This window comes from Pleurodeles waltl, chromosome 3_1 (genome assembly GCF_031143425.1).
Source record: "Pleurodeles waltl isolate 20211129_DDA chromosome 3_1, aPleWal1.hap1.20221129, whole genome shotgun sequence".
Classification (NCBI taxonomy): domain Eukaryota; kingdom Metazoa; phylum Chordata; class Amphibia; order Caudata; family Salamandridae; genus Pleurodeles; species Pleurodeles waltl.
In genome coordinates this window covers 1,920,800,404-1,920,944,582 of record NC_090440.1, presented here as the reverse complement: position 1 = coordinate 1,920,944,582, position 144,179 = coordinate 1,920,800,404, and the positions used below count along the sequence as shown (strand labels likewise).

Here is a 144,179-nt window from a genome sequence, read left to right as displayed (position 1 = left end):
ATGGCCTCAACAACAATAGGTGTCAGAAATATGACAAGCAAATGACAAGGACTTGATTGATTTATAGCAGAGAGGATGTCATGCAGCAAAGTTATGATCCTGGAGAAATGTTTTATGTATGACCTATCAACTGTGATTTATGACCTGTCTCCAAATTTCAGTTTACAAGCATAACAAAAGCAATGTGTGGCACTCAGAATGATTTATGACATTGTATTGATTCATGGCCTTGTCATTTTAATTTATGACTGAACAATGTGAGTTATGTGGTCAAAGGTTGTGTCGCAAGAGTCTATGCATGTAATACACTGCGGCCCAATAGTCCCACAATGTAATGCAAACACACTTGGCTGTTGTGAATTTGTTCATAAACGTATATGGGGAATTACATTAATTGGAGTGGGTCAAGTGCGGAGTTATTGAAATGGATGATATCTCTGACTTTCAGTTCAAACCAATTAGATGATGTATTGGGAACATTGGGGTTTTGTTTTACCTATCAACATAGAAGTGTGGATGGCGAGGCCAGGTGGCCTTCGAGTAACATGCCTGCGTTCTTTGGACGGAGATGGGGGGTGAATGGTAAAAGCAAGTTGCTGGGACACATGATGCTGTTTTATCGAGAACGGAGATCCCTTTCCTACCTGCGGTCAGGATGGGTCTTACAGAACACCCGAGAGACGGAGGGCCGGACGTTGCGCTTTGCCGTGGAGGTCATGTCACGTTCAGCTCGGCAAGTTGCAGTGTTTCGCCCGTGCTTCCCTGGCGTGGAATATGCCACCTAAAAGCTCAAGGTCCTGGGGAAAGACTGAAGTAGTGGCTTCACAGCAGACATCTGGGCAAACGCGTGTGAAACCTGACTGATTCACCCAGGGGGCAAGGAATCGGAGACATGTGCCAGTAAAGATGGAGATGCTTTCCCCCAGTTGCTCGTAGCGAGGAAGACAATAAACCAAGTTCAAGTACAACCAGGCCATCAGAGGGGTCAGCGACGGCTCGTGGTGGTACCCCAGCCCTCTGTCACTGAATCCTTTGTACCATCTTCACTGGAAACTTGCACGGGGATGGGCCAGAGACTGGGTGCCGATAAAACGGAGAAAGTGAACACGGAGAAGCCGACTGGGGGAGGCCTGAAGAGAATGGAACCATCCCCTCCCAGGCTGAAACAGCAGAAACTGCAATACAGCCACCGCAGGACATCAGTAAAGTTGCTCAGGAGTATGAAAAAGGGTCGACGGAGGATACACAGGAGCATGAATCCTCACCAAGCTTGCAGGTCAGTCTGGGGTGCCCGATCATAGAACGGGGTCAGACAGGCTCTTTAAATTTTGTTTGGACCGATGGGCTAGGGCAGTCGGCTAAAACACAAAGTGATTCTGGGAAAGTACATGACAGACAGAATTCTCTTCATGTTATTCCCCATGCAGACATTAACCTTACAAAACCATCAGACTCTGACTTTTGTAAAGGCAGTATGCACACTATCAATGAGGAGCCTCCTTTGGTTAGTGTAACAGATACCCTCTCACAGAAAAGACTGGGCCCCATTGAGAAGGGCATATTAAGCCCAAGACGTTTGGTGTTCTCCCCAGAACAAGGAGATACATTTTTCTCCCTTATGGACGAGCCAGAAACCTCTAAGACGAGCGCAAATGACTCAGTGAGCTTCAGTTTTTAACATCAGGGGTTTCTGGGGTGTCAGGGGTCAGTTCAAGTGGTACACTCGGCCCTATTAAGCAGCCGAAATACCATAAAACATTAAGAGGGGGGGGGGAGTCAAAAGAAAAGGATCAAGTCACAAGGGAAGACTCCTGTACCTAGGACCCTGACTTGGGACTACCCTGCAAGGAGGTAAGTTTATTTACCCTGCAAGGAGGTAAGTTTATCCGGAGGACTCCATTACTCTTGCAAAGGCATCTATGGGTGAGAGTAGCCACCTAACCCCCTCTGCTGGAGGACAGCCCTCGATGGGGTTGATATACAATTCTATAAGACAACTGGAAGAGGGGGTGCGTAATGAGAGCCACTGTGCATGGCTGAACACTACCAAACGACAAGGGGCCATTAGGAAGGTCAACAAAACCTGCACAGAAATTAGGGACAGGATTACCTCCCTGAAAGAGAGAGCTGGGATACTGGAGTGTGATGTAGGGGCACTGAAAAACGAACCATTTCACAGCAATCCCAGATATCCATCCGCTCTGATGTGGAAGATGGAGAATTTTGAAAACCAGCAGCATAGGAATAATCTGAGATTTCTGGACACGGCAGAGGGAATTGAAGGCAGTGGCATGAGGGCCTTCATGGTGAACCTCTTGAAGGGGGCTTTTCCTGAACTCGAAGCCTGGAATTGGGACATGGAAGTTCAGTGTGTGCATGGGTCTTCACTAATGCTTAAAATGCAAAGAGATGGGGAATTTGATATACACAAGCTACCTCGGCTTACTTTGGCAGTTTCTTGCTCCAGCAGGCAGCAGGCAATTTTTGAAAAGGCCATTCCAGATGTGAAGCAGAGCCATGATGGACACTCCTTTTTCACTAGGCCAGACTATTGTCATCTTACAGTGGAGAGAAGATGGAGGCTCAGGCAACTAATCGAGTTGTTTCAGGATCTAGGAGGTGAAGCCTTTATGCTAAATCCAGCCAGGTTGAACGTTGTCCTCAATGACAAGATTCAAACATTTTCCTCTGAGATAAAGGCTGCAAAATATTTGAAGGGTTCCTCTGGAGGCGGGCATCTCCCTTAATCAAGCAGTTAAATCAAATAGTCTTGAATGATTAGATGATACACAGCATGGAGGAGGTGTTACTCCTTTGGTGTGCTAATTCCTAGAACATCCCAATGCTCTGAAATTTAATATGCTTATATGGTTGAATGTTGGATCGGGGGGGACATGGAGGTCCTGAATGCTGCAATAGAATAGAAACATGGAAGGGGGGTTGCAGACTTAGCCCCTTTCTGGCAATGGGTATTGTATAAGTTGTTTCTTTGGGTATTGTATAAGTTGTTTCTTTGATTTTCTTTTGATTTCCCCTCAAAATGCACTATTTGGGGGCAGGGGGCGTGTGATGGGCGATTTAGAAAGCCACCACTCAGGCCATGGTTAGGTTTGACTCCCTCAATGGGGCGGAGAGGGGTGGGGGCTTGGGAGGAGGGCTTTCTAAGGGGGGATGGATTAGGTTGGCTGGGTCACAGGGTGGGTCTTGCAGGGGGGAGAGACGGGTACAAATACAAGAGGAGAGATGATGGAACCAGGAGATTTTTACCAGTTTTCAGGAGGGAATGCAGATTTATGCCTGGAAATCAGGGGTCTCAGGGCAGATGCATTTTATTCGGAATGGTGAAGACTTGTAAGATTCGAATAGCAATGGTGAACAATGTAGGCTGAATGATAGCTGTAAAAGGAGAAAAGTGGCCCAGGACCTAATGGTATTACAGGCAGATATACTGTGCCTACAAGAGACTCATATTTAGGGTGTCAAAAAACATCTACTGGAATCTCTGGGTTTTAAACTGATAGGATACACAACCCATGGGGTAAACATCCAGGGTGTGGCCACTGTGGCACGGAAAAACATCTGTAAGTTTAGTTGTACACTAGCAGACATGTTTGGAATATGGGTGATTCTTGAGTGTCATCATTTAAGCGGTCTCTTTACCCTGGTCTCGGTTTATGGGTCAGTTGTGGATGATTCAGTGATTTTTGATTGGCTGGATATCGTGCTTGCACTCTGGGCAACTCCGATTGTAATTTGTGGGGATTTTAATATCAGAAGGAGGGCAGTTAGAGGGAGTATTAAAGACAAACTAAGGTCGGAAGCCAAAGCTTTTTAGATCTTTGGTTTACTTAGGAATAAATCATGGGTTGACGGATGCCTGGTCTAAGATTAAATCATCAGAGCTTGGATTCACTTTTTACTCTGCCCCCACATCGATCACACGCCTGGTAGGATTATTTTTCCATCTTTCATAGTCTGCTAAATGGGTTTAAGGTTGAAAAATATCCCAGGGTCATGTCTGACCATAACCCGTTGGTTTTAGAGATAGCCGGGAATATCCTGGGGTCCAGCATGCTGAACTGGACCTTTGAGCGAGCTTTGCTCACAGATGAAGAGTATGCCTAACACATGAATAGCTGGATTTCCTAGTTTTTGGAGTTTAATAGAGGTAGTGCATCAGTTGGGGCAGTGTGAGACACTTTTACGGCAGGGGGGTGGGGAAGGAAACTCTTGGACTCAGCTTAAATCACCAAAATAAAGAGAAGTTGCATGTAGAATAGCTCTATAGGACCCTGGAAGATGCAGAGCTCCAACTAATTTCAAAAGCCTCTGGGGGGCAAGGCATTGACAAGGCTTAGTATAAAGTAGCACTAGCCAAAGCGGCGATCTGTGATATATCTGGGAAGAAGGCAGTGGAAAAATACACAACCTGGAAGAGGGAATGCTACAAATACAGTGAACGAGTGGAACACCTGGCCGTGCAGACCAGACAAAAAAACATGCAGTCTGATATAACGGGGGTAAAAGACTCTAGTGGAGATTTGGTCTCTGGCCCTGAAGGAATCCGAGAGGTGATTCACAAATACTATGAGAGGCTCTATAGAGAAGAAAGAGAAGAGGATAATGTAGAAAATAACTTTGCTTTCTTTCTAGAGTCAGTCCCTTTTGAGAGATTAAGTTTGGATGGTCGAGATTTTTTGGATGCACCTTTTTCTTAAGAAGTGCAAACTGCCATTAAAAATTTGCCCTTGGGGAAAGCAGTTGGGGTGGATAAAATCCTGTTAGAGTTCTATAAAGTTTTCTCTTTGCAACTGGAGCAGAATTTGATGTCTACCTTTTTGCAAATCCAGAAGGGACTACCAGCTCCAGACTCTTGGTCTATGGCTAATATAGTTGTATTTCTGAAAAAAAGACAAGTCACCCCAAAAGCCAGGGTCATACTGGCTGATAACTCTTTATCAACAGTGACACAAAAATCCATTCTGAAGTATTCTAAAGTGCTTGCTACACTTCTGTGCCTAGTTATAGGAAAGATTGTCTCTCCAAAACAACATGGGTTTATACCTGGGAAGGGAACCACGGACCATATCCTCTGCATCATCATACTCTTTAATGCCTTGGCTGTATCTTGAATCCTATTTCCCTTATTTTATTATACACAGAAAAGGCATTCAATAGGGTTTCTTGGAAATACCTACGTACAGTTATGGGTCACTTCTGAATAGGATATGGATATATTAAAGCAATAAGATCAGTATATCACAGACCTACTGCCAGACTCCAGTTGATGGGCACTCATTCATGGGAAATTCAAATACAAAGAGGCACCAGGCAGGGTTGTCCGTGTTCTCCCCTGCTTTTTGCGCTGTTTATAAACCCCCTAATATGGAAACTAGACCTGAAACCCTCCATAGTACCTATGCATTGCCATGGCTGTGACACTAAAATTCTCGCTTATGCGAATGACATGGCCATAGTTACTCCTAGCACCGGGATGGCTATAAATGAAATTGAAAAGGGTGCCCAGGGCTTCGGGAACTTTTCTAGGTATCTGCTAAATCAAAGTGAAACCCATGTAGTTCTTAATAGGTTTGTTCAGTACAAGGATGAAAGAGTAGACGAGAAGGCTGTGTATCTAGGGGTTTATATGGTGGCCACGCTGGATTTATGGTCTATATCAATCTAGCTCCTGTCATGGGTAAAGCCAGTAAAGACCTGCACAGAATGGATAATTTACATTTATCAATAGTAGGACGTTGTAACGTCACTGAGATGATCTTTCTGCAAAAGGTGTTATATTTGTTTCGATCTATTCCTCTTGAATTTAATAATTATTGGCTCAAGATAATAGACCACGTGGTCACACATTTTAGCTGGACATACTCAAAGACCAGAAGGGCTCTTAAATATTTTACTCACCCTCTAGAAAGAGGGGGCTGGCCAGTACCAGACTTTAGACTCTATTATTGGGCTGCAGCCTGCCAATATGTGTGTATGTTATTCAGAGAGCAAAGGGGGGATGAAAGGACGGGCTGGATTCCTTCTATCTTTGAATTGCTACTGGGAAAAGAAGTTCGTGGTTGTTTTCTGCTCCAGGTAGAACCAAGCTATTTCCAAAAAGTACAGTTCAAGACTCTGCAGGGAGTTTTTAAAGAATGGACAGCACTTCTAAAAAAGTTAGGGTTAGGATGGGTTAATTACTTTATGTTGTTGCACAGAAATCCTCTACTACCTGATTCTTTTAGGGGGGTCCCTGTTTGAAGGGTTGGGAGGACCATGGGCTAAAGAGGCTGGGTGACATTTTTACCACCAATTAAATAATTTCTTTTGATGAGCTATTTCTAATTTTGGGATCCCTCAGAAAGGCTTTTTTAATTATCTCCAAATTCGGCTTTTTTTAATTAGGAAGGGTGGGGGCCCTCAAGGTAATAGAATTGCTTGACCGGCTTATTGGGAGCAAACAGTGCATTATTAGCCAACTCTATTAAGAACTGGATATAGAAAGGCAAGCTGAGAAGTGTCAGACTGCTCTTTTTTGGTAGCCCAACACTACAAAACCATCAGTGATCTTTATTATACGCCTGGGAAAATCGCAAAATAGGGGGGTTGGAATCACCTCTCCATTGTGTCAGCATCTCAGGGCTGACCTGATCCACATAGTTTGTGATTGCCCCAAACTAGACCTACTAAGGAGTGAGATTACAAATTTTTTTGAATCCTGTTTAAGAATCGGTATCATTCCAGCTCCTCAGCTCATTCTGTTGGGGGTATTCCTGCAGTGGTCCCGCCCTGCTGAAATGTTCACATTTATTGCCCTGGCGGGGGTTCGCTTGTGTATTGCCTCTGCCTGGTTTGCTAATAATACTCCCACCGACCTTCCATCAATGACTAGCACGTCTGTTAGCTATATATAATCTGGAAATGCTTTTATACTCAAGAAGAGGCAAAAAGGCTAAGTTAAACGGGAAACAGATCTGGGCACCCATTAAAGATTGGTGTAATAATCAAGCTTTAGTCCTAACCCCTTAGGGGATATTATTATCAGACCAGGAAAGCCAATTGCCTCAATGGTGGGTGTAGGAAGTATAATTAACAAAGGGGGGGACATGCAATTGTATTTGGTAGTTTAAAGCACTTTATGGCGGATGGATAGAATGTCTTAGAAATAAGATGCAGAAGCTTGGTTTTCATAGTAAACCCCGTGAAGAGCAGATGTGGCAATTTGATTGGAATACCTATTTGGGCGAGACTGCATGTTATGTGTTTAGGAGATTAAAGGCTAGGGCCTTTTTGGTAGGAATTTTAGCCTCTACTGTACATCGAGGCAACAGCCAGATGACTCCCTTGCACTATTTGCACTTTCTTTGCTGATTGGGATAGTAATGTATGAATTTATATCTGATAAGGTGAGACTCCATTTGTGATCAAAATAATTTATGACTCCCCATGCAGATTATCTGCTTCATATTTTTTGGTGGACCTGACGAAATGTTGCAGTAGTCCTCTCATATTGTTTTTTTTAAAATATATTAAAACTGCAATAAAATAAATACAATTAAAAAAATCAACATAGAAGACATACCTGTGATGGAGGAGTTTTTTGGCCCAATGTTAATGAGTTTCATTTGGCTGACTCTTTTTGTGTTGATTTATGACCAGAAGCATGGCCTCATTTCGGTCTATTTGGTTTCCTAATGCCCCCCACCCAAGGGCTGGGCCGATTCTTCTGGGCAGAGCTCAAAGCCCATAAGTAGTGCTTGAATACCTAATGACTGTTCCAGTCCTTGCCACTCCTGAGTGACATCCTCCAGACTTGGGCTATGTCTAATTGTATAATGGCTACTCTTCTTCAGCGCCTTAAATGCGATAAAGGCTTAACGATGCCTCTAGGGGTTGTGCTGCTGTTTCTCCTGGATGAACTCCATATGGTGCCGTCTGGGCTTTTGTCACTCCTCGGTGGCTCCATCTATTCTTTGGTGGCATAATATTGCCTCCAGGTGTTGTGCTGCAGTCGCTATTAGTTGGCTTCTACTTTATTACACAGATGCCCAGAAGATGCTGAGTACTCGTGTGAATACATCTTTTCTTACATTCCGCAACACATTGCTTCAGCACACCAACACAGCCGCACCATATTTAGAATATATATACAAACCTCACACACTTTACCTAACACTTCGACCATGCATTCAAAAAGGGCCCCTAAGATCTTAATGGATATTGGAGAACTTTAAATCACGGTCCAGAGCTTGAAGCGCAATATAATACTACAATACAATACACTACTATAGCCAGCTATGAATTGGGCTACTTAGAGCGCCTTTGCCATAAGGTGTGAAGTTCACAGGGATGGAATATCACATCTCCCCACCCAGAAATGAAAATGAGGGTAAGGGGAATTCTGCAACACACCCACTACAAAAAAAACTGTTCAAATTCCCTTCACACGACAATTAAGACTGAAAGACAGATAACAGAAACAATATGAAAAAAGGCCTTTGCCTATAAAATTAAATAAAAATGTGTATCTTAGTAATGGGTTTATTCAATTGCCTACTACTGTTTGGCCATTCCTAACTTGAACGCTACATATTAAAAATTGATTGAACGAAAAGTGCACAAAAGAAAAGTATTATCCTAACATTTGGTTAAATTAAGGATATTTTATGGATCATTATACTTCAGGTAGCGTTCATGTGTGTGTTTATACTTATTCGTGCCAGAATAGTGGATTCTTTAGGGATCTATTAATTCCTGCTGGAAGATGCTTTGATTCCCATCTGGGAAATCTAAGCATTTCATATTTTGGAGATGAGCATCATCAAGTTGGCTAACAGGAAAACATGCTATATACTGTACCGCAAAATATGCTGCAGGGAACAGTATATAAAACTTACATTGTGTATTACCTACATCATACATCATATGCAAAAGACCTAATGCCTGATTACGGCTAAGGCATTATTTATCATCTGTGATAAATAACAATACAACAGGATACATTATTCATCAAGTGTGACAAATAATGCCTACTACGAACTCATTGAAAAAACATGCACATTTTGGTGTTTTAATGCACCAAAATCCGCATGATATTGTAAATACTGGGTTTTACCCTGTTGATTTTTGGCAGATTTGACCTTCTGAAATTTAACAAATGATAAGCTATAACACACATCTGATAAATATCAGATGCGTTATATACTTTCATGCTCATAATTCCGACCCATGTGTAAACAGCAGTTTACGTATTGGTCGGTCTATTGAGAGAACTCGTAATCAGGCCCCTAGTCTCAAGAGTAATGAAACAGATCTGTTAAGGCTCTTTAACAGAAGCATAGTTTAAGTGTTGGAAAATGGCTCTCTCTGATGGGTCACCCCAAACTTTTTGCCTTCCTACTCCCCTTTTTCTGACCTCGTTTTGTTGGCTTTAGGATTCTGGTTATTTTACCACTGCTAACCAGTGCTAAAGTTCATGTGCTCTCTTCCTAAACATTGTAACATTGGCTCATACCCAATTGGCATATTTAATTTATTTGTAGGTCCCTAGTAAAGTGCACCACATATGCCCAGGGCCTGTAAATTCAATGCTAACAGTGGGGCTGCAGAACTGATTGTGCCACCCACATAAATAGCCCCTTAATCATGTCTTGGGCCTGCCACTGGAGAGCCTGTGAGTGCAGTTTCATTGCCACTTCAACTTGGCATTTAAAACTACTTGCCAAGCCTTATGCTCCCCTTTTATTACATATACATCACCCCTGAGGTAGGCCCTAGGTAGCCCATTGAGCAGGGTGCTATGTAAGTAAAAGACAGGGCGTGTACTTGTATGTTTTACATATCCTGGTAGTGAAAAACTCCCAGTCGTTTTTCACTATTGTGAAGCCTGCTCCTCTCATATACCAGCATTGGAAATTCCCTTATATACTTTTAAGTGGTAATTTCTGATCTAAAAGGAGTGGTATTGTCATTTGTGGCATGGTTGGAATAGTAGTGAGAAATCCTGCTTACTGACAAAGTTAGATTTAATATTACTATTTTAGAAATGCCACTTTTAGAAAGTAGGCATTTCTCTGCTCTAACTGCTTGCTCTCTGTGCCTTACAGCCTGTCTGCAGTCTACATCTGGTCTGACCTGGGTGACAGTTTTCTTTGTGCATTCCATCCAGACAGCCATGAACACAGGACACTCACCTGCATCTGCATTCAGCTGCATACTGATGGGCCTTCCCGGGCAGGAAGGGTAAAGGATCTCTCATCCTTCAAAGGGTAGTGGCTTGACCCCACCCAAAGGACAAATACCCCCTGCCCCAACAGATGATCTGGAAGACAGGACTGGGCTTGAAGGGTAACTGGTGCACTTCAAAACAAAGTCTCCACTTCAAAGGCACATTTGGATATAGTTACTGGGTCTGTGACCCCCCTAAAATCAGACACTTCTGGACCTACAACTGTACTCTGTCAGAAGGACTGCGGTGCTGCTCAAAGGACTCACTGGACTGCTTTTCTGGAAGGACTGCTGTTCTGCTTGTTGCCCTGCTGCCTGCTGCTCCCTGACTCTGCTGGAAGTCAGAGATTCCACCACAAGTGTTCTCCCAGGGCTTGTTAGCTTGCCTCCTGTACCCAAGTCTCAGGGACATCAAAGACTTAAACCCTTTGCACTTGGACTCTACAAACTGTGAGTCTGCCTGCCTTGGAAGTGGACCTATGGTGCTCTACCTTTTGTGGTGTTCATCGGAACTGCAGCAAAGCACTATAAAGCCTTGCAAAGCATCGCCACGCAGCTGCCAGCCCCACCAGACTCAATGCTGGGTGGTGCAACGCCTCTCCATGCAGCTTCCAGCCCTTCGAAACTGATGCACTGTGACACCACAAAGCTTGCCAGGGTCGACGCAAAGCCCTGCAGAGCATTGCCACACAGCTCCCTTGGATCAAATCAAAGAGACACCAAGTCCTGCAAAGCCTAACCGCATAGCTTCTCGGAACCGATGCCAGATGACGCAAAACCTAAAAAAGCAACACCACATTGACCGTGCACCAGGATTTAAGGTACTGTGTTCAGCGGCCATCCCCCCTCTTTGAATTTAGCTGAGCAACTCTTATGAGAATTCTATGGTTCATGAGACGCAAGTGGAACCAGGAAGTCTCTAGAATGAAACCTTGCGGAGCAACGAGGACACTCCGCTGACACTGGCTACTTAACACATAGGCGGGGATGTGACCGGTAATATCCGGACCCTGGTGTGTATCTCTCCTTAGGTGAATGGATGAAGAGACTCTTTGATGAAGTGAGTACAGCACAGTCATTTTTTAATAGAAGTAATGCTCCTTGGGTACTGGGTTTAAGTACTATGGCATTGGATAACCTGGGCATAATTTGTTTAACCCTGCAGTATGTGACTATTAGCTCACCTTGACTACCGGCGGATCCATGAAGCAGAGTATTTGTCCTATTAATGGATTTGATTTACGTTCATTTGTATGTTGTTTGTGCTGTTGTTGTGTGTTAGAAGGTATACTCATTTTATTAGAAGTGACTGCACTAATTTTATTAGAAGTGCTCACCACTATCATTGGCATGCAACAGCTCAGTAGATGTGACACAAAGCAGTGGTACTTTGCATGCGTGTAATTAGCACATATTTAGAAGACAAATATATATGTGCAGTGCCCTCTGCCAAATCTGTGGCAGACTAACCATCTCACAATTACATTTTACAGAATAAAATTTGACAGATTACATAACCGTGAAAACCAAGTAGGTATAATCACTTACCTGTATCTAGTATGCAGAGTCTTTGAGTGCAACTTACCATGATAGCACAACAGGAATGGTATCAAGGAGGTAGATCCTTGGTCCTGATGAAACATGTCAACCCTTAGGAAGGTAGATACATAGCTATCCTCCCTTCCCTCTCCCCATTTTTAACCATACCAACAAGAGGTTAGAATAAATAGTAGTTGACCTACTAGGCAGGTATTTTTAAAGTTTATCTTTTCCACATATAAGTCTAACAACTCTCCCCCACTCCTATCATCATCATTCTACACCATTTTCCTTCTCTATAGAGTGCTCCCACGTATTGCGTAGGTCACAGCATGCCTTGTTCCGCAAGGGAACAGGATGAACTCCATGGTGAAGAATGCCACTAAGGGGGTTTGCTTCACTTCACTTTGTGGAGGGTTATTACCAGAATTATTATTTCAGCAAACTGACTGGCTCCTGGTTGTGTAGTTACATATTGGTAGGAGGACGAGCCTTTCTGACCCTCTAGCTCCCTTACTTTTTCAGTAGTAAAATAGGCAGTGTTTATACGATTAAACAGTCAATACCTTGCCTTGTGACCCATAGCACCCTTCACAATGGCCTAAATTACAGGCCTGACTTTCTTGGCTGAGGAAGTAGAGGAAATCCAGAACGCAGCCGCGCGTCTCATCCTCAGCCTCCCTCGCCACAAACACATCTTCGCCCACCTCAGATCCCTACACTGGCTGCCCATCAACAAAAGGATAATTTTCAAAATCCTTGTCCACGCTCACAAAGCCCTCCACGACACCGGACCGGCCTACCTCAACGAACGAATCAACTTCCACAAACCAACTCGACAGCTCCGCTCCGCCGACCTCGCCCTCACTACAGTCCCCCGCATCCAACACACCACCTCCATCGGCGGATCCTTCTCCCACCTCGCTGCCAAAACCTGGAACTCCCTCCCCACCAACCTACGCAAGACCCAGGACCTCCTAACCTTCAGAAAGCACCTCAAAACATGGCTCTTCGAGCAGTAACCCCCCCACCCAGCGCCTTGAGACCCTACTGAGTGAGTAGTGCGCTTAAGAAATTTATTTGATTGATTGATTGATTGAAATCCTAGCCACCGTTTTCCCTTTCATAAGTACTAATAGCCCAGGTATGAGAATAGGCAACAAAGCTTGGGATGAACTCACCGCACTCAAAAGAACCCAGATTAGGACCATGATCCATGGCATAATGATGACGGAATATTTGCAAGCCATTGAAGCCTCTCAGGACCTAATGGTCAGGGACGAATCGTTTATATTCCTGCAAGACAAAACTTTACAAAAAGGTTGGTCATTGATTTCATGGCGTTGCACCAGTGTCTGGCTCATCTTAATCATTAAAACAGCAGCCCAGCCGTCACAAGAAATAAAAACATAAATTCAGACTTTTGAAGTCAGATTGAAATCATACCAATTCACAGTGGCCCTAAAAAAGAGGCTAGAAGAACTTAACCAAGCAATGCATGAATTGAATGTTGCCCTCATACAAACAAAGTTCCAGAAGCTAAAGAAAGATACCAGCAAGGTTACGTACGAACGGGTGTACCCATATATTAGAGAAGGCTACATCATCTCAAGAAGGCACTCTGGTTACAATACGGACAATGATTCAGCAGATACCAGGTCCAGCAGCTCAAAATCTAGTTCAAGTACCAATGGGAATTACCCTGAAAGGAGAGTCAACAGGAGGTGCACTGGTGCAGGATATAGCCAGGGGAAGGGATGGGGCCAATACAATGCACCCCAATGCACCCTATGCCCTACTACTGTGGTCCACCACTACCCCATAGAGCCTTTAAAAAAAAAAAAAAAAAAGCCAGTGACTGATGTCACTCAGGGGGATACAGGCTTGAGAGTAAAATCTACCTTCACCCTTCCCACTATCAGTCCCGCTTGAGATATTGGCTTTTGAGAAGGCAGTATTGAGAGGAATAGGAAAGATTAACCCAAAGCTCATTGAAATCTTTAATAATACAACCAGGGAAGAAAAGAAAGCCATCAGAGAACTGGCGAATGACAAACATTTGGTGATCACGCCAGCAGACGGAGGTGGGGGGAGCCATTGTCTTACAAACAACAGAAGCATACCGAAAAGCGTGCCTGAGGCTCCTCAATGATGAGAAAAATTAGGAAGTTCTCCCTATTGATCCAACAGAGTTTCTGAGAACACGAATAGGGAATATGATGGAGCAAGCCGTAGCGCATGACTGGATTTCAAGAAAAGAGGGGGTGTTCCTCACTAATAAAACTCAGGTCACTCCATATTTCTACACAATTCGAAAGATATATAAAAATTTGAAGAACCCACCAGGGCAACCAATAGTGTCAGGGATCGGTTCAGTTCTAGAACCACTATCCAGGTTTGCAGATGCTATTTTGAGGCTGTTAATTCAAAACACCAATACCTACCTTAAAGACACTAAGGATGTTTTATGCCTCTTGTGGGATGTCTCATTTGACCTGGATACTCACGTACTCATGGGGCTCGACATTGAGAGCCTCTATATGAGTTTACCTCGCAGTGAGTCCTTGAAAATAACAGAAGATGTGCTCTGTGAGTTGGATTGGGACTATCAAACACCAAGAAATGCTGTGATGGAATGTTGCAAGTGGGCCCTAACGCCCAACGTTTTTGAATTTGAAGGGGCATTGTACCTACAAAAACACGAGACCAGCATAGGCAGCACCTTTGCGACTACCATAGCAGAACTTTATGTCCATCATCTGGAGAAACACAAGATCTTATGCCCTCAGAACCCTTATCACAACCACATAAAATTGTGGAAAGGTTACTGTAGGAACTGGCTCTGTATATACTATATCAAAATGAGATATAGTGTGTACAGAGTCTAGAGGTTCCCCAAGAGGCTTGAGAGAGGCAATAAAAGATAATACTTATGCTCTGTTTGTGGTAGTGTGGTCGAGCAGTTAGGCTTACCAGAGGGTAGTGTTAAGCATTTGTTGTATACACACTATCAATAAGTGAAAACACACATTCAATGACTTAACTCCAGACCAATAGGTTTTTATATAGAAAATATTATTTTGTTAATTTATTTTTAGAACCACATTATTCATTTAGAAGGTAAGTACATTAAATGAAAGGTACTTTGCATAGCAATAGTTGAGACTTTTTAGGATGTCAGTATTCTCTCTGACCCTATTTATATTGCTGCCACCATTTATGGGTGCTAAGCCCATTTCTTGTCTCTCACTTTCTATAGCTAGGAGCTGTTTCTCCAAAGCTAATCTTTTGGCCATCCTTGCTAAAAGGATGTCCTCCTCATTGTGGCTGTACTCAATGTTCACAGACAAACTGGTCTCCCCTGTGGAAGAACCAGAATCTTAGAGTCTGATTTGTGGAGACAGGGGTCTTGGAACCCTGGTCTCTCTAGTTAGGGTAGGAGGGGGAGTTCTACCTCCTGATCCCCAACTTCTTCCCCATCTGAGGGGAGGTCTTCCCCTTCAGTAGGGTGGTCCCTAGTGTACTCTGCCAAGAACTCCTGGAGCTTGACCTTGGTAGGGTTGGACCCAGTTTTAATTTTTCTTAACTTACAGAGGGACCTTAGCTCTGCCATCCCTAGATGCAGGTAAGGGGTGAGGTTGAGTTCTTTCACCATATCCTCTGAGTTACTCATTATGGGGGTCATTCTGACCATGGCGGTAATTACCGCCATGGCGGAGGTCGGCGGTAGCACCGCCAACAGGCTGGCGGTGCACCGCTGGGCATTCTGACCGCGGCGGTTCAGCCGCGGCCAGAAACGGAAAGTCGGCGGTGTACCGCCGACTTTCCGCTGCCCGTCTGAATCCTCCATGGCGGCGGAGCACGCTCCGCCGCCATGGGGATTCTGACACCCCCTACCGCCATCCTGTTCATGGCGGCTCTCCCGCCACGAACAGAATGGCGGTAGGGGGGTGCCGCGGGGCCCCTGGGGGCCCCAAAAAGTATTTCAGTGTCTGCCCAGCAGACACTGAAATACGCGACGGGTGCAACTGCACCCGTCGCACCTTCCCACTCCGCCGGCTCAATTCTGAGCCGGCATCCTAGTGGGAAGGTTGATTTGCCCTGGGCTGGCGGGCGGTCTTTTGGCGGCCGCCCGCCAGCCCAGGGCAAATGTCAGAATCACAGCCGCGGTCTTTCGACCGCGGTGCGGTGTTCTGACGGCGGTACCTTGGCGGACGGCCTCCGCCGTCCGCCAAGGTCAGAATGACCACCTATGTCTCTAAAAGTTGGGATTACTTTTAAGAAACTAAAAACTACTTCTAGTACTTAAATCCTAACTTTTACAAAATGTTTAAAGTTATAAAAATATGCTAACAGGGACTTGCACAAGGCCCTAGCAGGACTTTTAAACATTTGGAAAAATAGTCAAAATCAATTTTCTAATGACAATTTTGGAATTTAGTTGTGTGATCAGGTATTGGCTGTGTAGTCCAGCAAATGCAAAGTCTTAGACCCCACCGCTGATCCACCAATGTAGGAAGCTGGCTCTGTGTATATACTATGTGCACACTATATCTGATTTTGATAGAGTCCAGGGGTTCCCCAAGAGGCTTGACAGAGGCAATAATAGATAATACTGATGCTCTATTTGTGGTAGTGTGGTTGAGCGGTTTGGCTTATCAGAGGGTAGTGTTAAGCATTTGTTGTACACACACAAGCAATAAGTGAAAACACACACTCAGGCCCTCATTACAACCCTGGCGGTAAATCCCGCTTACCGCCGTGCTGAAGGCCACCAACATACCGTGGCCGCCGCAGAAATCCGCTGCAGGTATTACGACCCACATCTCGTAATCCACCACTATACAGACACACACACAAGTCCGCCACACCAAAGGTAAGTGATAAACTGGCGATACAAAAACCCACACCGTCACGCCAACAAGATTACGCCCACACTATCACAACCCATGAATCAACGCGGCGGTCTTTCAACCGTAGTAATCAATTGGCAGTACACACCGCCGTGCTCAAAATACACACACATTTACAAAACACAGCCACATTGGACAAATCGAAATACACACACCTGATACACATACACACACCACACCCACACACTCACAACACTATAAAACACACACCCACATTACCCACAAACCCTTAAAACAACATTTTTGTGAAGAAGCAGAGAGAGAAAATAGGTAGCACTACACCAGCATCCACTAGCACACCACACCATCACGCATGCAACATCCACGCACCTCAAGCAACACACACCAACACAACATTTCACACAGCACAACAAACATCACCCACACCACATCATGGCACCTCACAGACACCCCAGGTTTTCTGAGGAGGAGCTCAGGGTCATGGTGGAGGAAATCATCCAGGTAGAGCCACAGCTTTTCGGATCACAGGTGCAGCACACCTCCATTGCTAGGAAGATGGAGCTATGGCGCAGAATCGTTGACAGGGTCAACGCAGTGGGACAGCATCCAAGAACACGGGATGACATCAGGAAGAGGTGGAACGACCTACGGGGGAAGGTATGTTCCGTGGTATCCAGACACCAGATTGCTTTACAGAGGACTGGCGGTGGATCCCCTACAACTAACAACATGGGAGGAGCAAGTCTTGGCATTACTGCATCCTGAGGGCCTCGCAGGAGTAGCAGGAGGACTGGACTCTGGTAAGTCATATCTTTATTACCATATCCCCCTACCCCACCTGCATGCCATCAAATATCCCCACCCTCACCTTCACCCCCATCACTCCAACACCTCCCATATGCCCCACTATCACAACCCAGCCATCCCAATACCAAGCCCTGCATGCAACACCAAAGCATGGACACCCATTGCCAAAGCATATCCAGTACAGACACACACACAGACCCCAAAACACTAATCACACAATGGCAAACACAACAAGGCAAGCACAGGAGTAGAGTGTAACTCACGCAATGCACAAGATGGCACACACAGATACTAACACTATGCATTTACACCCCAACATGACCCATACCCAATGTCACTGGACAGGAGGTACCAGACATATCCAGTCCCCCCACAGGAGAGGCCCACAGTGATGACAGCAGCTCTGCACGCCTGGAGAAAGATGACCAGCCCAGCCCATCAGAGACCCCTGGACAGTCGGTTCCCCTGCCACAGTCACAAGCCACCACAGAGCCTCCCCCCCTCAGGAGACACCACCACAGCACCCACCGAGCGGGCCCATACCTCTGTCCCCAGGACACGTCAATCAGCAGTGTGTCCACCACTACAGGGACCCCAGGCAAACCCACCAACCCAAGACAATCAGGGACCGGGGGTCAGTGGCAGTGGGCGCACGGTTCAGGGGACAGAGGCACAGTATAACAGGGAAACTGGGAGGACTGCTGTGCGACAGGTGGAGGACAGGCCCAGGGAACCCACTCTGCACGAGGCACTCTCCAACATCATGGGAGCATACCATCATTCCCAGGAGACCATGGGCACGGTACTGGCCAAGTTTCAGGAGACCCAGCGGCTGCAGCAGGAACACTACCTGGGGATCAGGGAGGACTTGGAGTCCATCAACACCACCCTGGTCACCATCGCAGGTGTGCTGGCAGACCTGGCCAACACCATCAAAGACACAGTGGGACACAAACGGGCCCCTGACGCTAGTCTGAACGATGAACAGCCCTCCACCTCTGCCGGCGCTAGTGCACAGGAGGCCCGCCACAGGACCAACAGGCCACCAGCACACCACCCCCTGCAGAAGGAGAACCACACCGCAAACGGTCCCCGAGATCAAGGAACAAGACAGAGAACATTGCCAAGACCCCCGCCAGGAAATAAGACTCTCCTGATTGTCACCCTTCTGTCCCACTTTGTCACCCTGTCCACCCTAAACTGCCATTGCTCCCCTTCCTATGCCCCCTTGGACAATGCACCCTATCCCTATTGGGCTATATCCTCCAAAACAAGATGGAGGATTTTCCAAGGAGGGGGTCACTTCAGCTCTGCTCACCTTAGGGGTGGACCTGGCTAAGGGGATGACTCCTCCTTGTTTTTCTCTTTATTTCCCCGGACTTGCCTTCAAAAGTGGGGGCTGCATCTGGGGGGGTGGGCATCTCCACTAGCTGGAGTGCCCTGAGGCATTGTAACAGCAGGCTTGAGGCTTACCACCAGGTGTTAAAGTTCCTGCAGGGGGAGGTGTGAAGCACCTCCACCTAGGACAGGCTTTGTTTCTGACCACAGAGTGCACAAAGCACTCACCCCATGTGGTCAGAAACTTGTCTGGAAGTGGCAGGCTGACACAGACCGGTCAGTCACAGACTAACAGGGCTAACACACAGGGGGCATCTCTAAGATGCCTTCTGTGTGCATTTCTCAATAAATCCCACACTGTCATCTGTGTGGGTTTATTGTGCTGAGAAGTTTGATACCAACCTTCTCAGTATTCAGTGTAGCCATTATTGAACTGTGGAGTTCGTTTTTGACAAACTCCTAGACCATATACTTAGTATGGCTACCCTGCACTTACAATGTCTAAGAATGGACTTGGACACTGTAGGGGCATTGTGCTCATGCAGCTATGCCCGCACCTGTGGTATAGTGCACCCTGCCTTAGGGCTGTAAGGCCTGCTTAAGTGGTGACTTACGTATGCCACAGGCAGTGGGTTGTGGGCATGGCACTCTGAGGGTAGTGCCATGTCAACTTAGTCTTTTTCTCCCCATCAGCACACCCAAGCTGTGAGGCAGTGTGCATGTGCTGAGTGAGGGGTCTCCAGGGTGGCATAATACACGCTCCAGCCCTTAGAGACCTTCCCTGGCCACAGGGCCCTTGGTACCAGGGGTACCTTTTACAAGGGACTTATCTGGGTGCCAGGGCTGTGCCAATTGTGGAAACAAAGGTACAGTTTTAGGGAACGAACAATGGTTTTGGGGCCTGGTTAGCAGGGTCCCAGCGCACTTCCAATCAAAGCTGGCATCAACACTAGGCAAAAGGTGGGGGGTGACCATGCCAACAGTGGCATTTTCCTACAGATACATTGATGATGTTTTGGACATATGGGAGGGTGACGTGGACATTGCAAAGAATTTCTTACAGTGGCTGAACACAGAGGACGAATTCATCAGATTTACCTTCACTATCAGTAAAGAGTAACTGGTATTCCTTGATCTCAATATCATACCTGATCAGGGTATACTCAAAACCACAACACGTAAGAAACCAATGGCCAAGAATTGCCTACTCCTACACAACAGTTTTTACCCCCGCCACCTGAGGGAAAACCTCCCTTCTGGACAACTCCTTAGATTGTGGCGAAACTGCACAAGTCTACAAGATTACAAAGTACAGGCAGGATGCCTAGAAACAAAACTAGAGACCAGGAAATACCCTTAAAATTAGTGGCAAGAGCTATGAAAGGGGCTCAAAATAATAACCGGGAAGCCCTACTGGACATCTCCCCACAGAAATAGAAAGAAAAGGAAAAGAGACCCATTTGCATTACCACTTTCAATATTACGTGTGACCAAGTATCCAGTATTATCAACAGACACTGGGTCATCCTCAATAGTGGAACCTTACAGTCTCCAAAACCAATGTTCTCTCATAAATGAGGGCAAAGTCTCAAAGATACGTTGGTTCACGCACGTCCCCGTAAAGGAACGACAAAAACACCACAGGCAAAGATAACCCCCATCATGGGCAATTCCCAGTGGCGGCTCGTTTCGCTCATAAGGAGCGCGGGGTGTGTGGGAGGGGGATCTAAAATTTAATAAAAGAAAATATATATTTTTTTAAATGAACACTTACTTTTTTGACGCCGCGCCCACTGTGTTCCTCTTCCCTGCTTGCTGCTCGCAGGCACAGGCTCCTAGCCTGCCCTGCAGACAATCCTGATGCTGCTTTGAGCAGCGTCAGGATTGGCTGGGAGCTCCCAGGCAGACTCAGCCTGTGCAAGCTCTCTCCAGCCCGGCAACTGTGTTGCTGGGCTGGAGAGAGCCTACTGCCCATGTGTGTTCGGCCCGCCCGAGACGGCTGGCCAAACATACATGCGCAGTGAGGGGGAGTCCTGGGCACTCCCCCTCACTTCTCCTCATCCCAGATGCCCCGCCCCTTTCACAACTAGGGGATAATAAACATAGTTTATTATCCCCTAGTTTTGAAAGTTTTGCAGCTTCTGATGCTGGCAGTCAGGCGACGCTTCTCTGCCCTAACGGAGGAGCCGCCCCTGGCAATTCCACGTGTGGTGAATGTAGTGTCTGCCACTTAACTAAGGTCAGAAGACTTTCTTGTTTAATAACACCACCATTTGGGAACTCAGAAACTTTACAAACTGCACACACACAGGGTAGTGTACCTCATAACATGTCTCAGCAACTTGTACTACATGGGCATGACGTCCCACAGGGTACAGACTAGGATCTGTTAACACTGCAGTAATCTGAGATGCAGTTGTTCAACCACAAAAATGTCAACTCACTTCATAGAGATGAGACATACAGCACAGGACTTAAAATGGGTGGTTTTAGAACAGGTGACTTAGGGCCAGATGTAGCAATCTACAATTTTGAGACTTGCAAATTATTTGCAACTCACAAAATTGTATGCAGAAAGGTGTCTCAGACACCTTCTGCAACTCGCTATGGGGTCGCAAAGACCCACCTCATGAATATTAATGAGGTGGGTCGCATTTTGCGACCCCATAGCGAGTCCATGCATTCACAGGGATGGTGGCCTGCTGAAGACAGCAGACCTCCATGTCTGTGACTGCTTTTTTAATAAAGGAGTTTTCTTTTTTTTGAATTGCAGCCTGCTTTCCTTAAAGGAAAACGAGTTGCAATTAAAAAAAATAATGAAACCATTTGGTTTAATTTTTTCAGAGTAGGCAGTGGTCCATTGGAAGGGGAAGGGACCCCTTCCCTTTTGCGAATGAGTTACCACCCACTTCAAGTGGGTGTTAACTGCGAGTTGGTTTGCGACCGCATTCGCGGTCACAAAGCAACTCAGCATGGCGATGCGGTCGCAAATAGGAAGGGAACACCCCTTCCTATTTGCGAATCGTATCCTCAAATTCTGAGTCGGTACCGACTCGCAATTTGAGGATGTGCATCGCGTTCGGCCTTTTGCATGCCGCAAACTGCGTTTTTCGCAGTTTGCGACATGCAAAAGGCTTCCTACATCTGGCCCCTAAACCAGTAAATTCTGAGTTGAGACTTTCTGAAAAGTGACTACACTAATTTCTTTAGGAGTGCTCACCACTATCATTGGCATGCAACAGCTCAGTAGATGTGACACAAAGCGGTGATACCCCGAAACTAGTCTCAGGATGCTTGTTTTCAGTCCAGAGAGGACCTGGCCTGGCAGTTCAGGCAATGCTGTTCCCAAGGGAACCTGGGTCAAGACTGATTTGCATATGGCTGGGTCCAAACTGGGGTGGAATTGTGGGCAAAAATGATAGATTGGGATATGGTACTAAGGGATTGCCAGTGGCTGAGATTAAATCAAACATTATATCCATCACCTTGTTGTTCTTGTACTTTACGGCTGGTTGTTGAAGGCGGGCTCCCCACATGCAGTTGTCATCCACATATAGACTACGGAATGCCTGTTAAAATCCAGATATGATGGTTGTGACTGATGCTTCTGGGTTGGGGTGCCCACTTAGTAGAGGTAGATATCAAAGGTGTCTAGTCTATGGTGGATGCCTGGCTCCATATCAACCTCCTGGAGCTGCAAGCTATCCATTTGGTTTGAAAGCCTTCCTACCATCCATTAAAGGACGGATGGTGGAGATGTTCACAGACAACACAAACACCATGTGGTACTGCAACAAGCAGGGCGGGTGGGGTCTTGGGGCCTTTGCTAGGAAGCTCTACACCTCTAGGATGTGGCCAGACTGCTGGGGAATTTTTCTGATGATATACCATCTCGCATGGTCCTTGAATGTCAGAGCAGACAAACTCAACTATCAATGCTTTGCAGAAGTGGCACATGGTCTCTTCTGCAAATGGGAAGAAGCATGGCTCAATCTCTCCTTCAGTCGAAAATAAGCTACGTCAGCACTTTTGAGCATTGGAGTTTCTAAAGTGTCTCTTGCTAGGTAACACATTCCACATCAAGTGAACTTCAGGACTGCTGTACACCTTTTTGCCAAACCCTGTCCTGCCCTGATTTCTAAAGAAAATCAGAACCGACCAGGCTAAAGTCATCCTCGTGGCCCCAGATTGAGCACAGAGAGTATGGTATCTCCAAATCAGACTGCCTCTTCTGGAGGCTTTCCTGTTGCAGCAGTTCTTGTGCAACTTCCACCTCCATATTTTGAGATTAAAAAGCAACGTTTAGGTAATTTTGCCCTTACTCCTGAAGTTGTACCTTCACCAAATATGTATACACCTACCGTTGGGCTAGGTTTGTGGCCTAGTGTGCTACCAAACACATTGATCTACTCCATGCCACGTTGTCTGAGGTCTTGTTGTTTACATTGTCTCTTGCCTAGCAAGGCTTTGCTTTGTTCACTGTTAAAGAGTACCTGTCAGCTGTTTTGGCCTTTCTATGGCTGTCAGATCACTGCACATTGTTTAAGTCACCTGTAGTAATGGGTTTTCTTAAGGTTTTATAGCATTTACTTTCTCCTTGTTCATTTGTTATGCTCCAGTGGGACATAAATTTGGTTCCGACACTCCTCATGCATTCCCTTCAAACCGCTACTTAGCTGTCCTTTATGGCTGCTTACCCCTAAAAACAGTCTTGCCACCGTAACAGTGGTGCAGTTGGTGAGTGAACTCTCTCCACCAACCCACCATACCCACTTTCTACCAAGACAAACTGGTTCTAAGAACTCAAGCCTCCTTTCTTATGAAGGTAGTGACTCCATTTTATGTCTGGTAAAACATCGCCCTGACAAAGTTTTTTGCTCAGTCTCACCCCTCCGTGGAGGAGAGACTGCATCGGCTGGATCAAAAAAGTACTCTCAGCTTCTACATTGATTATACCAGAGAACACTGGTTAGACGATCAGCCCTGCCGGAAAGGCAAGGCAGTGCAGAAGAGGACCATCACTCTCTGGGTCATTTCCTGTGTTGAGATTTCCTACACACAGGCCAAAAAGCAGCCTTCTGAAGGCTTGCAGGCTCATTCTATCAGAGACAAGGCTGCTACCACTGCGTTGCCGTGCAGTTACCGGTTCTGGACATGGTCCATGCTACAATGTGGGCCCTTATTTCAAATGTTCACAAATCACTACTTTTTGGACAGCCAGGTCAGTCCAGAAGAGCACTTTGCTTGCTCAGTCCTACAGGACTTTTTGGTTTGTGCCAGTCCAGACCCACCTCTGGGGAGGTACTGATTTGATATCTATTCAAAAGGTGAGGAATCTGCGGTTAGAAGTGGCTATCAAAAGACCAAATTTACCTACTTTCAGAAACACTCTAACCACATATTACTCCCACCTCCCTGTTCTGTGAACTAAACTGAGGGTGCAGACAGTACACAAAGCAACTGAAATCAGTGCACCTGGGTGACCCTTATATGGGGGCCCAAGTGCCACTTCCGTAATGGAGTGACCTCACTGTGGAGCCGCGTGACACCACCTGTTGGTGCACAGGGCTGCTGCTCAATTTTTTTCCAGATCCAGTCTGTTGCATGGAGGAATATTCAAATGGTGAGGAATCTCCAGCTATATAGATTTCTTCCAGAAAGAGCATTACCAAAGGTAAGTATCATGTTCTTTTGCTTTGTTTTAGTTTTTGTAAGTAAAATATATGTTTTCCTCATTTTCTTCAGGCATAAGAAGGGTTAATAGTGTTAAGTTCCTTGTTGTTTTTCAAATAAGACATTCAAAGAAAACTTTCTAATAGGCCTCCCCCCACAAATAAAGGAGCTGCTATCAGCAGTAATGAGGGTTTGCAGCCTGTGGCCAAGTTAACATTCACAGTGTTTGTAAATGCAAGCAGCTGCAGTGTTTTGGGCACATGGTGACACCTTTGGTACAGGGAACTCCCTAAGAATAGTGGGGTGACATCCTACACCCATTTCCAATCCAAACTTGTGCCCTGGTCATACCCAAGCAAATTTGCCACTTCTTACCACCCGAACCTGCCAGCACTCCCCTCAAGCCCTCCTTCCTCCCCAGTCCTCTCCAGATGCAAAGGAGGTTGGTGGGCGCCCACGCCAATCCCTGGTAAAGTTGTCCAGTGCACACCACCCGGCACATCCCATGAAGGAACAAACCCCCCCACCACCCCCTCTTGAAATAGCTATGTTCCATGTCAGGGGGGAAGCAGTTATGGGTAGCCAAAAGCACCCCTCTTTTCCTGCGATTCTTAGCACACCAGCCTGACTCCTCTAGCATCTCTGCAGTCACCTGTGCAGCAGTGTCGGTTAGTTTAGTAAGAGGGGATGGCCTTTCCTTACCCAACACTACCATTGCTAATTCCATTATCCAGGAGGTTGCTTGCAACATACTCTCGAAGGTACACCCCTACTCCGACACCTCATGCCTCCGCACTCCTTGCAATTTAATAATTCTGATCCTATACCATATCTCCCTGTCGTCCTGCCTCATCTTGCAAAATGTACCAGCAGAACCACACCCTATAAACGAGGAAACCATGTTGTGGTGTAAGGCGATGAAGCAGAGACTGATATGACAAATTATCACTGTGGTGCTGTGCACTGTGACCCAATTGCACCCCAATTTTCTTTGCTAAGCATCACCTTGACTAAACCAAACACACCCGAAATTCCAGGAACAGCTCTGTTAGACCTGTCAAACTTCGGGTGGTCCTCCCCCATACATTTTGCCTTGCTCCTACTGTTTTTGCTGAGTTTGTTTTTGTCAGCTTTAGGACTCTGCATACTTTACCACTGCTAACCAATCCTAAAGTGCTTGTGTTCTGTCCTTTAAACATGGTGAAATCGGCTTACACCCAATTGGCACATTCAATTTACTTGTATGTCCCTAGTAGAGTAGTACTACATGTACCCAGGGCCTGTAAATTAAATGCTACTAATGGGACTAGTGGGTAAGGATTTATGCATCCTCAAATTCCTTATTGACAATGCAGGGTATGTAACTAAATTGATCAATCAGTTTCTGCAACCTTCACATATAGATACTTTATGGGTCTTTCTGACAATGTGTCCTTTAGGTCTTTTTTTATTGTCAAATGAAAGTAAACATCTTTTTCCACTCTGAGGAAGACCTTCGTATAAAAGTGGCCCCCCCAAAGAAGGTTGAAACGTGTTAGATAGATGTGGGTGGAAGGTGATGAGCCCCAAGAGTGTGGAGAATTAAATTGAAGTAATAGTACCCACCACACACGTGGAAGGGGCTGATTTCAAAGTTTCACCCCACACCATATGGGCCTATGGGCTTTAATGTCAATCAAGTTGACAATTATATGTTGCATGCTTTAGAATGTTTTTTCATATGAGATAACTTCTGTGTACGATGCACACTTTATGTATGTGAAAAAGTTATTTTTTAGTGACACCAGTTTTTATTTTCAAGTGGAATCTTCTTCTGATATTAGTCATTTATATTTTCAAGTGTGTGTTAGTTTTAAGTCAGTTAGATCTATGTGACATTATGATGTATGTAATTGTAACTTTGTAGAGAGAATAAATTATATAAAAGTAACAAAAGCACTTTAAAGGGTATTTCATGAGTTGTCACTTCTTCTATAAGGTATATAAAGTTTGTCTTTCAGGATACAGAGGGAGAGTAAGAGTAGTATGAACATAAAATATAATTAAAATTGTTAGTTAGATACCCAAAGTAAATATGAGGTATATAATTTAAGTAAGGTGTATTGATAGTTGATTGGGGCACCATTTTGATTTAAATTAGTGGGCCACAGCACTCATTCTGCCACCCTGCTTAGTATACCTTTAAACATGTATCAGGCGTGCCATTGCGGCCTGTGTGTGCAGTTGTAACCTGCCATTTCAACACGGCAAAATAACTTTTTGCCAGCCTTGATCCTCTTTTTTAATACTTGTAAGTAAGAAGTTTAGCATTTTCTTGTCCCAACCATTTGGTGCCTGCAGCCTGTATCCTAGGTCACATGGCTAGATGTAGCTGGCAGTTAGTCTGTGTATTTCTCCCAGACAGTGAGACAAAGGGGGAATGGGTGTTGGCAAGCCATCTCTGACTTTATAGTGGTGGGGGGGGTGGAGCTGTCACCTGGCACAAAGCCTCTTCCTCTGCACACTCACAAAGGGTTTCACACTAGTCTTTTGTGCCCCCAGACAAGATGAGGCCAGGGCAGCGGCAGAAAATTCCAAACACCTCTTGGGGGGGGGGGGGGGGCAGGGGAGGGGGTGGAAACCTATAGAAACTTCTCCTACCCAAAGATGGTACCAAGTATAAATATTGGACCACCAGACCCAACTCTTCAGATAACCTCTGGACCTGTGCACTCTGCCAGGAAGGACTGCACAGCTGTGACGTCTGCCCTGCTGACCTGCTTGCTGACCCAGGACTGATTTGCTGACCAGGGACTGCTTTGCTGCCAAGATCTGCTGTTGCTGCACCAGGACTCTTCTGCTGCTGTCAGCTGCCCTGCTGATTCCAGCCTGCCTGTGTGGACCCAGAACTCCAGTAAATGTCCAATGGTCAGTTGGCTGGTTCCCTGTTCAAAGCCACAGGGAGAGGATAGGCTTGTTCGATGTTTATGCATCTCCACGCAACTGGACGCAGCCCGCCATTCACTCTGGCCCAGTGTGACGCATCACATCCTGGACGACGACGCATCACATTGAAAATTCTCACAGCCACCAACAGCTTCTTCAACCCAACGTTGACACCGAGCCAGCATGACACATCTCGTACCCTTTGCCGACGCACCACAGGGCAAGTCTCTGTAAGCCCTACTGGCTTCTTCGTTGACGACACGGGTCCTCGCATCGCAGCTTCTCGACGGCAGTCACCAATTTCACTGCTGTGCAATGCTTCATGACACCAGACCCCGCATTGCAGCTCCTCATTGATGGCTTCTCAACACAAGGACTTCGCAACTCAACACTTAGGCCCAAAAGGTACTTTTTCAGCAGACTGAATTCAGTCCTGTATCTAGCCAGTGCTCCATCACAGTCGGCCTAAACATATGACTTGAACCCGGTCTGCCGTGACCAGATAACCACAGTTGGCACCTTTTGCTTCTTATCACTTGATTTTCACAAAAACTTTTGAATTTGATATCTACTGCTGTACTAATTGGATTTTTGTAGTTTTGGAGTCAAATAATTTATTACATTTTACTATATTTGTCCGAATTGGTGTGGGATTATTCTTGTGTTGTGTTTTCACTTTATTACTGTTTAAAGTGCTGCATAAATACTTCACACATTGCCAGTAAAGCCTGACTGCTTTGCTCCAAGCTACCGAAGGGTGGAACACAGGTTATTTTGGGGTTGCTTTTGTTTTATCCTTACTAGAATTGTGGTTACTGCTTTAGTATAGTTTCACCCACCTCATCCCGTAACCCAATTTTCAATGTGCTCCAACCATAACCATTAAGCCATGGTATAAATCCAATGTTTTCAAGCACAACACTACACATTACGCTCCAGAGACAACCCTTGTGCTTTATGCTATGCTGTCTAACGTTTCTTGTGCTTTCCATCGCCTTGTCACGTTTAATCGTAGCAGCCGGGTAAGGTGAGAGAAAACCCCTCATGAGCATATAACCTTCAGGCATTCTTCAGACGAGTGAGACTAAAAAGGTTTTTTTCATCGTCTCCCCCTACTACCACTGTTAGCAAATCAGGACTCAAATTGCCATCTACGTTTACTCCCCAGTTAGAAGCTTTGGGTCCCGAAATAGCTATATTTCAGAGGACAGTGACGAGTAAAATTAAGAAAATGCTTCTACATGCCCCAAGATCCAGGTACAATCTTAGCAAAGATGAAAGCATGGCCCTAAAAAGTCTTAAAAATACCAGGACTATCACTGTTAAACCATGTGATAAAGGGGGTGGTATAGCTATTCTAGACACCAATTTGTATATGGACAATATGGAAAACATGCTGCAGTGTCCGGTCTTTTATAAATCTATACCAGGCCACCCTGAAATCAAATTGAAGAGATCAATCAAAACTACGAATCTAGAAGCCTTAGAAGCGGGCCTTATTTGTAAGAAAGAATTTGATTTTTTGACTCCAGTCCATACTAGAATCCCGATTATCTATGGTCTACCTAAGATTCACAAGGACGCCAGTAATCCACCTATGCGTCCGATTGTATCCACCATAGGCTCGGCCATTGAGCCATTGTCAAAGTACGTTGATACCTTTCTGAAACCGATGGTAGCCCTTTTACCATCCTACATCAGAGACACATGCCACTTCATTTCTAAGATCGAGGGCCTGCAATATAGACCTGATGGGGAATATCTGGTGACCATGGACCTTGAGTCTTTATATACGAATATACCCCAGCAAGAAGCCATTGATGTTGTAACACTATATCTAAACAGACGGGGAGATGATCCAGCATTGAGTTTCATTCTGAAATGTTTGGAAACTGTACTATTTAATAACTACTTTGATTTTAATGGCAAAATGTATCATCAAATCAAAGGAGTCAGTATGGGTGCTGCCTGTGCACCTAGTGTGGCGAACCTATATGTGGGAGCATTCGAGGACAAGTTCATTTACAACGAAATGGCCCCTTTCTATGAGAATGTGCAGGCCTGGAGTATATTTATTGATGATGTTTTCTTCATTTGGAAAGACAGTGAAGACCAACTACTAGAATTTTACAGTTGGCTCAATATGTGTGACAGCAACCTCAGATTTACGATTAAATACGACCATCATTTGGTTGAATTCCTGGATGTGTATATCAAACACTATCAAGGGCACTTGCTTATGACCCTGTACACTAAACCCACGGCTAGGAACACGCTGCTTCACTTTGATAGTTTCCATCCCCGTAACCAGAAGCAGTCTATTCCTTTTTCACAATTCCTGAGACTCAGGAGAAATTGCACCAGCATGGCAGACTTTTTTAAACATGCCGCAGATCTTACGTGCAAATTTGAACAGAGAGGTTATCTGATTAGAACCATCAAAGATTCCTTAAAAAGAGCCAAGTTTTACAACCGTGAGGCCCTGTTTTCAAAACAACGATACAAAACCAGTGACCGGCTAGCCTGTGTGATTCACCATTCTACCCTGAATAATCAAATCAGGGATATTATTAACAAAGAATGGCACATTTTGAATTCCAATACTGAAGCGGATAAACTTGAAAAACCATTGTTCGCTTTCAGGAGGAACAAAAATCTACGGAACCATTTGGTGAAATCAGCTACCAATTTTGTATTTACTTTTGGCCAAAAGTCACTAACAGGATCTAATCCAGTTACGGGCAATTACAAATGTGGCCAATGCCACGCCTGTGACTCAGCCATTGTTGCAAAAGAGTTTACATTCAATGACAAGACTATCCCATTTATGGACATGACTAATTGTAGATCTTAAAATGTAATTTACTCGATTATTTGCACCTGCAACCTGGGATATATAGGTGAGACATCCAGGGAATTTAGAACTAGGCTATCGGAACATAAATCTGCAATTAGGACACAAAAAATCAACGCCCCCCTAGTTGCTCATTGGTTATGTTTAAACCACAAGGAGGTAGATATCAGGTGGATTATTCTTGAGAAAGTACTGACAAGAAACGATGTGGACCCTGAAAAACAAAGGAAAAAGAAAGAAGTGTTTTGGATTTTTTCTTTAAACACATATGAGAATGGCCTGAACGAAGATCTCCCTTGGAGCAATGCCATCTGAGTACGTATGTACAGGATTGCCTGAGGGGTCAATATTTTTCCAGGTGCCTACCACAGGGCTGCTTTGTGCTCTCCTGTGGTGGCCCTTTATCTTACTTTGAAGTGAATTCTTCACTTTATACGATAAAACTGTTTTCGGTTCCTTCTTATAAAACCTTATGTTATCGATTTGTATTATATACACGATACGTATTGTATTTTACTAACCCATTTTGTGCCTACCCTTGGGACATTGAGTACCCTGTACTTTGATGTTCCAAGATGGCGCCCACTGTTTTGGGCGTGCTGGTAAGTGATATCTACTCTTTGGTTTGATTTAGAACTGGCCATTATTTTTTATTTTTGGTTATTTCCTTTTGCCACTACTATATGGCTATGACTCTACAGTTTGATTGTACCTCTTATTCTCTGTAGATTTGGGCATATTTCATGCTGTTTTGACGGTTCTAAGATGGCGCATGTTTGACCATTTCCTTAGATGGCCCCTACGGGCCTGTTTCTATGTTCATCACATCACCTGTGGTGATTTGGTTTAAATAGGAGGCAGCTGGGAAAGTACGGGTTATTGCTCCTCGAGAGATCATTGTGCTGGTCATATGTCCTGGATCCTGCTGATACTGGTAGGCTAGCTTTGCTGAACCTTTGTGGATTGAATTATTTTATACCGTCTGGATTGTGTCATTTCTATCTAGCTCATGACTCCCCCCCTGTTCCCTTGCAGTTAGCAAGTTGTTCCCTACAAGTTTGGTATCCTTGTGGGTTTCCCCTGTGGATTACGTTTTTAAACCATGTGAACTTGTAGGTAAGTCTGTAGTTAGCGATTGTACATATGAGCAGATTTTTTCTTTTCTATCCTGTGGACTTTCCTGCCCTGTGCAAGCTAATGATTTCATTATGTTTGCTTTTAGAGTGAGAAAGCATAGCTTCATTTAGCTATATCCATGTGTTAGTCCTTCATTTTGGACTACAAATTTGAAGTTGGAGAGTGTTTAATCCAGCCTGTAAGGGATATCTAAGTTCTTTCATATCTAAGGTATTTTATCTTATTTTAATATAAACAAACTAGTCTTTTACTATTCTTGACTAGATTCTCTCGGTGGTAATCCAACACTTTTATGCTATAGGTGATTCTATTTCTGCACTTTATCTAGCATTTTGCTGGACACTAATGGTGCTTTCCTTGGATCTTTAGATTTATTTACCTTTATTAAGCATTGGTTTTATAGATTTTGATCTTGGGCACTTTATCTGTGTTTTTTCTTAATTAAGTCACTTGAGTTGGTCTGGTTGCAAATCTGACATGATTCGAGCCTTCCCCCTATGCAAAGAATTGTAATGAATAATTTTGATGTTTCTTTGATAGGCAGATTACAAGATGTACGTATGCCAATTATACTGAATCATAAAGTCCTGATGAAGGTGTATTTATGTTTTTCTTCACTCACCGAAACGCGCGTCGGCTTGTAAATTGGCATGTCTTGAACATTGGCATGAAGTGTTTGAAATTGGCAAATTTGAAGCCCTGACCAGGATTGGCTACCATCAGGCCTGTAACACGAGAATTTGAATCAGGAAATTATAACCTAGAATTGGCTGTTATTATGTTGAATTTTATACAATCCAAACTACAACGCATAATTGTAGCATCAAAGCAGTAACTTTATTGTGCTGTTTAAATATCCTCTCATATATGAGGCGGTTGTAAATTTGTATGTATACTATTTTGTGATTTTGTTGGTTCTGTGTTATTTGTTTATTTTTGCGTATTTACTGGTATGTTATTTATGTTTTCATATATGTATGTTTCATTTAGGTTAGGGGGTTGTATTATATTTTTTTGGTTGATTCTATGTTGATTATATTATGTGCGAACTGAATGTTTAATTAGCTATAATAAATATCTAAATTGAAATATATTGTATGTTGTATATTTGAATTTAAGATTTCCATTCCTATGTTTGCTATGTTAATGGAGAGTAAACTACGTTATACTCATCATATAGCTCACAGTCACATCATGTTTTTAGAAACACAGCAGTCATATTAGGTATCACAAAGCACATACGGGGGGGTCACAGACTACCAATTGTGTACCATTGGTTGGCTTTGCCACTCTCATTTGCTTGCTGCTTACTATCATGAGGTTATTTTAGCATCATTTTATGGGCACGTTATTTTAGCCACAGGCCTCCAGCTTCTGACATTTAGCCTAGAAAATAATTAATTTTATTATATTTAGCAGAAGCCTCATTTTGCAGTGAAGTTTTTATTCTTTCATCTGTTGTTGGCTGTGCTTAAAAATTGTTTTAATTTCTTAACAACATCTTCACTCTGTGCTTGCTTACGGCTATACTCGATAATAATGTTGTTGGTACAAAGTAGAACATCATGTTCTCTGTCATTTCATGGAAACATATGTGTTTTTAAATTAAGGCAGTTTTCTTTGAAGATCATATGTTTTATTATAAAACACCTCACTGACCCCAATATGTTAGACGGAAAGTCCAGCCAGAAGTTGCCACTGCATGCTGTTTGGTTCATTGCACCTGTCTACGGAGACTAAACATCTTTCCCGCCAACATGGGAGAAGACTCTTGTTAGACCAACAGCCCTCTTCACTACTACCATAGTCAGGTATGGGGGATGGTGTGGGGTCCTGAAGGGTGGATTAGGGCTAACACTGCTGTGCTCTAGTATAGAACCTTAGTGGTGTAAGTATGAATTCTGACACTTAGCATTGTGACACTGTAGAACTTTTCTTATGTTTCACTTTCTTTGTCACTGCACTTCTATTATTATGTTTCATTATCCTTATTATTGCAGTATACGCTTTTTTACCTAGGATGCGGTTGAGTCAATAAAATTAATTGAATCAATTCCTGCTTCTGTTTGAATTGCACGTGTGAGACAAATGTAACTGAGAGAAAAGGATAAGATCTGTTCCACCACGATTTCCCTGATTAATCAGAATGTCATGCGCATGGCTGCCACAAATCACCTCTTCTCTTGGTTACTGGTTAGGTACTGCTAGCTGGCCGGAAGGGTTAGGCCCACAGTTGTCACATGGTGTGGGATTGGACTCAGTTCCCTGTAATTCTGTGGTGCTGCCGCCGAATCCAGCAGTCTCATTGTTATAATGCAAGCCAACACAACATTACTTGGTGAATTTCCCTATCACAGCTTGTTCATCCTGTATTTGTCCTTCCCTTGGTTCTTTGTCTCTTTACCATCTTCTTGGCTGGCTACTGTCCTTCCACTGCTCACTTTTTGGGACCAACTTTTTTCTTAAGCATTCCATAAAGGTGCATATGTTTTCCAGATCTCTCTATTGTGTGCTTTTCCTCTGACACTTACTTGTGCTTTTCTGGCCTCTCTGTGACTGTCTCCATCATGTTGCCATCTCTCTCGTGTGCTTCTCCCCCCTGCCAACCTCCCTGCCTCCTCCATGTTGCTTTGTTTCTTGTCCTTCTCCCTGCCATGTGTTGCTCCCCCTTGTGTGCTGCTTTACTCTTCACTCACTTACTCCTATTTTCTTCTCATACCCTCTCCTCCATTGCCACCCACACCCAGATGGCTTTTTTTTTTTTTTTTTTTTTTTACTTATCGTATCATTATTTTTTTTGGAGAGTGGGGGACCAGGAAGCAAATTGCTTTCAGCCACTGTGTCTTAAAGAAAAGTGCTTTCACGCTACTTATTTTCTATTTTTTATTTTATTTACTGTTGCTTCTTAGATCAGGAAATTAAAAAGAAAATAATGCCTGCATCATTTTGTGCTAGCACACTTTATCACACCTGTGTGTGCCTACAAATCACCAGTGGCAGCCGGCAGCTTTGGGAGGGAGGTGGGTGGGATACACACGCACACACACACACACACACACACACACACACACACAACCCTCATACCATTCAAACATGCACGCACCAAACATTCATTTTAAAAGATCGCATACACTCATTCTTTCACACACGCACGCACATCCATTAACAACACTCATAACACTCAAACATGCATGTGCGCACCAAACATTCAATTTAAAACATCACACACATACACACACAGACACACACTTACCTTCAGCCTCCAGGTCCCAGGAGGGTTGGGACTGCTGCCTTCCCTCATTGGCTGACCCTAGCCAATGAGGGAAGGCAGCAGTCCCAGCCTCGTCACAGAGTGGGATGGGGTCAGTGAGACTGCTGACCCCACCCCACTCTGTGACGAAGTGTCACTGATTGACACTCGCCCTGGGTGCTTCATGGCTTAAACTGAAGCGCCCAGGGAGAGTGTAAATTGGTGACGCTTTCCTCATCACCCAGGGGAGGGCCTCGAGGCACCTTTGCTGAGCCGAGGAGGTCACGCCCATAGGAGCTGTGACCTCCTCAGCCCAGCAAAGTTCAGCTCAGGCAGCCAGGAGTGTGCGCAAATCGCGCATGTCTGCTCCTGGCTGCCTGAACTGAACATGGAGAGTGTTTGTCAGGCTGACCTTTGTTCAGCCTGATAGACACTCTTCATGAGGGGCAAAATGTGGGGGGGGGGCCTCAGCCCTAAAGGACAGGCCGCCACTGCAAATCACATTTCTGCTATGGCCACATCATTATACTTTTTTTCTTTAACTGTTTTGTACAACATCGCTAAAGGTCATTGGCACAGCCAATAGATCCCAGAGGTGAGACCTATCAGTTTTGCAAATGCTTGTTTTTAGGTTAATAGCTTGACAGACTGAAGAGATGGAGCCTTGGTTCATCAGCCACCTACAGCCTGAAAAAATGGAGATGTAAGTCCGCAAGTATTGTTATGTAGATTTCTCTCAAACGGCTTCACCAATTGGATGATGCTGGAAAAAATGAAGAAGCTGGTTACTATACAAGCTACACATGTTAGATAATCCTATTTTTGTTCATCGTTCTCGTTTACTAAACAAGGGCAGACACAGGTCGACAGCGACTTTCCATTTGCAGTACCACTGGAGCACAAAGCAGGTGGAGTTCACCATTCACGTCCTTTCCGACAAGAGTCCACAATAGAACGTATGAAAGAAACAATAGTTCAGAGTTTACTACATTCAGTAGTGGAGGGTATGGACAGTACCCATTGAGAACCGAAATACTTCCAGATCACTAAGAACCCTCACTGACGCTTCAGAACACTTGCCCATTTGTCTCAAGGAAAAATGATGTTCCCGCTCTAACAGCTAGGTCAAGACAGTTAATATGCTCTCTTTGGTGTAGGATAATCCTTATTACAGCTAACAAAAGTTTTTTGTAGTGACTTGATGGCTGTTTTGGACAAGGCTTTCCCTCCTTTACCATCACTGGACTATCTCTTGTAGAGGGGTCCTGCCAGTGGATGAGAAGGTCTGTGGTCTACAGAATCCCCAGTTGCCTCCGAACAGATCCTTTCTACTTCAGTTGGCACAAACTAAGAACTTACACAGGAAGCCGTGAGGGTCCTATTTTTAGGGGATACTACAGTCTCTTGTACCCCAGAAAGGGGGTGTAGAGATTACTCCCACTATTTTCGCATCATGAAGTGGGCCAGAGAACTTTGCTCCGTTTTCAGTTTTTACCATCTGAATCCGTTCCTTCTGCAGGCATTCAAGAACCGTGGCCTCATAGATGTCTAGGACAGAACATACCTGTGTTCTGAGACAGCTTTCCTGCAAGACGCAGGCGGTACTTCAATTCATGGTGAGGAGCTATTTGCAACAGTAAAGGATCCTTCCCTTCTGTGTCAGTGTAGTTGACATCCCCCAGCTCCTAACCAACATATTGGTCCTAGAGGCTTCCTTTTGATGGTTGCAGAGCAGCAGCAGCAACAAAGAGGCCCTGGACTCCGGTCAGCCATGATCTTCGGTGCTGTATTCAGTCTTGGATTCCCTGTGAACTACCCCAAGTCCTTTCTGGTGCATTTCAGGATTCAGTTTACCCAGACAATTTAGGGCTTTATTATGGCAAAGCCTTTACTTTTCCAAAGTAATTGCATTTGGTCCGACGGTATGTCACATCTTGAACAATGAGACTGTCTTAGCCTTGAGGTTTTAGAGGCTGCTGGCCACCAGCCAGCCCTATACCGAAAGACCTGGTACTCTTAAAAGTGATTTCTGCTAGATTGGTGCGTCCTGGTGTGGTTGTGTGCTTTGAACCTAGTCTTAAGAGAAGATGATAAATTCCCATTCAGAGCTTTGGGAGCAAACAGCTTTAAATGTCATTCTGGCCTCCACCAGCAGCCAATTAATTTGCCTAAGACCTGAATTAATATGTTCACAACTCCTTAGCTTGAGAATAGCTTTGGCAGTTCGGTAGTCCACCAAGGCCGGAGCCACAACATTAGATGTGTTCCAACGCAGGAGGGGCAGACAGCATGCAACTATAGTCCAGGAAGGAAAGAACTGACGTGTTTGTGTCTTGTTAAATTGTAGCTCTTAAACTTGAAGGGAGTTGTCCCTCAACCTATAATCCCATTTCATGATACGTGGCCTGAGTCTTCCTAGCAATCATTTTGTTTTTAAAGTCCAAAGATTTGGAGGCCAGCCAATCAAGGTGAAATATAATTGTTCTGGCTTTCTTTCTTGCTTGTAGTGTCATTTGTTTGATCCTCCGCATAAATCAAGATTATGCCGGATAGGAGAAAATATGCTCATAAGTAGTGACTTATTAATGTTGGGTGCAGACTCCCCAGGCACCTTCACTGTAGTGCTGCCTTGGTAAGAAGCTTGGTCTATTTCCTTCGAATATAGAGCAAGAAGAAGCAGCAGAAAATGCACACAAGGCAGTTTTCAATACGAGCAAGAGAATAGTCATAGCAATTGTATCCTCTATAGACGCCTAAAAAAGGAGGGATGTCACTGTAGAGTGGGAAAACTACTTTTTTTAAATGACATCCACCATCTTGACACATAAACATAGGGCCTGATTTCGATCTTGGTGGTGTTACTGCCAAGCCATCTCGGTGGGGAACACAAGAAGACAGTCAAGTCGACAGTGTTCCCCCGCCATATTTAGATATTACAGCTCTGCAAGAGGAGGACTGGCGATGGATTGCTGACGGAGGAAGACGGCTGCAGGACCCCATGGACTTCGTGTAATGGCAGGGGCTATGGAATAGAGGTAAGTGACACACACACACACTCACACACACACTCTACCCTAGAAATGTGTGTCCCCCTGCACTACACAACACCCCACATACGCACCATCATCCATTACAATTCCAACACAGCCAGTACATGCCGAAAACACATTGACATACATCCATGACACTGTACCCACACACCATGGACACTGCACCCACACACAACACCACCAAAACAACCAGTACGACTACACACTCAGCTACACAGACACACTCACACACAAGCACAACTACACACATCACGATACGTCAGCCACAGAACAATACCACTTGAATGTGTCACATGGCAACACAACATACACATCGATCCCACATGCAAGTGAGACACATACATACACAATCACATCACACACTCCAGCTCCTCCACCAGCTAATACACACGCACACACACACATAGCACAAACATACCGGTACAGGTCCCCTTGCAATGCACACACATAGACACCGTTGTCCAGTATAAGTGTACCGTCCTTGTTGTGGCATTTATTTTGCAATGAATGATGACACCACAATGACAGTTGTGTATGCGTGCGGTATGCGTGTTGTGCCATTGTGTCCCCAGTCATGTTTGACACAGTTGTCTCCCCGACATATGAATGTCACAGTAATAAAAAAAAAATACTGTGACATGTACATGGGTGCAGTGGTTGCGATCTCTACCTCCCACACAGTGCCCATCCTACTTACCCTGGCAATGCGGCGTCGCTACTTCCGAGTTCGCCAACAGGGGGTGAGGGAGAGAGAGAGGGGAGGGGTTATGCTTTCTATGTGGGTCCGTGGCAGCAGTGACGGCAGGTGGTGTCCAGTTGAAGACTGAGGTGCAATGGGAAAAAGGTGAGTTTTCCCCTCCCCCAATCCGCCAACTCAGAAGTGGAGGTCTGTAAGAAAGTAGCCTCTTTCTAGCTTGGTTACCCCCACCTCTTGGCCTGTTTGTCAGTGTGTTTGACTGTGTTAACTGGGATCCTGCTAACCAGGACACCAGTGATTATGCTCCCTCTCCCTAAACTCTGTATTTCATCCCACAATTGGCATACCGGTGCCCCCATGTAAGCCTATAATATATGGTACCTAGAACCCAGGACAGTGGGGCTCCAGAGGATCCCTATGGGCTGCAACAGTTATTCTGCCACCTACAGGGAGCCCATGCAAAGTGTTCTGCAGGCCTGCCATTGCAGTCTGCATGAACTGGGAGGGGTCCCCCCCACAAACTCCAGTCCCATTTTACAGGACTTTGTGAGTACATGGAAACCATTTTACGTGTGTACTGGACATAGGTCACTACCTATGTCCACCTACATAATGGTAACTCTGAACCTAGGCATGTTTGGTATCAAATATGTCGGAATCATCCCCAAATACTTTTCCAAGTATTGGTTGTATGATTCCATGCAGGCTGTGGGCTCCTTAGCGGGTCCCCAGCATTGCTCCTACAGCCTTCTGAGGTTTTCTAGGCAGCCCCAGCTTCTGCCACCTCACAGACGGGTTTCGGCACTCCTGTTGCTTGAGCAGCTCAAGCCCAGGAAGGCAGAACAAAGGATTTCCTTTGGGAGAGGGGTGTTGCACCCTCTCCCTTTGGAAATAGGTGTTATTGGACTTGGGAGGGGTAGCCTCCCAAAGCCACTGGTATGCTTTGAAGGGCACATTTGGAGCCCTCTGTGGATAAACCAGTCTACACTGGTTCAGAGACCTCCAGTCCCTGCTCTGGCGCTGAACTGGACAATGGAAAGGGGAGTGACCACTCCCCTGTCCATCGCCTACCCATGGGTGGTGCCTAGAGCTCCTCCAGAGGGTCCTTGAATCCAACGTTGGTAAGGAACTCTGGGAGCATCTGAGTGGCCAGGTCAGGCAGGTGACATTAGAGTTCCCTCCTGATAGGTGGTCACCCAGCTAGGTGACCAGTCCCCCCATTCAGGGCTGTTTAGGGTCTCTCTTTTGGGTGGTTCCTTAGATTTGGCTTGCAAGATTTCAGCAGGATTCCTCTGCAACCTCCACTTTGACGTTTGACCAAAGAGACTGCATCTGGACTCTCCAGGACCCGACAATCTGCAACAATGACAAAGACTTCGCCTGCAATATTCTTTCCACAGTTCCTTCCAGCTTCTGCAACATTTCCCCCGGTCGTGCATCCTCTGAGGAGAGCCCGTCTTCAGTCTGCACAGGAAAGAAGAAGGAATCTCCCATGGAGTGAAGAAATCAAACCCTACATCTGCACACACCAATAGCAACAATGACCGGCTGCTTGGATCCTGCAACACGGGTGGTGGTTGGAAGTGGTTCCTCCGTGCCTCTCTACCAGCTGTCCCACTTGGTTGGAGGTAAGCCCTTGCCTTCCCACGCAGGACAGTACCCCTGTGGACCATGTCTTTTGCAGCTGCCAAGGCTTGTTGGCACTCCTTCCAAGGGGTCTTCAGGCATCATATATATCCAGCCCCTAGCACTCCTTCCTGTGACGCACAGATCCCTGAGTGGCTCTCCTGCTGCACGGGCTTCATTTGCACCTTGTGTGTCCTCGTTCTGTTGGACTCCTGTGTATGCTGTTTGTGCGTCTGTGGGCCCCCTCTAACTACTCCTCCTGGGTTGAGTTCTCCTAGGCCTTTCTGGTCCCCGGCAGCACCACTTTCAGCTAACCGCGAATTTCGCCTTTGCCAAGGCTTGTTGGTGGAATCCGGACACGTAAACCCGACTGCAATCTTCCTTCCGGTGGGACATCACCTGCATCCTCCAGCAACTCGCCTCCAACTCCAGGGCTGAAGTGCAGACTCTTCTTCCTCACCATCGACCAACTCCTGCATCCTCAGCTTGGTCGGTAGTAGCCCCTGCCCCTATTGGACTCTGCTGTGCCTTCTGGACTTGGTCCTCTCTCTCCATGGGTCTTCCTGTTCAGGAATCCACCACTGGTTTTTTGCAGTCATCTCTGGGTTTTGCAGTTCTCTTCTTTTCTTCTAAGTGGGTGTTCTGGGGAAATTCTAGTAATTTACTCCTACCTTCCTGGTCGCTGGGGAGTGTTGTGGTACTAACCTTTGTGCTTTCCTGGTACCCCCAGCACCCAACTACACACTCCACTTACCTAGGTTGAGGGTCTGACTCTTGTATTCCATTTTTTAGTATATGGTTTGTGCTCCCCCTAGGCTCACTATTCTCTATCGTGTTTTATATTGCTTTGCACTGTTTTCCAACTATTCTTATACCTATTTCTGACAACTAGTGTATATATCTTGTGTGTTACTTACCTCCTAATGGAGTATTGCCTCTTTAGTATTTTTGGTGTTGTGTTACCATTAAAGTACCTTTATTTTTGTAACACTATGTGGTTTCTTTCATGTGTATAAGTGCTGTGTGACTACAGTGGTATTGCATGAGCTTTGCATGTCTCCTAGAAAAGCCTTTACAGCTCATCCACAACTACCTCTAGAGAGCCTGGCTTCTAGACACTGCCTACATTTCACTAATAGGGGATACCTGGACCTGGTATAAGGTGTAAGTACCTTAGATACCCACTACACACTAGGCCAGCTTTCTACAAGGTCGGACCACCACTTTTTTCATGGTGGTAAGGCACATCCAAATCTGCATGGCGGGAAGGGTGGCTGGGATCCCGCCGTCGTCGTTGTCGCTTTTCCCTCTCCTGCCGTTGACAAGGGTGGCGCTTCATGGCGGAGACGCAAGTTCGAATGCAGGCTGTCATTTATGTGACCACCAACATCTAAATACAGTGGGTGGAACGTCATTGTGGCAGATGGGTTTTCTGTCAAAGTCGATGGTGGGACCAATACCATCAACATCTAAATCAGGCCCATTGTCATCTTCCTGTAGGCACTCTTAAGCTGACATTTGTTGTATCTCTGCTCATTAGGGGATAGAGCTCCCCTTTAAAGGGGGATGCTAAACTTTGATAGTGTAAAAGGGGAAGCTAGTAGACCTAACGCACGGGGTGCATAAGCACACAGTACCTCCACGCTTCCACCAACCAGAAAACTCTTAGTAGGGGATTGAGGAGAGTCTGCCGTAAGAACAATTCCTCCAGTGGTTGCCGGTGGCTGGGCAGGACGGAGCTAGTGCCTGGGTGATCTGGGCTGTGCACTGAGAACAAAACACAAGAAGCAGGCTGGATGGCACAGCTAGTGCAAGGCCTTGCAGGCTTTAGTCACATCAACGTTCCTCAAAGGAAGTGAATGTTTTATTTTTTATTAAATGGATGTTCATATTGTTCATATCTGCATACCCTCTTCACATTTGGATGGGACTATGCACACATGAAAGGGCAGACTGAGGGGCTCATAAAATAATACTAGTTTAAGGCCCTTAGTGATAATCAATGCCTACTCACCAGGCACAGCCACATCAGGTATTCTGACTTAGGGGCTGCAAGTGTTAACATCTGAAGCAAGCAATGGCAAAGCCAACAGATCTAGCCTTTGCCCCCAGACTTTTGGCTTTGTCAATGTGTGTTCTATTTTCTCGTGGTTTTGTAAAACTTAATTGTTGGGGAAGCTGCTGGGCCTTCACCAATCTAAAATTAAAATAAATATCTAAAAGTGAAAAAAAGAAATTTGTTCTCAAAAAGCACACATTGCTGTAGAGGTCATTTGCACTACAGGAAAATACTATGTGTGTGGGTGTGCTGTGTGTGAAAGGGAGGAATGCCTACACTTTCGATCAAGATAGCCAATAGCTGAACTCGGCTGACTATTTGCTGCATGGTGCAGTGGACAAAAGAAAACTATGAATAACACAATAACAGGCCAAGGATGAAGGGGGCTGTCTAAAAGCTTTTATAATTAAGTACATTATATAAAATTTTAGTAAAATCAAAAAGTCTTAACTAATGCCAGACCTACGAAAGAGGTGTTGATATATTTGCTAGCATCCCCCACCCACTGCAGGATATTCTCTGCCCAAAGGCATTTCTTATGGAAATCAAAACTGATCCCGCTCCTCAAGGGAATAGTCTGTCACGAACTGCTCGGCATAGCCCTCTCCAGAGGGAACCACAAGCACCCCAGACTAGTGACACTCTACTTGGGTTTCAACCAGTTAGGGCAAAACTGGTCTTGGGCTACTTGTGCTTTGGTTCTAGTAGGAGTTTGAGCTAGACTGTTCAAGTTAGTCCAGGTTCAAGATTGATTTGAATATGGATGGGTTGAAACTGAGGTGCAAAAGAACTATGGGTCGGAATGCTACACCTAGCCATTGTCAGTTGTTAGGCTAATTGCAAGCATTTCTCACATCACCTTTTGTGCATTTGACGTAACACTCAAGTGGTAGTGGTATGTCTAGGCAGGAGACCTGTGCCACTGGAACCAAGCTATACTTGACTGACGAGTCCCAGTCAGGGTGAAACTGATCTTGGGATGCTAATGGCCTGGTTCAGGGAGGGCCTGGTCTGATAATCCGGGCTAGTCTATTCGTGTTGGAGTAGGGTCCAGATGGATTTGCATATTGCTGGGTCCAAATAGAGGCGGGATTGTGGGAAAAAGAATGGTGAGTTGGAATGCTACCCCACGCAATTGCAAGTGGTTAGACTTATTGCAAGCATTCCTCCTCTTTATCGGTGGTGTGCTTTAATCTTCTTGTCTGTGTCCCTTCTTTTGAGCATGGTCTTTTTACCATGCTTTTGCATGGCTGACTTGTATTTTTCTGATGCTCACTTTTAGGAGACTGTCTTTTAGTTCGAGCACGCAAGCGCTTTGACCTGTTGTAAGTATTGTGGGCTTTTAACCACGCCCACCTCACGTCCATCACTTTCAGTCTTTTGTGGGCTTGCCTTTCAAAAATCACTTGACGTCATTGGTAATTGCTTTACGTTTGTCCCGCCTTGAGGCTCTTTTTGTCATGCCTTCCAGACTGTCCCTCTTACATGGTTTAATGCATGATTGCTGATATACTTCAGCATGGGAGAACTATTTCTTTTGTCTCTCCCCTTTGTGCTGCATGGCAGCCATGGCGCTCACAGCAGGGACAGGCAAAACAACGTGAACTTGATTAGCAGTATTAGAGCGCTGATCATATTGTTCACAGTTACCTAAACAGAGTCATTTCTAGTGGCACTCCCCTTGAAACACTTGAAATTGGTGAATGCTTTACTAAAAGAAAAATCCTCAAAGCGAAAGCGGCTCTCCCAGCACAGCAGTTCACAAAGTTCACTGCACTCTGGAAACTCTTTCCATAATGCTTAGCAAGCATTCTTTTTCAAAACATTGTTGCTCATAAATCAGCCTGTGGTGGTCCTAGGACAATGGGGCATTCACAACAACGTGCTCTGTCTACATAATATTTGGGTCCCCATACTAGGTTTGTGGGGACCCCAAAATAACTCCTCTCAACATTCAGTATCTGTTTAACCTGTCTCATGGCTGGAACTTTTGTTTTAAAGCTGAGAGTAGATTGTGTTTTAAGGGCCTTCTTTCATTGCTATAGGTCTGTTAGCCCTAAATATGTGTACTCTATTATGCTGTCTAAGGGCTAAATATATAGTTGCACCGCAGTACTTTCTGCCATTTGTTTTGTGTGGTTATGTTCTCTAGGGAATGACTATACAGTTACATGACCATGTTTCTTACAAGTGCCATTTTCAATGTTGGGTCCTCTTGGGGCTGTTCTAAGCATTACAGTCATATCAACATATTAAAATATTCATGGCACGGAAACTTGTCCCATGATACTTTGAAGGGCATTATTTTTACAAAACATTTTTGCTCATACCTCAGCCTCAGGACAATGGGACCACCTTCAAAACATTAAGTGCGGTGCTCTTTATGTCTACATCATCGCTGGGTCGCCACGCTATGTCAGTGGGGACTGCAAAAAAATAACCCCTACCACCATTCATTATATTTTAAAGTTTTCTCATAGCTGGAACTTTTGTTTTACAACTGAGAGAAGTTATGTTTTATGGGCCTTCTTTGTAATATCGTTGTAACAGTTCTGCTTGTCTTGAAAATGTGTAATGCACTATGTTCTCTAGGGGCTAAATATATAGATATACTGCATTACTTTCTCCCATTGTTTTCATGTGATTATGCTCTCTAAGAGCTGCCTGCATGGTTACATGACCCTGTTTTTTCGGAATGCTAGTAGGGTCTGTTCTGAACATTGCAGTCAACATACTAAAAAAATTGTGGCATGAAAATTTGCCCCATAATGCTTTGCGGGGCATTACTTTTACAAAACATTTTTGCTTATAACTCAGCCCGTGGTGGTCCTAGGACAATGGGACCACCTTCAAAACAGAGTGAGTGCAGTGTGTATAGAAGTGACAGGACAGAGTGAGTGCAGTGTGTACAGAAGTCACTGGACAGAGAGTGCAGTAAGTTTAACAGTGACAGGTCAGAGTGAGTGCAGTGTGTAGAAGAGCGACAGGACAGAGTGCAGTATGTTTAACAGTGACAGGACAGAGTGAGTGCAGTGTGTACAGAAGTGACAGGACAGAGAGTGCAGTATGTTTAACAATAACAGGACAGAGTGAGTGATGTGTGTACAGGAGTGACAGGACAGAGTGCAGTATGTTTAAAAGTAACAGGACAGAGTGTGTGTAGTGTGTACAGAAGTCACTGGACAGAGAGTGCAGTATGTTTAACAGTGACAGGACAGAGTGCATGTAATGTGTACAGAAGTGACAGGACAGAGTGCAGTAAGTTCAACAGTGACAGGTCAGAGTGAGTGCAGTGTGTAGAAGAGTGACAGGACAGAGTGCAGTATGTTTAACAGTGACAGGACAGAGTGAGTGCAGTGTGTACAGAAGTGACAGGACAGAGTGAGTGCAGTGTGTGCAGAAGTCACTGGACAGAGAGTGCAGTATGTTTAACAGTGACAGGACAGAATGCGTGTAATGTGTACAGAAGTGACAGGACAGAGTGCAGTAAGTTTAACAGTGACAGGACAGAGTGAGTGCAGTGTGTACAGGAGTCAGAGGACAGAGAGTGGTGTATGTTCGACAGTGACAGGACAGAGTGGGGATGGGGTATGCACAGCACCAACAGGACAGAGCCTGAGTGCAGTGTGTACAGGAGTCACAGGGCAGATAGTGCAGTATGTTTAACAATGACAGGACAGAGTGAGTGCTGTGTAGAGGAGTGACAGGACAGAGTGCAGTATGTTTGACAGTAACAGGAGAGAGTGAGTGCAGTGTGTACAGGAGTCACAGGGCAGAGAGTGCAGTATGTTTAACAATGACAGGACAGAGTGAGTGCTGTGTAGAGGAGTCACAGGACAGAGTGTAGTATGTTTGACAGTGACAGGACAAAGTGGGGATGGGGTATGCACAGCACCGACAGGACAGAGCCTCAGTGCAGTGTGTACAGGAGTCACAGGACAGAGAGTGTAGTATGTTTAACAATGATAGGACAGAGTGAGTGCTGTGTAGAGGAGTCACAGGACAGGGTGCAGTATGTTTGACAGTGACAGGACAGAGTGGGGATGGGGTATGCACAGCACCGACAGGACAGAGCCTGAGTGCAGTGTGTACAGGAGTCACAGGGCAGAGAGTGCAGTATGTTTAACAATGAGAGGACAGAGTGAGTGCTGTGTGGAGGAGTGACAGGACAGAGTGCAGTATGTTTGACAGTGACAGGACAGAGTGAGTGCAGTGTGTACAGGAGTCACAGGACAGAGCATGCGGTTTGTTTGACAGTGACAGGACAGAGTGGGGATGGGGTATGCACAGCACCGACAGGACAGAGTCTGAGTGCAGTGTGTACAGGAGTCACAGGGCAGAGAGTGCAGTATGTTTGACAGTGACAGGACAGGGTGAGGATGGGGTATGCAGAGCACCGACAGGACAGAGTCTGAGTGCAGTGTGTACAGGAGTCACAGGGCAGAGAGTGCAGTATGTTTAACAATGACAGGACAGAGTGAGTGCTGTGTAGAGGAGTGACAGGACAGAGTGCAGTATGTTTGACAGTGACAGGACAGAGGGAGTGCAGTGTGTACAGGAGTCACAGGGCAGAGAGTGCAGTATGTTTGACAGTGACAGGACAGAGTGAGGATGGGGTATGCAGAGCACCGACAGGACAGAGTCTGAGTGCAGTGTGTACAGGAGTCACAGGACAGAGAGTGCAGTATGTTTAACAATGACAGGACAGAGTGAGTGCTGTGTAGAGGAGTGACAGGACAGAGTGCAGTATGTTTGACAGTGACAGGACAGAGGGAGTGCAGTGTGTACAGGAGTCACAGGACAGAGCGTGCGGTTTGTTTGACAGTGACAGGACAGAGTGGGAATGGGGTATGCACAGCACCGACAGGACAGAGTCTGAGTGCAGTGTGTACAGGAGTCACAGGGCAGAGAGTGCAGTATGTTTGACAGTGACAGGACAGAGTGAGGATGGGGTATGCAGAGCACCGACAGGACAGAGTCTGAGTGCAGTGTGTACAGGAGTCACAGGGCAGAGAGTGCAGTATGTTTAACAATGACAGGACAGAGTGAGTGCTGTGTAGAGGAGTGACAGGACAGAGTGCAGTATGTTTGACAGTGACAGGACAGAGGGAGTGCAGTGTGTACAGGAGTCACAGGGCAGAGAGTGCAGTATGTTTGACAGTGACAGGACAGAGTGGGGATGGGGTATGCACAGCACCGACAGGACAGAGCCTGAGTGCAGTGTGTACAGGAGTCACAGGGCAGAGAGTGCAGTATGTTTAACAATGAGAGGACAGAGTGAGTGCTGTGTGGAGGAGTGACAGGACAGAGTGCAGTATGTTTGACAGTGACAGGACAGAGTGAGTGCAGTGTGTACAGGAGTCACAGGACAGAGCGTGCGGTTTGTTTGACAGTGACAGGACAGAGTGGGAATGGGGTATGCACAGCACCGACAGGACAGAGTCTGAGTGCAGTGTGTACAGGAGTCACAGGGCAGAGAGTGCAGTATGTTTGACAGTGACAGGACAGAGTGAGGATGGGGTATGCAGAGCACCGCCAGGACAGAGTCTGAGTGCAGTGTGTACAGGAGTCACAGGACAGAGTGCAGTATGTTTAACAATGACAGGACAGAGTGAGTGCTGTGTAGAGGAGTGACAGGACAGAGTGCAGTATGTTTGACAGTGACAGGACAGAGGGAGTGCAGTGTGTACAGGAGTCACAGGACAGAGCGTGCGGTTTGTTTGACAGTGACAGGACAGAGTGGGAATGGGGTATGCACAGCACCGACAGGACAGAGTCTGAGTGCAGTGTGTACAGGAGTCACAGGGCAGAGAGTGCAGTATGTTTGACAGTGACAGGACAGAGTGAGGATGGGGTATGCAGAGCACCGACAGGACAGAGTCTGAGTGCAGTGTGTACAGGAGTCACAGGACAGAGAGTGCAGTATGTTTAACAATGACAGGACAGAGTGAGTGCTGTGTAGAGGAGTGACAGGACAGAGTGCAGTATGTTTGACAGTGACAGGACAGAGGGAGTGCAGTGTGTACAGGAGTCACAGGGCAGAGAGTGCAGTATGTTTGACAGTGACAGGACAGAGTGGGGATGGGGTATGCACAGCACCGACAGGACAGGACAGAGTCTGAGTGCAGTGTGTGCAGCAATGACTGTAGTAGGTACTGCAGTGAAATAATAACACAGACACTCGGATAGACGCTCTGCACAGTTTTATTTGGCATTGCAAGATCTGTTTTTTATTGCTGGGTTCAATGAATATTGAAAATGCATTTTATGCCTTTTCACAGAAGCCCTTGTACAATTTATTTAAAAAAATATACAAAAAATCCAGAGGACCGTGGTCCCACCGAAGCATATTACACAAACCCTTCACATGCAATAAATATATCCCTTGGAGTACAACACAATGGAAATGTCAAAAATACTGTCTGGTTTTCACAGAGTTGAGGTGCTTGAATTCGTTGTAGGCCGACGTCTAAGCTACTAACACAGTCTCTTCTCCTCAGAGGGGACGGGTGTGACCATGACGGGGCTGTGAATGCAACATGGACCACAGACGCAGTCTTGGGTAAGGGTAGCACTGTGGACCGTCCCATACAGTCTTGGGCAAGGGTAAGACACTGGAACCTGAAGTGCAGTCTTTGGTGTGAGTCAAGAAGCAGTCTTGGGTAGGCCTGAGGACGGGGAACCTGTCATACAATTTGGTAACAGTGGCATCGGGCACCCCTGCAATCAGTGCTCCGGTGCAGCTGCTGCCTTAAAAGCAGTGTGTGAATATCGCACAAGAAGTTTTTTTTCCTTATACATTCTCTCCCTAAACTGATGCAACTGAGGCAGGTGGGGTGTTGCTGTGGCTATTGATGTCTGGAGTGGTTAGTGTTGGGCACGTCCACAGGTGGCCCAGGCTGCGATACGACAGCAGGGTTTTTACTGTCCATTTGTTTGTTCCATGTGCCATGTTGGCCATACGCTATGGATGGATGCAGTCGTTTGATGGCGTATATAAGTGCTATGTCTAATTCCAGCCATTGATTTCTAGGGTGAATCCACAGCTCTAAATGTGGAATATTTGGTTTGTCCCATGTTCAAGTGCTTTACGTCATACTGTACTCTGCTTCTGTCTGTAAACTATGAGCCTGATTTAGACTTTGGCAGAGAAGGTACCGCAGCGGTGATGGACCTTTCACGCCAGAGTAAAGTTTTGCCTGCCTCATTTAGATGTAGGTGGAACTTCGGTATGTCGAGAGCGGAGACTACTCTGCCATCGTCCTGTTCCTCTGATGGTCCACTAGAATAAGGGCCATCACAGGTTTCACCATTTGTCTTCCCACCCTATTTAGAGTAGGTGGACAAATGGCAATATTTCACTGTCCATCACCCAAAATAAAGTCTTGTAGCTATGGAGAGTGAAAACTGTAAAATGACCCCCAGGCCATGAGAAAACTCCAGTGGCATGGAGGTTCTTTTTTGGGGGGAAGGGGACTCTCTGAAAACACAAAAATTATTGGAAGTTTAAAGTACGTCTCCGTTATGACAGAGCCATCCGTCAAACTTTCAATGCATTTTCCAGGAACCGCCATTACTATATGTGCAGGAGCTGTCCGCTGGGCCGGTGGATAGCTTTAAATTTGGTGGGTGGAGTTCCATCTGCAAAGTACCTCACCATGGCGACGGTGCTAAATCTGTCCACCATAGTCTGAATCGAGCCCGAAGTGTCTCATGTGTGCCATATGTAACTGCTTCCTGATATTTGTCCCTTCTCTGCCGTTAAAGGGCATTACAGCAGTTTTTGGGATCTTTTGTTTGTGGCGTGATTGTACGTGGTCTCAATGTAACCATAGCTTACCTAGAAGGCCCTATGTAGCAGTGCTGTTTTTTTGTATGTGCTAAGCGCTATAAGTCTCATAGTAGCCTATGCTTTCGTTCTGAGAAACCGTGTTTCTGTTGCATGTTTTTGATATACCCTGTGCTTGTCCTTTCTATCTCTCATCACCATGGACTCACCACCCACAGGAGAACTTGTGTTGCAATTTTTGTTACTTTTAGTCTGTGTTCATTTCAAGTGCTTTCTGACTCTCTTCTAAATTGTATGTTTTGGTCATGTGCTTTGGTTGTCCTTTGTGTGACTGTGCGTTTGTGTGACTGATTTATTTGGAGTGTTTTTCGTGGTTCGCTTCCACATGCTACGGTTACCTTTGAGTGAGACGTGCAGGATACTTTGGCAACAGGCAGGCTGGCCTGCAGCTCTTCCGCTGCCAGCGGGGCCTAGCGCTGCAGTTGGGGAGCCAGCTGGACTGGCAATAGACTTTAAACCTGAGCCACTTTATTGTGTAGTGCAAGACGCACGTGGTCCTGTGGATCAATCTTCTATACCTATAAAGAAGCAGGTTGCAGTGTTTTAGCTGTCAGTGGACACCTTAAGAGCCCCTTTGGAGAAGGGCTGCTGTTTTAGAAAGCCACCTTCCAGTGCGGCTGTGTCTGATGGAAAGTAGTTTCTCTTCTCTGCTACTTTACAAACACGTGGTGACCGCAAACAGTGTGGCCTTCTCTGCTGCAGCTGCCTCAAACCCCACAGCGCGCAACCTTGGGGAGAGGCCTGGGAGAATTGGCTGCTGTGGGAGGAAATGCCTGCCCTGAACAGGCTGCACAGAACTGCTCTGGGTGGTCTTTGCTGAAGCTGGGACACGAACTATGGAACCCGGTCCCATCGTGGCAATACAGGTAGGTAGGATGTGTTCCTTTGGTTACCATCAGTGTAATTGGTGGGTAGGGGATTTTTGGGGATATGTGCGTGTCCAACTATGTGAAAGGGTTCAGGTTTCATTTGGACTGCATCCTCTGGAGAGTTCTGGTGATCCAGAACTCTTCATCTGCATTGGTCACTCTCCATCTGCACTGGTCACTTTCCATCTGAATTGGTTACTCCCAATGTCTGGCAGCCGTGTCTGGATTGGTCCTATGATTAGAGATGCAATGAGGATTTTTTTTCTTGGTTTGACACAGGTTGAGGGAGTGTCTTTGTACCTTTGTCTGGTGTCAATTACTTTGGCGGCCCTTCTCATGAGGTGATGTTTTCCTTCAAGAGGCTCGTTTGCAGTGTGGGTTGTTCAGATATCTGGTACATGTTTCCTGGTATTGGCTCCTTTATCTTGAGTGATAGTCTATTGCATTTTCTCTCATAGTGGATTCGGTTTCTTCTTTTGGCTGGCTTGGTTCACATGAGTATCATTACTTTTGCTGAAGTTGCAGGTTTGACGTGGATTTGTTTTGGTCTGATCGGCCTTGCTTTGTGTCATTGGATGTATTGGTTAGCAATTTTGGCACTGAGTGGAGTTGCTTTATTTGCCAGTTTTGTCCTGGGATTGATTCCAGTGAAGCAGAGTTTGTACAGTTTTTGTTTGCATGGGTTTTCCTTTATTGTGAATGCTTATCATGCTGTCAGTTGTTGTGGCTGGCATAGAGGACAGTTCCTGTACCTGGCAGACTTGAAATGAGGATAAGTTTCTTTGGCTGGCACGCTTGACGTGCTGTTTTGTTTTTGGCTGGTAAACTTGGCGTGAAGATTGTTCCCTTAGTTTGCAGGTTTAACGTTAGGTGGTTTTGCCTGGTATATTTCCCTTGGCATGAGGTCAGTTTGTTCGGCTTACAGGTTAGTTTATTTAATTGGTGTGCTTGGCATGGAGCACCTGTAGTTAGTTTAGCTGGCAAGCTTGCTGTTTGGTTGTTTGCTTTGGTTGTGTTTTTGGCAGGCAGGTAGTTCATGTTACGACAAGTGCAGTATGGAATTTGTTGCTTTGGTTGCATGTTTGTACACAGTCATTTCCTTTGGCTTGCAGAGTCGGTATGAGCCTAATCCAGGTGGTTGTATGCAAAGCGTGAAGGTTGTAACATCTGCTGGCGTGTCATCATTGTAAGTGGTTCTTGGGAACGGATACATGTGGGCACTATATGCACACATCGTTGCCACCCTGTGCCGATGACATCACATGCCCATGGTAAAATGCCCTTTTACCTTAGGCTAGGTTTCAAAAGCTTGTTTCAAGTGCAATATAGTCCAGAGCACAGCAGCATATTAAGCAGTAAGGGTAGCATGATCAGCTGCATAGTGTAGTCCTCAGGAACAGGACTATAGTGGTATTACAAAGCGCTACATTCTTTAACACTTGGTGTGCTTAAATATGTGCATCATCTTAAACAGTGGTTGTGTCCATCAAAAAAGTACAACATAACATGAGCCTTAAGGAATGGGAGCTGGCTGGGGCATGTTCAGTCCTCTTTGTAGAGCTGATGAGCCCTTGAAGTGCTCCTTAGCTGTGGATGAACTCTCAGCCCAGTACTGAGCTATGAACTGCCCCCTCACCGACTGCCGAGATATGGATAAGCTGTGGAATCTTGTCTGAGTAGTTGATTCTTCTCAAACCCACTATCAGGCAATCAAACCTTTGCCACGCTGTGGATACATCTTCATACCACTACTAAACCATAGACTAGTCTTCAACCCACTACTGATCTGTGGACGGGCCGTTAACCATTTCCTAGTTATGGGTAAGCCCACAACCCATACCTGACCTACAAAGAATCCTTGAAGCCAGTTCTAAGCTGCTGATAAGTGCTTATGCTCATCTTAATGGAAAGACACAGAGAAGCCATCAACCCATTTCTGAATTTGAACAAACCCTCTGACCATTAAAAAGGAATGGATGAGCCCTCAAGCCACAACTCGCTCAGATAGAGGGGCTACTTGGTGGGTTGGACGGATGCCATCACTTGAATGGAAGTGTTTTTCAATATAAGTGCACTTTTGGGAAGAAGTATTATGGGAAAAATAGACCCCCTCTGTAAAGGCATAGCTCCAAGGCAGAAGACCCTTGGAAGAGGGCGTGCCTCCAACCAAGTATCCCTCGAAAATAGGCTCCCCTTTGAAGAAAATGCCACTCATTGATCTTTGGAAGGTATTATTAGGTCAGGAGCCCAAAAGACGGATGGTTAATCAGAGGCAGAGATTCCCTTTGGTGTACTGTTTTTAGGTTAGACTTGCCTGGGAGTGTATTCTTTAGGGGTGTGCTAAATTGAGCAAATCACACAAGTTTGCATTCGTTAAAAAAAAAAAAAACGTTGAGATCTGTGCAGGGTGAAGTGAAATAATGAAAAAGTGATAACTAACCAGGCCCTTTGCAGCAAGAGAGTACCGCACCTACTGCTGAAAAAGCCCTGGGGCTGACATCGTTTGGGAGCTATGCCCTGTGAGCGCTCCACCCCTAACAAGTCTGCTGACCCATCTCCTGCACCTCGCCTGATTGCCTTGGGCAAGGTCCCCATCCCTCCTGGGCCCACTGTGCACCATTGCCAGGACCTCAGATCCACCCCCCTTCAGGCCCGTGCCCCACACCAGAAATCCACATTCCAAGCAAGAGGGAGTTCAACTCCCCATTGGCGAAACACCCTGTGGCTTGGAACCAACCTATTTGTTTGGTCCTGTGGGTGGGAAAGTTCCTATCGGTGAAGTTGGAAAACTAGCCCGTCTCCCTTTTGTACTTTGTGCTACTGATATCTAAAGGATGTGACAGAGTAGGTGAGCCTGTGCCATTTTTGGGGCCTCGTGAAGGTCGAAAAACACACCAGCAGGTATGCTCAAAACAAGAACGAGTAATAAGACACCTAACCACAACCAGAACCCAATCATCTTCCTTTCATCTCCCCGTCGCACCTGAGTAGCATGGATAATCTGCATTCTCTCTCTTCTGCTTGACCTCATTCCTACCTCACATGCATCCTCTTCCTCTGTCTCCATTTGCATCCTCCTTTATAACTGGTCCCACTTACAACTTCAGGCTTTGGCCTGGAGTCTCAAAGAATGGAGTCAAATTTCAGGGTCCGGGCGAGGCATTTTTGTCTGGATTACCAAGATATCCTCCAAATGCACCAGACAATGATTGAATATCTCCTTTTAAATCTACTGTGCAGCTTTCTATATCTGACAAAAAGCGTTTAATGGGAAGTACACATAAGAATGTCATATTTGTTGTAATAAGGAGCATGTTTTGGGAGATAACGTAGAACCTCCCCACTGTTGCCCCAGAGTGAGCCTTGCTGTGAAATCACTCACTTGGCTTCAATCCCCAGAATGTGAGAAAGCCACGTGCCCTGCTGTGTTCATTCAGGTGTAGCAACAGACAGGGACCAATAAGAAAGCAAAAAGGAAGTTACAGTCTTAAATATTTTTGAGTTTTTGGACTTAATGCTGTAGACTGAGAAAGAGAAAACCTTTTAAAGATGGAGGTAAAATATAGAACATATTTTTTGCAGCATGGTGTGAAGAAAGCATCTTGGTGCTGAGCTGGCATTACCAGTGTATTGGTCAGTGAGAGGCACCTCTTGTCAGATGGGTGCCACATGTGGATTTAGGAACAAAAAGTACCAAAATCCTCATGCAACACCTCTCCAAACACTTGAGGAACCTCTAAAGCAACAAACTGCAAGGGTATTTCTGTCACAAGAGGAGTGGCCATTTTGCGCAGGATGGAGGAGTGAGCCATGCTTGGTGACACAAAAGGGCTATGATCTATTAGTCCGGATAAACAGTAGCTGCAAAAAGACTGCTTTTATAAGCCTACATTGAAATGAAATGAAATGAAAAAGAGGAAATTGGCCCATATTTACCCTGTAACCCTGATTATTGTGGTATCACCTATTGTATGTAAATCATGCTCTATTTGAAATCTCGAGGACACGACTGCACTAGTTTACACATGCGTCTATGGCCGGTGGGGCCTCTCCCCTGCATCATGTCTATATGATTCTTTACTTACTGCCTGTTTTGGCCAAGCTGACCACAATAGCCTAAACTCTTCCCATCCATGCCGTTGGTCTGGGGGAAGGAATAAGGCAGAACTTTGGAATGCCCAAGATACCCTTGCTCATTGTGGAAAAGGAATAACAGGCAGTATTGATAGTATACAAATGTATAGCTGCATTTTAAATCATGGATCACATAATCTTGTAGAGTTGTTCGTGTCATGGGCAGGAGTGGCCAATCATCCGCACTAGATGTAGTAATGTCTTGCAAAGCGCAACTGCAGGTCACCGTCAGTGGGCCCCGTAGGACATGTGTCCATATGCCAAGTCCTGCAATGGGGAGTCTCCCAGGGGTCAGCTCTCTCACCAATGCTGTTATTTATATGTGTTTCTGCCTCTACCTGGTCAAGTATCTATGAATATGGATTATGCTAATGCCACGATGTACTGTTGGTACCAGCTCTACGACGAACTTAGACTGTGCAGCAATGTCTGCCAGCACCAGAAAGATGCTTATCAGATAGGATGAGCTGAGGCTGACAACATTTACACAAAAGAGGCTTTTGAGGAACACTGACGATGCATCAGTTCTTAAGGCATCGCACAGGTGAGACTGCCAGGACCCCAGGTTTCCAGATAGGTACTTGAATAATCAAATATTCAAAAAACTTTTTATGTAGTGCTGAATGTTGTGGGTCTGCCATTTCAAGAGCTTTAAGTAGCCGATGATCCTATCACCCAGGGCAATGGTACGCCACGTATCTCATCCATAGAAGGATGAGATCCTGAGATGGCTTAGTCGCAATTCAAGCTATTGACATGAGGTCAGCTGCCTGCTCTTAACTTGTTGAGCCATGTTGCCGGAGTGGTAACGGCTTGTAACTACCGACTTCCACTCCTCATGTAGATGTTGCTTCTACTTAAAAAAAATGATGGTTGAACTAAAGTGTACTTGTGGGACAAGGGAGAGAGCAAGTATGTCTGCATACAGAGCTGCTGCCGCCAGTGATTAGTTCACAGCTCGGTGATCCACCGTCATATGAGCACAAGAACGACCCGGACCACGCGACACAAACCTTCAGGCTATGGGGGTGGGGAGAGGGGGAATAGACACAGCACGAGAGGTGAGTGCCTCACACTCAAGGGCGAGGGTGGAAAGCTATACTCTCCAACTGGACCCCTGTGCAGCCTTTACACCTCTGACTACCACAACTCCCTTCAAAGACTTCATTGCGCTCCGGCAGTTCTTAGGTCCAACAAACACGATTTGACAAGTGTCCCTCAGTAGCCCGGTCTTTGCTAGAATTGTTCAGTCTGCACCTGATGCTGTGCACATCCTGCTGGCCGAAATCAGCATGAGCTCCAGCACCTACTGTGGAGATCTGCATTCTTGAGTGCAGTCACTTGGAACCCACCAAAGGATCAAGAACCCCCACACTCAGTCACACGTCTCTTAAAAGTGAGGTCCGAGGGCATCCTCACTAACCACCAGAACTACAGAGACGCCCTACACATCCTCTCACAAGCAAAAGATCCACGTCACCCAAAGTGCCATGACTCAAAGAGCCTGCGACGGTTCTGAAATGAAACGGAGACACAACTATTAGAGCCACCGGCCAGGGTGGGGCAGGCTGTGGCCATGGGTGCTCTTTGGACCACCCCAGACTGCAGATATCACATCTCGATGTCACCTGCTACAACTCTTAATAACCACCGGTGGTACTCCAGGAACTAAAGGGATTTCAAGTCGAGTCAAGAACTAAATAGTGCAGTATTTGTACCCAAGACTGCCCATAGCGCCGACCTGCTTTGCTTCATAAACAAAATCGAGATGCACGCCTCCTCCTCATGAACATCTCAGCACCCAAATACCAGGAGGAACCCCCAGCCATCAATCGCTGCTGCATTTCTTAATAGAATCTGAGTTGATGGAAATCGTTTATAATATTCAGGCCCTCAGATGTGTAACTCAAAGCTGAGCACAATCTAACCCACTTCTGGGAAAATTAAATCTCACCTATTCTGAGGGGAAATAATTGACCGACAACTTAACAGCAGGAAAATATGTAGCGAACGAACAACCCCATCTGTAACCCCATTTGCACAAGCTCTTGGGTACTTGAAGTTTAAGTAATGCACGTACCATACATGACACATACAAGGAACAGAGAAACGTATAGGTTCCTCCAGGAACGCCTTACACTGGCCACCAGAGAAGGAGCACATTGAATGTAAAGTACTCACATTGGTTTATGAAAGACTGGCCAAACACTGTCAGCCAGATGTAGCCAAACTCAGTTAGAGGACGGATAACAGCCTAGGACAAAGTGCCCCAGTGCAACCATGCTTTGAATCCGGCAGCTCAGTGGTGAGGGCCCTCTGCGATCTGAGACCGAGACTATGAAAGGGATGCGTCAAGAAATAGACTAATGCAGTTCATTAAGCAAATTCATAAAAAGTTATAAAGTATTGCTGTGCCAAGAATCTCAAAGGAGGTAAGGTCATGTGAGGCCTTGGACAACTTTATCACAGGAAGGAAAAGATAAGAGTTATCACCATAGATTGCCCTTGGGCACTGCGCTCTTTCAGATTAGTGGTGGTATTTTCAGGCATCCAAATGCTCAAATCACGTCTGACAGCAAGAGGTGCTTCTCATGGGGTCATAGACACCGGTACTGAAGGCAAGAGATGCGTCTCAGAGACTATTGACGCAGACATTGATGGCAAGAGGTGCCTTTCAGGGACCATAGACACGAGACTGACAGCAAGAGGTGCCTCTCAGGGACCATCAACACATACACAAACAGCAATAAATATCTCACTAACCATGGGAAAATAGACACTGACTGCAAGAGATGCCTCCTTGGGAGCCTAGGTCAAAAAAGTGTGCCCCCTCTTGCCATAAGTGTAAACCGCTACTTAATGATGAACACAAAGGTTTAGTCAATGTGTCTAAGTTTGTGAACTAATATATTACTATTTATAATTACTGTAGACATAGCACGTCACAGAAAATTAAAAAAGACAAACATACCACATTTACTGAAACACAAATTACTGTAACATAAACCATTATAACTGTTCCATACATGTAAGAATCATACCAATTTTTAGCCCTTTGTATAAATCAACTTTCAGTAGCATCCATAAGTCCCATAGGAGGGTTATGTACTTTTGTTGGACAATATCCCAGTTGGTCCATCAATGTTGTCATTTAATTTCTCTTTAATCAGGATGTCACGGATATCACCTAACGTGGTTTCACTCTTCTGCGAGCCATAAATGCTGCACTGATGCGTTTAAATCTCCGTATATAAGGGAACAAAAAGTTTTTGCTGCAGTCTTCTTTAGGTTGTGGTACTCTTATATCCATGTGGGACACTCTCAAGTTACTTGCTACAAAAACAGTGAATATTGGTTGTCTTCAGTATCTGGTTCTGGTTTTGAACACAACAAAATACTCAGTGTTTTCTAACCAAGTGAATTGAGTGCCTCTCATGGGTATAAGGGTACACCCCGAGGAAGACATTGGCAAAAAATTGTCTGTCCCATATATAAGGAGGTTGAAATGCGTTCTCACACATGTATAGCCCGCAGAGCAGTGTGACCACTCTGTGATATCCCGATTACGGAGAAATGGCATAATAGTATTGATGGACACTGAGATATTGTCCAGCAAAAAGTGCATAACCCTCTTCTGTGACAGCATGGACTGCTATTGAAAGTCGATTTATACAAAGGACTAAACATTGGCATGATGCTTTTATGTGTTGGAGAATTATAATTGTTGTTTATATTTCAGTAATGTTGGGGTTAGGTAAATGTGGTACGTTTATTTTTTGTGATGTGCTGGGTGTACAGTATTTATGACTAATATATAAATTTCCATACACACATTAACTAAAGCTTTGTGTTTGTTATCAAATAACACTTTGCATTAATGGCAGGTGATGTGTGCTCTTTTTTTATACAACTTTATAATGATCCCTCCCCCCCGTAAGCCTTAAAAGGATCATAGGCCGTAGAGCATAAATCCCTGGAACCCCCCAGCCTAGACGCATACATGCGGATTGCTGGAGATGCCTACCGACCACAGATAAACAGACACACTGACAGAAAAGAGGTGCCTTGCAGGGATCATAGACACATACACACTGCGGCAAGAAGTGCCTCTACCAACCATAGATACAGACACACTGACAGAAAAGAGGTGCCTTGCAGGGGTCATAGACACACACACTGCAGCAAGAAGGGCCTCTACCGACCATAGATACAGACACACTGACAGAAAAGAGGTGCCTTGCAGGGGTCATAGACACATACACACTGCGGCAAGAAGTGCCTCTACCGACCATAGATACAGACACACTGACAGAAAAGAGGTGCCTTGCAGGGGTCATAGACACACACACTGCAGCAAGAAGTGCCTCTACCGACCATAGATACAGACACACTAACAGAAAAGAGGTGCCTTGCAGGGGTCATAGACACACACACTGCAGCAAGAAGGGCCTCTACCGACCATAGATACAGACACACTAACAGAAAAGAGGTGCCTTGCAGGGGTCATAGACACACACACTGCAGCAAGAAGGGCCTCTACCGACCATAGATACAGACACACTGACAGAAAAGAGGTGCCTTGCAGAGATCATAGACACATACACACTACGGCAAGAATTGCCCCTCCCGACCATAGAAACTTAAGGCATTGACAACAAGATAGTTGCCTTCAGGTGGCCAGAGATGCCAGTACTCTGGCATGAAGATAGGAGCCTTTCAATAGCCACAGGAGATACAGACTGACAGCATGAGAGGCACCCCTATTTTTAACAAATGTCTTTTCCCATTCCAGAATTAAGGCAAGGCAATTGCTGGACGTGTCCTGATGTGGTTTTGTCATCATGGCATTCTGCCTGTGGCGGTTGAGTGCCACTTAAGAAAGCATAAAGCATTAGCCACTTCAGCACCTGGGGCATGTACTGCCGGCTGTGACATTCTGGGGCCTCTACCTGCCTGTGGGATTATAATCAGTCCTTAATTTGAGAAAGCGTGCCGGTGCCCGAAACTCTGCTCGGAAGCCGGTGCAAGTGAACGTGGTCGCGGCTGCCCCCACCAGCTCAAATTAAGCACGGATTATAATACCTGGCACATTGCTTCACCTCCCTGTGCATCAGGTGTATAGTGGAGCGCTAATGCTGCGGCCTTGTTAAGAATAAATTACCCTAAATTTGTTGTCCCTCGGCTACTGCAAGAGGGTTTTGGAGTTGTGTAGGTTAAATCTGCACAAGTTGGCAGCTGGCTGGCCCTTGTGCCGTCCACTATGTCCTCAAAATTGTGCGTTCTCCTCCTCATGGCTTCTGCTCACCGGAAGACCCTCTGGTCCGGCGGATTCCCAACTCGAGTACCTGTTGATGCTGCGGCCAGGCCGCGCTCGTGTCTCTGGACGCTCATCCGTCTGTCGAGGCCTCTACCCTTCAGAAGCTCCTTTCCTGCTCCCGGGCCCAGCTTTTCTCCCTCAGTCACCCTGCTCGTCTGAGGCCACTCTTTCACTCCTCAGAACCTCCCCTCCAGCTTCTAGGCACTCTCTAACCCATGTGATTATTCTCTCCAGCTGACAGCCTGCTCTCAGACCAGACCCCGCAGAAGCTCCTCTTCAGCTGCCAGGAGGCTCTCCCACCCTTCAGGAGTCCTCTCTCCCTCCAGCTGCCAGGAGGCTCGCCCACCCTTCAGGAGTCCTCTCTCCCTCCTGCTGCCAGGATGCTCTCCCACCCTTCAGAAGTCCTCTCTCCCTCCAGCTGCCAGGAGGCTCTCCCACCCTTCAGGAGTCCTCTCTCCCTCCAGCTGCCAGGAGGCTCTCCCACCCTTCAGGAGTCCTCTCTCCCTCCAGCTGCCAGGAGGCTCGCCCACCCTTCAGGAGTCCTCTCTCCCTCCTGCTGCCAGGATGCTCTCCCACCCTTCAGAAGTCCTCTCTCCCTCCAGCTGCCAGGAGGCTCTCCCACCCTTCAGGAGTCCTCTCTCCCTCCAGCTGCCAGGAGGCTCTCCCACCCTTCAGGAGTCCTCTCTCCCTCCAGCTGCCAGGAGGCTCGCCCACCCTTCAGGAGTCCTCTCTCCCTCCTGCTGCCAGGATGCTCTCCCACCCTTCAGAAGTCCTCTCTCCCTCCAGCTGCCAGGAGGCTCTCCCACCCTTCAGAAGTCCTCTCTCCCTCCTGCTGCCAGGACCAGCTCCCGCCGCCTGTGACTGAACATCATCACTTTCCTACAATCTGCTCTTTTTCAAAGTTTTTTCCATTGTTTGTAACACATGCAGGATGTCATGCACGGGCCAAGTTTCTGTGCAATACCTTTTCCTCTGGCAGACTGCATGACACACAGTGTCCTAACTGGCAGACATAGGAGCTCTAACAGACATTGGGGGTAGGGGGTGGTGGGGGGTTAACTGGCAGACACCATGTGGCTTAACTGGAAGACACAAGGGGAGCATCCGGCAGACACCGGGGTCCGTAAATAGAGGATACTGGGGTCATATCAGGCAGACACTGGGAACTCTGACTGGCACATCACAGAGCTCTGTCCGACTGTGTAATGGAGAGGGAGGCTGGCAAACATCCGACGCATGGCACTTACTATGCCAAGGTCAGGTTCAATGGAAAGATGTGCCAGCACCATCCTTTACACCACCAGTCGCCTCACCCAGCCTGAAATGGCTTCCCATTCTGTCTCTGAATGTGATGGTCTGACCAGATGTCTTACAGCGCACCAGATGTATAGAGGACAGCACTGCTCATGCCCAGTTGCCTTTGCAGTACATGACCCCATGGACAATCGCGTCTAGCCTCCTGCTGTGGTACAGAACCCCATGGACCACCGCGGTGTCTATGAAAATCTGCCTGATAAAGATATATAATATGTCAGTTCTCTCCGTGCAGCCTTAGAGAAGGAGAGATTGCCTTGGAAAGATAGCACTTGGCCTTCAGGAGTTCTCCCCACGCACCTAGAGGGCAATTTGTCAGCCTTGCATTGTCATTTGGTATCACCGACAGATGGCGCCCTATGCTGATGACTTATGACTCCTTTTAAAAGCATGGCACCCACACCGCCCATAACTCTCCTGCTCTGCAGGTACAGGTGTCTTCTGGAAAGGAGGGTGGGCCTGTCTCCAGGCACCGTAAGGTAGAAAGAGGAAGAGACCGCAGATACTTGGTTCCCAGGGCAAGGCCTTGGTTTCTCTCTCACCATCATGTTGACTTCTAAGGTAACCTGAATTCTAATCCCTCTCTGCTCTTAGAGTTGCGTGATGTTGCAGTTTTTTAATGCTAGTGACCCTCGCTTATTTCTTAAAGAAATTGAAAAAAAAGTGTGTCGCAAAGTTTTACAACATTGCCTTTCATGGGAAAACTTTTGCAATGCTTTTCATATCGCATAGTCCTCATTTAAAAAAACATGGGTGTACCTTCACGGGGTGCCTGCGGTCAACCCCAAGAGTAGAGGAACAGAAAATAAGAGCGACTGGGAAAAGAAAAAATATTTTGCTATTGGGGTCTTGTTTCACGAGAGAACTGAAGCAATGTTTAGCTTCAAGTAAGGGAAAAAACTGCACTTGTGCAAAGGGAAATGCAAAGTTTTTCAACTACATAAAGGCTAATAATCTACAACTTTGCAAAACTACCAGTGCATAATAAAAACTTTGCACACCCCTACTCTCCATCCAAGGCTACACCCCAATATTCTGTTCGTGCTCTTGGCTTCAGAAAGGCCCAGCGCAACACACAGGAAGCTGGAAGAGAGGATGCAGAGTGGATCCCCAGGTCCTTCACTTCAATTTCATTTCAATCCTAGGAACGGATTTATCTTTCTGGGATACGTTGCGGTGAGGAATAAGGTTCTTTTTACAGTAAAACCACAGGTGTTACTAATATAACAGACTTTTACATAAGCGATTTTCCAGCATTGCAAATGGCAGGGAAAGGTTTCAGTTCTAAACTTTTCCTGTTTCCCCAAGCTCCTGAAAATGTTTGCAATTTTTTATGGAATGCGACAAAAGGCAGCGATATAAATTGTGCAGAAACACATTGAATGATCTGGAGATTAGGCTGTTGGTACCTCTTTCAAGGTATTTTCTTCTTAGATGGCTTATGTTTTGTAAACAGATTTCTATGACTCTGCATCGATATTAGATATCTGTGTGGCACCATCTGGTTTGGGCACCTCCACGCCTAGCCTGGTCGAGACTGGAGAATGTTTTCTATTTAAGTAAGATCTTCAGCAATGTGGCTGCGGTTAACATTTGTGTATAAACTTGATTGCGAAGTGTGTTGTTTGGAGTATGTTGTTGAAGATCTTTACCACTTCGGTTACTGTCATCTAAAGGACTGATATATGCATTGCCAGGCTTCAGGTATGTGTATGAAGCAGCCGAGACCATTGTGGCTTGTCTCCTTAGCCCTTTGCATCGCTCTATCTGTGGGGGATAGGAGGGTGGTGGTTTAGTGAGTTATATGTTGTCTTGGAGATGTGTATTTTTTGTGCAGAGTATTGTGCACCACATTCCCTGATTATCTGCCTTGTATCCTCTATTAACAGACATACACCTAATGCATCAGGCCTACATCTCTGCCTTTTCCTTATGTTCACAGACCTACACGTGATTAACCAGACACTCCCTGAGTATGTAACTTGTAGTTTCCATTCACAGACCTGCACAAGATGCACCAGACTTGCTTCCTGATAAACTACATAGCACCCTGCCATGTGGGCTACCTAGGGCCTACCTTAGGGGTGACTTATATGTAGAAAAAGGGGAGTTTAAGGCTTGGCAATTACTTTTAAATTGATTAGCAGTGGTAAAGTGCGCAGAGTCCTAAAGCCAGCAAAAATGAGGTCAGAAAAAGAGAAGGAGGAAGGCAAAAAGTTTGGGGGTAACCCTGCAGAAAGGCTATTTCCAACAATGACTTACAACCTCCATTCCCAGACCTGCATGAGGCATCTGCACACTTCCTGATAAGATGCCTTGCATCTTCAATTCACAGACCTGCAGGTGATTAATCAGATATACTCCTTGATTATCTAGCTGTAGACTCCATTGATAGACCTTATGAAGATGCATCAGACAAAAACCCTAATTTTCTGCCTTATATCCGACATTCACAGACCTGCCCATCAGGTATCAAGCCCAACTCTGCCTTATCTCTGCTATTTACAGACCTGTAAATAATGCGTCAAATACGCTCTCTGATCCTCTGCCTGGTAGCCTCTATTCACTAGATTGCACAAAATGTATTGGGCATGACTCTGCCTTATATCGCCTGTTCCAGATCTGCACATAATGCACCAGGCCCACTTTTCTGCCTTGTATCCTCCGTTACCAGGCATGCTCATGTTGCATCAGGCACCGGTCCTAATTCTCAGTCTTGTATCCTCTATTCACATATCCACATTCCTGACTTGTCTGCCTTGTACCGTCTATTCCCAGAGGTGCACTTGATGAATCAGGCACACTCCCTAATTATCTGCTTCGTAGCCTCTAGTCCCCAAGTTGCAATTTATGCATATGGCACACTCCCTCAGTCCTGTACTCTGTTCCCGAAGCGGCACTTAATTCATTTGGCGCACTTCCTGATCAGCTGCTTGTATCTTCGATTCCCAGAGCTGCACTTGATGCATCTGACATATTCCCTGATCATCAGCCTTGTACATTCTGTTCCCAGAGCTGCACCTGATGCATCTGACACACTCCCTGATCATCTGCCTTATATACTCTTCCCAGGGCTGCACCTGACGTATCTGGCACACTCCCCGATCATCTGCCTTGTATACTCTGTTCCCAGAGCTGCATCTGATGCATCTGACACACTCCCCGATCACCTTCCTTGTATACACTGTTCCCAGAGCTGCACCTGATGCATCTGACACACACACTCCCCGATCACCTGCCTTGTATACTCTGTTCCCAGAGCTGTACCTGATGCATCTGACACACTCCCTGATCATCTGCCTTATATACTCTTCCCAGGGCTGCACCTGATGCATCTGGCACACTCCCTGATCATCTGCCTTGTATACTCTGTTCCTAGGGCTGCACCTGACGCATCTGACACACTCCCCGATCACCTTCCTTGTATACACTGTTCCCAGAGCTGCACCTGATGCATCTGACACACACACTCCCCGATCACCTGCCTTGTATACTCTGTTCCCAGAGCTGTACCTGATGCATCTGACACACTCCCTGATCATCTGCCTTATATACTCTTCCCAGGGCTGCACCTGATGCATCTGGCACACTCCCTGATCATTTGCCTTGTATACTCTGTTCCTAGGGCTGCACCTGACGCATCTGACACACTCCCCGATCACCTGCCTTGTATACTCTGTTCCCAGAGCTGTACCTGATGCATCTGACACACTCCCTGATCATCTGCCCTACATACTCTTCCCAGGGCTGCACCTGATGCATCTGGCACACTCCCTGATAATGTGCCTTGTATACTCTGTTCCTAGAGCTGCACCTGACGTATCTGGCACACTCCCCGATCATCTGCCTTGTATACTCTGTTCCCAGAGCTGCACCTGATGCATCTGACACACTCCCTGATCATCTGCCTTGTATACTCTGTTCCCAGAGCTGCACCTGATGCATCTGGCACACTCCCTGATCATCTGCCTTGTACGTTCTGTTCCCAGGACTGCACCTGATGCATTGGGCACACACTCTGATCATCTGCCTTGTATACTCTTCCCAGGGCTGCACCTGATGCATCTGGCTCACTCCCCGATCATCTGCTTTCTATACTCTGCTCCCAGAGCTGCGCCTGATGCATCTAGCAACCTCCCTGATCATCTGCCTTGTATACTGTTACAAGAGCTGCACGGCACCTGATGCATCCGGCACATTCCCCGATCATCTGCCTAGCAGCATCTATTCCAAGGTTTCCCCTAGATGCATTGGGCACACTTCCTGTTCATCTGCCGTGTATACTCTGTTCCCAGAGCTGCACTTGGTGCATCAGGCACAATCCCTGACCATCTGCCTAGCAGCATCTATTCCCAGGTTTGCACTTGATGCATCTGGCACACTTCCTGATCATCTGCCTTGTATACTGTTCCCACGGATGCATCTGATGCACCGGGCACACTCCCTGACCATCTGCCTTGTATACTGTTCCCACGGATGCCCCTGATGCATCAGGCACACTCCCTGACCATCTGCCTAGCAGCATCTATTCCCAGGTTTGCACTTGATGCATCTGGCACACTTCCTGATCATCTGCCTTGTATACTGTTCCCACGGATGCATCTGATGCACCGGGCACACTCCCTGACCATCTGCCTAGCAGCATCTATTCCCAGGTTTCGCATTGATGCATCGGGCACACTTCCTGATCATCTGCCTTGTATACTGTTCCCACGGATGCCCCTGATGCATCAGGCACACTCCCTGACCATCTGCCTAGCAGCACCTATTCCCAGGTTTGCACTTGATGCATCGGGCACACTCCGCGATCACCTGACTTGTATACTGTTCCCACGGGTGCACCTGATGCATCGGACACACCCCCTGATCATCTGCCTAGCAGCATCTATTCACTTCCTGATTCATCCCTTGTTTCTTCTCTTTCCGAGCCTGCATGTGAGTTATGCTGCAGAAACACACTGTGAATCTCCTTCTTGCATCCTGTCTCCCCAGGTCTGCACACGATGAATCGGCGGCACCCCCTTATTATCCGCCTTGTATCTTCGATTCCCAGACCTGCACGTGGTGCACCAGGTACACATGGGCAAATGAACAATCACAATAACGCGCTGATTCTCTCCTATTCTGAAGACAGTCAAAAGAGTCACAACTGGCCCACGCGCAGAAATGTCAACAGCGCGTGCCTTTATGCAAAGTCTATGCTAACACTGCTGGCTCCTTTTTACGGCAAATGCTTTTTAGGGCTCTGGACAGGGCCTGCTGCTCCTAAGGCTTGAAGGAGGGAGGTGCGCCTCACTCCTAGGCCAAATCTCCCTCAGCTTGAGCCAGTGTCCCTTCGCCTTGAAATGGAAAACTGCTGCATATCTGTGTAGCGTTTTATGCCACCATGAGTTCACCTCGAGGCGCTAAGGTGGAGTGACAGTCAAGTTGGAAAAGAGAAACCAGATTGAGGGGGCATTTGTGGGGTTGGGGTGTCTAGGAAAGACACGTTTGAATTATTTTGTCTTCCCTGAATCACTGATATCTCGCCAGCGGAAAAAAAACACTACATCACCCGGAAAAACCATCACAATTAGTCTTGGAATTGCTATTCGTGTTCCAGGGCGTATTAGAAACACAGGAATGCGTATAAAATAAGGAAAGCTTTCTGAGGGCAGTGAACACATCACATTTAAAGTCACCCTTACCATATGATTCCACGGCCTCGCCATAAGCACGCAATTAGCGCGCATTTGACTACCTAATGCATCGTGGAAATTGCAGTCCGAACTCAATTGAGCTAACATACCTGAATACAAAAGTGAGTTAATAACCAGGCGTGAAAATCAATTTTCTGGATGGGGTGGTGTCACCTGGTAACTTGAATAGGAAATGAAAAGCGCTTTTGGGAATCGAAGTGAATTGGCTGCTGTCAGGTGTTAAACAGCGAAGGTTCAGGGTTCTGTTGATGGACGCCCCACGAGCAGCCGGGGGGGTTGGGGGGGTTAGCATGTACAATGTATGTTGTCTACTTGTGTCATTTATGCTTGGCTGAAAAGTCACAGTGGAGTACTCTGTTTGTTACGTGCAGGGGTCAGAGGGGAGACTCATCCAGTCTCTACAAATAGATGTGAAAACACGGGGTTTCACGATTTGCTGTTCCAAACAAAACACAGCTTTCATTTGAACTTCCATGAATCTAGGACAAGGACATTGTAAACAGTTCTTCCCCTTTATTTATTGAGAGATTTTTCTAAATCACTAGGTGTCGCCTTTCGGCTGCTTGAGCACTGCCAGTCATGACATAAAAAAACGTGAGCGAAGGAAAGGGGATTACTAGTCTCACGGGAAAGGTGGCCACCAAGGTGGGCACCATGTCCGGTATTCTAAGTGACCTGTTCTCTGCGGGCAAGTCTACATACCTCCGTTTAGGAAGTTTCTGAGGCACCTGCAGTATGGTATCTCATGTTATAAAGATTTATAAAGCGCATAACTGACCCGGAAACGGGGCTTCCCGGCGCTACCCTGCTAGCAAGGTGATACAACACAGAGCCAAGGTAGAAAGTACCTGTGCTGCAAGCAGTATACACTTATCATCGGCACAGCGGTCTAAATACTGAAATCAGATTGGTGAAACAAGGCGACATTGTAATACAAAATGTAGAGCAGTGAGGTAGCGGTAATCAGTGTAGAACTGCTGTCCCTGTGAGGGAAGCTAAGCACGTGTAGAAACTTTACACATTAGGCCCTCGGTCGTTCTCGTTCATAAGCTCTTCTTACAAATCTGACATTTATCTTGGGGTGGGTTGCAAACCTAGTAGTGGCTAAACAATGAATGCGTGACATTTTGAAGCCTAACTAGCTGTTTTTAAAATGTGTTTTATACATAAGGTAATAATGGGCAGTTTTTATTTCTGTTTTGGAAATGTGCGTTTCACGTCCACTTTATACTACATCTAATAACAAGGAGAGTTTATTGGACCCTGGGCAAAAATGGAAGTTTTAAAATAGGCCTCAAATGTTCTTGTTGGCAGTGTAATCCGTGCTGGCGGTGTAGTGCTGGTTAAATCATTGCCAGGGCTTATAAGGGGAAGAAAGGGTCTTTGATTATGCTAGGGTGCAGCTAGCTCATGTTTGCCTTATCACGTGCATCTGTGTCTCAGTGCTTGAAATGGAAATACAGAAGTGCCTGTACCCACAGTCCCAGAGCACCTCATTGCTCCTGAGAAAAGCCAGCACTCTTCCATTTTAAGTATCGCAGCAGTGCTGAGAACTAAAGTGCAGGTACTCAATAGCTGACGGCACATGTCCGTTTAAAGCATTGCTGTAGAGTGACAAGTGTGTCGTGATGTGCCACATGCGTGTCACCACGTCCAGCAAGCGTGTCAACACGTCCACGTGCAGCATGGCTCTACCCCACCGCAGCAAACCTCTGGCATAGGACTTAGAAAAATGCCATGTCTTCTGCATCTTAGCACATATCCGTCTAAGGCAGCTGAAGTTGCCTATTTTAAAAACTCCAGGACATGTACCCTATAAGTATTGTGTAAATGTGTATATATATATATATATATATATATATATATATATATATATATATATATATATATATTCATATATATATATATGTAGTATTTCTATAGTGCATACCTAGCCGAAAGGCAGATGGAGCCCTTTTTAGGTCAAGCGTGCAAGCGCTCTGACCTGTTGTAAATATTGTGGGCTTTTAACCACGCCCATCACTTTCACTTGTTCATGGGCTTGCGTTTAAAAAACTCACTTTATGTCATTGGTAAATGCTTTACGTTTCTCCAGCCTTGAGGCTTGTTTTTGTCACGCCTTGCAGACTGCCCTTGTTACATGGATTACTGAAAGATTGCCGATATACTTTAGTGTGGGCAAACTATTTTTTTTGTCTCTCCCCTTCGTGCTGCATGGCGGCCATGGTGCTCACAATGCAAAGAGGCACAACAGTGTAAACTTAATTGGCAGTCTGGAAGCACTCGTAACATTGTTCATAGTTACCTCATCAGAGTAATTTCTTGTGGTTCTCTACTTAAAACACTTGAAATTGGTTAATTCTTTACATAAAACAGAAATACTCAAAGCGAAAGCAGCTCTCCCGGCACAGAGGGAGAGCCGATACTACAATATTCACTGCACTCGGGAAACTTGCCCCATGATGCTTTGCAAGGCATTATTTTTACCAAACATTTATGTCCATAACTCAGCCTGTGGTGGTCCTAGGATAATGAGACCACCACCAAAATGTTCAGCACAACACACTCTTTCTGTCTAGGGTAGTGGGGACCTCAAAATAATAACCCTTCCCACCATTAGTGTCTTTTTAAGCATTTGCATGGCTGGAACTTTTGTTTTACATCTAGGAATAGCTTGTGTTTTAAGGGCCTTGTTTGTAATATCTTTGCTATAGGCCTGCTACCCCAGAAAATATGTAATGCACCCTGCCCTCTAGAGGCTAGATATATGGTTACTCTGCATTAAGTATTGCCATTTTCTTTTTGTATTATTTATGCCATTTTCTTTTTGTGTGGTTATGCCCTCTAGGGGCTAACAATATGGTTACATGACCATGTTTCTAACTAATTATGTTTTTGATATGGTGCCCTCTAGGGGCTGTTTTGAGCATTACAGTCTAATGCGAAACATTCATTTCTGATAAAGCTTTAAATGATAATTGTATATGTTTTCATAATCTCTCCTTATTACAATTATGAACATAATTCAGGCCAATTTAAACTCCTTATTACATTATGACTGCCTGCACACTCTTGATATGTTGGGTGACCCTTCTAGTTTATTTCTCCCCTGTGGCTGTCTTGTGTCATTTTTTGGGGGAATTGTGTTAGCCAGCCAGCAACTCTGATGGTGGAGTGGTGAAAGTGGTATTCTATTGAAATTAGCATGGCAGATCTAAATTAGGGTGTTAAATGGCAACATTTTCACTTTTTGCTGCAGATAGAGGGAACAGGTAAATGAAAGTGCTTTAGTTATATGCAGGGCCAGTGGAATTATATGGCAGGAAAAGACAAAATTATGAGACAGTGTTGACCATTTATGTGGCAAGAAAAGTCCAGTCATGAATTTACAATGCCAATAGCTCTAACTCAAGCAAATGTAAGACCTATTGCATTGCAAATGCTTGTTTCTTCTGGTTTCTGGGAAAATACACGCCACCTGTGGACATGCTCAGAAGCACAAGCCCTATCTCAGCATCTTGCCTAGGACCCTTATGTTTTGAACCAGTGATAGTTGCAGCCGAGATTTCTGGCGCTCAGCGCCGAAGGTTAAACCCCACCCTGAGACCCTGCTGCCATAACCTACTTTGGATTTTGTGCCCATTTAAGCTCTAGCACCAGGGCAAAACAGTTGCAAATTATGGTAGAGTCTGCAAAACAAACTTAGATCTATGGGTATGCATTATTCCAGATGTTTTGCCACAGGCTGTAAAATGGGTGCTAAATATAAGTGGGGAAAGGGGTCTTTGCACAGATAGGCTTTGGGCTTTTTTTTTTTTTTATCCCTGGGGTGTTAATGACTCTGCTCCTATTCAGCCAGCAGGACAGTTCAACACTTGCCCTGGCTCAGCCTTCCAAGGTCGATAAAGTGAGTACCATTACATTGGGTAACAGTAACCAACAACTGTTACAGCTGAGTTTTGAAACAGCAGCATGAAACTACATAAAAACACAAGGTAATAATATTGACACAGAGGTGTTCTGCCTTGGAACAGAGGATGCACGTCCTATAGAGAATGGACAGGCAGTGAGAGAGAACAAACGACTGATAATGGGCGGCAGAGGCTGATCTGACAGCGCAAGGCCACCGGGACAGGATCAAATATGGTAAGAGGCAACCCTGAAGAGTTTGTACTCTTTAAATGATTTACAAATGCCCAGTAAACGACGCTGACCGTGAAAAGTTCTGGATGTATGGAGAGTACCGTGTCCCACCAGTTGCTTATCATCTTGGGACTCTGGGATATCCCCTTGCTCGGGTGGCACCCAACTCACTCAAATATGGCATCACCCTACTGTCTAGTGATGCCCCCTTCATCTAAAAACAAACCCTTCAGACCCCATGGTACTTTATCTATCACGCTAGAGATATCTCCTTTCACCCAGTGACCACCCCCATAGTCGCTGACAGGACTGAATCACCCTGCTTTCCTGTGATGCCCATGTGCCCAGTGGAAAGAGCTCTCAAATATCACATCTCACCACATTAAAGGGCATTTCTCAAGTCAGTCATTGTCACCTGTCGTTTTGTATTTGTCATTTTAGTACAGAGCTTCAAACACCTATTTATGAGATATTATCTGCACCATTCAGCAATGTCTTCCTAAATCCAGGGATATCCCGACCTCTCTCAACAATGCTCCTCTGTGTCCGGGATATTGTCTCTCCTGGAAGTGTTATAGTCCTCTCCTCAGGGGGCTCCCTTCCGATTAATGTATAGCCCCAGTTCTCCCAGCCCCACTTCTCTCCTCCCTCATCCGAGGAATGTCAGCTACCACTTCAGTGGTGCCCCTTACTTGTGGTCTCATAATCTAATGATATGTGATTGGCCGCACCTGACCTCATACTTTTCAATGGAGATATCAGATGTCCCTAATGTAATGATCCTCCTCAAAGTCTCTGCAAACTTCAGGAACACAACTTATTATACCATGGGATGGTCTCTCTGACGCCTAGGACTTAACCTCTTGCCCCCTGGTAGCTCACCTCATAGCTCCCTTTTTACCCCAACAAAAACAGCAAGCACCCTGATGTAGCATTAGCGTATGTGTTTTAGACATTTGCACTCACATGTGGACAGAATGTCCAGCCAGCAGCTTGCAGAGAATGTGCCACACCGGCACATGGGAAGCTATCCAGAATATAGAGTCAAAGGACGGGTTTTGGGAAATAGCTAAAAAAATTCACATGTTTAAGGCAAAATGGAGACTTGTTTATCAGCTGTCTTTTCTTTGGTCTTAGCTATCTGAGGCACTGGAAAGTCTGTAACCATTCCCTCGATGGGGAACAAAAGGGGTTCATGTATTAATGCAACTCACTCCTTTTTGTGTGTGCGTGTCTGGACTCCACACTCAAAGTGCAATCTGGGCAGTGCTCTCCTCTCGGAAATGTAAAAAATACACAGGTTAAGGTGACCCTCGGCACATTTTGGCTCCTGCAGCAGTTAACCATTCAGCTGGAAATGCTGAAATAGTTAACCACCTTGTAAATGTTTTTTTCACGTAGGAGTTTTTGAGTTTGGAAGCTCTCCTCCAGCAAAGGCTTTGAGTCAGGTGAGTTTTAGGGTTTAGGGATTGGGGTTGCCTCTTAGGGTGGTGAGAACCTCTCAATGATCCGATTGTCGCTGTTGAGATGGGAGCTCTGGCTTAGGACCTCAGCAGCCTTCTCCTGGCTGAAGCTTAGATGGTCAGCTGTGAACTTCGCCAGGGGGTAGAGACTCTCAATGGTTTTGGGGTCATTCAGGAAGTGTGAGGTATGGGAAAAGATCTCAGCAGCCTTGTCCTGTTTGAAGCCTAGGTGGTCGGCAGTGAACTTCGCCATGGCATAGACGCTCTCTGGGAAGTCCAACTTGGGCTTGCCATCTGGGCCAGTGGTATGCATCTTCATGTGGCTGATGAGGTTCCTTTGTTGGGCAAATTTCCCCCCGCATACCTGGCACTCATACGGTTTCTCTCCAGAGTGGATTCGCATGTGCTCCGTCAGCCTGTACTGACGGGTGAACCTCATGCCACAGGCATCGCAGGCAAAGGGCTTGAGACCCAGGTGGCTCCTCATGTGCCTGGTCATGGTTCCCCTCTGGGTAAACTTCTTGCCGCAGATGTTGCATGGGTAAGGCCTGGTCAGCCAGTGGGTCTTTTCATGCTGCCTGAGGGTGGCTGGATCTTTGTAGGACTTGTCACAAGACGCACATCTGTATGGTCTTATTATATCCCCTAGGTTCTGTCCGGACTTGTCCAGGAATGGAGTGGCCGGGTCTGAACTGTCCTTGTGGTATAGGTCCTCCTCGTTGTGAGCCTCCACATGTGCATTGAGCAGCTCAGAGCTAGGAAACCCTTTTCCACAGGGTATACATACATACAGGTTGTCCTCAAATGTTTCTGGCTCATAGCCCAGGTGGTTGCAGTGGTATCTCTCCATGTTAGAGGAAGGGGAGGGGTCTTCGCTGCTGCCAGTCTCTTCACTGGTGCTCTTATCATCATCTGGATCATTGCTCCCAATACTCGGGTACCTGGCTTGCTGTGAGATGGGGGAGCCATCAGCCTTCTCCTCCCTTTCTCTCTCAAGTTCTTTCTCCCGCTCACATTCCTCTATGTAGTTACTCAGGGGTTCGTGCTTCATCCAACGATAAAAGAGGTCTTGGCTCTCGGTCCGAGAAGGGGGTTCTGGGGGTGTGCTGCTCCGGAATGGCTCTGGTTGGTGATTTGATGGCTCATTGTTGTCTGTTTTTTGGAAGGAATCCTTGTAGGAGGTGCTGTGGTGATTGACCATCAAAGAAGCACTGATGGGGGGACTGTCATGCCTTGTAGGCATAGGGGGGTCCCTGGCTTCCCCAGGATGAAGTCCATCTGGGTGGTGCTGGGAGGAAGGTCCATTGGGGCTTTTCTTGGAGAGGTCCAGCCCACACAGAGGGGAGCAGTGTCTTTCTGGAGGGCACAGTCCATGCGGGTACATCTGGCTCGCCTGAGACATTGAGGCATATAGCTCTCCGCAGTGGGTGTTGGGGGCATTTACGGACTCCACTGGTGGCATTTCGACTGCCCTTGGGGTAGATGAGAAGCAAGACTGGATGACTGGGGTGGCAGCCCTGAAGCCCCTGCCCAGCTTCCCATAGGCAGAGTAGCCAGCAGTCCTTATGTGACAGTATTTGTTACTCCTTTTGATTTTCTTCTTGCACAAGGATACAAGGTCAGAGATCTGGAGGTAGCTGGCAGCTGCCAAGACTGCCCCAAAGCTCTGCTCGGTTGCTGGTTCCATGTCCGTTAGCCTCCCCGTGTAGATGAAGTCCAGGATAATGCGAAAGATGCCTGGACTCACCATCTCGTGGTCCAAGTTGATCAGATTGTCGTGCACCACCAAAGATTTCAAGTAGACGCTACTAGCTGCCAGGATGTTTTTGTGAGCCCTAAAGAGAGCGTTCTGTACCACGATAATCACATCACACAGAAACCCTTTAGTCCGTTGACTGTTCAGTTGGAGGAGAAGTTGCCGGGCGTGGCTTGGAACCTCCATGGTATCCAGCATCCCATTCAGTTGTCCACCTGTAAGGGAGACAGACACGTTGTTAGGAGAAGGCAAGGGCAAAGATCCTGTTAAAAATCACACACTATCACTGATGCCCAGAACCTTCAATTTCTCTTTGATCTGTTCCCAAATTAGATAGATAGTACAAGCTTCTTCACACAGAGAAAAGAGGGAGCAGGCCATGAATGAAGCAATTTAAATGAAATGGATTTAACACGAATTATTAAACATCTGGTGCAGGATTGTATGTAAGTACTAACAAGCAAAAGGTTGTCAACTTGTTTAATTCAGTTATGTCTTTGATGAACTAGCCCAGTGACAGGGTTTTAGGGACAAACCCCTTCAGTCCTTGGCAGATGGCATGGTGACTCCATGCTGCCAAGGATTGAGGTGGTCTTTCCTCAACGCTTTCCTAAACCCGAAGATCTTTGGTTCTATCACAGCTCCTTCTGAGTAAAGATTTTCAGCCCACTAACTTATACTAAAGGTAGATGAAATAAGGTTAAGTACCATATGCCCTGGCTTCTAAGGTGTTTGGTTCGGGTGTTCAAATACTGAGAGGAGCCTTTTTACTTTAGATTCAAATATTTAAGCTCCATCCGGTCACACTTAGGTTAGAGGTGTTGGTTTACAAAGCTCAACTTGGATCTCTGTCTTATTTTTTTCAAGCTTGGTTGATTTGCGAAAGGACAGAATGGAATGGCTGGGTCCTGTGAGTCTGGCCACCGATTCTGCCCAAATCTCTGCCCTCTACTTTTAGAGGTTAGGCATTCTGGAGTGTGGTTTCTGGCCTATGAAATGCCACCCTCCTATGCTACATTTTAAGCAAGCTTAGCTCACTTTTCTATCAGTCTTTGAGGGTCCCCTGAATGTCCAATTTTTTTTTTGCCCAATCTGCAGTTCCACAGTGGGGCTGTGTGTGCACCCCCCAGTGTAAATCCGGGATGGATCCTCGGATCCGAAATCTGATGTAAAAAAAAATACACCCATTTACACACCAACCCCCACTGTCACGGGTAAAGGTCGTGTACTTCATGGGCTTGGGTAAACATAGAAATTCACTGAAAAAAAAACCAAGTAACAGGAATGTTCAAGGATGTCATTTAGGGGTCGCCAGGGTATCACAGCTGGGACCCCTTACTTGCTCTTTGCGACCCCTGACACTGCATTTGGGACCCCTCGCTTCAGAAGTGGCAAATTCAATGCAAGGACCACAGTGGCAGCTCGTCCTTATGGACGTTGGTTGGGGCTCCGCTCTGTTTATTTTCTCTGAAGCTTTTATTACACTAATAGTGAATAATAAAAAATTATTCACTATTAGTATAGTAAAAATGTGAATGTGCCCTCCCATGGCAGCTAAGGTAAATGTATGTTGTGTGCCTGCTTGCAGACGAGAGTGTGCTTATGTGAGAGAGTGTGTGTGTAAGTGTGAATTTGTATGCATGTGTCAGTATATGTGTGTGAGTGAAAGTGGAGGTCAAAGGGCACGTGATGTCACTTCTGCTACCCCTGGCATTTTGGTGAATTGACTCCCATGGGAATGTTATATTTAGGTTCATGTTTTATACACACAAAACCATAGAAATTCAGCAGCTGTAGTTATACTCATCTAAAGAAACTTGACTTGTACCGTAAAGTAACTTTAGGCCACGAGTTATAGTTTCTTAACATAAGTATGACTATAACTATAACTGCTGAATTTCTTTGGTTTTGTGTGCGTAAAAGGTGAACCTAACAGTAATGTCCCTATGACTATAATGTCCCTGTGTGAGTGTGCGTATATATATATATATATATATATATATAGTCACTGAAAAAACAAAGGTCACAGGGACATTATAGTTAGCTTCTGAATTTACTTGCACGAAACCATAGAAATTCAGCATTTATAGTTATTATTTCAAGTAACTATAACACATGCCTCCGCTGTGCACAGTTTCTTCTTCAATAATTTGACTGCTAATTTTTCATTTATATTTTTTGTGGCATTATAGAAGTTGTCATGAGTGCTGTAATATCTGGGATAATTAGAAGCGCATGGAGGGTGTGTGAGTTATCATTGCTAGAAATTTTTTAACTATAACTGCTGAATTCAAAGGTTCTGTGCGAGTAAATTCAGAACCTATAACATCCCTGTAACCTTTGTTTTTGTCAGTAAATTTCTATGTTTAAAAAAAAATTCTGTTTCCTAACTATATTGTCCCTGTAACCTTTGTGTTTTTTCAGTGAATTTCCATGTTTTTTTTTACGTAAAGTAATTTTCATTACTATACATTATTCCAACCAGTGTTGTGCACGGGCCTTAGGCCAGGTCCTCTCGCCAACCCCCTATAACCAATAAACCCACTATAACCACCCAAATCCAAGCCACACACGGCCTTCAGTGTTGCATGGCGGGGTTGGCTGCAGGGCCTGTCCTGCAGCCAAATCTGTCGGACAACCCCCCTAACCACCCAACCAGCAAAGGTTGGCCGCAGGGCTTCTCTCTGGGTATGAGAATAGCTATGAGAGGGTGTCTCTTGGTGTGAGAGTGTCTGTCCAGGTGTCAGAGTGGGTGTGAGAGGGGCTATGTGGGTGTGAAAGTAGGTGTGAGAGTGCCTGATTGTGCTCCAATAGATGAAAGATGCATTCCCCTCCACAAAGGATTTCCGATAGTTTTTCAATTTAGAATCACAGTGTAAACACATTTGTTTTGCCTTTGCTAAGCCTAGGAGTTAGGATCATTTGTCCTTTCCAGAAGTGGAGCTTCAACTAAGGCACATGCGACATTTATTTTTGTAAGAGTTTCCTGTTGAGGTTTAACTTCTGTAAAATGAGCATCATGGCCAGAACGGAAGCTCACCTGCTTGTATATCCAACAAAAGTCCACAGTTTTGCACAAAATGTCTATCCAACTGGAGTACGTTCTTCTGGTTAGTTAGTAAGTGCTACCTCTTTGGGTTAATGGCCAGTGTGCAGGAGGGGAACCCACTCCCCCAGCCCATTTTCTTCCAGGGACCCCATCCTCTGGAGCCCACCACTATTAACTGGGGGAGGAGGGCCATGCGGCCCCCCTTTCCAAGGGCCGATTTCGGTCAAGGGGACCCCATCCCCCAGGGCCCGGCCTTATCATATTTTTTGGGGGAGAAGGGGGGCCCCTCCCCCGGGGCCCAATACAATTAGTTTCAGCCCCCTTACTTGTAATCAATTGACCTGGGGGAGTTTGTGTTTCCTAGGGCACAGGGTGCACAACTGACCCCCTTTATCAAATTATTTCAGCCCCCTGCATAATTATTTAATAAAGGGGAGGTGGTGGTTCCAGGGGCTCCAACAGCCTGAGGAGAGGTGCCCATGCGCCCCCCTATATTTTTTAAATAAAGCCTCTGTGACCTGGCCCACCTGGGGACATTTTCCAAAACAAGCATGGGGGACCGCGCTTGTTTTTATTTATTTATTACCTTTTACTGCAAAGTTGACTCAAATTCGTGGCAATTTGTTTTTTTAAAAGTGTTTTTTTGCCCTGGCAGGGACCCTGTGTGTCACCAGCATCAGAGGTAAGGGGTCAGGGTGTCCCTACCCTGGCCCCTTTCCTTGTTTTTTTAAATCTTTTTTTCTGAAGCCGAGCCCCAAGCTGGTTGCCAACACTTCCTTTTTACAGTGTTGGCAGCCAATCAGAGCTCTGCAGATCTCTTTTAATATCTCGAAAACTACTGAACAGCTTTACACCAAACAACAAAAAGGCTTCTTTCTGGACCAAAAGCTACCTTTCTGCTAAATTTGGTGCAGTTCCAGCAGTTCGGGTTGTAGTCATGTTCAAAACCCCTATGGCAATTATAATGGGAAACGCACTGTTTATTTACCCCCCTTTTCTCGGTCGCTACTTGACGGATCACTCCAAATCTTCCCATGTACAACAAGATTCTTAGGAACACTTTTTTCGGAAAAGTTTGTGAAGATTCACCAATCGGTACCAAAGATATAAGCAAGTAAAAAAACGCTTTTTCAGTGGAAACATGGTCCTAACTATAACTACCCACTAGCGACCCCTTGTGTGTGTATATATATATATATATATATATATATATATATATATATATATATATATATATATACATGTTTGGGCCTTACGATTTCAGGAGAGGTGATGCAGCATCGGTTCCTTATGCCCTGGTGGGGTCGATAAATCCAGCAGGTCCAGACGTGCGGCGTCGACTTTGCGGTGTCATGATCACACCACAGGGCCAAAGGTGCTACGCTGGAGTTGGGTGTCCCAAACGATGGGGGCACGGCACTCAGGACTCACGCTGTGATGGGACTTCAGTGGCACTGTGGCAGTGTCGGGCCTGCAGCGTCGGTCACAGTCGTTGCACTCAGCGGGGAACATGGCTCCTGGTGCAGGCAGCAGCATGGAGTCGGCCGACGACACCGGTTTGGAAGTCGCTCTGGAGTCGACGCACTTGGTTTCTTCTTGGTTTCACCAGAACTCACTTCCAAGGGCCCAGGGACTGGATTTGGCACACCTTTGAAAGTCAGGACTCTCAGCAAGAAGGCCCAGGTGCTGGCAGATGAAGTTGTTGATGCCCCTCAGACTTCTAAGAGGAGGCAAGCTCAGTTCAAGCCCTTGGAAAACCTTGGAAAGCAGGATGTAGAAAGAAAAGTCGAGTCCTTTCACTCCCAGGACAGAAGCAGCAAGCAGCAGGCCAGCACTGCAAAGCAACAGGCAGAGTGGCAGTCCCTCCTACGGCATCTAGCGTATCTTCTTGGCAGAATGTCCTCAGACCAGAAGGATTCTGTGGTTGTGGTCTGAGATGCCCAATTCTTCTACTCCTTTCTGCCTTTGAAGTAGACAAACTTCAAAGGAAAATCTTTGTAGTGCACAAGACCCTGCCTTTCCTGCTCTGGCCCCTGTCACACTCCAAGGGGTAGAAGACTGCTTGTGTAAGGACAGGCACAGCCCTGATCAGGTGCAAGTGTCAGCTCCTCCCACCAATCTAGCCCAGGAAGACCTATCAGTTAATGCAGGGCACAACTCAGCTTCCTCTGTGTGACTCTCTAGAGTGAATTCAAATACAGGCCAGCCGTCATCCTGACCCAGCCGTGCATTCCAGCAGCAGACTGTCAGAGGCACAGAATGGTTAAGCAAGAAAATGCCCACTTTCTAAAAGTGCCATTTTCAAACTTACAATCTAAAAACCAACTTCACCAAAAGATGTATTTTTAAATTGTGAGTTCAGAGACCCCAAACTCTATATTTCCATCAGCTCCCAATGATGAATTACACTTAGAAGATATTTCTAGGCAATCCCCATGATAACCTACGAGATACATAGGCCTTGCAATAGTGAAAAATGAGTTAAGCAGTATTTTAATATCAGGACATGTAAAACACACCAGCACATGTCCTACCTTTTAAATACGCTGCACCCTGCTCATCTTTAGGTGTGACTTACATGTAGTAAAAGAAAAGGTTTGGGCCTGGCAAGTGGGTACACTTGTCAGGTCAAACTGGTAGTTCCAAACTGCCCACACAGACACTGCAGTTGCTGGTCTGAGGCATATTTACAGGGCTACTCATGTGGGTGGCACAATCAGTGATGCCGGCCCACTAGTACCGGCCCTGGGCACGTCTGGTGCACTTTACTAGGGACTTACTAGCAAATCAAATATGCAAATCACAGATAAAGCAATCACTAATACACTTTAGACAGAAAGCACTTGCATTTTAGCATTGGTCAGCAGTGGTAAAGTGCCCAGAGTCCTGAAGCCAACATAAACAGGTCAGGAAAAATAGGAGGAAGGAGGCAAACGGTTTGGGGGATGACCGTGAGAAAAGGGCCAGGTCCAACAATAAATATATATATATATATATATATATATATATATATTCACTTAAAAAAAAATGTTACAGGGACATTATAAGTACGTTCACATTTTAAACATACAAAACTATAGAAATTCAACTGTTATAGTTAGTTATCTCAAGTAACTAAAACACGTGCCCTAAGGTAACTATAATTCATGCTCCCGCCATTCACAGTTTTTTTAGTAAAATATTTTGATGCAAATACTATATTGATATTATCAATTATGTTATCAAAGATGTCATGAGTGCCGTAATTTATGGGGTAATTAGCACTGCATAGCAAAGGCACAATTTATAGTTACCTTAGGGCACATGTTATAGTTACTTGAGAGCACTCTAACTATAACAGGTGAATTTCTATGATTTTGTACATTTCAAATGTAAGCCTAACTATAATGTCCCTGTAACATTTGGCTTTTTAAGTGAATTTCTGTGTTTTTTTTAAATTCTTTTTCCTAATCTTGATGTCCCTGTAACCTTTGTTTTTTCAGTGAATTTTTATGTTTTTGTTAATGTAAAGTAATTTTGATTACTATAGGTTAATCCAACCAGGCCCACGGCCACCCCTATAACCAGCCAGTCCCACGCTGGGCAAAGCCTTTGGCCGTGTGCAGCGGGTATGGGCCACAGGGCCTGTGGCCAACCACTGATAATCACCCACGCCTGCACCGCTAACAGCCTTTTGCCGTGTGCAGCAGGGGTTGAGGGTCTGAATGATTCTGTGAGTGAATGCTGAAATTCTGAATGGGTTTGTGATTGAGTGCGTCAGTGTTTGAGTGGGTCTGTGAGTGGGTGTATGAAGGCCTGAGTGGGTCTGTGAGTGGGTGCATGAAGGTCTGAGTGGGTTTGTAAGTGGGTGCGCCATTATCTGAGTAAGTCTGTGAATGGGTGTCAGTGTCTGAGTGGGTCTGTGAGTGAGTGCATGAGGGTCTGAGTGGGATTGTGAGTGGGGGTGTGTGTCTGAGTGGGTCTGTGACTGGGTGGATGAGGATCTGTGTGGGTCCGTGAGTGGGTGCATCAGTGTCTGAGTGGGTGTGTGCGTGGGTGCATGAGGGTCTGAGTGGGTTTGTGAGTGGGTGCTTGAGTGTCTCAGTTGGTCTGACACTGGGTGTGGGAGTCTGAGTGGGAACATGAGTGTTTGCGTAGGTGTGTGAGTGGGTGCATGGGTCTCTGAGTGCATGTATGAGTGAATGAATGAATGAATCAATCAATCAATCAATGAATTTATAAAGCGCGCTATGTACCCGAATTAGTGTATGAAAGAGTCTGTGAATTTATTTTAATTTATTGTTTTGCTTATTCATGACTCTCAAACACACCTATATCACACTCCTAGGGACAGGGTACCTCCACTCTGACCCCTTTTCATTTTGTTTTTCAGCCCTGAGCACCCTTTCACGTAATATAAAATGGAAGACGCAACTTTCTGTTCAGGTTGTGGCCAGCCAATCACAGAACTTCTATTCGTGAGTATTCGCGAATTATTAGTGACCTTAGATATACAAATTAATTTTCCCTTTAATATTTCAAAAACTACTGAAAAAATGTACACCAGACACCCCAAAGCATAATCTGCGTACTGACAGCTAGCTTTCTGCCAAGTTTAATATAATTCTGTACAGAGGTATTTGTGTTCAAAAGTCCTATGGGAATTAACATGAGAAACACCATATTTTTGACTCCCCTTTTTCTTGGCCCCCACTTGACGGATCACCCCCAAACTTCCCGTAAACAATAAGACTCAACAAGACACTTTTTTGGGAAAATTTTGTGAAGATTCCTCAAAAGGTGCCAAATATATAGGCAAGTCAGAAAACATTTTTTCTATGGAAACATGGTCTTAGCTATAACTACCTGCTGGTGACTGCCAGTAGGGAATATATTTTTTTATTACCGTCTTTCGGTCAGCCCTTTTCACCCTATGGGCCAGAGGTATCATGCATTTTTGCGATCGCAAATTGCCCAATCTGCCCGTTTGCGATCGCAAAAATGCATTTTAGTATGTATGAATTACAGTTTGCGATTCGGTAACTTGTTACTGAACTGCAAATTGGAATTGTGACTACACACTGATTCGATATTAGGAAGGGACATGTCAAGGGCATCCCTTCCTAATACCGAATCACATCGGTATGTAGGAATGTTTTGTGACTGAAATGCGGTTGCAAAACATTTGCATTTTACCACCTACTTCAAGTAGGTGGTAATCCATTCGCAAACAGGAAGGGGTCCCTGAGGGACCCCTTTCCCTTTGTAAATGCATGTGAAAACATTTTTTAAGAGAAGGCAGTGGTCCCATGGATTACCACCATCCCAGTGATTATAGCCATTCACAATGGGTTGCAAATTGCAACCTACCTCATGAATATTAATGAAGTAGCTCGGTTTGCAAGCCATTGGGAATCATTAAATTAAACTCCTGGAGTTTCATACATTCAAATAGCAATTACGTAATAGCGATTCACAGATAATCGCAATTAGGTAAACGGTATTTGAATAAATGATACATCTGGCCCTTTTCTTCTGTTCAGTTAGCAGTCAAATTCTGCTTGTTCTGATCAGTTTGGAGGAATGGTCAGCTAATGGCTGTCTTCACTATTTGCTATTTTGCATAGGCCTGAAATGTATTCCACTTCAGGGTTAGGACTGGTAGATCAATAATTGATTTGATATCTGTTTTCACGTCATTTTTCTAAAATTCATTTTAAACATATGCACGCTACCTCTAGGTCCCAGTTTTCAGAATCAAGTTACACTATCCATAAAACCATAACTTACAAAATAAGGCATTAAAAATTACACACTTATATTTTGAAGAGAAATTGACAACTGTCAGATACTAATTAGTACACATAAAACACATGTTAATTAAAATATTCAGTGCCATCTGGTGTGTTAAGGTAGTATACTTTAAAAGCAATGACTTTAAAAACTTTGGGCCTGATTACGACCTTGGTGGATGGGATATTCCGTCACAAACGTGACGGATATCGCGCCCGTCATTTTACAAGTTCCATAGGATATAATGGTACTTATAATAAACCAGACAGGATATCAGTCATGTTTTTGACGCAGTATCCCATCTGCCAGTGTTGTAATCAGGCCCAGTGTTCCTATCGTTAACAAATGGGGCAATCTAATAATACATGAATATTAACTCACATATACACCTTCCATCATTGGCTTTCCACCAAGAACTAATATCCAGTATAGCAAACACTGGGTTAAATCCTTATCAAAATGTTAAGGTCCCTTTTGTTTGGTGGCGATTACATATTCTCCGGATTTATGGAAACATATTTTAATGTTAAGATCCTATAACAAAAGCAATGAATTTTTTGCTAAATAATCAAGATTTTTATTAATAGACCTATGTAGAGCAGGTAAACTCAAAGCTGCTTTTGACGGAAATGGGCCCCATTCACTTCTTTCGCCCAACCATTTGTGCTGCTGCTTAACATGTTTTATACAGATCGGACGTTCCTTGGCTCAGTTCTTTCACTTGTTAAAGCCTCCTTCAAATACAAATATCAGATTGTATTGCCATTGTCATTCACTGTAAAGTAAATTGTTTACCCCAGGGCCTGTCTGCGGCTGTAGGAAGCAATTCTTATGAACGTACTAAATTAATTAAGATTCATTATCTCCTTGAAAGACTGAAAAAAGTGCTAAGATGTGAAATATCTGCGGGAGATTTAAACCATGAATCAGTTGTACCATTCGGTACTTTAGTTCCCCTTTGCGGTCAGGGTGCTCGCGTGTTTTTGAATCCTATTTCATCCCCACAGCCACTATATTTGTAGAGAATCCCGTGCTTGGAGATCGCTGGGTCTCTGCATAAGGTTTTGACTTTTAATACATCCCACTCGTGAAATCTCCGCCGCTGACAGGAAGCGCACCGCAGGGTTGTCGGTACGATGTGCATGAAATAATGTCAGCGTCTCCGCCTGCAGGCCTCTCAAAAATATAAAAAAATGATCTTGTCTCCTAGATGTTAGAAAAATATGACCGAACCTGTCACCCACGGAACAACAATTCTATGAAGTCAAAACATTGCAAGTCATACGATGAGTAAATTCATGAGTATAAATGGTGCTAATGCAGCAGCACATATTTACACTTTGAGATATGAATGTTTATCTTTACGTGATCTATGTGCCTAGTATTGCACCCTGATCACACGCTGGTATAGGTTTGATGGTGCATTACAATAAGGTTATTCAAGCAGTACGGGCTCGGCGCTCACAAAAACAACTGCCCCCATGGTGTCCCATTAAACTGAATACCGTGTTTGGAGACCGCAGGGAGTTTTTGTTTTTTCACTCAACACCCTCAAAAAGGCGATCATCATAGGTTTACCCAAAAATTACTTAACTTCAGAGCTGCACAGTGGTTCGTTTCAAATGGACCCTACCCACTGACTAAACAGAACTATTATAATTTGGTGCCACAAATGCATACCCCTTTGTGCTTGACTTGACAGTCTGATTGGTAGGTGCAAACTATGTGTATTTGAATTGTTTGGGCTACAGAGGTTTCTCTATACGTCTTGAATAAGTAGAGTGTGAAAATCTTGGCTGAATTTGGACTATTACATGGAATGAAATTAAAATCATGAACTTTATTGAAAAAAATAAACGTGGAGTATGTTAAAGATTCAGAAGGCAGTCAATCTAATTTACACACTTATCATGGTGTGCTTTGGGGGTCGCACCATGCTTTTAATGCATGTGATGGTGTTTGCACTATAATAACATCTTTACTGACGTCTGCAAACAATTGTTTTTCTTTAGAGGCCATCTTGCCAAATTGCGCTAAAATGTGAAGGTTTCTTAACACGACTTCCTTTTCATTGAGACTAAACCAGTTGATGATAAACAGTTCACTCTTTTAAATCTGTATTTACAATTGAGATGTGACTCTGATAAAACAATGCCCAAGTTGAACATGGCCGGCAGTGTACTTGGATTTCAAGGTAAAGTCAAAATAACTGGTCTTGTACATTTGTCCTGGCTTTCTCGCCAGCACCCTGTGGTGTGCTGGTGTATGCAACTCTAACATAATTCAATCCAGCTCTTGCGACTGGCTGTGGTCTTTAAGGGTCCCTATGAGTTGCAGCCAAGTGGCCAATCATGCTTTTTAATATTAATATTGATGGACTAGAGCCCAGAGATATTTTGGCAGTTCATATTTTATTTATTCCTTTCTAAGGAGTACATTACAATTTCAATGTTGTGACAAGAGTAAAGAATGAACAATAACATGCTGTGATTCAGTTTGTGAGACCGACCCTCGTCACCCACCAACTTGTTTGGCTGACATGCAATGTTCTGTGAGCCCAGCTCACCAAATATTTATCATCATACAAATGTTGTCAGGGCAAGCGCATGGAAGATCTCCACCTGAGACGTAAGAACACTAGCCATTTCCTGGACCTACCTAATTTATTCCCTCAGTCTAATATTGTGGAGACGGTGCCCAATCACAACCCTCCATTCTAGTTACACCTGCCTATTGCGCCAACTGACTTCTCAGGTATCAGAAACCTGCAAACCACCTTGGGGGATTCCCAGCTGCATGCAGGTCTTTACAAAGCACCCTAAGTCAATAAACATAAAATAAATGACAACGGAATATCTTGATTTACCCCCTCACCTTACAGCTTCATTAAGACGAGTTTTTATGGTTAGGTTGGTATTTTAAGTGCATTTATTTTGCCTTTTACAACCCACTTTTTATTACTGGTAGTTGTGGGTTGTTTTACAGATGGCGATGACTGACAACCCATTACATCAGTGGCCCTGAAGAGTGTGGGTGGCAACTCACCCTGTCAGCGGAATGGGACGCGACAGTGGACGCAATCAAAGGACACTACAACGCAAACGTGAGAAAATAATCAAAACATGCAGATAAATGACATCACAGGACAGAACTGAAAGCGCCCAGCACAAATGAGAAAAGAGCTCACAGACAGAGCACATTAACTGAAAAATCTGTGTGTGCACATATGCAGATCCCTCCAAACACGTTGTTTAGGTTTCTTTTGGAAGAGAGCCCAGCCTGCTTGAGTTTGACCGCTTTTGGGTCGGGTGCGTGTCAGGATCTGTCCATGTTGATGGCTTCTTGATGCTATTTGTAACCAGCCTACGTCAGCCTGCCACCTCTGACTGGGTGGGGTTGGGTGACCTTCTCCCCTTCCTTGTAGAGGCCTGTTCGTGCTTGGCAGCGATGGTTAGCGCTGAAGAATGCTTGTTTATGCAGTCAGTAAATGACATCCCATTTACTTCTGTGACTTGCAGAACAACAAAGCTGAGCTTCTGCATCCCCTGGGACGATGGGTGGAAGGCAGCTCGGATCAAGGAATGCTGCCTCTTATGGCAGATAAACAGCTTTAGGGATGGCGCCTTTTCATCAACTCAGACTGCACTGGACCGCTCATCTCAAAAGAGTGGGGTAGCTTTGGGTAGGATTGGGTGTACTCAGTCCAGCTTTACGCATCAGCGTAACCATGCAGGAGAAGTTCTTAAAGTTCGTGACAGTCCTCAGTGTGAAACACAGCCTAGTAAAGGCTGATCAAGGGAACGTTCGGATGGCCTTGTTTGAGGGCAAGGAATTCATTCTTCTTCCTACTAAGGAGCGGGATTGGCTCCAGCGCCACAGGATTTTTTTTACATTTTTTTTTTTACTTTGGGCTCCTCACCAGGAAAGTGCCAGACCGAGACATTTACAATGATGTTCAGCTCTATAGACCTCAAGTTCCCTTTCAATGACACTGTGTAACTTTGCAGACTGTGCAAGTAGACTACCTACTGTCACTGTGCACATTTTCAAACTAACCAATTGTACAGCTTTAGACTACTCCCAGTGTAAACCTATCAGCTAACTAATCCTTACTGTAATACATTCATACTAGTTAACCTCCCCCTTGCTTGATTGTTTCAACTCTGTAACTATGCTGATTAACCAGTCCACACTGTGACTGCACATTTTATTTGAATGTATATTTAACCACACTCACTGTGTACCTACACCAACAATGTAATTACACAACTTGATTATGGTACTCTGTCAGTATACTAACTGTGTAATTATACCATAACCACTATGTAACTCCATCAATTTGGTAATTATAAGAATGTAAACATACACACTGTATAACTCTACCAGCTATGTAATTATACTATTGTGTAACTGAATCACCTAAGTCAGTGGTTCCCAACCTTTTGATTTCTGTGGACCCCCACTTTAACATTAATGGAACCCAGGGACCCCCACTTAATCATCATTGGAATCCAGGGACCCCGCTTGGGTCATTACTAGAAGCTGGGGACCTAATTTGTCAATATTTGTTAATATTTTTTAATTTTCTAAGCAGTCGCGGACCCCCTAAGAAGGCTTTGCGGACCCCCAGCGGTCCCCGGACCACAGGTTGGGAACCACTGACCTAAGTAATTATAGAATGTAACCAACTAACAGTGTAACTATTCCAACCATGCAATTATGATATTCAACGATAGTCACTCTGTAGCTATACCATTCATATAATTTAACTATAACCACACTCATGGTTTTACCATACCAACTATGTATTTATACTATTTATCCACGCCTGCTATGTAGAAAAAACAACTATATAATCAGTATATAACCATGTTGTCTCTAGATATGAATCAGCTAAGTAATTATATTGTTGTAATTGTACTATCTAAAAATATCATCATTGCATTATACTATTTACCCATATTTCTTATGTAACTATACCAGGTCTGTAAATATTGTGCTTATACTAACTGTGACTTTAAATATGAGGTGTGCACCGAATTCCCTGTCACTACACCAGCTATGTAACTATATTGGTTAACTATACTCACTCTGTAATTATACCACCCACTATTTGGCCACACATGCTGTGTAACAATATCAACTATGTAACTGAAATATTTGTACCCTTACCAGTCAGTGTAACTACACCAATTAGATTACTAACTTAAGCATAACCATAGTGTAATCATACCAACTATGTCATTATTCTTTTTAATCATGCTCTTCGTACCCATAACAAATATGTTAGTATATCACTTAATCATAGTTGGAATACTTGTATATATCCTATATATAATCATGCTAACTGCACACCTATGTCAATGACACGATTTAACCATGCTCGCTCTTTAGATACAGAATCTATATAATGATAATATTTACCAAGTTCACTACATAGCTACATCAATTATCTAATTATACTATTTAACCATTCTCGCTGTGTAACTATACCAAATATGCTGGTTAACTATACTGAATACGTAACTGCACCTACTAGCAATTATACTATTTAACCATTCTCGCTGTGTAACTATACCAAATATGCTGGTTAACTATACTGAATACGTAACTGCACCTACTAGCAATTATACTATTTAACCACGCCTTCTGTCTTACTGAACCAGGTGTGTAATTATACACTTTGACCACGCTCTCTAACTAATGCTACATCTATATCTATACCAGTAATGTAAACATATAATCCTTGCAGCTGTGAAACAGCGCTATGTAATTATACTGTTCAATGCCACCTCCCCTACTAAATTTATAGCCATAGGAGCTTTGTAAACATATTGTTTGCTTGATGTTTCCGGTCACCTTCGGTTGTGTGGTGGTTCTACAGACTTTGATGAGTACTGTATTATAACCCACTCACCAATCCACGCCATTATTCAGCACAAACATGGAAGAAGTCTCACTAAAGTCACCCTTGCTCTCAGGAGCATGACCAGGGCCAAACATTCCCTCCACAACGGGCAGGCACCACTAACTGAGAAGCACAATTCGATCCAACAAAGAAATCATATAAACACGTACAACACATTCAATAAAAGAACAATAGAATGAAGTAAAGGGCAAAGTATCAAAATTGACTCAAGATTCTAAACATCCATCCTTGCATATCATAAATGTGTTCTCCTTATACTAAAGTAAAAGGAAGTATTCTAATGATGAAGGTTTGGGAAAGAGGGGCATCATCAATAAATAGACCAGTAGAATTCCTAAGTGTGAACATATATGACGAGACTCGGCCCCTCGGCCTCGTGACGCATTTCAGACAGGCAAGCTGTGGCTGGGAGACAACACCTGCTGGGACCACAAAGCCACAGCTTGAATCAAAGTTCCTTCCCAAATTAATAGAAAAATCCTGTAAACCGAACAGCTCCTGTCACTTCCTATTCATAATACAATTGCTGGTGTACCATTGGATTGACTCTGAGAAGTCCTATTGTGACTTGGAAAGGCTGTGATGCTCTGCACAGCTGTATTCATCGTCTGCTTGCATTTTACCCAGAATACTTCTGCAAGTTCGTGATTTTGTATGATGTTTGAAGGTAGAGCCCAGGATGTACCCATTAGAGGGTGCATCAAAAGTTCACGCAGGGTGGCAAATGTCCCCTGTGACCCAGCAGTGGGATGGTGGTGCTCGATGCAGGTTTAGGGCTGTTAAGGACATAGGCTTTTTTGTCCACCTTGCTTGTTTGTGGACTTGCCTCTCTGACATACCGAGTAAAATTCGACCAAAGCCCCATAACAGATCACATTGACTTACCGTGCGCATGGTGTGCACTGTGTTTACTTGCATGTACATGCTGTGTGTGGGGCCAGATGATTGTGTGCAGTTACTGGCGTCCGTTTAAAACACTGTGTGCGAGCAAGCATGAGATGGTGTACTGCCTGCAGGCTGTGTGCATCTTCAAAGGACATTAAAAACCTGTGTGCCCTTTGCCCTGCAGCTGTGTGGTGGGCACCCTACTAAACCATTTCCTTGCATCATTCTTTCTCTTGTTGTGCTGGCTGTTGCCTAACAACCGGGGAAACAACTTGGCTCAGGCTGTCATGCTGAGAGACCCACCAGCTTTACTGGTTTGTTGTCGACATCACCTCTAATTATCTGCCAGGAAAAGCCAGAGAAGATGAAGACGAATACCGAAGATGCCCTTCCTCCTAATTAGAGAAATAATATCACTTTTAAAGGATTCTCGCACTGTGGTTACTTTTGGCTTCCACCGGTGCCCACACCTGGAATAAATATTGTCCCTTCGTTGCTAAGGACTTTGAGAGAGGACTGCCTGCACAGCATACAGACAAAACGACCTGCAGCTCCTCCTTAGAAGTTAGACACAGTTTGTAGACTCTGACAACCACCCCTTGAATATATTTAAAGAAGCACCATCTGTCCTGCCCAGTAAGGGCAGGGGCAGGCCTTCGGCTAAAGGGGAAACCCATCTCAGAAGGCCATTTAGGATCTTAAACTGGTCTCTTCATCCCCAGGCTCAGCACCGCTGAACAACAACTGCAACCCCTGTGGCCTTACTAACCACGCTAGTGGCACTATCATGGACTATTAGCCTTTTGGCAAGCAGAACACTGCTGTGAATTGGTTCTGACTCCTGTTCCAGTTTGAATTGTAGGTTTTTTGGGTCTAATTGTTTTTTTAGACTATTTCCTGGTAATTCGGCTGCAGGTTGAAAGCTGCTGTGCTGCTAACCCTTGCACCTGTAGTCACAGAAGTATTAGGGCCGGGGCTATATATATGTTATATCCAACTAGAATACATTGTTTGTGCCTGGGGCATCTGCTCAATCAACTAACTGAAAAGTAAACAGATTATAGTGGAACTCGTGGTTTTTAAGTTCACCTGAATACTTTTCCAAATATTAACACTGGCCATAGGGCTCAATGATATGGAGAACTTAGCATGTAAATGCCATAAATTATTTTGGGTTTGTCTGCCCCTCCCAGACGGTGCTAGTAGTCTCTAATTTTCAGCGTGCATTTATTTCAGATGCCTTTTTAATATGCCTGTAAATAGTCAGTTTTAAAGCAATAGTTTTGGGTTATTTACTATGCCTTGGTGTGTCTGAGTTTATAATCCATACCTTTGCTCCTACAGTAAACCTTGACTGTTCGGCTTCTCTATCCAAGGAGAGTCAAGTGCCCTAGTGGAGTAACTTTTTTCAAACAGGCGAGGCCCAGTGCTGGTGGCCTTATGACACCAGTCGTAGCCCCCACCTCGCATACCGCTCACTACCTACTAAATGCCCCAAGAAAAGACCTCGGACATCCCTTCCCCATCCCAGGCTTATCTAACTGCAGGATTATAAATATCTGCCTCTAACACTGGGGCTAACCACATCCTGGACGTGGTGCATCCTGGAGTCCTGGTATCAAATAAGAACCTAATGCGCTTTTATTTCAGTCTTGTACCATTTTGTTTTTTCTTAAATCGATTGGTAATCCTTGAGCATATAAATCGGCTTCTGAGTTACCAACTGCATGTCATGTTCCTTTCTTTGTCTTGCATGTGTTCTGAAATGCTTTCTTTGTAACAGAGTGTGTGTTGCTGTTTACTTGGGCACCATCCAATGCCAGGTTCCTCCTGGGACCCTCAAGGTATGTCACGTATGGGCATTCTCCTGTTTTCGGCCTTAGGGTTCAGGGACGGCCCTGCTGGTCCTTGTCCATGGGCTTACAGTGTGGTTGTATGTAGAGTAACCTACAAGAAGCAGACAATTTAGGAACTGCCAACTGCAGCAATATATCTGCCCCAAAAGAGGACACAATGTTCTCCCAGGGCACGGTTTGCTTTTTCTCCAGTTATTTGGTCGCAGCCTCTTACCATGCCCGCTGCCTGACTCCGTTCCTCTCTCTTTTCTTCCTCCGTGCCTTTGACTGTCCCGCTGCCTCACCCACGCATTTTCCTGACCCAGGCTAGATGTTCCTTCCCCATCAGTAAAGAGGGGGTTGGCTCAGAGTACGAGGATTAAATCTGTTTGTACGACAGAATATCGAGAAATATCGAGGACCAAAATATTGAGAAGGTAAGAGCAAATCGGTAAGAATAAATTTACTATTCTTGACTCCACATGTACATACTATATAATATATCATCAACCTACATATATGTGGAGTTATGGCGTTAAGTAGAGTAAATCTTTGCTTACTCATTGAAACTTACCTTCACAATATTTTTCGCTTTGATTTTTCTGCAACAATATTTCTGCCACATATTGGCTTTCTTTCAACGTTCTGATCAAGCTTCTTGAATTCAGTACACAGTAACCGAGGCAGATTATTAAGAACTACTCTTGACTCTGTGGTGGTTTAAGTGTGATTGTATGTCACAGAAACCTGTTTCACGATTTTACCCCCAAAGGTAACTACTTTCGGGCTGTCTAGGGCAGCAGTCCTTGACCAATGGTCTGCAAATTCCTAGGGCCTCGTGATGCCTGCTCAGGGACTCCGCAATTGTGTAGAACATTAAATAATATGAGCTATTATAGTGTACATAAAGAAGCAAAATGTAAAACTGAACATTTCACAACTTTCTGTTAAGTTTGAAATGTTAAGCTAAACGTTAAGTTGGTATCCTTGGCTTGATTCGTGGGAGCAGCGAAGTGCAGCAGTCACAGTACAGTATGGACTAGGGGTGGCCCCAATCGAAGCACAGACCAAATGAAAGCAAGCATTAGGAGCACAAGGGACAAAGTAGTATGCTAGAATATTTTACAATCAAAAACCGGATTTAGGAATGCTCCAACTTTGCCATAAAAAAAAATTCATTTTTGATTTTTTTTAAATTATATTTATGAACTAAATAAAATATTTTATCATCTGTGTATTTGTTTGATATACGCTCGTTTCTGTAATTTGTGTACTGTTTAGAGGATCAAATAGTAGAAATAGCTTAGGGTGGGGTCACCAGCTCCCAGTAATGACCCAGTGGGGGTCCCTGGAGGCCAATATTGGCTCATTAGGGTTCCACAGATGCCATGAGGTAGACAGCCAATGATTTAGGTAATTTAATTTTCACAGCGGCCAAAGTATGAGAACAAATAGAGTAAACAACGAATTCTGTGCAGTGTCTGGTCTCTGCTAACACACCTCCTTGGTTCCAAATGAAGGAGTTCACTCTCATGGCGACTTGACTGTGGAATAGCAGGAGGTGCCCTGTCCTGTAGCTTGGCGGACAGCTGGGGCCTGTCGTCGGAACCCTCAATTCTGCTCCAGTGGGGCCCTGATTGACCTATTATGTCTGGTTCTGAGTTGTGGCCAGATTACCGACTAAACAGACAGGATTTGTCTACAAAATGTCACCCTCTTACCTACAGAAATTCTTATTAAAGGTTTGGTTTATCAACCTAGTAACAGTCCTCTGGTAAGGCTATACCACCATGTGTCAAGGATGGGGCTGCTCGCATCACTAGTGAGACTCACATTCCACCCAGTATCTTACACCGGGGGTAGGAGCTGCAGTGACCCACAGACCTGGTCTACCAGATGGCCGTTGTCCTATCTTGCTTTGTACAAGAACAGGGCCAGCACTGTGTCAGGATGAGGCTTCATTAGCATTTAGTAGTAAACTCCTTCCAAAGAACTATTTCCCACCTGGAGGAAAGAGAAGAGAAAGCACCTGAGCACTGGTGGTCATGTCTCTACCTTTTGGCCCAGTAGCTACCCTCTTCATACCAGCTCCAACGCTTGACGGTGGCCTGTGAAATAGGGGTTGGAGGAGGGAGAGGGCATGTTAGCCCGAAAAGTGCTCTCAGTGACCGAGTTGTCTCTAAAAAAAAAAAAAAAAAAACACACACACTCTCTCTCTCTCTCTCTCTCTCTCTCTTTCTCTATCTCTCTCTCTCTCAAAAAGCAGAGACACTCTACCCACCTTTCTGTCTTTCTCTTTCTGTCACTTGCTGATCATGGACAGGTAATAACAACTTAAGGCAAGCATACTACAGTGTAGGACACAATTAGCACATACAAACAGAATCGGAGGGCACAAAGAGAGAAGTTTGGCTGTCTAGGATCATCATAGTTATCTTCTTGATAGCAAAGCAACATCCGTGCTAGTCCCAAAAGTTAATGGACAACACACTTGAATAAACAGTGTACATCAACTCAATTACAAACAAATAAACACTAGCCAAAATACGTAACACAATTTCTGTGGCAGACCAGCCAGTAAGGCATGACAAACAAAATCAGGTAATAGTGGATCTTAGTCCTAAAATTGACAACGCGCCCAGAAGATTTAATCCATACTGCCCTATGGAGGAAGACAGAGGACCCCACTGTGATGAGTGGTACTCACAAGTAGAACCGTCTTCTTGAAAGCACTACTCAGAATTTAGAAGACTCATGGTCTGGCTACCCTACTTATCTTCAATAGGTCTGCAATGCCAAATGGATCAATCGGGACAACTACCTCCATGCTGATATCAGTGGTTCTCCAGTCTGGAGCTTCTCCGAGGGCATCACTCCAGCTTTGGGAGACCTTCAAGTATTCCTCAGCCTCTGAATATCACCATGTGAAACCCAAGGGCAGTGCAGAGAAACATAAACACTGAATCCACGAGTGGTATCTCACAACCTCATCACTGACTGCCTCAAGACCAGCTGAAGAATTTATCTTGCTTACCTGATATAAATGGTCACCAGACCTGAGGCCTCTAATGTTCAACATCACCCAAAACGAAGCCTGTTGACAGGAGATCAGAGTTGTGGATGCATCTCATATGTGCTACCCACATCCCCTTTTTCCTAAAACAGGGCATAGAAGACAATATTTGTTTTTCTTACTTCTGCTTGCAACAAAGATGATCTTAGGTAAGAGGAAACTCTCTCGCTACACCTCAAGTTCTGAGGTTCTGCCTCTAGTGCTTAAATGCATTGCCTTTATCTGTAATCAACCTCAAAATGACAGCTGTGCACGCTTTTTATGTTGTTTTATATTATGTTATTATTTCTTATTCACTGCAACATTTGCAGAAGCTTCATGGTGCTAAACAGGAATGACTGAGATGTTTGACTGTTGTTTTCATTGAGTGAGCAAGTAGTTTTCAAGAGTTTGTTTGAAAAAGAGACAATGGCCTCACTTTAAGATATCCCTGCTTCTCCCCTGGCTCAACTCTTTTCTTCTAAATTTTGTTCTGTGCTAGTCTTAAATTTGAGACAACTTTTTCTTAAATGAATCCCCCTCATATGTCTTTTATGCAATTTTATTTATTTGAAAAGTTTTTTTATTGCAGTGCGTGTCTCCTTGCAGCTACTTCCGAGTGCTTCGGAGGTTATTTACAAATGTGGATTCCACAGGTGAAAGGATTTAATCAGAAGGTGGACCTTTCATGACATCTTCATCGCAGTCTATACAAAAGAACAATGAGTTGTACATACGTTTGAGGGACTGGGTTTTCGATTGTTGTCGGAGGTTCATGTAGTTGGGCTTTCAGATGAGTTGCAAAGAGTTCCAAAGTTTAGTAACCAGGACCCCCCATGATCTAGCTCCATTACACGGCCATCTAAATGTGCATTGGTTTATGGGGTGTGCAGTAATGAGCTATAGTTTCTCATTGGTATGTAGTGCCCCACAATTGTGTGTCAGAAATGTAGTCCTTTCTCCCAGTGTGCATTGTGCACCAGATAAAGGGCTTTGAACTTGAAGCCTTGATTCCACCCGGCGCCATTATACTGCTTTAAGTAATGGTTTGATGTGGCTGTGTTTGCAAGGGTTCAGACACAAAGTGGTTGTCTGATTAGGAGTCTTTGGTACCTGTGGATGTGGTACTTTAAGACCTGAATAACATTGCAGTCACCAGAAGATGCGAATACCAGAACCCAGCCAATACCAACAGCTGAAGAGATGCCAACAACTCCAAAAGGTGGAAAACTAGGCTTCATTTTTTTCTGCATTTCGTTTCCAGTGAGTTAAAGAATATTCTGTGCACCTGCAGTCACTGCAACTGGAATTTGTGGCATTCCACGTCTGCCCGTGCCACAATGAAGCATACTTAGGTCACACTTACTGTTGCAGCACATAAGTACCAGACGTACAACAATAGTAGGCTGAATACAAACAGATACAGAAGATTCAAGTTTAGTCTGGCTTTCAGGGGAGTCCTCAAAACAGGTCTTCATTTGCACTTAGACTGTACAGTGTGTTTTGAACAGACTCCATGGCTTTTTTCCCTTCTTGCTATTCATTATGCTCTAAAATATATATTTCGTAGAAAAACAAAAAAATCTCCTTAATGTTTTGGTCTCCCCTGTCCACCAGCTCCAGAAGGATAAACTCTGATCGTACAGTCCAAGTCATTTGTTGGGTTTGTAAGTGCACTTTTGGTACGAACTCTGCGCTTCTCCCAATCGAGACACGGCGGCCAGGTTTTTATGTGTGCAGGTTCTCAGAGAATTTAATTCTTTACCTCTTCAGTTAGGTAGTGATCCTAACCTGCTGAAAATTATAGACAAATTCAAACCATATTTCTTCTCATGCCAGAATTATTTTTTTAGCCACTTGATGGTTCATGCACACCTGGAAATCTCTTGATGTTAATATGATTCTTCAACTCATGAATTCCTTTTAATGAATTAAAAAGTTTTATAATTGTGCTTATCTGCTGAGTGCGTAGGGACCTAGAAGAGTCTGAATGTTTTCCTCTCCAAGGTTGTATTGCATCCAGTCCTCCTGATGAGGTTAAGGCCATTTTGCCTTCATTGTCCTTGGAATAGCACTTGAAGCTGTGCATGAGAGACCCAATGATAGGTTGACGTGGTCCAGTTTTTGGATGCAATCTAAATCCAGAACAGAGTCTTGCCAAAAAGATCACCATGAGCCTGTTTCACTGTATCATCAGATCTTTGGGGGTAGACCCGCCCATCACTGATTACCCATTTTTATTATGGCACTCAAGCCAGTTCCCGAAAATTGGACTGGCGCTTCCCCTCCTGCACCAGTCGATTGTATTTGTTTTGGTCTCAGAAGGAGCTCCATAGGTAAGCACCTGACTAGGACACCTAGTGTAGTAGGGACCAAACAAGGACACTACAGCTGCCCTGCTGTTTTTCACTGCTATGTAACTATAACTGCTGTGCTGCCTGGTGAGGGGGGATAAACCCCAGCCAGGAAGTTAAAGAACACTTCACAGCTGTCTGCAGACCTGCACAGAAGGCAACTGAAAGAAATGAGCCAAGCATGCAACCACAAGGTCCCTCCAGCCTTTAATGAGTGACCCCATAAAAGCACATCCAGAGGGCTGCAAGTATTTATTTGTGACCTTTATTTATTTATTTAAAAAAAAATTGTTCTATATAGTGTGATCTCGGCCCAAGGGCTTTTGAAGTGCTTTGCATGAGCACCAGAATACATTACACAAAGACAATTTCTTATTTTTAGGCACTAGGATATTAAGTGATTTGCCCAGAATCTCAGGATGTTGAGGTGACCCCAGGACTTGAACCTGCTTCCCCAGGTTAATAATTGGCAGCTGTGCCCCCTAAGGACACATCTCCTCCCCTTTGTATCACTATTTATTGCCTCACAAGGACTTCAGAGCACTCGAATAAGTGTACATGTTTTTCAGTTAGTTGGTATTCAACCAATTGCAGGGCACGGCCCCTGCTCTGTATTCCTCTGGTGAGCCTGCATTGCCTCTAGACCCTTCATCACTTTGTAAAAGCTGCTATTGTCCCATTGCGTGCCCAGGTGCTACAGATGTACGCCTGGAGTCCTGCCCCTAAAGCTTGTTACCCTTTGGCATTCTGCTGGGAATCCACTTCGAAAGCTAGTTACCTACAAAGGGACACACTGCGGATGCTAGCCTATTTTCAGTACTATGAGTCACTTAGAACTTTGACTTTGGAGACCAGTTGACACAGTAACTGGCTTCCAGTTGAACTGAATTCAGTGCCCCCTTTCCCTACCCTTCACAAACTCATTAACCATTTTCGGCACAGAAACTACCAATATCTGTGGATGGAAATTTCAGTTCACTTTTCAGTGTTCAAAATATTTTGTGCTTTGTGATATTTTTGCCAGCTGCTTAGATGCCTGGGCTCAAACCCATTGAGTTGCTCCATTCTAACCTGCAAGAAGGAGAGACCTATTACAGAATAGTTGAGTTGCTCCATTCTAACGTGCAAGAAGGATAGACCTATTACAGCATAGTTAATACATTTGTAGCTTTCTGTAAGGCTAACAGCCCCATGAGCTAAAACATACTTGGTGCCTGATTTAGAGTTTTGTGGACGTGTTACTCCATCACAAACGTGAAGGATAATATCCTTTCCACCTAAGTGCATTATATCCTGTGGCACTTGCAATAAGGTGAACAGGATGTCCGTTACATTGTGAAAGAGTAATCCATGTGCCAAGCTCTAAATCAGGCCCAAAATGTCTTAACCCCTATATATGTGTGCACATCATCATAGAAATGCAGAGGAAGGTCTACTCAAATAGAGACAATTCATCTCCAGCAGGCCCTCTGAGTGGCAGGCGACTTCCTAGTCCGCGTACTCTAACTGGCACTGCACTTTCTGTAGTCTGTCCCCTTGCACACAGAGAAACAAGTGAATGGGAAATTATGTCCCAAACCCATACACCCCCATCACATATTCACAAATGTGTACATACAAGCTAAGTGTAACCATGCAAAGAAAAGGAAGACAAATATAAACCTTGGAAAGCAATATTTGTATCATGACACATTATTACCATTGGGACGCCTGTCACCACCCCACGTTCATACTGGTAAACCTCCGTCCGGTGGGGGTCTGTTTAATAGAGAAGCTGGTGGCATTACTGTTCTGAGCTAGAGAAACTAAGGGACTTCTTCCTTCGCTTCACTACCCACCACAGGTGCCGACACAAACACCAGGCACACAGCTATGATCATCATGCATGACACTGAAGCGCATCCCACTCAGGCCATATAGAAAACCCACACTCTCCCATCCAACCACCTCCACCATGTATAGCGGAGCATGTCAGTGGTATTAAACGCTACATTCATGCAAATACGAGGGACAGGTCAGTAGGTGTTCCTGACCACCCAAAAATTTACAAAATCAGGGAGCTCGCTCAAAAGCTATAGTTTTTCTGCACCCTTGACGTGCTCCTTTGCGCCACCAATACCCAGATGCCTCCTAAAACCTTCCTCCTGCACAATGTACCCGTGAATAAAGCCACAATTGCAGGTATAGGAGCACTTTTCTCTCCCACCACAGCCTCGCTCTTCCCTCAATGTGCCCTTCACACCTCTCTACAATCCTACACGACGCTCTGTGAGACTTTATCAACTCTCATTCCCAGATGTTATTGAATCCAGATACATCACTCCACCCTCCTCCCGCCGAGAAGTGAAAGCACAAAGAATTCAAGAAATCAAATGAATGTCCGTGTCCGCATTTCACCCATTGGCGGGGTTTTCTCCCAGCGCTTCTAGCTGCAGAGCTTTAAGATGGATTCATAGCGCTACAGTTAGTGAGGTCAGACACGCACTTCGCACTCACTACAAGCTGTAGGGCCTCTTCAGACTAATTTCTTGATACCTGTGTAACATTTTACCTATAACTTTAGAGCTCTGTGCAGAGCTTAATTCTCTTTGGGTTGTTAATTCTAAAATTAAGCGCCAGATTTATATTTCGGCAGAGGGGTTACTTCGTCACAACTGTGACGGATATCTCGTCCGCCGAAATATAAATCCCATAGGAAATAATGGGATTTATATTTCGGCACATGGGCTATCCTTCACTGTTGTGAAAGAGTAACTCCTCTGTTGCAATCTAAATCAGTCCCTATCTCTGTAATGGGGATGATTTAGAGCCTTATTTAGAGGTTGGCGGATGGGATTACTCAGTCACAAATGTGAGGGATGTCTGTCGTATTATGATTCCATTATATCCTATGGAAATTGTAATATGGCGGACAGACTATCTGTCATGTTTGTTACAGAGTAACCCGTCTGTCAAACTCTAAATCAGGCCCTTAGTTCTAAACTCAGTTTTTGTTGAGAATTTTAGAGGTTTTGTTTTGGGGTAATAGCTTTGATGTTGAATTTAGAATGCCACATGTTTCTAAGCTCTAGCTATGGTGTCAAGGCTTTAGTTATAGGCCTGACACTTCCTTCAGGCCACATTTCACAGCTCTAAGTCGAATTTCAGAGGTTTAGTTCTGGTGTAAGAGCTTTGGAATTAGACATCCACTCTTGTTTTAGAGCTCTAGTTCTTCTTTTGAGATTTTAGTTAGTGACTTGTGGCTCTATTTCACATTTCAGGGCTCTAAGTTTAGGTTTCAAATATTGTGTTATAGATCCAGAGCTTTAAGGCCAAGATCAGACTTCATTCCAAAATATGGTCTATGTTTATATTTTTAGTTCTAAGCTCATTTTAATTTTTGCAGGAATATTTCTGGTTTCAATTCTGCAGCTCTGGTTTTATAGCTGTAGTTTTGATTTCTGAGATCTGAAGCTAGTTACAAACTTTAGACCTGGTTCTTATGTTATTCTTCATGTTCGGGCTCTCCTTGTTTTGATTTTAAGAAATGTAGGTCTAATTTGTGAGCTTTAGTTCTTGTTTCAGAAATCTACTTCTGATGTCAATGCTCACTTTTGGTTCAGAAGTTCACGGCTGGTTCCATTATTAGTTTTTGTTTCAAATGCCAACCCTGGTTTCATTGTTTTTTTTCCAGTTTCAACGCTTAAGTACTTGTTGTAGAGTTTTTGTTTAGTTTCAGTGATATATCTATTGTTTTAGAGCTCAAGTCTGGTTTCAGAGTTTTTGGCCTGATTTTGGATCGACAGTTTTTTGCAGGCATGTTCTGAACTGTATTAATCGTTTAAGAGCTCAAGTCTGACTCCATGTCTTAGTTATTCTCGCACATCTCTAGTTATGACTTGAACGTTTAGTTCTAGTTTGATACATCAGTTATAGTGTCAGTGTTTGGTTATCCTTACTAAGTGCCAACTCTTCCTTTAACAACGTTTTATGGTTACAAAGCTTTTATTCTGGTTTAGGGCTTAAAACTGGAATCAAAGCTTAGTTCTGGTTTTCTGGTATTCGCTCTAGTCTCACAGCTTAGTTCTGATTGATTATTAGTTCTGGATCTTTTCTGATTAAGGTGCATAGTTCTGGTTAAGAGCACACACTTAAAGTGCACCACTAGTTCTGGTTTAAGGGCTTAATTTTTTATTTAAAGCCTAGTACTGGTCTGGACCCTAGGTTTAGCTACAGAATGTTAACTCGGGCTTCACAGCTCTGGTCTAGCTTCATAGTTCAGTTCTAGTATTAACTTTAACACTGATTTCAGAGTGATGTCTGTAGTTCCACTACTCTGCTTCTAGTTTTAGATTTTAGTTTGTTAGTTCTAGTTTCAGAGGATACATTCTGGTTTCAGAACTTAGTTCTAGTTTCAAAGTGTTAATCCTAGACCCAGGTGGTCAGTTCTGCTCAAATCGTAGTTCTTAACTCATATATTTAGTTGCAGTTTCATAACACTGTTCCTGCTTTAAGAGCTTATTTCCCATTTCCTAGCATTGGCTCTGGAGCTTTTCAAAACAGCTGGTTTTGAGGAGTTTCTGGTTTCACTCATTTTGGAACAGCTGAAACCTTGGGAGATTCTTTAAAAGGTAGCTGGTTTATGGAGGGGGTGGAGATGTATCTTTTGAGGTTACGGAGGGGATGTCTTAAAACCAGTTGCAATTTCAGAGTGTTAGTTCTGTTGTCAGAACTTATTTGTAGTTTGAAAGTGTTGGTTCTAATTTCAGGGTGTTGGTTCTAGTATAAGAAATGTGTTCTGTTTTCAGAGCTTAGTTTTAGTTTCAAATCATTTGTTATAGTTAGTTCTTTGTTCTAGTATAGACTTTAAGCTACGTTCTATTTTTAGAGCATTAGTTCTGGTTTCAGAGCTTCCTTCTACTTATCAGAGCTTAGTTTTAGTTTCAAAGTACCACGTCTAGTTTTAGGGCTTCAATCTTGGTTTCAGGGTTTATTTCTAATTTTAGAGTATGAGTTCTGTTTCTTAACTTCTGATTTCAGAGTTCTAGTTATGATTTCATAGTTTCACTCTAGTTAGGAAGTATTCCTTTTCATTAGAGAACATGTGTTCTCATTTAAAAGCAGTAGCTCTGGGCTCTTAGCACGTACCTCTGGTTTCAGATGCCTAGTTCTGGTTTCGTAGGCCCAGGTCTGGTTTCAGACTTTAGATCTAGTTTTAGATTCTTGGGTTTGATTTCAGAAGCCTGGCTCTGCTCTCGGAGTTCTAATTCTTGAGTAGTGTTCTCATTTTAAAAAAAATCATTCTGATTTCAGAGCATTTGTGGGTATGGGTCCTGCAAGTCAGTTCTAGTTTCGCATCGATAGCTCTGGTTTTGGAGCACATCTCTTCTCATTTCTCACATGCATCTATTACGATCGAATATTTCCTGTAGAGCGTAAAGCCTGCAAAATATCTGATGCTTCAGAATCTGAACTAATCTCATCTGTATTCTAGAAAAGCAAAATAAAGACAAAATGCATAAAGCGGTAGAAAAGAATGGCATATCAACGTCACTTGGAGAACTGGTGAGCAGGACTGTAATTGTGATCAGTTTAACTTCGGAATACTGTTTCAATTAATGCCTTGTAGGTCCGGTTTTATCGCATCTGACGCTGTATATAAGCAGCCGAGCCACGAGCTTTCCAAAATGCCTTTTTTAGAAGCTTCTGGTTTCACTTATTTCGGATCGGCGGAAGGCCCGAGAGGTGCTTTTTGAGGGGGGGTGGTCATCGAAGTGGTGGAGGGCGGGGTCCTCAGAGGTGTACATGGAGAGAGGCCTCTCGAGACAAGGGGCGACGGGGACAGAAGCTTCACTGTACGTATTGGTTGCGAGGGGGGCCTAGTTTGTCGGGGGCGGAAGTACCCAGAAGAGAGGGGTTGGGGTGGTAGGGATCGGAGGGAGACAGGGAGAACACGAGGGAGGGAGGGCTCGGTGTGTGCGCGCGCGTGCTGGAGGGGGGATATTAATTTAAGGCCCGTGAATAAAGTCTTATAACTGCCTTCTCTGCCCAAAGCAGGCGCAATGGATCTTAATCTTAAAATGACTTTTTCGTTATTGTGAGTAGCAGCGTCCACATTACGTACATTTGTGCGTATTATTTTGTAATTATTAATGAGCACATTTTGTCAGCGTACCGTCTGTCTGCACGAGCATGGGTTTTGCTTTTTGATCGTTTTAGAAATATCAATACCATGTTTTGTTTCCTTGTTATTTCTGATATCTTTGTGCGTGCCGGGTTACCGTGTTCGTCACCGTTTGTAAAAAATCAGGCCTTTTACTTTTTTTTATTTATTTTTTAAATGTGTGACGCGCAGCACTTCAACTCGTGCAATACATTCATAAGTTGATTTTTAGTATCATTTTTTTTCAGTATCGACTCGTTACACGGCCTCCAGTCGCGGCGAGGAGGGAGTTTGTTTTGTTTTCGAGAAGTGGTCCTGCCACGCAGGAGATTTAGCCAGAGGGCCTGGAACTACTGAACCCCCAGCCACCCTCCCCGTCCCTAGTAAGAAAGGGGGGTGGGTGGTCAGTTAGAAGGGGGAGCCCCTGATTTCGTGTTACAAGCGGGTTTCGAACTATCCTGACTGACTTGCCTCAACTCAAGTTCATTCACTGTTACACTCCGGTGACCTCCCCCGCCGTTTAATTACACACAGTCTGGGACGTGTACAGCACACGCAGGGCCGAGAGATGCGCGGGGGGGGGGGGGGGGGTTTATGAGGGGGAGAGGGATGAGGGGTTGTGGTGTGGGCGGGGGGATTTCGCAGTTTATGCCGTATCTTGAGGCAGAGACACTCCGTAATTATAAGTCACAGCAGCTATATGTCCCCACCAAAAGCCCTCCTAGAAACGGAGCAAGAGAATGCAACATGCGGGAGCTGCAGGAACACATGAACGGTCTGGGAAAGTAAGAAGGAAGGGAGAGAAAGGAAGACTAGAATTATGCCAGAAAGAGGAAGAACAGTAAACATGAAAGAAGAAGGAAGAACCTGACAAAGGAAATAAGGGACGAGGAAGACCAAAAACAAGAAAATAAAAAGGACAGAATTTAAGGAAAGTCAAGCGATAAATAATTAGATTTAGACAAAAAGGATAAAGAAAGATAATTACAATAACAGTGTAAACAAAAGCAGAAACGGAAAAAGAAAGTGAGATGGGCTAGGAGGGCGGAGGCACGTCTTATCGTCTAGTCTCCCCACTCCTTATATTGATCAGAAATTCAGAAAACATTCTAATCTTCTTAAAACTAAAGACGCCGAACCGAGTCTAAAACTGGGCACATCACAGCCTTGGAGTGAAATAAAAAAAACGTAGTGAAAGTAGCGGGATGCGATCATAAGAAAGACCACGAAAGGACCTGCAGAGCTGATCAAAGCTGCCAGCACACTGAAACCAGTAAAGTGCGCGCCTATTTCTTGCAGTTCTGCCCCCATCAAACAGCTAAGCGCTGCACCTTACAACACGATAACGGCATCTCGGCGCTCATCGCCCAAGACATGGAAACACTTCACATCAAAAACAAAGACAACACCGTCCCAACTTCACATCCTACACGGCTGTAGCGTGCTACCCATGTCGGCAAGTGCTTGAGCACCCTGCATCATGGCAGGAAGCGCTATATAAATGTTACAACTATCAAATGGTCATTAGGAGAGCACATCAGCGTTGAAGCCTAACTCTGTGTCTGGCCCTCCTTTCTAATCCCCAGGTAGCAGCTTCTATTCAACACCCCCGCAGTGTTATGTTGAACCCACCCTCTCTTCAGACTCAACACAGTCATCAGCAAACAACCACCCCCTGGAGGACTACCGAACATGCTAGCATCTCTCCTCTCCAAACTGATTCTCACCCTCTCACTTCTAAGGAGTCAGGTCAAGCGAGGGGAGGCTACAGGCTGTGACACAAGGCGACCAGCTGTATTGCAGCATTTGTATAGCGCCTACTGCCCCTGTTTGGGGTGCAACAGCGCTTACCTACAGAAATAAGGTGTATGGTTACGAGGGTGTGTTTTTGTTATGAGCCAGTATGGTAAGTGTTTTCATGTCAAGGTCCAGTTATGGTGCTAAGGAATGTAGTGCCTGGCGTGGGGCGCGTGAGGGTGTGTAAACCCCAAATGTCTTATCTCTTGAACAACGTCGTGTGATTTTGAGCTCATTGATTTTCTGTCACTGCGCCACATTTTCCATATCGGATAAAACTGGGAGCTTCCAGCCAATTTTCAAGTCATAGTATTAAACAATAAAGTAATGTATTTGCCAGGGAAGAATCATGTAGTTCAATAACACATCATATTTGAGCCAATGTACAGATTCATGGGAAGTACGCTGATGTATTATTCAATGAGGGGAGGGGTCATGCCTTGAGAGGTCAAACCTCGAGGGGGCCATGGCACCCCTCCCCTTCCTCAACAATCGCACTAATTATCATGTTACACTCTGAGCAACTGCGTATATTGTTTATGCCGTGTCGTATTTCATGTTTATCTGTATTTGAAACTGGTAGTTAACCATAACTAGGATGCAAGCAGTTAAATGTGTTCAGTAAGGCAAAATCACCTTAGGGAAGACTCGTGACAGTTAGGACAGCTGGCTCCCTGGGTAAGGTCATGGTAAGAAGCACTATCGTGACAGGCAAAAAAAAATAATCCTTTTCTCCGTTTCACTGTTATGTGGGAATGTGGAATTTGAGGTTTGCACCGTAGTAAAAGTATGAATGTGCGGTTACCAGAACAGTTGCGCTAATAACATGTTATTGGGGCACACATTTATTTTCACTGCTGTGGCATAAAGCCATTTATTACAACAGCACAAATGTAAAATTCCAGGTCATTACCACAGTTCCACCTAACTAATGTGAGAAAATAGTGTTTGCTGTCTGTCTGATTTCACTTTGCAGATGTAATACTCACAGGGTGTTTTCAGTGTTATGGATTTAACCCTTGTTAGCCTGGTTCGGTTATCTTTCTTTGGTTACTACCATGTTGTAAAATACATTATGGTGTAAATAAAACATAAGGAAGGACAAAGTGTAATGTCCCTTTTATTTACCATTAGCGAGGGGGAGAGGAGAGCATCTTGACCCACTCAAAGCCTAACCTGTAACTCTCCACATTCATCAGTGGTAATGAACTGCACATTACACCCTGCACCTTATTTATTATTAGATGTATATGTGCTGGATGTGTATGTAGACCAGTGTTTTTCAAACATTTTAATGCTGCACCTCCCCCCTTCCCCCCCCCATGGGTAAAAAATCATTAGGGCCCCCTCAGAATTTTTCATTTTTATTCCATTAAGTTGGCAATGTTTAAATATGTCTAGGCTTATTAAACATTGCAGTTAAGTTCTGTTATCTTTTTAAAATGCTATAACTATTTTTCTGATTTAAACAAAGCACTGTTATCTGTGTAATGCTTCTTTTGGCCAGAGCCTGGCGCCTCCTCTGGGATCACTTGATGCCCCCTTAGGGGGATCCGCCCCCCAGTTTGAAGACCCCTGATGGACACTGTACTGTAGATGAGGTGGGGTAGGGGCTTCATGACCCACTGAGTGAGCAATGGCTTTGCCTCTCAGTCAACAACAGTAATAGCCTATTACGCTCAGTCACTACTGTAACAGTCACTCACTACCCTTGCAGCCAGTCACTTTTCCTACTGTCAGCTGCAATTCCTTTTGTCGGTCATTGTTCCCACAGTCGGGGACTAGTCATTGAGTCAGTCACTCTATAAACTATTTGTCACAATCCCCATAGTAAAACACTAATCCTACACCTAGTACCTAATGCAAAAATAAATCAGAGTTCTGAGTTATGCTTCTCCCCCAGTCAGTCACTGGTCCCTCAGCCAGTCTCTTGTCTCACTATCGGTCACTATTCTACGACCATCCACTATTCCCACTGTCTGTCGCAGTGCTGCAGTCAGTGAGTAGTCCTTGAGTCTGTCATTATTTGTGCATTGCTTGCATGCACCAGCACCACAAGGCAACATATAAGAGAAGGCGGCTGTGCACTTGTAATGTGTCAGATGGTGCCAGTTTCTATTCGACCACTACACAATCAGGGTGGTGTCCACCTCGGCTGGTCAGTTTGAGAGCCATAGCTGCTGTGATGGTGGCAAAGCCCTCATAGCGGAGTTATAGGTGTCTGACTAGTTCCCAAGTCAGTCACTCCTGCCACAGCCATTTACTATTCGCTCGGTAATTTAGCAGATCACCAGTCAGTCACTGTTTGAGCTATCATCCACTAGACCCACAATCAGTCAATGTTCTCATAATCACTCATGCGCCCCACAGCTGGTCGCTATTCTGGGTGTCTGTCACTTTTACCCTCAGCCAGTCACCAGCGCTAGTCATATACTAACACTATTTCCTCAGCCAGTTACTCGTGCCACAGCCAGTAATTCTTTCCACAGTAAGCCACTGTTCTCACAGTGGGTCACTATTTACACCACCAGTAGTCCTGCAGTAAATCACTATTCCGATCGTCATTATTGCCTCAATCAATACATCTCTAATCCCACAGTAATTCATTATTCCAAGTCAGTCACTATTCATGCCCTCAAAACTAGTCCCACGCTAAGCTCCCTTTCCAACAATCAAAATATCAAGCCCCACAACCAGCCACTGTTCCTCCAGTGGTTCACCTGATCCACACTCAGCCACCGTTCACACAACCTTTCACCGGCCATCACCGAATGTACGGATGCTCACTGGTACCACAGCACTACATTCACACTCTTTTGTGCCAGAGAAACCGTTTGTCTGAATACAGACGGGGAAGTGGTTTTCAATGTTTACATCGAGCCCCAAAACCAGGATTATAATTTGGTCGAGGAGGCACCTCAAATAACGTAATAGTTAATATTTTCTCACAGTGCATATGTAACGTGTTACACATTGCGAGAAAACGTGGAGATTGTAACGGGGTTTGTGGGCATTTCATCTATGGAATGAAGACAAAAACAATTTTTAAAATTGTCTTTTCATTTCTCAGAATAAATATAGCAAGTAATGAAATTGTGATAAAGCCAAAAGTCAAAGTGTGGACGGGGACATTCTTTTAAAAAGGCCAAATTATGAACTGCCTGGCTTTGTCTTTTACAATAAATGAATTACATGACACATACAAACAATGCAAAACGTCTGGGGGCGGGGAGAAAAGTACTCCAAGAAATGTAAACACAAAATTATTTTTATAGATACCTTCTTTTTCTTACGATAATATATTTAACATTTCAAACATAGCAATGATTTCCACTTTCCACCCTTAAAACGCTCTGTTTCCCAAGTGCATTCCACAATGTTATTGTGTTTCTAAGACTTAAGATGTAGCTGAAGGTTCTTCAGTCATCTATCTTGCCAGAGCCCCTGCCCTCCAAGGCCACCCAGTAGTTTGAAGACCAGTGGACAGAGAAGGCTCCGTCTCTTCAGCCACATAATAAATCCAGTTTAAATATTTCCCCAGTGTCGGCCAAAACAGATCAGAGCAGAGCATAACACATTACAAAACATGGAGGACCATGGTAAACAGTCAGAGAACATGGCTGGCCCTGATACATTAAAGATCACAACAGAATAGGGGGGATCATGTCAGGCAATGCTAGACTATGGCAGATCATTGTGACCATCACATAGTGACAGACCTTGACAGAAGATGGCAGGCTGCAGTAGAACTTGACCGTCCTTGACAGATTGTTGGGATGGAAATATCTGATGCGAGGCGTGCAGATGTTTTTCCCAGCCCTAGAGCCCTAGGTGCTCGACTGCATGTGAAACTGGTATCCTGACTTTTTTTTTGTTCGTGCTCAAACCATGCTACTCTAGCTTGCCTGCAAAGGCGCAGTTCTTTTAATGGAAACACAAGGTCCAAAACCTGTTCTGTGACCTGGAGGGGCACACCAAGTGTGTTCTCATAACCAACATGGGCCTAAAGCCCACGTGCAGTGGCTGATCACATGGAGCAGTGGTGGCAGCACACTGGGATTAGTGAATTATTAAACTTGACCTGATCTTTTTCTCTGTGTCACAAAACGGTGTGGCCTACTGACCTCACTCGTTAAAGTTCAGTTTTAGTGTCCAACCCGGGCCCTCGCCTTGATTTTAAATCTATGTGTGGAGTGTGCTTATGTGCTGTGAATGTGTTACACTTGTGTACTAGTAAGACTCCATGTGCGGAGAGAGTGCTGGGACTAGTGGTCTCCATTTTTTGATGGCCACTAGCTTAGTTCGTCACATGATGGAGGATGGATACAACTTCCCCAGTTAATGGCGCTGCATGGCCTGCGTTCTTGTGGTTTGGAGGACGGAGAGCCAGACAAAGAAATTAAGGATGTTGGAGAAATTCTACGGGGTCCTCGCGAACAAGGAGCCACTGATGAGTTCTTCCTGATTACTGCCATTTGGTAGATGAAGGGGTAAAGGGACGGGTCAGCAGTTTCTGTTGTTGAAGGTGAGTAGGTTTCTAGGCAGGGTCGGCCTTTTTATTTGTCCCTGATTACTGTTTGAATATGGCTGATGAGGTGTAGAGATGTCAATATTCATTGTGCGCCTGTTTTAATATTCCAATTTGGAGCCTGCAGGTAGCATTGCTATCTGCTGTGAGAACTATCGCATTGCACAGTAGCTGTGTGAAAGAGAACAGCCTCGAACCATTTCAGGAAGACATAGTCAGTTCCACATTTACAACTTGTAAAATGAGCACAAGTGTGGTCCAAACTACCACACTCTGTTCCATTTCCAAGCTCTTTGTAACCAAGGAAGAGGGTTGTTCGCAGAGTACTCAAAGAGCTGCTGTATGACCCCAGAGATGATGGATGCATGACAGACGGTCTCCCAGAGGTGAGGTGGTGTCACATATCTTGCTGGAGGCAATGCTGATCTGCCTGGGACCTAGAAGCTTGACTGCTTCCTCAAAGAGGGAATGGAAGCTCCTGGCCCTGAAGGAGTAAAGCCTGTCCAGGAGTAAAAGCCCAGCGTGTACCCAGCATGAGGACATCCAGAAAAAGTTGAGTGCCCAAGGAAGCAACGCCAAGAGTCGACCTGTGTCACGAAAGGTCTTCCAGTTTCCCTGAGTGGACTGCACACTGTGTCTTCTGGGATCCCTACCATGGGCCAACAGACTGATGCTAAGGCTGCCCGATGGGGGGGCTATCACACAAGAGTAGAGAAGCCATTGTTGCTGCTTATGTGGAAGCCCTGATCCGACCTGGGAGACCACACCTGCCAAAGATGAATGCTAGCAGGAGATACCACCCAGAGACAGCAACTCTGATAAGTAACCACGTGTCTACATTCGGCATGGGAGGGTCACAACTGCCGAATTCGGGCACCTGACATGCAGGCCTGTTGTGCTGATCCCTGCTCAGCAGCTCATGTGCCAAGTGAAGTTTCTCGCATAGTCCTGTATCATTGAAGGTGCTGCTGCAGAAACATATTCGCAGACACACCTTCCAGCTCCACAAGAGACACATCTTTACTATGCAGATAAAATGGGAACAGCCACGGAAAGCAAAGACTGAGAGACTGAATGTGCAGAGGCAAATCTGCCAAAATAACTTTAAACTATGCCCATGAGAACTTGCACTGTCACAAACTGCTGAATTGCATCACTCATTAATCAGTGGGGCCATCCTGAGTGAATTGCACCTGTACCAATACCCATACTTTGTACAAGTGGCTGAAGAAACTAGAATTCCTAGAGCTGAGAAAGGACACTGCAAGGGGTGTAGCACTTCACTATGATCGGTAGATGACTTTACAATCCTTTCTGCATATTCCAATTTAAACTGTATAGTACGTTGTTTTCCTGTGAGTTCACTGCACCTTCTTTTTACTAAGATAAGCACTGGGCTGGACAGTATATTATTGTGCCTGCTGGTTGACTGTTGAGTTCTGATCTCTTGTCCCCCAACACTACCTTCCCGAGAAGCATGTGACTGCTCGCCCTCACCACCCTGTGAGTCAAATGCAGAAGGGGTGTTCTTGGCCCAGTTTGCAGACCCAAAGCAGGATAGAGCCCAACCTGTCCTGTGGCCCTCAAACTGAGTCTGAAACAGGCCATGAAGGATTATAAGAAAAGACAGCAGAACATGATTTACCTCGGCTGACAATGACAGGTGATGAAAGTCCAAGATAGAGCATGAAGGACCATAGGTGATGGCAAAACAGGACCCAAGAGACAATGTTAGGCAGTGGCAGATTATGATATATCATGACAGGCCAGTGCAGATCATTACAGATCACAGAAGACAATGACTACCCGCAACAGATGGAGAAATAGCATTGAAGACTATGGCACACAATGAGAGATGGTGCTAGACAATGACAGGCCATATCAGATCAGGACAGACAACAACAAAGCAAAAAATCACAAGATACGGCTCTGAGAATGAAACACAGAGGAAAGCCATGATGCAGACTGCACCAGAGCATAATTCATTGGCCAACTTAGTTGACCATAAAACACAAAAGTACTTCTCCCTTAATTCACTAGTCCACTTGGGAAACTTTTCCTTCAACCCCTGTGTTTTCACTCTCTTTTTGTAAACAACCACCCTAATCAATAACTGTGATCTATAATTGACTACAACCACCTAGATGTTACCCACCCATGAAAGGTAACTCTTGTGAACACTTTGTTTCCCTCGATGCTTTTTAAAAATCTCCTGATGGACAGACTGCTTCACAACAAACGACACCCAACTCATGTGGATAGAAAACCCACATCGGCCCTCTTGCAAAAATACAGCCTAGGACATTTTTGTGATGCTAGGAAATTACTAATCATGCCCCCTGGTCATCAAAATTTGAAAACTTTGGAATTGCATTTCTACTATGACCTCTTTCTATTCTATCATCGAACAAATTGCTAAATCCACAGTCTCTGGCAAAGCGAGTCCCATAACTCAGCTTCAAACACTTAGCAGTTGTGATTATTCTCTACACCCACTCCCAGCTCAAAACTTCAACCGTTTGTGCATTTTTAAACCCAAAAAATGCAACTTGGTGTTTTACGAAATCTGGTAAGTGCAACTCGTTTTGTCTTTTCAAGCCTAAAATCTGCGGTTGTGTCTTTTCGAACACCCAAACTGCTGCTTTTTGTATCTTGTCCAGTCTTTAGACTTCGACACACACACAAATGCAATTCTTCTTGTGTTGGGACAGCCTCAAATAATTACAACTCATTGTCTGCAAATCCAAAAGCTGCAAGTCTATAGAGCCTAAACTCACTCAAAGGATGTCACCATTTCCAGTCTTAGAAATGCCATCCAGTGCAACTCCCCAAAAACTGGCACACCCAAAAATGTAACTGTCTGAAATGTTCCAAAAAAATGCAACTCTGTGTAATGGCGCAGACCAAAATGGCAACTTACTAGGTCTTGGCAAACCACCAAACTTAAACTCTTTGTACCGCGGCAATCCAAAACTATGACATTGTATGTTTTGGCAATCCCCCAAAACTGAAATTCCTTTGCACGTTCGAAAGTTGAAACATTTTGCCACACCCAAACAAACTGCACCTCTTTTTCTTGGCAAACCACAAAACTTTAATATTCTTTGTTTTGGCACACCTGGCACTGCAACACTGTGTTTATCCTCGTTCTAATTCTAATTCTTCAAGTATTGGCACTGTCTAAAGTCTTAGCCTATGACTTCAACTCCAGCAAAAGACCAGAGGTGAAATCCATGACGGGCTCTGAGCCTGTCGCTGCCCAGTTCAAAGCATTAATTTGATTCCGGTGCACCACAGCATCCATGTACAGGGCCATCTTCTTCCACCTCAAGGACATTGTCCATTCTGGAATCTGGTCTCTTCAGCGACATACACCCAGCAGTCTCATCCTCAGAGCCGGTCAGTCCTCAGTATTCCTTTCTTGAGCAAGGCCTGCACACCTGCATCAGAGACATCTCTGGAATCTACTTTCCCTAGGCCAGCAGCTGTGTGCGCCACTGATCTTCAGGTACTCACTCAGTACAGTCACCACATATGCACAGACTATGAGAGTAGTGCACCGTTCAGGGACCTCAGCTCAGCTTTCTCTTCCTTGTAGAGACCTTGGCTTGTGTAATACTATCCTACTCAAAAACCTCAACCAGGACACACCTCTTCCAATTTAAGTCCACAGGCAGTAGAACTACCATCCCCCGCCCAAGGACCTTGATCAGTATGGAGGTAGGGTAGCCCTTTCCCACCAAGGAGCCTAGCCGGGATAGCCAATCCTAACCATGGGACCTCACAATCACAACCTCAAGTAGCCACTCACACAGCTCTGAATAAACCAAAATCCAGCCAACACAATTGTATGAGATTCTAAGAAGACCTACATGGCCACCAGCAGAATCTTTCATAATCTGCACAAGAAAAACTACATCGTCCCTCTGCGTCCCCTCATAGCTGCCAAATAACAATAACCCAGAATCCTCGGCTCCAGATTCCCTCCTGTACCCTACCCATTACGTGGCCTGTCTCCTGTGTGTGTAATTAAATACAATACACAGAGGACACAGAACTGGTAACTCGGATGCCATGTCTTGGTGCTGGTGACATGAAGAACAACAAGGCCTAAAACAAATTAGTTTGTAAATGTCTCCTCAGCTCCGGGATGACATTCTCAGTCCCTCATTCACGTTACAAGTATGTGGCTCTCAAATACAAATATATATAGCTGGATCGAATTCATTGCTATGAATCATGTGACACTGTTTATGGGTGTGGCATGACTCCTGCCATTTGTAGGTTTGATCAGCACTACTGTTTGTGCAGTAACATCATCTAAACTTGTAATTCAATTAAATGTGCCATTTGTGTTTTTTCAAGTCCGCATATACAAGTATTGCACAAGTAGTGTTATATCTAGGATGTATTTATTAGAAGTAGTCGTGCTTCATGCAGAGAGAGGGTAGCTCTCGGATTACTTAGGATTCTTGTGGGAGTATAGGCTTTAACGTCTGGCAGTATTCCTTCTTCCTGTACATCTTTCGTCTTTGTGAGCCACACACCCTGAAGCATTATCTCTGAGCCCTGCTACCTTACTCCTCTCCACCGCCTGACAAGCATCCTGCAGCATTATCTCGGAGGTCTGGTACCACAGCCCTCCACCGCCTGCCAGACACTCTACAGCATCATATCAGAGCTCTAGGACCTTACTCCTCCATTGTCTGCCAGTCCAGCAGAACTCTGGGTTCTGCTGCCTTACTCCTCCACCCCCTGCTATGCATCCTACAGTATTATCTCTGTCCTCTGGTACTTTACTCCTCCACCAGCTGCAAAGTATCATACAGCATTGTCTCTGTCCTCTGGTACCTTACTCCTCCACCAGCCGCAAAGCATCATACAGCATTATCTCTGGGCTCTGGTACCTCACATCTCAACCCACAGCCAGGCATCCAGCAGAACTATCGCTGAGCTCTGGTGCCTTACTCCTGCACCCGCCGCCGGACATCCTGCAGCATTATCTCTGAGCTCTAGTACCTGATCCCTCAGCCCACTGCAGGGCATCCTGCAGCATTATCTCTGAACTTTGCTATGTTACTATTCCAACTGCCGCCATGCATTCTGCAGCATTATCTTTGGACTCTAGTACCTTTGTGCCATCCGCTGCCAGGCATCCTTCTGCATAATTTCTCTGCCCTCACACCTTACTTACCAGATGTCCCGCAGCATTATTTCTAAGCCCTGGTACTTCCCCCCCCACCCCGGCCAATCCTGCAGCAATATCTCTGAGCTCTAGTATGTTACTCCTTCACCTGCTGCCGGGCATCCTGCAGCATTCATAAGCTCTGAGCAATGGTACCTTACTCGTCTGCCTACCATCCTGGAGCATTATCTCCGAGCTCTGGTACTTTACTCCTCCACACGCTGCTGGGCATCCTGCAGCATTATCCCTGAACTCTGCTATGCTACCACTCCACCTGCTGTCGTGCACTCTGCAGCAATATCCCTGGGCTCTGGTACCTTTTGAGCCACCCTTTGCCAGGCATCCTGCTGTAAAATGTCTTTGCCCACACACCTTACTCCTTCACTCGCTGCCAGGCACTCCACAGCATTAGCTCTGGGGTGTGGTACCCTATTCCTCTATCCGCTGCCAGCTATCCCCCAGTATTATCTCTGAGCGCTGGCACCTTACTCCTTCACCTGCTGCCAGGTGCTCTGCAGCATTATCTCCGGGCTCGGGTACCTTACTCATCCGCCCGCTGCAGGTTTCCTGCAGCGTTCTCTCGGGCTCTGGCCCCTTACTCCTCCACCTGCTGCACGGTGTCCTGCAGCGTACTTTCTGGGCTTTGGGTGTTTTACGCTGTCGTCTGCTGCCAGCTCTACAGCAGCTTAAGTCATTTTCCACGTTCACCTGCTTCCGTGAAGCGTTAACTCTAGCGTGTTGGGTGCCAATGCTGCCACCTAGTGTTAGGTATTCGGCACTTCAGCTCTGCTCCTCTGGGTATAATAAAAAGTCCTAGGCTTGCTATATTTGTCAGCTTCATCTTTGGTCTTAGTGCGTTTTACGTTATAACCTGCAGACATTTGTCACGCAGCGTTATCTATGTGTGCGTTACTGTCAGATGTTGCCGGGTAGTCTTCAGTGGTGTCACACTGCGTTTTACATTGTCACCTGCCGCCATACAGCCTTCAGTGGTGTATCTGAGCACTTGTGCTCTATTCGGCAGTGTCTCTGAGTTGTGTGTGTTTAACGCTGACACCTAATGCCAGGAATTCTTCAGCGGTGTCTCTGTGATCTGTGTGTGTTTTACACGGTGTCACCCGCTGCCACACAGTCCTCAACAGTGTCTCTGAGCTCTGTGTGTTTCACACAGCCACGTGCTGCCATGTGTGCCTTAGTGGTGTCTCTGGGCCCTGTGTTTTTTACACTGGCACCTGCTGCCAGGTAGTATTCTGCAGTGACGCAGAGCGTTTTAAACTGGCATCTGCCACCTGATCGGTGATCGGTGTGTGTGTGTGTTTCACTGTCACATGGCGCCATGCACCCTTCAGTGGTGTCTCTGAGCTCTTGTGTTCTGCACTGTCACCTGCTGCCAGGTAATATTCAGCAGTGTCTCTGAGTTGTGTTTATTTTACAGTGGCACCCGTTGCAGGGGCGTAGGAGACAATACATTTCTGGGGGGGACAGGGACAGCCTTGGGGAGTTTCAATCAACCCTATACAAATCGCTCATTGTTTACGAGCTGCAGGCTCCGATAAATATACACAATCATATACAGGGAGTGCAGAATTATTAGGCAAGTTGTATTTTTGAGGATTAATTTTATTATTGAACAACAACCATGTTCTCAATGAACCCAAAAAACTCATTAATATCAAAGCTGAATATTTTTGGAAGTAGTTTTTAGTTTGTTTTTAGTTTTAGCTATGTTAGGGGGATATCTGTGTGTGCAGGTGACTATTACTGTGCATAATTATTAGGCAACTTAACAAAAAAATATATATACCCATTTCAATTATTTATTATTACCAGTGAAACCAATATAACATCTCAACATTCACAAATATACATTTCTGACATTCAAAAACAAAACAAAAACAAATCCGTGACCAATATAGCCACCTTTCTTTGCAAGGACACTCAAAAGCCTGCCATCCATGGATTCTGTCAGTGTTTTGATCTGTTCACCATCAACATTGCGTGCAGCAGCAACCACAGCCTCCCAGACACTGTTCAGAGAGGTGTACTGTTTTCCCTCCTTGTAAATCTCACATTTGATGATGGACCACAGGTTCTCAATGGGGTTCAGATCAGGTGAACAAGGAGGCCATGTCATTAGATTTCCTTCTTTTATACCCTTTCTTGCCAGCCACGCTGTGGAGTACTTGGACGCGTGTGATGGAGCATTGTCCTGCATGAAAATCATGTTTTTCTTGAAGGATGCAGACTTCTTCCTGTACCACTGCTTGAAGAAGGTGTCTTCCAGGAACTGGCAGTAGGACTGGGAGTTGAGCTTGACTCCATCCTCAACCCGAAAAGGCCCCACAAGCTCATCTTTGATGATACCAGCCCAAACCAGTACTCCACCTCCACCTTGCTGGCGTCTGAGTCGAACTGGAGCTCTCTGCCCTTTACCAATCCAGCCACGGGCCCATCCATCTGGCCCATCAAGACTCACTCTCATTTCATCAGTCCATAAAACCTTAGAAAAATCAGTCTTGAGATATTTCTTGGCCCAGTCTTGACGTTTCAGCTTGTGTGTCTTGTTCAGTGGTGGTCGTCTTTCAGCCTTTCTTACCTTGGCCATGTCTCTGAGTATTGCACACCTTGTGCTTTTGGGCACTCCAGTGATGTTGCAGCTCTGAAATATGGCCAAACTGGTGGCAAGTGGCATCGTGGCAGCTGCACGCTTGACTTTTCTCAGTTCATGGGCAGTTATTTTGCGCCTTGGTTTTTCCACACGCTTCTTGCGACCCTGTTGACTATTTTGAATGAAACGCTTGATTGTTCGATGATCACGCTTCAGAAGCTTTGCAATTTTAAGAGTGCTGCATCCCTCTGCAAGATATCTCACTATTTTTGACTTTTCTGAGCCTGTCAAGTCCTTCTTTTGACCCATTTTGCCAAAGGAAAGGAAGTTGCCTAATAATTATGCACACCTGATATAGGGTGTAGATGTCATTAGACCACACCCCTTCTCATTACAGAGATGCACATCACCTAATATGCTTAATTGGTAGTAGGCTTTCGAGCCTATACAGCTTGGAGTCAGACAACATGCATAAAGAGGATGATGTGGTCAAAATACTAATTTGCCTAATAATTCTGCACTCCCTGTATATTGGAAGTGAAATAGGGAGAAAGGAAGGCATGTTTTCACAGTCTGAAAGTATCTTTTATTATTTACATTCACAAAGTAATTAGCTCAAATGTGAAAATAACATGTTGATTAACCTTGCATCTTCATGCACCAAGCACATCAAGGTAGGAGCGTAAAAAGGAAGAACATACCCTTTGCGCCCCACACCCATCATGCCCTTTGCCTCATGCCAATTGGAACCGCACAAGAGAGTACAAAAGTGATTAGGTACAATATTTGTAAACTGTGCTCGGAAACCATAGTTCTAATAACACTTCTACTCCTGTGTGTGATCTTGGGAAGCTCAGCTCCACATCAGTCTTAACTAGGAGCATTTCAACTGAAGAAGCTCTTGGAGTTACAGGCTATATAAACATGGATTTTCTAATCTCTGTATAAACTGCAGTCACTAATTTCTTTAGAAACGGCTGTTTTTGATGCACCAAGTCACTGCGTATAAAGAAAAGACATTCACTGATTATAAAGAAGACATCAGAAAATGACTATAATGGGGTTATTACAGTTGGGTTCTGACATTACAATGCCTTCTGCCAGAGCTAGCAGCTAAGGTAAAAGGCAGATCAGGTCACAGAGCATAATTAATAAAGACGTTTAAAGCAAAAAATGGAATGTTGCTTTTCTTTCTTCTGCTCTACTGTAATAGCTTGGAATGACAGAAGCTATGCACTAAGGTTTTAAGTGGTTTGTGGGAAAGTTGGTGGTGTGACCATCTATTATATGAGGTAAAATATCCACTGTGTACATAAGGATATTGCAAGTCACCTTAAAGTTCATACCTTATAAACAAGCATTGGCAAAGCCAGTAGGTCTCATCTATGAACGTTCTATTGCCTTTGCCAATGTGTTTTAGCCATGCTGTACACTAGTGAGACTACTATTCAGCATGGCTCAAAGTTAATGGCATAAAGGAGAATGATGTGTCATTGACTGGTGTGGCGTAGTATCATGGAGTAAGTAGAGTGTCCTAGAATGGAGCAGTAAACTTAACTTTAAAGGAACAGGGGTCCCTTGAAAAAAATGCAACACCACTCCCATAAAAAATGATATTAAAGTAGTATGCAAATGGAATGTTTTTATGCATTTATTCAATCAAAATATAAAAGATCAAATGTAGTGGGAAAACATCAACAGGGGAAATCGAGAAAGACTTGTATTCGAGCATTACACAAGTTATCTGGATGACCCAATGTCGCCATTTACAAGAAAAATGTAAAAAGTAACCTATATAGTACAGTGGTTTGGAGAAGGCTGGCCTGGTTTGTAGTGGGTACCTATGGTACTTACACCTTATACCACGTCCAGTTATCCCTTATTAGGGAAATGTAGGTAGTGTCTAGACGCCAGGCTCTCTAGGGGTGGCTGTAGCCAAGGCTTATCTAGGAGACATGCAAAGCTCATGCAATACCACTGTAGTCACACAGTACTCACACACATGAAAGAAAATACTCAGTGTTACAAAAATAAAGGTACTTTATTTTAGTGACACAAATGCCAAAAATACCATAGAGACTATACTCCCTTAGGAGGTAAGTAATACACCAATTATATACACTAGTATGCAGCAATAGCAATAAAAACAGTTAGAAAACAGTGCAATTAGTGAAAATCACAATGGTTAGAAATGGGCCTAGGGGAAACACAAACTATGTACTAAGAAAGTGGAATGCGAATGTCGGTTTCCCACCTAGGCAAGTGTGGTGTGTAGAGGGGCGCTGGGAGTATTAGAAAACACCAAAGGTAAGTAATAGAACCCACCTCAGAGCCCAGGAAAGCAGGAGTAAATCACAGTAACTTTCCTAGAACACACAAGAACACGAGAAAGAAGATAATGCAAGAACCAGAAGTACTTCAAGACACAAAGGGTGGATTCCTGGACCTAAAGACCTGTAGAAGAATGGGACTAAGTCCAAGAAGCACAGAAGAGTCCAGGGAGGACAGGAGCCCCTGCTAACCCGAATCAAGGTGCAAAAGAAGAACCACTGGTGAAGAACAACAGTCAGTACTGCACCCAAGAAGATGGATGCGGGTTTGTGTTTGGTGCAGGTGATATCCCACACCGGATGGATGATTGCAGTCTGGTTTGCTTCGCTGGATTCCAACAAGCCTTGGCACAGGCAAACCTCATGGTTAGTGGAAAATGGCACTGCTCGGGACCAGGAGGGACCTGGTGGACTCTACCCAGGAGGAGGAGTCAGAGGGGGCTCTCAGCAACTCAGAGAGCCCACAGAATACCAGCCAGTGCACACAGGAGTCCCCCAGCATGGGGACAAAGGAGTTGCAAAAGGAGGCCCACGCAACACAAAAACAAAGGATCCCACGCCGCCAGAGAACCACTCAGGAAGCTGTGCATCTCAGGAAGGAGTGCTGGGGGCCGGAGCTACATTGTGCACAAAGAATTTCATAGAAGGATGCCACACGCCTTGGCAACTGAAAAACACATGGTGCACGGGGTACTGTCTTGCGTGAGAAGGCAAGCTCTTACTTCCACCAAAGTTGGACAGTAGGACGTCAGGACCATCGGGACCACTTCAGTCTACCACCTGTGATGCAGGATCCATGCAACTCGTCAGGAGAGGGGACCCATGCAGATGGTCATCGTTGCAGAGAGGCGCCTGCTGAAGCAGGGGAGTGACTCCTTCACTCCAAGGGAGATTCGTTCATTCTTCTGGTGCCGACTGAAGACAGGCTGTCCTCTGAGGATGCACGACCGGGAAACAGCTGCAGTTGCTGGCAGGAGCTGAAGTTACAATGTTGCAGAAGTCGTCTTTGCTTCGTTGTTGCAGTTTCTGGAGTTCCTGGAGGGTCCAGATGCAGTTTCTTCGGTGAGAAGGTGAAGTAAATGATGCAGAGGATTCCTGCTGGAGTATTGCAATCTGAATCTGAAGAACCTCCCAAAGGAGAGACTCTAAATAGCCCTGAAAGGGGGATTGGTCAGCTAAACAGGTAAGCACCTATCAGGGGACGGCTCTGACACCACCTGCTGGCACTGGCCACTCAGATGCTCCCAGAGTTCGCTGCCAACTTGGAATCCAAGATGGCAAAACCCAGGGACCCTCCGGAGGAGCTCTGAGCACCACACCTGGGGTGGTGATGGACAGGGGAGTAGTCACTCCCCTTTCCTTTGTCCAGTTTCGTGCCAGAGCAGGGACTGGGGGTACCTGAACCGGTCTAGACTGGATTATGTAAGGAGGGCACCAAATATGCCCTTCAAAGCATTTCCAGTGGCCTAGGGAAGGAAGCTACCCCTTCCAAACCTATTTCCAAAGGGAGAGGGTGTAACACCCCTCCCACAAAGGAAATCCTTTGTTCTGCCTTCCTGGGCTTGAGCTTCTCAAGCAACAGGAGGGCAGAAACCTGTCTGAGAGGTAGCAGCAGCTGGGGCTGCCTGGAAAACCTCAGAAGGCTGGAATGGCAATACTGGGGGTCCTCTGGGGAGCCCCCAGTGTGCATGAAATCATACAACCAATGCTTGCAAAAGCCTTGGGGTATGATTCCAACATGTTTGATACCAAACATACCTATGTTCGGAGTTACCATTATGTAGCTGGAAATAGGGAGTGACCTATTTCCAGTACACGTGTAAAATGGCATCCCTGCACTCCTGAAGTCTGGGAAAATGGTCCTGGAGGTCGTGGGGGCACCTCTGCTAGTGCAGGGGTGCCCTCACACACAGGTACTCTGCACCCTGCCCTCAGGGCTGGAGGGCCTGCTATAGGGGTGACTTATAAGTGACCTGGTGCAGTGTAACTGGCAGTGAAAGGGTGCATGCACCTTTTCACGCAGGCTGCAATGGCAGTTATGCAGAAGCCTTTGCATGGGCTCCCTATGGGTGGCAAAAGAAATGCTGCAGTCCATAGGGATCTCCTGGAACCCCAATGCTCTGGGTACCCAAGTACCATATAATAGGGAGTTATAAGGGGGCACCAGTATGCCAATCTTGGGTGATATACTGGGTTACCAGTATGCAACAACCATAATTTAAGGGAGAGAGCATAACTACTGGGGTCTTGATTAGCAGGATCCCAGTAGACACACTCGAACACACTGGCAAACAGGCCAAATGTGGGGGTAACCAAGCTAGAAAGAGGCTACTTTCCTACAAGGTTAGCATCCACAATAATGATTTACAAGCTTTTATACACCCACTTTTACATGAATGACTCAAATAGTGAATCAAGAGGTCATTAGCTCATAGTACCTATGCTTATGCCAACTTATGTACAATATCACAAATTCAAGTCAAGGTACTTTGGCCGACGATATTTCGATCCCCTAGACAAATATCAGGATCATCCTAAGCCTTTGTTAAGCTTGAGTTAAAAGGGTTACAGAGTGCTTGTAAGCAAAACGGCGAAGATAAATCTGACTCACGTCTCATATGAGTGAGAAGGCAATCAATGTAGATCTGAATCTCTAATCAAGCACCAATGCCATAACGCAGTAGTAGAGTGGAGTAGTGTCACAGTGTAATAGAGTGTCAGAGAGTGGAGTGGCAGAGTGTAGTAGAGTGCAAAGGCAGAAATAAGAGTCAACTGGAGTAGAGTGAAGTAAAGTAACGTGAACTAGCATAGAGAAAGTTGGGTAGAGTGTTGTTGAGCATAGTACATTGTTGTATAGTGGAGTGGCATAGAGGGTTGTGCAGTGGTGTTGAGTAGAGTATCGTAGATTGAAGTGGCATAGAGTGGTGTGGAGTGGCATAGAGTGGAGTAAAGTGGAATGGAGTGGCGTATAGGGAGTTGTGTAGGGAGTTACAGAGTGGAGAAAGTGTTTGAGTTTAATGGAATAGAGTGTCAGAGTCTAGTATCATGGAGTATCATGTCAGAGTGAAGTGTCATAGAGTGGAGTTGGGTGGTCTAAAGTGAAGTGGCATAGAGTACAGTGGTGCAAAGTAAATTGATGTAGAGTGTGGTGGTATAGAGTGTGTTGGTTTTGAGTAAAGCGGTGTTGAGTGCATGGACGAAGACTGCACTGGTTTAGCGTACAGTGCAGTAGCGTGGAGTGGTGAAGAGTAGAGGGGAGCAGAGTACAGTGGCACAGCATAGAGTACAGTGGCACAGCATAGATTGCAGTGGGTCAGAGTGATGTGTCATAGAGTGATGTGGTGCATGGTAGAGTGGAGTGGTGCAAGGTAGAGTAGACTGGTGTAGAGTGCAGTGGTGGAGTGCAGTGATGCAGAGTAGAGTGGCATAGAGTGTAGTGGCATGTAGTACATTGGTGTAGAGTGCAGTAGAGTGGCATATAGTTGAGTGGTGCAGAGTAGAGTGCCGTGGTGCAGAGTAGAGAGGAGTATAGTTCAGTGGCAGAGTGCAGTGTTGCAGAGTAGAGTATCATAAAGGGCAGTGGTGTAGAGTAGAGTGGCATAGAATGCATTGGTGTGGAGTGCAGTGATGTAGAGTGATGCAGAGTAGAGAAGAGTGGCTTAGAGTACAGTGGTGCAGAGTAGAATAGAGCTGCATAGAGTGCCTTGGCATAGAGCAGATTGCTGCAGAGTACAGTATAGTGGTGAAGAGTAGATTGTTGCAGAGTGGAGCATAGTGTTGTAGAGTGCAGTGGCATAGAGCGGTGCAGAGCAGATTGGAGTGGCGCAGGGTACATTGGAGTGGTGCAGGGTAGATTAGACTGGCATAGCATAGAGAGGAGTTGCATAGATTGCAGTGGCATAGAGGAGATGATTTCAAAGTAGAGTGAAGTGCCTACATTGGAGTGGTGTAGAGTAGAGTAGATTAGAGTGCTGTGGTGCAGAAAAGAGTGCAGTGGGACAGAGTACAGTGGCATTGAATGCAGTGTTGCAGAGTAGAGTGGCGTGGAGTTCAGGGGCAGAGTGCAATGTTGCAGATTAGAGGGTCGCAGAGTACAGTGGTGTATTGCAGAGTGGCAGAGAGTGCAGTCGCCTGGAGTGCTCTGGCGCAGAGTACAGTGGCATTGAAAGCAGTGGAATAGAGTGCTGTGGTGCAGAGTAGATTGGCATAGAGTGCAGTGGCATAGGGTGCATTGGTTTTGAGTAAAGTGGTGAAGAGTGCACTGGCAGAGTGCAGGGGTGTAGTGTACAGTGGTTAGAGTAGAATAGCATAGATTGCAGTGGCGAAGAGTAGAGTGCTGCAGAGTAGAGTGATTTAGAGTGGAGTGGTACAGCATAGATTGCAGTGGCGTAGTGTAGAGTGCTGCAGAGTGGAGTGATGTAGAGTGGAGTGGTACAGCATAGATTGCAGGGGCGTAGAGTAGCACAGAGTGGAGAAAAGTGGTGTAGGGCGCAGTGGCCTAGGGTAGATTGTTTCAGAGTACAGTGAAGAAAAGATAGAGAAAAGATAATATACTTCAATATGCTGAAGTATGTAACGATAACAACATAAATAATAATGCTAGGCATAACGGCCCAAAATGAAATATGGCTTCTCCCTGTTAGCCATGCTATAATCAAGCCCTTCATTACCTAGGTAACAAAACATTAAACATAAATCCTAGAAAAATATACCCTTCTAATAGCTAAATTGTTGTGTAAAAAGGTGAAATCTGGGCTCAATCTCGACTTCACTGTTTCACCAACTGGTGTGATCTTAGTCAAATACAAATATTGTGTTTCACAGAGTCTCCTTTCTAGCCTGTAGGTGTCAGGCTGAGTGGGACTCTGTTTCCTCTTTAGATCTTCCTCATTGTCTTGCAGCTCCTCTTGGAGGCCTCCTGCAGTGCTCCTCTTCAAGGCGGCAGGTGATGCAGACAGTAATCATCCAAAACTCTTCTCCTCCTGGCCCGCCCTTTGTTCTTATGAGCACCCTTAATGCCCACAGCTGTAAACAGGACAAACAAAAGGGCAGAGGGCGCAGGGGGCCTCCTGACTCACCTTCATTCTGTTACCATCAGATTGGAGGATGGTAGGTACAGGGCTATTATAAGTAGCGCTTTTGTGCGCTAATGGCCCTCTAAATAATATATGTAAAAGGGGAAATTATTTTGTCCCCTTGTCCCCCCCACCTTTGTCTCCCGTGTCCCCCTCCCTCCAAAATCTGGGGGGGATACATCCCCCGCGTCCCCCACACTTCCTACGCCCATGACCCGTTGCCAGGTGGAATTCAGCAGTGTATCCGAGCTCCGGGTGTTTTACACTGCAGTGTCATTTGCCGCCAAGAAGTCTTGAGCGGCGTCTCTGTAGTCTGTGTGTGTTTTACAGTCACCTGCTAACACATAGTCTTCAGCAGAGGCTCTGACCCTTGTATGTTTTACCCTATCGTGTGCTGCCATGTAGGCTTCAGCGGTGTCTCTGGACTAGTGCTTAATTTGTAAATAAAGGTGCCCAAAGCTCTCATCTGAAACACGCAGCTGCTGCAAATAAATGTGAGAGCACAGAATACTGAGGCAGTGCAATCCTGAAGCCATCTCGAGCCTCTTTAATCCATTTCCAGCCACTCCCTGCCCCTTAAACTCACTCTTGCAGCTTTCTGCTTTCTCCCTTCGAAACACTTTTTTGCTGTTCTCTTCCTCCGTCTTTCTCATGTTTGTGCTCACAGTAAATGCTTTAGACAGAAAAATAAATGCCGGCCCTCAAAAATAGGTGCCGGTGCCCCGCACCGGAAACCACTGGCTCAAATTAAGCACTGCTCTGGCTCCTTGTGCTGTTTGCTGTCACATTCTGCCAGGTATCCTTCCGCGGTGTATCTGGGGTCTGTATGTGTTTTACACTGTCACCTTTCGCAAGGTAGTGTTCAGCAGTGTCTTTGAGGCCAGCGTGTGCTTTACACTGTTACCTGCCACTACCCAGGCTTCAGCAGTGTCCCCTGCTGCGTGTGTTTCACACGGCTACCTGCTGCAGTGTTAACTTCAGTGCTGTTTCTGAGCTCGGTGTATTTTATACTGTCACCTGCTGGCAAGCATCCTTCGGTGTTTCTGGGCTATTTGTGTTTGACTCTGTCACCTGTCGCTTCATCAATAGCGCCTCAGAGCTCTGTGTGTTTTAAACTGTCACCTGCTGCGAAGTATTCTTGAAAGGTATTGGCTCTGACTCCCTGCTTTGGGTGTTTTACAGTAACAGCTGCAAGCAGGTATCGTGCAGCGTCATTTCCTTGCATCTTACACTGTGTCCTGCTTCCAAGTATTCCTCAGGAGCGTCTCTGTGCTCCGGTTGTTTTACTCTGTCACGTGCTGTCAGGTATCCGCTGCATTATCTCTGGGTATTCACTGTCACCTACTGGCAGGCAGCTTTACTTTGGTTAACTCACTGGCTTACAACTTAGATGCGGTGCTTTCCCTTCTGCGTGCAGGATGTTCCATTTGCTGAACGCGGGCTTGCAACCTCCCTTCAGCTAGAGTTTGGTTAGACTTCAATTGTGTACATATTGAATGTGTTTTTTTGTGAAGTATGTGCAAAGGTTGAAGCAGGCCATGTGTAACAGCTTAAAACGCCCATTTGAAAAGAAATGAATGAAGTGGGCGCTAAGCGGTCTGATCTTTGGTGTGAACACTTTTTAAAAATCACTGAACAGGATGGGAATAACTCCAGAGAGGGCATCAGACATTGGATATACATGTACTTACTTCATCTATGCCGGGGATAAACTTAAGAATAAGAACGTATTATTTTCAAAATGACCTGAATGTTGTAGCAAAAAAACGAAGTTCAGCAATTATGTGGAAAGTCTTTGTGACTCCTGAACTTCAGAAATCTCTGCTAACAGCGTTGCTGGCATACCTAAGGGAAGTCTTTCTTCGCTTTCCTTCCCTCCACTGCAGCTTACGTCCAGCAGTAACACTGGGAAACTATAAAATAAGTAAGTATTGTAGGTGAAAGAAGGAAAATGTTGTCAACTTAATGTGCGTTTATCAGAAAGTGAAACAAGAAAGAAATTCCCTTCTGAAATCAAACATTCATAGAAGTTGAGGAGTGCGGAGACAGCCTCTTGATAGGACAGAATTTTCGAGTCTGTGCTTGCCCAGCTATATTTTGGAAATGTGTAATACAACGCCTAGCACAAAGCCTTGTGAAGCGAGGAAGCTGTGATCCGAGCTGGATACAGAGTGATAGCCACAACCAAGAATGAGGCTGCTGCTGCCGTCATGTGCCAATGGTTTTACAATAACTTTCTACAGAGGACCCATGTGCAGCCCCCGGGCTTTAGTGTGCGCGGAATCCATAGCTGGGACTAAGGTGCTTTGAGTGTCTATTTCTATCAGCCCCGCCAAGAATTATTATCAGGACATATTTTATTTTATGCAATAGAAATATTTATGGAATTTATTGTTGCATGCTGTTGTACGATGATTTTACATATTAAAACAATAAAGGTACATTTAATTGGGGTGAATACTGCCAGTAGCACAGCCTTCGCTTGGGTCTCTTCTACGGCCACGTCCTTGTGAGCGTCAGCTGTTGGGTTTCAGTTCTGACCCTACCACCTACTCTGAGGGATTCTGCAGCTCTGCATTTACACCTGTGGTTAGCTCTTACGTTGTTCGTTTTTTCACGTAATTTTACAAATAAATGCAGACGGACAACGGCCCTTTCCCTGTTTGTATTTAGTTTTAACAATGGAAAATGCAGAAATAGGGCCTTCTTTTGAGAGTCTCCGTGCTGTCAGTCACGACTGCCAATAGCTCTGCCAATTGACAGCGTGGAGGGTTTCCCTAAGGATGAGATAGATGCTTTAATGAGCTTATGCAGATGAAGTGTACATGTGCCAACACTGGCATGCTAGAGTTTTAAAGAGATTGTGCTCTTTCACTCTCAACATCTGCTTAGTACACTAAAAGGAAAATGTATATTTATCAGTTTTACTTGGGAATGTACTTGTTGAAACGTCTTTTTCTATCCACAAAATTAAATATTGATAAATACTAACAAGATTGGAAATGAATATATATGGAGTAATGCAAATGGCAAAGTCACAAAAATGAATAGCATGGCATTGTGAGTCCTACTTAACAATGACACACACTTGCATCTATTCCACAACCTAATTCTGAGACCTGCTTCCAAGTGTTCTTTGGATTCGGGTGGCTTCTATTTGCGACCTGTTGATAGAGGCCGTGGGCCCTATGTGATGGACTGCCAGGAGCCCTTCTCCATTATCTCTGAATGTTTTACACCGTTGCCTTCTGTGGTGGGGTGACACAGAGTGATGCCCCTTGTAAAGTGTGGTGAAGGAACCCTGAGGTTCCAGTATCTCTCAGATGTTCATAGGCCTTCGCCTGATTGGGGTGGCCCTGAAACGTGGCAGCTATCTTCGCTGCAGGGGCCTGTGTTACACCCCTCGTCTTTTGTAAGCGGTCCTTCGTCGTTTTCTCTGGGGTTTTTCACTGTCACTTGATGCCAGGTGTCTTGGCTCTTGTTATGATACACTGTCCCATCCTGTTAGGTACTTTTCAGTGTTACTTCAGGGCTCTGTTTAGTTTACACTGTCATCTGCCACAACATCGTGGCTGTGAGTGTTTTAGAAAGACACCAGTAGGCGGAAATTGTGCAGCACCATCTCCGGCTCTCTTGGTGTCTCACATTGCCTCTTCCTGCATGCTATTCCGAAGCCTTAAGCCTGTTATTTGGGTGCCGTACCCTCCCACCTGCTGACTGGTGTGCTACAGCATTTCCTATCGTTAAACAGTTTATACCTATGAATATTGACCTTTTTTTGCTCATCTCTTACTTCCAGTGTCGAAGTAGCATCTGCTTGTTTTTTCATACTTGGTGTAGCTGATGAGGAAGCGAATATCTTCTTCAATAAGGTTCATAGTGCAGATACAGTTTCTGTGTCAGAATATCCCCCTCGAGGCCCCACTCATTTGCTGTCCATGCGGTCTTAATTTGCCATCCGCTTTTCTGTCTGTCTCTATTTCATTCCCATTCACTTTGCGTTTGCTGGTCCTTGCCCTGTATTTGAGATCTCCTGGTCTGTCTGACTCAAATTCAAGCAAATGGTTGCATGGGTTGAGTGCTTTGATTGTTTGCCTCTATGTGGGATCTCTTAGTGTGTTTGTCTCTGCTTGAAGCCCGCTCACTGTGTATTTGCTGATCACTGGCCCATATCTGAGATCAAAGATCTGTATGCCTCTATTGCAAGCTCATTGTCACTTGCTGTGTATTCGCGAGTCATATGCTTGTGTGTTGGTGATGTACAAACCTGTGAGCGTCTGCCTACCTCTACTTCCAGCCCCTGGTATTTCACGTGTTATTTGCAGGGCACCTGACTGTATTGGAGATCCCAGATCTGTATGTCTCAATTGCAAGCCCATTGTCTCTCACTCTGTATTTGCTAGCTATATGTTTGTGTTTTGGATCTACCAATCTGTCTGTTTCTGTCTGTCTCTTCTCCCAGCAAGCTGACTGTTCACTCTGTATTTGCTGGTCATTTTCCTGCATATAAGATCCGAGATCTGCATGCCTCTCCTGCACACTGTGCTTGTCATTTTGGGTCTACAGGTGTGCGTGTCTTCAGTATGCCTGTCTCTGCTTGATGCCCATGCTTGCTCACTTTATATTTGCAGACCATGTGACTGTGTTTGAAGACCACCTGGTCTGTATGTGTTGTTAATCCCCTTTAGCCACTTATGCCCTCCAAAGACACACCCCAGCTCTCTGCACACTCCGGCTGGATCCAAGGCCCCCACTCCTAAAACAGAAACTGTACCTTTAAGCACTGTAGGAGTCAAGAAGCCTATCACCAAGGCCTAGTGCCCTGGTCTTCAAACTTTTTAATGCTGCGCCTTGTCTTGTATAAAAACAAAATTTTCAGGGCCCAGCAGAATGGCAAACATATTGTCTTACAATTATTCTACAAAATTGGCAACACGGAACATATTTAATATATTAAACATTGTAGTTAAGTTATCCCTTGTAAAAAGGCAAATACCTGACTGCCAACATTCTATTAGAAGCCAGTTCTCTCGGTTAAACTGCCCACTTTATGATACTATATCGAAATAAGGCGAAACAGACTTTGAGGGTTGTTTGCTCCCCCCCATACTCCCATCTAGGACATGAGCGACAAAAAATGTTACTGATGACCCATTAGAGTGACTCGCTGCCATTCTCTTTTTAAATGCAATATGACTCGCTGCCATTCTCTTTTTAAATGCAATATGACTCGCTGCCATTCTCTTTTTAAATGCAATATGACTCGCTGCCATTCTCTTTTTAAATGCAATATGTTAGAAGGATCTGATTGCAGCAACTCTATCATACACTAAGACTACTCACCGTTTGCCGGCGTTTTGGGGTCACTGTGAGACAGACAGCTATTGTTGCAAATGGATTAATTTGAAAAAATATATTTTATTGTGAACTGGACAATGTAAACTGATTTGCCTCAAGGGACTACCTAATAACTGGCATACCATCACATAACAGGAACTGGCCAGAATCACACAGTTTGATAAAGCAGGGGAGCTGGAGTATCAAACAGACAGACATCTCCTGGTGCAATAGTATGTAACTGTGACACAATGCACATCTTTCGACAAGCAACTCTGCTATGGTTTCATTATTGCCTTTGACAATGAGTCTACCAGTTGTGAACTATTTCATAAACCCAGCGTTACAGATACACGTCATTTCTGCTTCTCTTTCCTTTTAATATTAAAGTTCTGTTTAATTCATAGCAATTTGAGCATGGTAATTTTTCAATCCTCTCGAAAAACGTTGCCATCTTTCTTTCTGTTTTCTATTGGAAAATAAAAATATTAAAGACAGATATGCATAGGAGTCCACCTTTTAAAACTAATAGTAAAAAATCCACAAGATAACAATACAATGGGTCAATCAATTAGCAAATCCATTAAACTTATATCGAGGCTAAACGCCTTTCAACGTTTCTGGAACAGAAAGACAAGTGAAAGGAGCACCTCAGAAGTACTAATTCAAAAAAGCACGCTCAACTTTTTCAGGTAGCGATGAATTCAAAATTGCTCAGTTTATAGAAAATAGTCCAAGCAACAATGAGCAAGATGCTTCCACTGTAAAAGGAAGTAAGCTAAAGTCCCTCGCTCAGACTGAGAAAAATATTATAAAGAATCATGTTGACAATTCCTCCACTGATCTTGTCCATTGCTGGCATGCGATCAAAACATATTAGCATTTAGGACATGATTTTTGAACAATCAAATAGGCCATCATGAAACTCCATAACTGGTGCATATTTATACATAGAAACATATAGCGAATAGGGTGTTTTGGTGTATAAATTGCACAAATTAGCAAGAAGAGACGTCCACCAAATAATCAAATTCAACTTTCTGTTTAACTAATGAATGGTCAACCTAAATTCTACAACATCACCGGTCAAGCATAAAATCTTGAGGCAAGCTGAATGAAATTAATAAACTGATTACCAGTAGATTTTGTCAAACTCACAACAGAGCCAAGAAGAAATAGCACCAGTTGCTGCATGAACAGTTGAATATAGTAGTGTAGCTTGAATGCCACAGGAATTAAGCAAGCAAGGAAATTAGCCCTCTTTTGCTACTGTTGGGGTAGAAACATACAGCCAAGATCAGGGTTAAATGGGCCACATCAGTGCTCTGGGCCCTGGTGCACTGCACCCGTTGCTCCAATAGTAGCAACACTCCTGTTAATACTAATCCACAGTTGTCTTTGGGGCAAGAGCCCACAAAGACGTAAGTCCGACCTCCGATTCATGCTGTCAGACTTGTAAGTTTTAGCATTTTTGTCAAACTGGATCCTTCATACAATCAACAGGAAAGTTGGAAGTCAGAGACCAAATGGTACAGACATAAATAAGTAACATAATAGTTTTTGCTTAGTGCATTTCTATTAACGGGCATAATTGACACTTTCCTAGGACACCCACTATATGCTCAATGATTTTTTGATAGTTTTTTCAATATTTAGTTTATTGTCAACTATACCCAAATATCGAAAAGCAGAAAGTACTTACAGTTGTCTACTGCCCAGGTGCCAATAAGACCAAAAAGTTGACTTTCCAAATGATAGAATTTGGGTTTAATTCAAATTGCCTTTGAAATGTTTGGCATATCAATAGGCTGCCATTCCATTAACAGCAAGCTGAAAGGCCAATGCAGTACGATCGGGCAGCAAAACTTCATCAGTATTATAAAGAAGTCTTATTTACTGACTGCTGAACCGAGAGGCAAAGGGATGTTTATGGATAGGGAGTCCTTGTGGTGAGTTAATAAGATAATAAAAAGGTAGGGAGCCAAGACACATCCCTGACGCACCCCTGACTGGCAATTAATCTTGGCACATCTACTTGACTTGTTATGTGATCTCACAAATATGTGTCAGAATACAATTCAGACATAAAATAGACAAGACTCATAAGGGAACCAATCCTTCGCATCTTATGCCTCAGACGGAACCTGTTTCTTATCAAAGTCATTGAAGGTGCAATGCAATGGTAGCGCATAGGTGCACCGCGCCCTACAGCCCAAACTGCTAAGGCCATTGACATAGGGAATAGAATAAGCATTGTGAAACCCCATTTAGGTTGCATGAATGACGCCTTTATTCTTGAACCAATCAATCAAATATATTAGAACTTTAGCAAACAAATTTTCGAGTGAATTTAGCATGCAGTGGAATTTATAAATGTTAGGGTCGATTTCTAATTGCTTCTTATGTTTAATAACCATAAGATCCATTTTTCGTTATGAAGGAAATGGCATTGAACCAGTTAGCTCCAACAGGGGCTTTCAATGAATGTGTTTTTTAATAGGTTACGTCTCGAATTATCGAGGTCCACGTCATTGGAGGGCTTGCTTGAAGTAATCAAGTTGGTAATAATAATCTCGGATGACACTGAAGTAAAATGTCTCAAATTAAAGAGATCAATAAAGAAAGTTGCTTCTCTGTGATCTCTCTAAAGATGAAAAATGCACGCAGCCCAGTTTGAGTAATCAGTTTTATGGGATGTGTGCTATTCACCACTACTTACATCCTTAGCGAGAGAGCTAAACATGCCATTGCTTTTGCCTACTTTGTAGAATTGTGCATAACAATTAGTTCTTATGGAAATAACTAATAAAATGATTCATGGCCTGTTTGGCAGTCTGTATAATTTACAGCTGCGAAATAAAACACGCAGCTGCCGACAAAAGTCACAAACCAGAATTGACTGCTTTGTCTCTTATGCTTACCTTATTTGTCGCAAACAGGTTTTATGGCGGCACCTATGCACATTACTGTGGTAAATGTTCTTCTAACACAATATCTTTCTATTTTTATCATAATCAGTAGGGACTTCATTAATAATTGAGCAATACATTTTAACTCAAGCTCAGAAATTATGCATAATAAATTTGGGGAATTATTTTTAGGTATCTGCAGTTGAGGCTTTTACAGCTTGGTTTTATTTAGTTTAATTACATGCTACCTGAGACTTTTCTTAGCCTGCTCTGCAGAAGAAAAATGTTTCTAAATTGGTCTAAAAACAATGCAATTGATTTAATTAGGAAAAGCCGGCTCCCAGAAAATAACCCAGTACTTTTAAGGAAGGTTTTAAAGGTACTTCAAAAACTGAAAAACGTTAGGCTCGCCATGCGCTAACAAGCGTCTTTTAGATTTTGCGCGGTAACTTTGCTCTCCTCTACACTATAAACACTGCTGTATGAAATGAAGTGGTCCTCTGGTCGCTCCAAGCGGAGACACAAACATACGTGTACACAGACCTACACATGCCCACCAGGCCAGAACATGTTGCACGCGCCTGGTGCTATATGCTGCAGCTCCTGCCGCGGCACAAACTGCCCACTCTACGACAGTGCTTGAAATGGAAAAATTAAAGTGCCGGTACCACAGTACCTGCTTGTTCCTGAGAAGTGCCGGTACTCTCCTATTAAAAGTATTACGTTTTTCTAGAAATGTGCCGGTACTCTCCCTCTCAAAATAAAAAAGTGCCGGTACTCAGTACCGGACAGTACCGGCCCATTTAAAGAGTCTACGACCTTCTTAAGATGTATCTGCCCATGGCCTCCTGTTCCCCCAGTTTCTCCTGTCATGTGTCTCACCTGACCTCTGTCTCCTCGGCCTCCTGTTTCCCCCGCCCCTCCATCATCTTCCCCGTGTCTCCTAGGCCAATCCATGCCAACAGGCCCGATTCAGGCGAAAGTCCGGATTTTTTATGCCGAAATCGTCTTTAAGTGCCTGAAATTGCGTCTGTTTCAAAATAACTGAATGGGAACAACATATTCCCAGGATTTCAAACCTCTCCACTCTCTTGTTCTAATATGTTGATATGTGCTGTTTCTCTCCCCCCCAGTCGTTGACTCCTCCGTTCACTGCCTCCTCTGCCCTCCATTCCTTGAGAATTCGGCGTCGTCTGCCCATGTGTCCTGTGCCCGGGTGCGTCTGGCCTGTCAGCACGGCCCGCTGCTTCCGCCGCCTTTCTCCCGTGCTTCTGCACATCGTAAGCACCTGTATCCCGTGTATCTCCTGCGCTCTCCTTGTCTTTCTGTGCTCTAACCCTCCTGTTTCATGGGGGGGCCCTCCTACGTTCCCGTCACCTCTCCTAGGCCCGCTTTTTTTCTACACCGCCTGCCCCTGTGCTGCTGCAAATGTCACCACATCACGAAAGGATCCAGCTACTAAAGGCTTCCGCCGCTGCCTCGTGTGCCCCTTGCATCCCCGGTGCCCCTGTCACCCGGTCCCGTGTACCCCTTCCTCCCCCGGGCACGGGTTATTCCAGCGGTTTCCTCTGCTATTTCAGTCGCAGATAAAGGCCGCAGTCTCTGTCGGGCCACATGTGACCGGCCTCCTCCAGACCGGGGTAAAGCCCCGGCCAGGAACTTCACATGACCCCGGAGTGAACTTCGCACACGCCGGCCGGGCTCACTGCAGCCGCGCTGCTTCCTGCCGGCCTCCTCGGAGTGTGCGGCAACAACACAGCTCTCACCCCTGCTGGAGGTGCGCCCCCCGCGCCTCCAGCGAAGGCATGCCCCCTCACCCCAGGAGAAAAATGCTGCATTCGCCCCTAGGCGAAGCATGCCCTCCTCACCCCAGGAAAGTCATGCCCTCCTCACCCCAGGAAAGTCATGCTCCCCTCACCCCGGGCCAGGAATGACGCACTCGCCCCTTGGGGAGACACCAGAGGAAAAGGCGTGACGTCATTACCACTGAGCTAGGCATGGACCTCACCCGGAAAAGGGGGCATGCCAACCTATCTCCCTAGGACCCTCTTACCGTCGGAACCTACTTACCTTAGTAGACATGTCCCCTTCGTCCGCGGGGAGTCCTGCCCTCTTGTCCCATAGGAAAGGACGCTATTTTTACCTCATTGGTGAAGTCCTCCTTAGGGCAGAGGGTGCCATGCCCTTTTCACCACGTGGGAGGTATGCCATTGTCACCCGAGAAGGTCGCGACCTCTCACCTAAGGGGACTCCGCAGGAGAGGGGTGCACTCCTCACCTCGGGGGCTGGCATGCCCCTTTCACCCTGGTGAGCAAATATACGGGAATCAGAGACAAACGAGGCGTGGCCACAAATGCCAGATGTAGCTAGACACCTACTCAGAAAGAGGCAGCCACAGATATGCGCACACCGGAGAGGATGGAGTCAGGCTGAGAAAGACAGTTCAAGGGCTACTTATCCTCAGACTTGGTGGAAAGCACCTCCTACCTCTTCTGCCATGTGTGCCCTCTCGGCGCTTCACTGTATGGTGCTAGTTGTAGGCTCCGCGAGTGTAGCACCCCCACATTTCACACCACATCCATGTTTAGCAGATCCGGGGTGGCTGGCTTCTGGGGAGGACGGACATTTTCCTGACAGCTCGGTACCTCGGAAGGGCCTTCAGGACTGGGTCATTCAACTGACTGCGCCAGCCCCATGGTTTTTTTTTCTGAAAGCCGCCACCAGTCTATTGAGGGAGCCCCGGGTTCCTCATTGGTCTCCTCGGACTACAACGCTGACCTTTTATGACTGCAACTGAGCGCGCCCAAGCCCCTTCATATAGGCAGGAAGACCGTGACAATCGTTTATCTAAGAAAATATTCTACTTAAACCACCACACCGGTCTCCCCTCGCACGATTAGAACCGCCCCCGCCCTTGAGCACTTCACAGCAACCAACCAAACCCCTTTTAAGGGCCCCGACCCCACCCACATCAGAAGACCACAAAGTAACTATTAGCAGCAAACTCAGTGCCGCGAAGTAGGCGAGATGTGATATGTGAGTGCTATGTAAAACACCGAAATAAAAATATACACTAAGGGTTTTAGAAGCAACATAACTACCCCTTACGTTTCTTATGATTAGGGTCCTCCCTCCGTAGTTATCTTCCGTAAAATACAAATATTCGTCCAGATTTTTTGATATTGAGACAGTTCCAATCTGTTTAATCTGTTGTACTATTTTGTGTCAGGACTAATCGTTTTAGTGATATTTTTAATGAACGGCACGTGAAGCTGCTTGGCTGTGTAGGGGTGTTTAACATTTACTTAGATACCACACCCTGGTCCAGACTTTCTAAAGAAGAGAACGAACAGAGCACAAATACACACAACCATAGAAAGTGGAGAGACGCCCCGAGCTCTTCTCTCGATCCTGCTGGCATCAATGTCAACGACAAAAAAGAAATCCTGAGACGGGATCGCCTGGTGACCCGGAAGTACTGCATATTTACAATTTGAAAATAAATATCCGATGCTCATCTGGCCCTAGGCGGGAGCAGCAGTTAATCCACACCTCTTTCCTCCCACCCTAACCCTCTCCCTTACACCCCTCTCACCTCTCCCAAGCCCCCCCCCCCCCCTCTCTTTGCAGGCCATTTTATTTCACCCATTCAACCTCTCACTTTACCTTTAATCACCTCTCGTCGTTCCATTTCTTCGCTCCGCTCATCTCTAACACTCTCTCGCGTTTATCTCACCGCCTGTGTGGCCCCATCACCTCTCACCCTCAGCACTTTTCTCATTCACCCCAACTCCCTCCCTTCAGCTTTTCGTCTTCTGCATTTGTGTCTTACACACAACTTCTCTCTCTGTTCATCCTTCACATCTCACCTGTGTGTCTCCACACCCTCATGAACCCACGCCCCTCTCCCCTGTCACCTCAGCACCCACCCAGTACTCCCTCACCGTTCTTTCACACTCACCTACCGCCGCTCTCCTCTCCCCTCGCGTTTCCACCCTTCCCAGTCAGCACTTCTCATTTCTCATCTCGCCTCAACTTGACTCCTTGTATCGAAATCCCTCGCCGCTCCCCTCACCTCTCAGCTGCCTTCTCTCACCCCATCTCCTCTCACCTCTCACACCCGCCTGTCGCACTCCTCCCATTCTTCCACGTCTCTCAACTTGCATCCCCTCACCGCTCTCACAGCATCATCTATCCCTTCGGTTCAGACCCCTCTCACACCATCACCCCGCCTCTCACCCCACACCTCTCCCCTAGCCTTCCGGGGGCCCTCGCATCCCTTCATCTCTAGCATCCCCCAGCCCACATCTCTCCCGCCGCCCGCTCGCCTTTCACTGCCCCCCCTCTTTCTTGTTGTATACTCTGGTCGTGGTGCCACCATGTCTCCAGAGCATATTATGGTACCTGTCGAGCGCCATTATTTTTCTCTGTGTACATGTGCAGCATGTTTCCTTTTATAAGAGCCTCGAATCCCCAGTTCATCGCCCCACATCATCGCCCAAGTATTCTTGCCATTAATTCTTTATTACATAACGTGAATATGTTTTGCTGCCCCGCTATCTCCAGGGTAAACCATTATTGCATCTTTTCTCTTCGCATTTCTTAAATAGTATCATATTGCTAACCTATTTAATCACTAGATATTAACAATATATCTACCTATCTATGTTGTGGGCTTCTCTAGCGCTGCGAAGCCAGTCCAGAATGAAAGATACGTATTATATACCATTATGCCAACAAGTCTCTTACCTTCACCCCGGCGTTATATTTCACAGTACCGACCCCTCTATTACCTCACATTTCACGGTAATAGCTTTCTCATTATTTCCTTACGATATTCTATTGTCCCAGCTGCTCTGCTCTTATCCCATCATTATATATTATCGTAGCAGCCCCTTTACCCTCACCCCCTGTTTATAAATTAGTTCCCACCCTTTACCTTTATCCGTACCTTATATTTCACTGAATGATTCTGTTTTCCTCATAGAATAGCACGGTATCAGCGTTTTCACACTCCCCCCTCATCATATATCTCGGTGGCATCACTCTTGTTCCATTCTCTTCCAGTTTTATTTAATGGAGCCAGACATCATGTTCTTATTTCCTCGTGTTGTTTCACGGTACCAATATTATACCCTCATTCAATCATTATAATCATGGGACTGGCCTTTGAAGCCATTACCTGATTGTAGAATACGGTGGCGACCCTTTACGCGCATTCACCTCTTTATAATTCACTGCACCATCATGTTACCCTATTTCAAGATCGTATAGTTTGGTACCGACCCCTTTACCGCTATTCTCCTCATATGTACGCGTTGCCTCCTCGGATCCGTTCTTCAATCCGTATTCTCGGACACAACAATCTTTACCCTCATTTCCTCTCCATAATAAATGGGATACGCTGCCTGTACGCCTCGAGGCGCTGAACTAGGTGCCAAAAGACAGACCGTCCTGACCTCAAGGACAACCCTCATCCCCTCCCAGTCACCTGTGTGTAATGTTTGCCCCCCAGACTGTGTTATATCATTATTAATAATTTATCACATCAGGGTAAGCAATGCGCCGGAAGTTGAGAGCACCTCGATACAAAACTTGGTAAAGCGCCTAGACACGAGAAGAAGTGATGTGTGCTATGTACAGCAGTGCGTGCTCTACTATTTTTGCTGTTAATGTTGCGATGAATAATCTCGTTATTATTATTGTATTCTTCCATGTGTCAGCACAAATGGTAGTCGTGTTGTTATTATACGTGTTAACATACCTCTGTGGGAGTCGCTGATATCCACCTGCCTTTATCTCGAGACCACTTTTGTGATTTACAACGATCTGTTTTTGTATTACTATTTCGGGGAGAGGGGGGCATATTTACTCGAAATGCAACTGTCTCCATCCATTGTATTACGGGGAACGACTTTCCCAGCTTTCCGTTTAAATTATCCCGTCACGCATTTTGCTGGTAATTAGCATTTTAAACATAGTTATTAAAATTAACATTATAGTACCATATGGTTAAAAAGAAACAACAGGTATGCTTTTTTATGCCGGTGACTTAATATTGAACACCTGCTATTCAGAAGTGTGGGTTGGAAATATAAATCTTGTTTTAATTCTGCACAGAAGTAGCTGCACAAGCCGTCGCTATTTCTCCCTTTTTCTTCTATAAAACTGCCTACATTTACTTAACCTCCAACCACTTGTTTACGTTATTTCACACCTGTCCGGATTATTTCGCTGGGTGACTAGCGATTTTGAAATCTGACCTAATCTTTTGAACATAGAGAATATTGGCCAAAATTGCCAGCATGCCCTAGAAGTCCCCCTCCCCTGTCTGGCCACTAATTTGGCCATTTTTGTTATAACACGACGATTTAGTCATATCAGTCTAAAAACTCAACGATTTCATTACGCACAAAGCAGCTGCGTTTTCTGACGATCTGAACAAACTTTAGTCACTGTTAGATAGACGGGAAACGGAGTGAAGTTACTAATCTGTCCTATTCCTGTGCACTGTGAGACATCTCTCACCTGCGAGGGAGATACGGTCATTTCAGTGAAGCGCTATCGCGAGGTTAGAGCCTTGTGCAGAAAACTCTGAATGCTGCGGAATGTGGCACTGGAATAAACAGATTGGGACCACGACCTGTGGATATTTGTACCTCGGATATAAAGTGCACAGTCCAGTCGAATTTCAGTGGGTTTTTAAAGTCAATAAAGAAACACGCTTGGTACCCAAAATCCCCAGCTCTCTGGTACCCTGTGTCCATCACTCAACTAAAGCTATAACCATGAAAGACAACCTGCGTCTAGCAAAACTCCCTTTGTATACATCAAAAAAGTTACCATTTCACAAAGCGCAACGGCAACCCTCGTTATTCCGATGAGCACCGCCACGGTGCGCTCCGAAGTTACCATAAAGCACATGTTGGCGCTGTCTTGTAGAAACGTATTTAGTTAGAGGATCCCCGTGGGTGACAACCTCGTAGACTAACACACCATCTGCATTCCAAAACACTCTAGCGCTCCGGGAGAGACCTCCATACGAAGCACCAGCGTAGCTCCTTTATTAGAACCGAGATATCTGTAAAGCAGTTTTGTGCACTGGTGATAATGCGATAGTGATTATCCCACTTCTGTGACTGCGACAATTGCGAACCATTCACCCATCGCTAGCGTAGCTGTTTTAAAGTTTGGAGACACCAGATGCTTATATAGCTTAGTGATAGACTTAGATACACACACATCGTATCACAGGCTGAGAGTTTCCACAGTGAATTCAACTTTCACGTATCCCACTACAGTGGTTTCAGTGATGGGCAAACGGGGCCAGCCTGCTCCTCTCCTCTGTTACCTGGCTGGGGTCCTGTCGCTTCTGCTCTTTAGGCAGAGCACCTGGAGAGGGGACTGACCCTCAGCATCCACACCCCCAGGGCACACCCCGACCACAGGTCTGCTGTACTCACCTTGGGGCTCATCCCTGAACCCCATGCCCTGCCGGCGCCTCCAAGGGAATGCCAGGCTGACGGCTCTCGCTCCGCTCCTCCCGGACGTCCCTGCTTCCCCGCTCCTCACTGCTGCTCTGAGCGCTCGTGGTCTGCTGCTGCCAAGGCCTGGGACCTGCGGATAGGGTGCCACCTGCCGGCCGCCCACCAGCCTAGCGTGGCACCAGGCTCATACTGTTGGAATGCTGCCACCTAGTGGCCATTCCTGACGCAGCACATCGCAGGCCTGCTTCAGGACTTAGGGAGTCTGCCACCTGGTGGCCATTAAAGACCATAGCAATGTTACCTCACGGCGACCGCGCCACACAGCAAGGCAAACGCGCAAAGCTGGAACTTCTCTGCAGTGGGTCACGGACAGCGACCTGCACTATGCCACGACCTCACTGAAGTAGAGTACACAGGGTGCTGTGGGGCCAGAGGTCACGGACGGGGGTGCTCTTTGGTCATGGGAACATGCTCATACCCTCTGCCATTTATAGGAGCTCGGATATTGTCTTCCGAACAGCTTTTGGAAACGAAGGCTTCCGTGGGATGAAAGAACATAGTTATTTCACTGATTTTTTTTTAAGTTAAATATCAAAATGTCACCCAAGCCTTTCACACAGCGACACGATTTTATAAAATGCATATCTTTATTAATTCGGTCATTTTCAGTGATAAAACAATGGTTGCAAAAAGGTGTCTCTGGTTCTTAAACAAGGATGATAGATGCGGGTTTTTCCCTTCAGAGATTCCTTGCCTCGAAACTCTGATTAACTTTAAAAAGTATTTCTCAGAAAGCAAGCTCGTGCCCACCACAGTCTCTTTTCCTTTCTCCGGTGGGAAACCCCTCAACGAGTATTTTCCTCGGGGGTTGAAGGGTGGGGGGATGGATGGGGGTAGAGGGGGCGGGAGCGTTATGGGGTTGTAGATTTCCAGTTCTACAGCACACAGCGGGTAGTCGCCCTTTCACAGTTTTTTCCATTCTCGATACACTCTTTGGAGTGGTCAGTTCAGCCAATCGCCTGCAGCCCTAGGTCACTCCAAAAACCCGCCCACTAGAGACGCACATATTTCTCTGAAAATGGAAACAAGCACTGGCAAAAGCCTTGGTGTACCCCTCTGCAGCTGAATGCCTACCAATTAGTCATCAATTGCAGTATGCTACCTCTCAGCCCACCCTCCAGCAGCTCACCACTTTCCCATGTCACATTAACCCACAAGAAGTGGACATGGCAGCAAATTCATTGGGGGACCGTGTCTCTGGCTTGGCCCTAAGAGCCCAAACACGAGTCCAGCTATCATCGAGTCAGCACGTAAATTATACACCTTGATACAAATATAAAACATGATACGATTTCCTTCAATTTAAAAAATCAAAAATAGGTTATTTCATGAACTCCTGTGTTTCACTTCTGTATATTTGTCTATATAACTACATTGAAATCTATTGACAGTAAAAGTTTTAAAACACGAAGTTTTCCTCCAATCCCCCGACAACAGGGCCACGAGTGAAGCAAGAGATGCCAGTTTATTAAGAGCACTGTCCATGTGGCCGATATTGGTCTTGTATGTGGAGGAACATTATTGCATTTTAAACCATATGTAAGCAAGGTTTTATACAGCACACATCATGCACTAAATATATTTTAAAGTGTTGTCTGATTTGACACACAATTAAAATGAGGCACAATATAGTAATTCGCATATAATAATTGTCATAGGCGCACACAATTTGGTAAATTGGGGAATGCCAGGGTTTGAAACCAAGTTTCATGGTTATATAGTAGGCAATTCAGCCACTGGATTAGTATCTCATTTCCTGTCCCGTTCACACCAAAGGACAATGGTTTGTGTTCAATGAGTTTATTCTCTAAATTAGTACTTTATGTTCAGGGCACAAGTAAGGGGCTTCCCCTTAGCCCAGGGATGAGGTGTTGCTTAATGAACTACAAATGTGAATCCCTTTTCTGCTTTGTAGCGAGCTAAACAACACCAACAGGAAATAAACATGCATTAGCAGCATGTTCGATGTTTAAAAAACTACACCTAGCACATTTTATTCAACAATTTAAAATGTAATTCAGAAGTTCCACACGTCTGTCTAAATATATTGTCGCTTTCACCCACTTTTGCCCCTTTGATAGGTGGAAAAAATACGTTCTTTATAAAAAGTAAAACCAAAAATGTTATTTCCAGATTTATTTGTTATTAGGTTAAGTTGTTTCTGTAAAACAGGACCTTGACCTTCTAAGCAAAGACTATTATAAAGACACGGCATTACTTCTTGTGACGTCACTTAATGTGTCATCATTGTAAATTGCAATTAAAGAGTAGACTTCCTCTATTTTCCCTAGAAGCTGTGTACTGTTTATGGTCAGTAAATACAATTATCACGTGTTACTTTAATGTAGTTTGACATGATAAATGTATAAACATCAACATGTCTTTTGTGAAAAATTATAAAGTTCAGTGCAAGAGGGGGCTGGAAAGTACCTTTTTATTAAAATCCCCGCTTCCTCACCGGCCTTTACCAGTAACGAGGGAGAAAGAAGGGCCGCACCTAAATGAGAGCAAATGTATTAATCCACAAAACATAGAGGACTCCAACTGCCCTCAGACGTCAGTAGGACATATGGCAGCAGAAACGCATCTGTTAGATCTCAGATGCTCGGCTTTCGCACGCCTAGTGGTTACTGTCTTTTAAACATGCAATAGAGAGGGAAAGGGCATTTCCTGGGATGCCTGGCTAGCCTATTTTAGCTTTCCATGCCACACCGGACAGAAGCCGAGACAGACATTTAGCCCAAGCGAGGCTTCAGGCATGCTTGCCTTGTCCACCTCTATTACTCCCCCCGTCTCGTGCAGCCGACACCCACTCCAGATTCTGGTACCAACTTCGCCTTCTATTGTTCATTTCAGATGTCTACCATCAGACCAATCTGATCATCCTAACTTGTACATATAAGTCTCTGGTTACCTCTGCTTATGTAATCAAAGTGGCTTAATTTCTCCCCATCAGAGTCAATTCCTATACTCAGGTCTGCAAGCCCACTCTGTGGATCTCCAGCCTCCAGACTTGCAATGTAATGTCTTGTTTTATGTCCTAATTTAATCACCCTCTCAGCAAAGGAGTGTACCTATCGATTTCTAAGCAGCTATCAGCTCTCCACTGGTCAAATACCTCAATGCTGTCCCTCTACCCCTCTATCTTCCTGTTTTTCCACTCCCTTTCTTATCCAAAATACACAAGAGTCTTATGTTTAATTGACTGTCTCTATCTCTTTACAGTCATCCTACTTAATTCTCTC

General features: G+C 45.0%; 1 protein-coding gene across 1 annotated transcript; it reads right to left on the bottom strand.

Annotated features, from left to right (window-relative positions):
• Positions 1-67,731: 67,731 nt before the first annotated feature.
• HIC1 (HIC ZBTB transcriptional repressor 1) lies at positions 67,732-141,105 on the bottom strand. Its single transcript, XM_069226150.1, has 2 exons — positions 140,851-141,105; positions 67,732-74,815 (listed from the first exon to the last, which is right to left on the bottom strand). The coding sequence occupies exons 1-2, from the start codon at positions 140,873-140,875 to the stop codon at positions 72,864-72,866; spliced, it is 1,977 nt and encodes a 658-aa protein (XP_069082251.1). The 5' UTR covers positions 140,876-141,105; the 3' UTR covers positions 67,732-72,863.
• Positions 141,106-144,179: the final 3,074 nt, after the last annotated feature.

Coding starts and splice junctions, on each gene's coding strand:
- HIC1 (XM_069226150.1), bottom strand. CDS start 140,875: ATGGGGTTCAGGGATGAGCCCCAAG. Junction 74,816..140,850: donor GTTCAGGGATGAGCCCCAAG/GTGAGTACAGCA, acceptor TCTCCCTTACAG/GTGGACAACTGAATGGGATG.